Source organism: Periophthalmus magnuspinnatus, chromosome 7 (assembly GCF_009829125.3).
Source record: "Periophthalmus magnuspinnatus isolate fPerMag1 chromosome 7, fPerMag1.2.pri, whole genome shotgun sequence".
In the NCBI taxonomy this organism is placed as follows: Eukaryota; Metazoa; Chordata; class Actinopteri; order Gobiiformes; family Gobiidae; genus Periophthalmus; species Periophthalmus magnuspinnatus.
This window is the reverse complement of record NC_047132.1, coordinates 16639663-16776495: the sequence shown is the minus strand read 5'-3', so window position 1 is coordinate 16776495 and position 136833 is coordinate 16639663. Positions and strand designations below refer to the sequence as shown.

The following is a 136833-nucleotide window of genomic DNA, read 5'->3' as shown; positions in this document are numbered from 1 at the left end:
AAATGTCTTCACTCAAAAAACGTTGTGTTTAGTTAATAGAATTTAGTTTTTCTTTTACTATGGAACATACCTGGATAACTGAGAGATTACACAGACAGGTATTTGCCCGAATGTTCCAATCATTGGCTCCAATCGCTTTCAGTAAGTGCTGTTGTGTCACATGATGTGTAAAACTCAATACAGAGGGCTAGACATATCAATCTGGCAAGAGCTAGGTTGACTAATGGCATGATCCCAACAGATTTAAATGATGGAAATGGTCCCATGAAGGTGTATGAGCTTAATGAGAGATATGGAAATGATGATCCTCTTCAATCACAATAATGTGTGTAGTTTTCAATGAAAATCCTAACCCCTGGTAAGCATTTTAAAACACTTTCACTTTAACATAAGTTGTCCTCACATACAAGCTGCTTTACAGTGCATTTTGAGCCTATTCATGATGTACTCTCATTTTACACTTAATAGAAGAAAAGCAGGGTTCACCTGTGGCTGTGATGAAGGTTGCTGTGAAACCAGGGTCTTGTAACTCAGGATTCTGGGAAATGGAGTTCTTGTTGTCCGACCACTCAAGAGACTCTGGAGGAGGATCTTTAACTTCTTCAGGCTGGACACAGAGAAACAGAGACGGTATTACAATTAAAGTGCTACCTTTAATCACTAACATCAAGTATCACTAAATGGGGACAAATCTGAGACTGAACAGGTCTGAATGACAAGCATGAATAATACAAAAAATAACTTGACTTTAACTAAACATTTGCAGTTAAAAATGTCCCATGCAGGCTGACCTGTGGAAGTCCAAGCTTCTGTTTTTCTTCCTCTGGCCAAAATGGTCCTTTAACCTGTGGAATGGGTTGAGAGAAAACCTGAAGCAGTGCCCAAACATTCACAGCTTCAAAAGAAATTATAAAGAGCTTTTGCCTTCATGGTATAAGGGTGAGTGACCACACTGGGTGACTGAAGTCAAAAAAATAATAATAAAACTAAATACAATACAATATGAAAAAGAAAGAAATGGGTTAGATTTATATTTAACATATTTAGTATGTAACACTGGTAAGTGGTGTAATTACCTGATATGACATCTATCGATGTGGATATGTAATATATTTTGCCATAAACAAATATTTATAAAGTCTCTTGATCAATGTACATATCAAAAGAAACCAAAATTTTGTAATGACTACGGTGAGTTAATATACGTTTTTCCTTTTCCCACTCCTTTTCGAGAAATGTGCTTTTCTGTTGTTTGTAATATATGCAGTATGTAAATACTTTACTTTTTTTTCTTGGCACAAACTGGATATTAAACAAATCAATCAACCTGAGACATAAATTATAAAAATACATTTCCTAAAATGTGCTGAAAAATAATGTTTTAAACTTTACCTGAGACATGCAGCCATTTACCTGTCCAGTTGTGTTTATTGAGAGGATATTACCTGCAGAAAGCAGAAGTGAAAAACTAGTTTTATGTGATTAACGTTTTTGTTTTAAATATAAAGATGTACTTATTTGTTAATTTTCAACCCACTTTCACATGGCAGACAAGGTGGGGTGCTGCCTTCATCTCCGGGAGACATTCCAACCTGGGACCTGTACATGGCCTCTGCTGGAAAAGAAGATGAGATTGTTTTATTCATTACAGATATTAAAAAAACTGCACATTCTACTAACTCTCCAGCACACAGTTGATCCAAGTTGGCCCTGTGGTGTCAAATGCTTGTCTCCATGGAAATAGATATAGTTGAAACTAGAAGTTTACATACATTACATAAAAAGACACGTGCACCTTTTTTCTCATTGTTTGACATGAAATCAGATTAAACAAAAATATTTCTATTTGCTGAATGCCAGAATAATGAGATAAATCAGATGTTTACATACAGTAAGATTACGATGCATTAAAACATTTTTTTAACCCCAGATGATGATGCCATGTCTTTGGAAGCCTCTGATAGTTTTACTGACAACATCAGAGTTAATTAGAGAGACACCGGTGGATAAATTTGAAGGCACGCCTGACACACTTCTTTGTGCCGTAACATCATGGGAAAGATATCAGGAAGAGAATTGTGGACTTGCACTAGTCTGGTTCATCCTTGGGTGCAATTTCCAGATGCCTGAAGGTGCCACGTTTGTCTGTTAAAACAATAATATGCAAGTATAAACACCAGCGGTATATCCACCCATCCTACCGCTCAGAAAGGAGACGGGATCCGTGTCCCAGAGATGAACGGGCTTTGCTCCAAAATGTGCATATTAGCCCAAGAACAAGAGCAAAAGACCATGTGAAGAAGATGACTGAAGCTGGTAAGAGTGTGTCATTATCCACAGTGAAAAGAGGACTGTACTGATGGGCTGAAAAGACAGTCTCTAGGAAGAAGCCAATACTTCAAAACAAACAAAAAGCCAGATTACAGTTTGCAAATGTACACAGGAACAAAAACCTTCATTTTTGGAGACATGTCCTGTGTTGGCCATAACGAGCACTGTCACATCTGGAGTAAAAGGGGGGAAGCTTGCAAATCTAAAAGCACCATCCCAACTGTGAAGCACGGGAGTGGAAGCATCATGTTGTGGGGTTGTTTTGTGCAAGAAGGACTGGTGCATTTCAAAAACTAGATGGCATCATGAGGAAAGAACATTATGTGGAAATTATGAAGCTAAATTCAAGACATCAACCACAAAGTTAAAGCTTGGGAGCAAATGGGTCTTCCAAATGGACAATGACCCAAGGTGTACAACCAAACTGGATAACAAAGTCAATGTTTTGGAGCGGCCATCAAAAAGCCCAGGATCTCAATCCTACTGAAAATGTAAGGGCAGACCTGAAAAGGCATGTGCGAGCAAGGTGGCCTACAAACTGTTATACCAGTTCTCTAAGGATGAATGGCCAAAATTCCTGCCAAGTATTGTAAGAAGCTTGTGCAAGGATATCCAAAACGTTTGACCCAAGTCATACAGTTTAAAGGCAATGGTACTAAATACTAATGAAATGTATGTAAACTTCTGACAAACAAATCCTCCTCTCATTATTCTGGCATTGAGCAAATAGAAAAGTTTGTCAGACAGTGAGGAAGAAAAGCATATGTGTCTTTTTATATAGTGGTTCTCCTTCTGGTTTCAACAGTACACTTAGTGCAATACTGTGGATCATAGCGGACAAAGCACTAACAACATTGAGACAAGCAAGTTGCTGACACTTGGATATTTAGTATTCAACTATAATGTAGAACATCATTTTATATTTTGACTAATGACTATGTTGATTTAAAACAGCTTAGTAATAAAAAATAGTGCACTGACTGCTAAACTGCAGAACCGAATGGTCCTGCCTATTTATAATGGCATATCACCGAAGCAAGCAGCAGGTTTTTGTTTAGACATTTTACTGTTGTATAATGGCTTTGTGACAATTTTCAACCCTACATTTATGACCCGGAGAGGTAACTTTTCGAATGATCACAAGTAAAGTTAGAACAGAGAGGGATAGGTGAAACTCAAACATGTATCAATGTAAATACAAACATGAATTAATCTAAATACAACTTTGACTAAGCTATTGATGTGGGAACATTGTTATAGGATGGTTAAAAGATCTTAAGTGTCAGTTTTACACAAGGCAAGGCAAGCTTATCATATAGCATAATTAATTTACAAAGTAATTCAAAATGCTTTACAAAATAAGAAAGACATTAAAATCACAAAACAAAAAAAAATCAGGTATCATAAAATAAAACATTAAAAGAGAAGAGTGCAGAATAAAAATCTTTCAGTCATATGCACAGCTAAACAGAACTGTTTTGAGCCTAAACAATGTCAAAGTAGAGGCCTGTCTCACATCTTCAGGAAGACTGTTCCAGGTTTTAGCTGCATAAAACTGAAATACTGGTTCCCATGTTTTGTCCTGACTCTGGGCACAAGCAGGAGCCTGGTTCCTGAAGTGCTCAAATTTTGAGATGGTTCATATGGCACTAACATGTTGGACATGTACTGTGGTGCTAGGCCATAGAGAGACATGGACACAAGCAGAGCTGCTTTAAAGTTTGTTCTCTGAGTCATGGGAGCCAGTGCAGAGATGTGAACAGAGGGCACATGTGCTCGTACTTCCTGGTTCTAGTCAGAACCTGAGCAGTAGAGTTCTGGATGTACTGCAGCTGTCTTAATGCTTGTTTGGAGAAGCCAGTGAGAAGGCCGTTACAGTAGTCTAACCTACTGGAGACAAATGCATGGATAAGTTTCTCCAAGTCTGGTTTAGTAAACCTTTGATTTTTGCAATGTTTTAAGATGATAAGAAGTAGCAGATGTTTTTGATTTGATGTAGCTGTTAAAATTCAAGTCTGAGTCCATTATTAGCCCTACATTTCTGGCCTGATTTGAAGGTTTTAGAAAGAGAGAGAGACAGGATAGGAGACAGCTGACCTGTTCTTTTTGTTTCTGTGGGCCAAAGATGATGACTTCAGTCTTGTCTGAGTTTAGCAGGAGAAATCCACACACTGATCTGTTCGATTAAATGGCAGAGTGAGTCAAACGGTCCATATTCACCTGCTGCCAGTGAGACATAGATCTCAGCCTATATTCACACTGCAGCCTATATTTGATTTTTTTTTTACCCATATGTGACCTGTCTCTGTGTGAACAGATCAATTCTGATTTTTTCAAATCCGACCCAGGCTGTGTTCGTGGTTGTAAATCTGATATGTATCTGATATAACTGCAGTCTGAAAGCTCATGTTGCATTCATGCGACTTACATACCATTGATAAATGACATTAAAATAGTGTTTTGGCATGCAAGAGTTGAGGAAAGGTGATCACATACAGCAAATGTTCTCCTACTCTTTTGAAGGCTATGAAAAAAGTGTCATTCAAGAGGCTGACATCAGTGTCCCGACAGTGTTCACAGAAAGAATTGCTAAGTTTTCTTTCCCTGGACATGTTGCTGGCTCGTCAGATATTTTGTAAAGAAAAATGTAAAAATAGTTTAAAAGTCTTGGTTTACTTAAAATAAAGTCATAACCAGACAAATTTTCTGGGCACCGGAAGAGGTAAAAGCAGAATGTGTCTCTGGGCCCCTGGTAGTGGATGTAACTGGGCTCAGCTATTGGTGACTTGCATTTGAAGACATTATGACCCTGCTCTCATCACCTTGTCCAATTGTGTTTCTATTTATATGACTAAAAGACTGAAATGTTTTAATCTAACTTATAAAACAGCCAGTCAGAAGTACCTCAGCGGCACATAGATAAAACAAATGTAGGCAGCAGATATTTTGCTACTATATATATATATATATATATATATATATATATATATATATATATATATATATATATATATATAAGCACAAATATATCGGCCTTGGGGCCCGAAGCAGCTGCTTAGTCTGCTAAGAGGCTGGGCCGGCCCTGGGTGACAGCTGTTGTTTATATTGGACTTTTGGCACAAGAACCGAAAAGGACAACCCCGGACAAAAAACAAACTGGATTAAGAGGAAGAAACAAACATTGATGCCTTAAACTTTGGACATTGCTGGATTTGATCTGTACAGCTTGCGTTTGGTTAAAGGACTAAATGTTCAGATGGCGAGAAAAGCACATGTCCCCTGTCTTATAGTGTTGGACTTGTCTCCATCTGAGCAGGACAGCATTGCAGTGAGTAAAACAGGTAAAGTTACAGTGCACCACTTGCATTTATGTGCTGGACACTGACGTGCGTAAAGACGTAGGGCGCTGCTTGTGATGCTGTAGAGCAGATTGTGCTGGTGGACATCCAGAGCATGGATGTATTAGGTCCAGGAAGGTTACAGGTGTGGTTAGCAGTAGCACACACGAGGGAAGTGTGGCAAGATTGATAAAGACCAATAGGCTACATGTTGCAGCTATAACAATGTTCTGTTAAACAATGATATTCACGTTTGGCATAAGCCTTTTTGACTCTGTTACTCTGAATGTGTGCGTGTGCTTATGTCTATGGTGCATATACAGAGTACAAGCACCAACGCTGAACTCAAACTGCAGTGTAATATGATTTTTTGTGGTCTGATTTACATTGTACGCATGATCATCTGCATTCCTTGGAAAATAAATAAATTTAAATATATCCACACACCCTTCCAAAATTATGTTCCTGCGGCTATGAGTATGACCAAGCAAGGATTGCATCTGCACTCTTCAGACGCACGACGTTTTATCACCCTTTTGTCCCCTGTGTTTAAAGTTATGTTTTGTTTCATTCACACATTTTTTCCATACATGTAAATTTCAGCGTTCAAACTGCCTTTATTACAGGTAATCAATGTCAGAGCAACCAGACATGGTTTTTCGAGTGATGCAGAAAAGCCACTGTCTGTGTGAATTTTTCTTGTATGTAAAAAGCCTGCAGTGACTTGATAAACATTAGAAAAGGATTTTGATTCTAATGTTTGTGAAATATCAAATTGCTGTCATTGTTTCGTCTGAGAGGACAAGGAAAGGGGCGTGCCGCTTGTCAACATGTGCCAAGTTGTCATTTCTCAAACTTCTGACAAGCAAGTTGCACGTACATAGCTTTTACCCATCATTACCTTCATAAAGTGTGGAAATAAAAGCTGCTTTTCATTGGTAATTCTAGACAACCTCGTGGCCCTTTAACGTTTATTTACACTGTCAACAAACACACCCCCACGGACCACCACTGTCCCAATTAGAGACATGGCTTATATCACTATCATTTATCGTCCACCTTTAAAATCTCAGAAGCATCCACATGATGGTTTAGTTTAATGTTAGTTGATGCATGTGTCGTTACCTTCCATCAGTTTGCAGACCGCGGCTTTGTGCCCTGCTCCGCCCGCGTGAGAAGTGAGCGCAGCCTCGCCCATCGTCTGGAGTTTGATGAATTTACAACAGGCTCGACATCTGGCGGAATGAATATCATGCACATCCCGCATCAGCCAGTCCCGGTAAATGTCCTTCTCCAGCCACGCATTCTGGAACTTGCATTTTCCGGGCATGTCTAGCTCCAAAGTTAGCCCCGAGCGCTAACGGAGCTCACAGGCCCCGCCCACTTCAAAGTCTTCTACTGTGTTTTGTTGACGGTTGGTGCATTACCGCCACCAAACGGTCAGGAGTGGAACTGAACGTGCCAAATAATAGAAATACTAATCATATGTAAGAAAAAAGTAAATAAAATCAGTATAATTAATCAAATCCTGTGAATCAACTTAATATCTCTCAACACCTTAAAGTGCATATGACACTTTAGATTACTAATTTCTATAAAATACAGTTAACATAAGTGTTTTTAAGATTTTACTAAAATATTGCATAGACCTTTCTAGCTTTGTAATTTTGGAGTAGGTTATAATTTTATTTTCCGGTTGGACACAAGCAGCATAGAAATTATGTTAATTAATCTATTTAGCTTTTAAGAGCTGTTGAGCTGTTATGTAGCCTAAACACTCGTCACCTGTCGCTAATAACAATGGTCCATTTAATATCAGGTAATTTTGAGACCTTATAATAAAGATCATATTTGTGCTAGAGAGTTGTGGAGGCCTAGTTTGAAAGCTTCAAGTCTCTAGTTTTCAGTAAAGAAAACAGCTCATGTCAATCTGTGGTGGAACAAAAAAATATGTGCAGTTCAAGTGCACAACATTTTTCTGTTGTATGCGACAGGCTCGACTCCAGAGGGCCCATTATAGTCAATAAAAAATAGATTACAGTTACATTTGTATATGTTATACAGTCTCTGAAATGTGTTTATTGGAGTATTCGTAGTTATTGAGATAAGTGTTATCGGGTCTGTGATTGCTATTACTACTGCCTTTGTGTGTCTTCATCACTTCCTTCACACCATTTGGAATACTTTTTACATAAATTAAATTCTTTGGAGGTTTTAGGTTAATTCATGATCTCTAATGAAAACATTATATTTTTTTAATAGGCCATTATCATCAAATATATCTTGTAACTAGACAATTTTCTTTTCTATCAATTTTGGTAAGATAAATATCACTTTATTCCATTTAGTCGTTAAATATGATGCATTTATGTTCAAGGCAAGAAGGGTTTGTTTGTGAAAGGAATGCAGTTTAAAGGTAGTTTTATTAGGATTGTAATTGCATTTTAGTAGACCTCCAACCTTCTTGAATACATTAGCAGGAATAAAGTATCAGGGTTTACAATATGATGCTTAATCCATTTGATTTTAAAACATTAATTCAATGTAGCGAAATCTAAAAGTTCAATATCCTTTTTATGATTGGTGATTGGTTTGCTTTCACTTTGTCACCAGTCATCAGTTGATTAATTTCTTTACAAATGGTGTACAAGCCTACTGTTGAGCTCCATGGGCCAATGAAGTTCTTTTTAAAAAAAAAAAATACCAAAAAGAAATATATAAAAAGAAACAAACATACAACAAACAAAAACCGTATTACTTCAAATAAGTTTAGAGTAGTATGTTAAATATCATATGCCTCTTTATTTAGATTTTTGTTTTTTTTAATAATTTTTAGATATAGAAAGTAGCGCATACGTACAACATGAGTAAAATCATATAAAATACATTCTTATTGGGAAAAGAACTGCTTTAAAATCGCAGTGATGCAATAAGACATTTGTTTCGCTAGAGGGCAGTGCTAGATTATAATATTTTGTGTCTTTGCGCGACAATAAACAGAAGCTTGATAATAAAACATGGGTTAACAAGGGATTTGTTAAATTCATATTTGTTAACATTAAACAGTGCCTTCTGTTTTCCCCTGTCGCTTAGTTTTGCGTATTATCAATGTCCTGTAGCTATAATCCATTGCATTACATATAATCACTGACATTTTTACTCGAGTTAAAGTAGATATGACTAAAATGTACTCAAGTTGAACACTTCCTAATTTTGGCTGTAATCAAGGCTCATTAGAGTGATCTGTAAAGCAGGTATAATAGATGCGTCTGCCGTGCATTTTCTGTTGTGACTTCATATTCTGTAGGCCTACATCACTTAACCATCTGCCCCCCTGTTACATGGACGCCATGAAAACTGGATAACAGGCCTAGTCCAATTTAAACTGACTTTTCAAAATGCGTCAGTCTGGGAGAACTCTTCTGTTTACACAAACAGAAGAATGGAGTGAGGGACAGGGTCCACAGCGCGCCCCTTAGTCATGTCCTGGAGCCCACAGGGGCGCGGAAAACAGGAGCGTCCCCGCGCGCTTCAACGGAGAAAAGTGAGTGTAAGTTTCTTTAAAAAGTGCCCTGTGTCATCAGTCTGGCCTGATAACAGGGATGGTGTCAGGGGCAAAAATAAACTATGGGAAAAGCGGTGCTGTGGAGGTGGGAGTGAGTCACTGGGGGTGTTTGGATTTTACAAAAGTCACAACAGAAACACAGAAGCCATGAAGATTGTGTGTAAAGAAAGATGATCTACTCTGTGAGGAAAAATAAAACGCAAAGTAATTTAGCCAAAATAAGCAGCTTTACTTTATTATCATGCGAATAACCTTTTATCTGCTGACATAATCCTGATGCAGCTTGTTTTTTGATGAACAAAAATAGATCTTGTTTCACTGAATGATGATACTATATTGGCTGCTGATTTATTCTTAATTACAAAACATATTTGGTGTTCTCAAGATGATTAACTGATCAGGAAGCAGAAGGAGCCTCACGCAAAACTCTCATTGGGTGTTGTAACGAAACCCAGTTGGTTAAAACTTAAAAGGACTCTCTCTGAACCCCAGCACATTCAGTCAATCATGAATCAGTGCTAGTGCAGCATCTGCAGCTCAGTGAGTGAACTCTGGAGGTTCTGAACTTTTGCATGAGATCTGTCCATATACTGAGAATGAGGAGTGTTTTGTATGTGTCCTCTATATGCAGGATAAACCCTGGCAAACCAAATTCATTGGGGATTTGAATCCATGTTTTAAACCAGCATGAGTGCAGGCTACATGTCTGAACTATATTAAATTGCACATTCAATATAGTTTGAATTATGTTCATGTTTTTAATGTATTCAGAAACACAAAAGGAATAACCGTTGAGCACTTAAACCTATTTTTGGCATTTTAAAACATATTCTACTAACTTTTTCTTCTGTCCGCTCTAAAATGCAACCATGTGAGTCCTCTCTCTATCTTTTCTGTACTCGTGCTTCGCAGCTGTAGGTCCCGCCCCTTTCCCTCATTCTTTTCCCGCATTGGTCCGAGCGTTCGAACAGTCTCGGCTCTGATTGGCTGGAGGCGCCGGTGATGAGCTCATATTGGTTAAAAATAGTTGAGCTCGTGCAGCTAAAAATAGAGCGGTATATAAAGGGTCCGGCTGAACGCGGAGAGGAGCTGTTCTGCTCTGACCCAAGGTAGTGTGACAACAGGCGGGTGTACGGAGGAGGAGCGCCCGAACAGGAACGCGGGGAGTTTCGGCAGACTTCAGCCACCTCCGTTTAGCTCGGTGCTCTGCAAGTCTTTCTCCACAAACAGCAGGTTTTAGACGGACTCTGGGCGGAGGAGGTGACGGACTTCCTTCCTCACCTCCTTAGTCTGCTTTTCCTGCCGACTCGCTTCACAGCAGCACTAAGTGGTTTTAATATTCGACAATGAGCCACTAGCTGTTGCGGTGCTGTAAATTGTTAATTCATTGCAACAGTTTGTTTAAGTGTGTTTAGCCAGCGCAGTAAATGCAATTATTGTAGGCTAACATGCAGTTATTCCAATCAGTGACAAGTAAAATAGAAGAGTAATAATAGACTAATTAAAACTCATATAGGCCTATTAAATAATATGGCTGAACAAGCATATGCTGGGTTTCAAGTGACATCAAAACACTCTATAGGCCTAGGCAGATAAAATTCATATGGTTAATATTCAGACTGTTTTTGCGATACCATGAGTTCTTGAGTCTAGTCACTAAATGGTGGCATTCATATACAAGAATGTGATGATGTCATACTCTCAGATAGTCAGATTTCACTTTTGATTACACTGTACGTCATCATAGAAAGCATGAAATATCTAAAATGACAAATAAATGCACAAATGAACCTGGTCATTTATATTAGTGAAAAAAACACTATGACATCATCACATCCTAGAATCTGAAAACCACCAATAGCCTATATTTTTATGCTACTATGCCAGTCCTGATAACTTAAAATATTATGAAAATAATAACCTAACCATTAATGCATTAGTGATATTAATGCTTAGGGCCCAGGAACATGCATAGATTAAATCCAAAACCTCTTCAGGTATGTTTTAAGGAATGTTACAACATGGTAGAAAACTCAAAATAAATTTATTTTGCATAATATCCCTTTAACATTACAGTTATGGTTTTGCTCTTCCTTTTTCTCCTCTGGGCAAAATGTGGGCATGCTCTGAAATCAAATAATCTGGAAGTGTTCAAAAACATAAGACCTGTTTAAAATACAGAATTGCATAAGTATTTTCTATATGTTCCTGTGTTTTGCTTGTGGCTCGGACTCCTCTGCAGTTACACAACAGTGTTTCATGTCCCCTCCCACAGAGAGCCTCACCTCAGCCCACTCGTTTTAGTACAGGCAGCAACTGCAGCTACAGAATCAAGGGAAGGAAGAGCAATGTTTGGGTTTTAGTTAGGATTGTTTATGTTTGAGTTCAAAATAGTCAAAAAACACACATTTAACCAACCAAGTGGTCATTTAACCAACTATTTAACCATCCAAGTGGCCTAATAACTTAATGACTTTGTAATTAAAATGATGAAATATTTTTACTTGCACCATAGCTACACTGATGCATTGATGATTTAATGTTAAAATGGTTAAAGATGAGCAGAAAGAGCCACTGAGGAATGATGACTCGGTCAGGGCACAGAAAAGTGAGTGCCGGAGAGCTGAGCAGAAATGGTGCAAGTCAGAGCTTCAGGTTCATTATGAGATTTACAGAGAAAAGATGCACAGGTACAACCACAGTTTATGTAGAACAAGGGAGAGGTATTTTCCTGACATTATTGTTGCAGTAACAACTCTTGTGTTCTATTTGCAACAGTCAAAAGATTAACAAACTCTCCAGCTCCACTGCCATTAGAACAAATTTCCTCATCTAAGTGCATTGAGTTTGCAGTATACTTTAATGACAAGGTTCTGGGCATTAAAAATGCCATCAAGTCCACATTAAAAATAATACCTCAGCAGCCACCTAGACACTTAGAGCTGACTCACTTTGCACCTGTAAATGACAAAACTGTCCCAGAGATCGTCACCAGTCTGAGTTCATCCACATGCTGCCTCGATGTGTTACCCACTAAATTTCCAAAGTCTGTGCTCAACAGTTTGCTGTCACCACTCACTCACATAGTTAATATGTCACTTCAATCTGGAACATTCCCAAGAGCTTTGAAAACTGCGGTTATCAAGCCTCTCCTAAAGAAGAGCAGTCTTGATGCCACTGTACTGAACAATTACAACCCATCTAAAATCCATTTTAGGCAAAGTCCTTGAAAAAGTTGTTTCCCAACCACAGCACTGAGACTGCTCTTATCAAGGTGACACATGACATCCGCCTAAACACTGATGCAGCAAAGTTTCAGTCTTGATTCTGTTAGATCTGAGTGCTGCTTTCGATACTGTCGATTTTGGGATCCTCTTACAGAGACTAGAGGACTGTGTGGGCATCTCTGGTACTGCACTAAACTGGTTCAAGTCCTGTCTAGAAGACAGGGAGTACTTTCTTGAAATTGGCAAATGTGTCTTAGATAAAATGTCCCTGGCCTGTGAGGTGCCCCTGGGGTCAATCCTGGGACCCCTGTTGTTCAATCTCTACATGCTGCCGTTAGGCCAGTTAATACGCAGCAATAATGTGTCCTACCACAACTCTGCAGATGACACTGAGATTTATATCTCAGTGGCAGCAGGTGAATATGGACCAGTGGATTCACTCTGCCACTTTGCCAGTCTCTCCATGGCCTAGCACCAAAGTACATCTCTGACATGTTAGTGCCATATGAACCATCTCACACTCTGAGGACTTCAGGGACCGGCCTCCTGCTGGTGCCCAGAGTCAGGACTAAACATGGGGAATCATCGTTTCAGTTTTATGCAGCTAAAACCTTCAACAGTCTTCCTGAAGATGTGAGACAGGCCTCTACTTTGACAATGTTTAAATCCAGGCTCTAAACAGTTCTGTTTAGCTGTGCATGTGACTGAAAGGTTTTTATTCTGCACTCTTCTCTTTTGATGTTAATTTTATGATGGTTATTTGTGATTGCTTTGATTTGTTGTATTTTAATAGATTTTAATGTCTTTCTTATTCTGTAAAGCACTTTGAATTAATTTGTGTATGAATTGTCCTATACAAATAAACTTGCCTTGCCTATGTAGGAAAATGTACCACAGAATTTCAACCATCCCTCTCAGTCCTACATTATTGCCATGTACAGTTTATAATAGCATAGGTTGAATGTTACACACACTTGTATGATTTGTATGACTTGATTTGTATTCCAACCACATATCAAGGTAGAATAAAAATTAAAAAGCATAATATTCCTCATGCTACTAGCATATGCAATGTTAGGCACTTCAGTGGTACTCCTTCACTGTTTTTAATGGACCTAAACATATCAACTTTTTGTTTCTTGCTTTTAACTGTGTATAATATATGGCCTTTTAATAGCACTGTTTACTGTCCCTAGTCCTTTTTTTTTTTTTTTTTTTTTTTTGCAATTTTAGTGAAAGCTAGGTGAATTTTCTTGCCTGACCAGCCAGTCTCCTCTACAATCAGGAAGTGTCTGGAACTGGGTGAAAACCCTCCCTCCTAACTTGAGACGGCCCTACCACAATCGCTACTTTGTATCACGTGTCTCTCAAACATGTCTCAAAAATTCTTGTATCATCATTACAAAATGTATATATATATATATATATATCTTATACCTGAGAACCTGAGATAGGTAATAGTTTGGTTGCGTTGATTGGCCAAAAATCTGCGCTGTTTCTTAGCTCATTTTCACACATGTTGGCTCTGTGGACCGACCCCACTGTACACTAGATTTAGTTCTCTTTACTTAATTTTTGGGTTGGTCTTGTTCACATACAGTACACAGTGCATCATTCACCTCAAACACACACCATGAGCCACACGTGAGAGTTTATGAGTTGATAGCTGAACTTATATCTATGACAATGCACTTCATTTGGACAGAGCTCTGTCAATACGCACACACACACTTCCCCTACGCCATGGTCTCTTCTTTTCACCTGTGGCTAAATACACCGTGAGATACCAGATCAACCAACTTATTTGGTGGATCACCTGGGATTTGAGGCCATTGGTCTGAATTCATGTTTATAAAGCAATGGTTCAGCAAGTAAGTTCACACATTTATTGCAAATTACACATTGCAAGCAGACAGACACACACACACACACACGTCAATATAAAAATATAAATTTACACAACGTGCAATTCTATTTATTTTAACTTTTTATTTTTTGTGACTTTTAGTCGTTACAGATACTGTTCATATAGATGCATTGTGTCCAGGTGTCTCCTGCTACTGCAGGACAGTACATGGGCTTCAGACCTGCCCTGGAGCAGAATTGAAACAGGACACATAGGCAGATACAACTGTTGCTTTGTCTGACCGTGGGTGTTGAGTGGACAGTGGTGCAGGTGTATGGATGTACTCCCTCCAAAAATGAAGATGGTTCTATAAAAACCTGTTCTAAGACCAGCTCCAGGATGTCATCCATATAAGCTGCAATAAGAGACATTAGGACTTTGATATTTATTTAAATGTGGTTTTACAATTGATATTTATGCTTACTGTTGATCGTTTGATTTACTGTTTGCTTTTATTATTATTTTTTATTATCTGAAGACTGTATTTGTTATTGAGATATAACATTAATCTTATTAAAATATAACTACTAACTAACTATGGTATACTGTACATACATTCCTTTGCATTTTTTTTTGTTAGCAAAAGACACCAGTTATACTTACTAAAGGTTGCCTCCATTTTGATGGGCTTTGCAGTTCTGTCTCCTTTTTTAAACTTCAGGTAAAACAGTCTAAACATGGGCTGACCAGATGAGGATGCCACTTGCAGACGGTAAGTTATTAAAATGTAGTGCTGCCAGGTAAAGCCTTGTCAAGTTTAAAAAATACTAAAATATCAGTCAACAAATTATTAAAATGAATGCATTTCACTAAAGTGTATAGTTGTTCACCTGCATCCCCAGGAAAGGATAGGCAGAACCTTTAGGGACAGTCTGAAGAATGCTGTTGTAGTTATAACAAAGACAATACTTATATATATATATATATATATAGCTAAATAAAGGTGAGATGATAAAAGCAACAAATAGTCACCTGGTTTTAACCATTTGCTTGTATCGCTGGGGTGTGTATTGGGTGTGTGCATGTGGTTCAGAATGGAGGTCCACTTTGTAACCCTTTCCTGGGGCATTGAGGAGGAAGCTGCAGTCCAGTAGATATATTTTTTTATACTGCAAAGCCACGTCAGCAGTATTCTGCAGTCATTGTTCTGTACAATCTTCATCATCTTTTTGATAAGCCTTAAAACAATACAATGAAAATCATAAGTAAAAAAGACAAGAGATAACTTTCTGCAAGTTGATAAGAACCATTTTCAATGTGCCACACATCATAGTAGTGAGTGATTTTGACCTCTGAACTGACGGTCCGTTACAATAGAGTCCAAAGTAACACAACGTGTGTTAAAGAGACTGAGGCTTTGTTTCAGTCCCTCAAGCTCCATGTGGTAACTTCCAACAACTTCATTACTTTATTATTATTTTAATATAAATGCCATTATTTGAAGATGGCAATTGCATTAATGCTCACTCACTTGAATTATTGTAAGTCCACAATAGTCCTACTCTACCAAACTTGGCAAAATGTCCTAAAAACATATCAACTGTGGATATGTTTTTGTGTAAAGAAATATACTGTAGAACAAGTGTATCCCACATTAGTTATAAAGAATAAACACAATTATTTACAGTAACAGTTTGGTAAGTTGTCATTTTACCTGGAGAGTCAGCCCTCAAATCACCACCGAGAATGACTCTTTGTGCCTGTCATGTCATCCTGGGTTGATTTCCTTTTGTGTACAATAGCAGGCTCTGTGTACATTGTGGCACATCACTTATAGGTGTTGTGTAGGTGTTGTATAAGTGCCTTATTGCAGGGAAGATCTAAAAACAATACAAACATCACATCACACTGTATGAGACAATGCAATAAGTGCAATAAGTCACTGTAGCTGTAATCACAACAGGGACAAATGCAGATGTAACATGACTGCAAACGCTAAACACAAAGTTAAATGATGAGGGTGCTTACAGAATAATACATAAATATTCTACTACAAAAGGAATCATCAAGGACAATAATCAAAACAATTATCAGATAATTTATGCTTTGATGTATTTGATCTGTGCAGTGCATTTCAATAAACACTGTAAACCTAACAGGATAGGTTCAAATCAGGCTAGAAATCTAGGGGTAATAATGGACTTAAACAGCCACATCAAATCAATAAGATCTGCAGCTTTTTCCTATCTAAAACACAGCAAAAATCAAAGGTATACTGTCAAAACCAGACTTTGGAGAGTCTTATCCATGCATTTGTCTCCAGAAGGTTAGACTACTGTAACGTCCTGCTCACTGGCCTCTCCAAAAGAGCCGCTGCTCAGTACGAGTCCATAAGTCCTGTGCTCAGGTCTCTGCACTGGGCTCAGAGAAAAGACTTTAAAGCAGCTCTGCCTGTGAACAAGTCTCTCCATGGCCTAGCACCAAAGTATATCTCCATATGAACCATCTCACACTCTGAGGACTTCAGGGACCGGCCTCCTGCTGGTGCCCAGAGTCAGGACTAAACATGGGGAATCAGAGTTTCAGTTTTATGCAGCTGAAACCTGAAGATGTGAGACAGGTTTAAATCCAGGCTCAAAACAGTTCTGTTTAGCTGTGCACATGACTGAAAGGTTTTTATTCTACACTCTTCTCTTTTAATGCTAATTTTATGATGATTATTTGTGATTATTTATGTTTTGATTTTTTGTATTGTGATTTTAATGTATTTTTAATGTCTTTCTAATTCTGGAAAGTACTTTGAATTACTTACGAATTGTGTTATACAAATAAACTTGCAACTTGCCTTGTCTTGTCTTGAAGACCAAGCTGATGCTAATACTATCATAAACAAGGGCTAGGATACTAGACAGCAACACAATCAAAAGAGGTCTAATAAACAATGTAATGCTATTTTAGTGTAGACTTACCACTCCACTATATCCACCATCGCCATAGACATAAGGAACTGACCCCTCGATCAAATGTAGTCTTAGGGCAAATCCTTCTTGGTATTGGCAGAGGTCACTGAAGCACTTATTTTTGAAGTGCTTGGTGCACACAAACAGTACTTTCCCCATATTTGGTGGTACATTCCCGCAGAAAATAAAACTTAACCATGCCGTTTTCAGTGGTTTGCACACAGAAGGTCGGTGTAATGAATTCTGCTGACACACAACCAAAATTTTTTGACATTTTGACTTACCCACTCACACTTTGGACATCTTTGAGCTTGGAGTACAAAATCGCTACTGACGAAAAAAAACGGCTAAAAGAGTTGCTCCGGAAGTCCGTGACCTTGTTTGGAGGTTCAGCTGTTTTGTGTGTGAAGTGATGGAAATAAGTAACAGATAATGTGAACAGGTTGAAAAATATGCTGCAAAATGAATAAACTTTTTTATCTGCACCTTTTTAAGTGATAAATTTCAGCTTTTCTGCTCTTCTAGACACCCAAAATACACAATAAAAAGGTCAAAAAAGTTGTCCCCTTTAAGTTGATCCAAATTCTCTGCTCAGACAAATGGAGCTCTGCAGTGCCCATTCATACAAATATGTGATCTGAGCATTTTTTTTGCCCAATTCCAAGCACTTTTACTGTCACAGTGGATCGTGCAGGACGGCCAGAGGTCAAGCGCGTTCACACTGCACTTGTCCCACTTCAGAGTGCAGGTGGAGCCGCTCTGAGACTTGGACTGGACATTTACTGTGGTCCAGAGTGTGACTGTTGGCTCACACAGGCCCAGGGTTTCATCTCAACTAACCCGGTTTAGTCAGTCATCTTGCTCCGTGGTATACCCCTCATGAAGTGTAGCAGCTCCATCTCCAAATTAGTTGTGGGTTTAGTCCCACTTTAAAGTTCCACAGTGCATTAAATGCCTCATTCTTCAGTTCATTAGAGGCTTTATCAATTTGTGCTGCTCCTCTGACAACAAAGCCACATATTCACTTTTATAATACAAAGTAATTTATTACACAAACCGAAGCTAGTTTACAAATACGGACCCCGTCGTGTGCATCAAGTTATTTACACTTTGCATACAGCTTGTTTTTTTTTCTATTTCACAAATTTAAAAATACAATAAAACTTAAGGAATAAAATGGATTTGTACATAATTTTTTGCCAGATGTTTTTCAAATCACAAACGGAAATAGAACCAGCACATTCCAGATATTACAGCATTTGGCAGGTTTGATTGACAGGTGGAAGTGACCAATCACAAGGAGATTAACTTTGAGGGGGAAAAAAGGCCCGGTAAACACACAGAAAATAACCAAAAGCGGACACAGTGCTCCTCCTATTTTTAAATACTGATAGACTTTAAACTTATTTAATATTAAAAGTGAGAAATAAAAAAAATTATATAAAAACAGAAAAGTTTCTGGAAAAGGCTCTACCCCAAAAATTAAAGTCGTCAAATCAGGACAGTGTGAAGAAGGAAGAAAACAAGAGAGTGATAGGACAAGGCAATGATAGACTATTAACGCCAATCAAATGGAATAAGGCAGTTTAAAATTACATGCAATTTCACCAATTTTAGGTGAAAATAGTTGATTTTTTTTCTTGGCTTACAAACCACTACAGAAGCTGGTAACAAACTAGGAACACCGATTTCATTCATTTTGCAAGTTTGACCAATATTTTGACAAATGTTGTGCAAACCTTCGCCTATTCTTTTGCTCTGAATTTCTGTAAAATTCCCTGTATAAACTGCACTGGCTGAAATAGTATCTAGCTAGACTGCTTTGGAATTGAAAAACACTAACAGCGCTCTTGTCCCATCTTTTCTGTTCTTCCATACATGCATGAATCCACTCACATCACTTGGAATAATAATTGTTAAAAAGTCCTTAAATGATTCAGAGTCCTTATATTCCGGGTGAGCTGAGATGTGATCCACCTCCTTGGGTTTAGTCCTGGTTTGAGGCAGTCTCTCCGTGCTAGAGGTGGATAGTTCGGAGCAATGGAGGGTTAAGATTCACTCGCGTCAACACAGGAGCATTTTTGACAGAAAAATGGAGCTCAAATACTGGCGCAACTAAACATGTGGCTCTTACTGCAGTTACAATCTCTTTAGAATTTCTCTAGCTTTAACTTGAATCCACACTGACTCATCAAAACATTTAAGTTAGTTTATCTATCATACAAAAATTTCCAAAAGGGCTCAGTGTTTGATGGAGTGAATCTTCTCTCCCCTCTCTATCAGTTCAGTTAAGCCGTATACATCGTGTTGTACCCCCAGTAGAAGCCCTAGTCCCAGATCTGAACCCGGGTGAAAACAGTCCGGACACAGCAGCCTTGTGCGGTGCGTTTAAAGGAGCGCACATCTATTGTTCTTCTTGCCGCGGCGTGCTGTCAGCGCCGCCCTGGTGGCCATCTCGAACACCTCCCGCACACCATCCTTGGTTTTGGCTGAGCACTCCATGTAACCGAACGCCTGGATCCGATTGGCCATTTCTCTGCCCTCCTCTGGCTTCACTGGCTCCTATTAGATAAACGTTTTACATGTCAAATATTTAAACATGGGGGATATTGTTATTTATGAGGCTACAAAAATGCCTAAAATCTCAGATAACTTGGTGGATATGTTAGGATACTTTTTCAGGGCCTACACTTGTAATCCTTCACATAGAATATGGTATAATTAATGCAATATAAATGCGAAGCACTTTTTCCACAATCTTAAATATTCTTGTAATAAAATTTAACTTTCTGAAGAATTAATATAAAATTGATTGGTATTAAAAAAAAAAAAAAAAAGAATCACTTATAGGTCATAATACACTAAACTGACTCCTTTTGTAAGCTTTAAGCCATGTTAGAATGCTGTTACCTCTTTGAAAACAAACCTGAAGTTATGTTTCGTTTCAGTTACACATGTTTGAGTAATTATTAGTCTGTCTACATCTCCAATGCTCAAAATGCTGTTCCACCTTGTGATGTCATGTAGTTGTACTTTAAGTTAACATACCTTTTACCTTTTGTTTAGTAGAGATTGGCAATTGAAATTATTCAAATAACTCTGGTGAAGGTGTATGGAGTTTAAAAATACAGTGGAGCACTTCCTGTATTACCACATAACGTCAAGAGGTGGAACAGGGCGTTTTCTGTAGAACTCAGCCTAAATATGAATCATGTTTTTGATGAGAAAACATCATAACTTCGATCAGAAAATAGCATGATCTGGCCCTTAAAGTGTTCTAGAAGTACAGATCAATTACAATAAAACCCGTAACTTTATAAGCAACAGCATTTTATTTAGATTTCAGCAAAGGCAAAAGGTAGACAGCTAATGTTAGCTATTCTATCTACCTACATGTGTCGTGTCATACCTTGTTCAATTTAACTTTAAGAACCAATGAATACTTGGGTTTGCACAAAAGCTCTTCCTCAGAATGGAATGAAGTCCCCGTCATTAAAATGATACAGGTCAGTTTTGGTAAAAAATAAAATAAAGCCCAGGTGTAGTACCTGTTTCATCTTGGCCAGCTCTCTGCGTGTGTGCTCATCGTTGCGGAGGTCCTTTTTGTTTCCAACCAGAATAATAGGAACGTTTGGACAGAAGTGTTTCACTTCTGGAGTCCACTTCTCAGGAATGTTTTCTGTCAAGAAAAAACAAAACACAATTTATACATAAAGTTTGCCTTTGCGTTTACGGTAACAAAAATATGAAAGACAAGTCTCTCCTGAATTGAGCATAATGGGACAATTGACCAACTATGAGGCATAAAAACCCCGTATAGTGCCTATTATAATTTGAAATACCCAAGCATTTAAACCACAGCACCTCCTCCCATCTACACTGACTGTATCTCATTACGGTGAAGTTAAATCCCACAAACCACACACAGAAACGCTCAATGTCTCCCTTTGTCTTACCCAGAGGGAGACAACAAAAGCCTCCCCACAAAAGGAGCCTTATCTGGGATCCTCTCAATCAAACTTCATGAATGGCCCCACCATTTATCAAGCAATTACAGAGGTGCTTCCAAGACTTAAAAATAATGACTTTTATGGATTGAAGGGAACAATGTCAGCAAAAAAATGCTGAAACACAAACTGTGCATGTCATTTTGAACAATAACCCATAGAAATTAACTTCAACTTTTCAACAATTGATACTGGAGTAAAGCTAACTAGAGGCATAGCTCTGTAACTCAAGTTAAGACTTTACTCTGGACTTTGTTGTAGTATGACCTCAAGTTCTTCATGGTCAGATTGTGTTAAAAAACAGGTGTGACCAATTGTCTTGTTCCTATGTTAGCTGGCGGCATAGAGACAGCAGAGACATCATTTCCTCTTTTAAAAGTGCTGACTCATGCACAGGAAGAACCTAAAAATGAACCAACTACAACAGAGGAAAATAACACAAGATTCAAGGGGAAAAGGAGTGTGGGTGGGGGTCTCGTGGTAATAGAGCTGACTGTCAGGAGACGTGTTGTTTCATGTGCTGTCATGGTTCGTTTGTCGATTACATAGATAAAAATCGTGATTGTGAATACCAACTCTAACCTAAGATTCACTAAAGCTATAATGGTCTACTTTGCTCTTCTTCTAGAACAGTGGTTTTCAAACTTTTCACACAAGAAACACCCATGATAATGTTTGGCTTTCCGAGAATCACTTGGAACCAAACTCGGACTTTATCAGGCCTCCATTAGGGCTAACCTGTCCTGAAATGAGACCAAACAAGGTACAAAAACAAGACTAACCCATGGTTAAAGTAGTTCTAAAAACTGCTGTTTTTTATTTTGTATCTAAAAAATTATAATCCAAAGAAGGACAAAAACATGAATAGATTTTTTTCATAAATGAACCAAATACTATAGAAAGCAGAAGCAGTACACATAACACAATTTGAGAAACTCCGCCCTCAATACATTCATGATTTCTCCTGTACTGCAAGTTTAGATAAGCTTATCATTTGTCTCATTGCTGATAAATAGATTCATTGATCGTGCATGTTTTTTGAGCAAGTAAACTGCACAGCGCCCTTACCCAGACTGTCAGGGCTGTCTATGGAGAAACACATGAGGATGACGTCGGTGTCTGGATATGACAGAGGCCGCAGTCGATCGTAGTCCTCCTGACCAGCGGTATCCCAGAGAGCCAGCTCCACCTGCACAACCACAGTACAAACATGAATGACAAATAACAAATTGACGGCTTAAAAAAGGGCCTGTACCCATTTTTTTAAGTATTTAAGTAAATTTGGTTTTGCCCCAGTACAGATTTAGGCCAAAATAATTTTGCTGTGTACTGTCTGCATCCAATTAGTTTGTAAAGTAAATTCTAGTTATCAGCATTACCGTGATAACAAATTCTGCTCTATCTTTGGCTGTTGTGTTTAAAATTAACTACTTGTTTTTCATGTTTTCACCCTCATCAAATCCAAGATTCAGGTCATATTACAATGAATTAATATAGCTGCAGAATGCCATTGTGTTGTCAAAAAGCAGTAGCAGCAATAGTATTAGGTTGCACACTTCCAAGATTTTCTCTATTGTACCAACATTAACACTGTGTCCTAGAAACCTTTGAGTTTGATGTAAATGAGGAAACTAAACTAGTTCAAATGTCCCAGAGAAGAGTGGGATGCAACTTAGGGCGCAAGTCTAAAGGGAGACCAGTTAGGACATTTCCCACAATCCCACTGACCCAGAGGTGGGTCAAGGCAAGTTCTATTCATGGTTCTCAGTTTTCTGCTTATTGATACTTTGCAGTGACATGATGCTGGGGATGATCTACATGTATTTCTATGGTGGCATGTTCAGCAGTTACCATGGTGACACAATTTACACATTCCTAAACACCTTCAAAATCTCTCTGTATAAATACATCATTCTGCAATTAATCACTTCTTTTTAAGTGCCAGTGATGTGCGTGGGTCATTAAAGTTTTAGAAAAAAAGAAAAAGAACTAACTTAGCAAAAATCAGCCCATCTGTTGTAATTCCAACTGTTAAACAAATCCTTCTCAAATACCAACAGTCACAAGCTAGCTAGCATTAGCCAACTGTTTTTCAGTTAAATTTCCAACAAAAAGGTGACTCACTAACACCTAAATGCCATGAACACTCTTATTGATTACTGGCTCCTCCTATTTTCCTGGAGTTTTCAGCCCTTTGGCTGTGTTTGTGAATTGTCTCCATGGTAACTACTGAACACTGGCACATTCTGCCATAGACATACCTGCACAACCTCCCAGCATGATGTCACTGCAAATTATCAATTAGTTATGTTTAATGGCAAAAATTCAGTATTGTTTATGTTCAGGGCATTAACATTAAAGGAAAAAAAAACTAAAAAAAAACTTGAGCGATGGAGTTGAATCATCAGGAAGAAGTGTTTGTACCTGCTGTTGTTTTCAAAAGGAGATGTGATTATAATGGAATGCAAACCTGTCCTACAACTTTTAAGTGTAAGGAAAATAGTTTCATTTCGATACATCTGGTCTTTTGTTTGAACTTCTTAGACAATGGATATGAAACATTACGGTCATGTTGTAGTGTCATCATGATACTAAAGTTTCAAAGCATTTTTATAACAAATAGACTATGCTCATAATCATCATGGTATCGGAATCTATACTAGTTTATCTTTTCTCTCTTAACATCTTTAGACAATACAGTGTCATTTTTACCATTAAATCGAAGTACTTTCATTTATATTACTATGTGGCCTTATATTTGTGGAACCTATCTTAACAACTGTGAGATTACATAGTGGTCCATGGGGGTATACTAGTCTGTGTGTCTATGACTTTTTTTAGTATTGATACTTGCTCAAATGATTTATATTACTGTACTTGACAACCCTGCTATGTTGTTGTGTAGAAGCAACTCACTTGTTTTCCGTCCACCTCGATGTCGGCAACGTAGTTCTCGAACACGGTGGGCACGTAGACTTCAGGAAACTGGTCTTTACTGAAGACTATCAACAGGCAGGTCTTGCCACATGCGCCATCGCCCACAATCACCAGCTTCTTACGGATCGCCGCCATGTCTGTCCAAAACCAACACAAAATAAGAGTTTAGAGGGACAGAATGGGCAGTAGGGCAATATCGCAGCCAACAACCTTATCACTTATTGCAATCTTTTCCAATATAGTGCAGCCCTGATTTGTAGATAGTATAGATTTGGTGGGTAAAATGGTCTTTAATTATATTTTCCAGGGGGCTAGACAATAAAATAAAATGTTTTATCTCTATATAATCAAACTAGTCATGGGTACAATTCAACAACCTGGTTTGAACCTGGCTAAAGCAAATCATTTTGACCAGGCCGACATTCAGGACTAGATACACTGGATTCCAACCAAACGAAGTTCAAGGAAAATTTTAGGCCTGTAGTTGAAGACATGTCCTGTCGATCGCTTAGTCGACTAAAAAGGGGAAAAAGCTCTCAGAAACCATTACACTCTATGTATCTGACCCAAACTGCACTCACAAGACTGCAGTTTCACATGAACTTCCCACACATTTTTAATTTATACAGAAAGAACCAGTATTTATGTCAAAAGAACTCCGGATTCACTCAACTAAAGGCCTACAGCCCTAGAAAATCTGCAGTCATATCAATCAGGCCATATGAAACTTTACCTCCAACTCCAAATTAAGTGGGGAAGAGTTTCAAGTCAAGCCAAGGTTTTGTTAAAAAAAAAAGAAAAAAAAGTAAACCGGGGTTAAACTAGGACAAATCCAAATTCTAGTTTGGTTAGGTGATTTCAGTTTTTAGTGGCAGTACATGACATTTTCCTAGTATCACGCAGTCTTAAGATGAGCTTGCAATAATATAAAGCCGTGTGCAGCGTTTCCAGTAGAGAGCTGCCAGACTGCTGCTTGTTGCTGGGTGTGAGGGGGAAGTGAAGAGGAGGTGCCGCGCTCACAATGACTCACACTCCACTTTGGGCTATTTCCACCGGCTCGGAGCTGTCCAAGACCGGACAAGTGTTTCAGAGCTTTGCTGTTTACGCTAATGATCTAGTCTCAGCTTTTGTTTTAGGAAATGGAAGACCTAGACTGATTAAATGTGTTAATAGAGAAAAGTTATGGCTGCGCTACATTCAGCTGTTTCGAATTATATAGCAAGTAAATGTGAAATGTAGGGTTGTCACAGCATTAAAATTTCAAACTTGCTTTCGATACTAAGAAGTTGATTCAATATCAATTACAAGACCACAATGAAAATAAAACATGCTTCTTTTTAAATATTAGAATGTAATTTTCATATATATAAAATACTGTTACCATGAGATCTTATACTAGTTCTGATTAAGCTCAGAATTACACTAAAACTGTTCACATTAACAGAACGAAAGTTTTGCTTTCCTGATCTTTTTCTTTTTCAGTATTGATACTTACTCAAATGCGTATCACATGGTTAGATTCAGTATCAATACAGCAATTTAATTTAAATCTGATAACATTGCTCATGCTAGTTATTAAACTTTAGGCAAGGGAGGGAAGGTACACTTTATTGTTCCCTTAAAAGAAGACTGCCTGTGGGGAGAATTTCACAGTTTCAGTACAAATATTTCATAATTCTGAATCCATGGACAAAGACTGCTGCCATAGCAATTAAAACCCCAAATAAGTCCTGAAATGTATTAGTTTGTCAATTCTTCTGGATGTATTTGAACCAAGTTCGGACCAAGTTCTGTCGTTGTGTCCTTAGGCAAGACACTTCACCCACATTGCCTAGTATGAAAGTGGTGTGTGTGCGAATGATAGGTGGTGGTCGGAGGGGCAGAATGCGCAGATTGGCAGCCTCGCTTCAATCAGTCTGCCCCAGGGCAGCTGTGGCTACAGTAGTAGCTTACCACCACCAAGTGTGGAAATGAATGAATAATGACTATAGTGTAGAGCTTTGAGAGGCTTTGGAAAAGCGCATTACAAGTGTAAGCCATTATTATTATTAAAAATAATTCTGCTTCAGGGGTGGTGTAGATTTCAGAGGCAGATGTTTGACTTATGGTGGACTTCTGTTACCTGTAAAACCATGATCTGGCATTTGCCCCTGCAATTGTTGTGCGTGAGCAAAAGGGGAGAGTGGCTGAGAGGGGCCCCACACTTTTATGGCCCTCATCATTGCTCTCAGAGGGCCAGACAAGCAGCAGTGAAGTTATGACACAATTAACCCTTGACTTATTATCTCGCTGGAAGGACCACACCAAGATGGCCACTGGTGCCATTGATGGGAACCTCTCTGCAAGATATTTAAAGAGAAATGTCCAGTCCAAGTCTTCTCAATGTGTCATTTTCAGTGTTAAGACTGAACTGAATTGAGATTTTTAATAGGTGATTTCTTTCTCCTAGATTGATTAATAGATGCTGCACAATCTGGAAGCTGAACCAATTATGGTTGCACCATATTGAAAATGAGTGGGATATGCGATTTGGCTGTCAAGTTGGACATGGCATCAGTTGCTGTTGTAAATGTAACAACGCCCTCTGTTCTGCTCCTTTTAAATAAACAAAAGCAAGTACTGTGATATTATTGCAATATTTTAATATAATTCGACATCATTTTAGAGAATAAAAAAAAATAAAAAATTAATAACTGTCGAAATAAAAACAACTACATCAAACTCATGAATAAAACCAATCTTTCATTTTTTTTTTAAACAGTACATTTCTGTCACATGGAGGATCTTGATATTGCGATATCAATTATTGTGTAGTCAGATATTGTGCAACTCTAGAACTGCTGCAGTCAGTTCACATCGGATGTCCTGCCCTTTAACACATCCTTAATAGCCAAGACTGTTTCAAATAAAATAAAAAAATTCAGATCAGCTTGTTGCCCAGTTTAACCCTTGTGTGGATACTTTGGGTTTAGAAATAATGAAACTACTGTAACTATATAGCCACGCCCCCGTGACTCACTCCTTGCTGTACTGAGTCTGATGCAATGATTTGAAGACATGGTTACACTTTATATGGATGGATCTTTGTAGGGTTAACAAAGATGAATGGGTGTGTGCTAAACTGTTCATATTCACTATTGAACTATGCGTTTCCTCAGGGTCTACAACAGGAAACAGCTGCTCGCTCTAAACTAAAACAAGAATTAATGCACATTTCCTTCCTGATACACAAACAAACATTTGAGCTAAAACTTTGTTCCACTCTTGCATTCTATGACAACTGATTTCACCAATTTGTTATTGACATACATTTGATGTCACAAATGTGGAAAATGCACATTTGTTACAGTCAATACAAAAAAGACATTTAGATATTATTTTCAATGTTTGGTATTATTGTTTGTTTATTTGTGGTATATTTCATAATTTCCCCAACCCTCCTAGTGCCAAGTTATTCATTTGTTTTAAATTCCAGACAGCTCATATTCTTCCACTCATAATTTTCATTCTCATTCCAAACTTGCACACTGAAGCAGAGAACAGAGATAGTTTCTAAGTGGGACAGTGGTGTCAGGCTGATTAGCGTGGTGCATTCGTGACTAGAGGAAAATAAAAGACTCAAAATCGGGGGCAGCCGTGGCTGGAAGCTGTGGGTCACGGCGGCTGGGACTACAGACCTGCGGCACAGACTAAAGAAATGTGTGCTGCCCATAAGGAAGCACACTGAAGTGAATGGATGACGAGTGATTAACGGTTATAGTTATGTAAGCTTTAATTGTGACTGGTTTTCCTTTGATTGGCTATGGTAAATTGGTGCTAGACTAAACACGGCGTGAATCAGAGCGACTCGCACAGGAAGACGGCCATTAGTGACTGCGTTGAACTGTCTGACCCAGAGTTCAAAGCGTGGTCTCGACAAAGCACAGCGAGGTGATAAGGGGGTTTGAGGCCTATGAGATCATGAAGGAAGAAATCAATACGGAACGTGTCAAAGAGTGGGCAGTTTGAGCTGTCGGCATTGTAGCGGCAGGGCAGAGAAAATTAGATAAAAGTTTATACAACTTAATTATAATATTTAAGCTCAAGTTGAATGTGTGTCAAAAATACTTAGATAATACTTGCATAGTGCAAACTATTTTGTAGTTTGGTTGTTGTTTTAGTCTGATTTAATAAATGTGATACATCATGGTACCTTCTCTAAAGGGCTGCGGTATATATTGCAATTGATTCAAACTAATTTACAAACTCTAAAATCAATTTGGTAAAAGGAGGTGACAAACAGCCGATAATCCAGTCTTTTGTATAGAAGTTAATCTTATTAATTACACCTCTAGAAGTATGATTTTTGTGGTTGTCCAGCGGTTGTACTTTCAAATTCTTTAGACATGTTTAAAACATGCACTATGCTCTGAATCCTAGTTTGAAAAACAAACGTCTTTTTCTGTAAAATTGTCCAGCACCGCTCCACAACCAGCCAAAACAGAATTTTCTTGAGCATCCTGATGAGCTGCTGTGAAATTTGTGTCTTAACAGTACGATGTGAAATGCTGATCACACTGTGCCCCGCCAGCTTAGACCTGTCACTCAAAATGAAGGGACAGAATGATTAAAGAGGACACGTTAGAACAAAAACAACTTTAACCACAGAAACACACACACAAAACACGGGTTACAGCTTCCTGGTGATACTTTACCTTTTGCCTACTCAAGATAATATTTGGTTTGGAATTGTTAATTACTATGGCAACATTTGCATACATCTGAAACCAACGTATAGGCTATAATCCTCCAGCTGGGTACTTCTAGTCAAGCAACCAGGTGAAAATCTACAAAGGATCAGGCACACCCCACTGCTCCTGGGTGTTGGGTTAGTGCCGTTTTTGTGACATTAACATCCTCTATTTATCCAGAATTCTATTAGACACACCATTGTGAAACAATATATGAAAGTTTGGCTTATCTACTCATCTACTGTCCGAGCCTCGGCAATGCTCCAATCCCATTATTAACCAGGCTTGTCATAATTACTAAACCGCCTTCATTTAAAAATGATCTATGAAACATAACACATTAAATATATTTTGGGATTCAATCTTTATCATTTAATTTTCTTTGTGGGAAATTTCATTTTTTGTAGTTGGATAAAATGTGAGCTGTAGAGGGTAGAATCAGTAATTCCTATGGCCCATAATCAACACTATCTACTTAAGTTATTCATGGCAATTTATATGTCACAGGTTTCATTTAAGATACTGCTCATGAAAAAAGTCTTACTTGAATTATCCTGTTTTAGTGCAATTGTGTCAGCAGCATCAGGTAGTTTCAATATTATTGCTTATTAGGGCTGTAGTTGACAAAAAAATATCATGTTCAACTAAACAGAGGTCCTGTTAATCAATAAGTCGACTAAAAAGGGGGTGTGACAAACACTCAAAACTATTCAATAGCTCTATGTTTATGTATCTGAACCAAACTGCACTCTAGACTACAACTACACAGGAATTCATGCAAAACAAAAAAAAGTACAATGTATTTATATAGTCAGATTCAACAACAATGAGTTTAATGTCCCTTTTTACATACAAATACCAAAAAAAAATACCAACTGAGGCTCTGCAGACACTTAAAATACACAAATAATGACAAAAAAGACCACTGTTACCTTTGATACCTTCATTTAGCCTTTGGTGTGGATCCTGAATTTAGCAAAAATAACTACGCTATGAGTGTAGGCCTGACAACAGAGCCAACAGGGACTTTGTTTACGCTGCATAATTAGCCATGTGCTCAGCAGATGAGTATCTTTTTACAGGTCTCACTGCTGTTTATATTCATGCCCTCTGGTAGAAAGTGATAGGGTTATTGTCAAGACCATCATACATATGACTAATACTTGAATCCTTAAAATTGTATTTATTCTTGCGGATTTTCTTGAGATAGTCTTTTAGTAGATTGTTTTTTTGCTTTTGTACTGCAACAAAATTGAGCAGCCCCAGTCTACTTTTTCCACAGTATGCAATATTGGACTGGTATCGATTCAGATTTAAAAAAAAAAAAACAGTATCGGAACAACACTACTGTCAACTATTGAATTACGTAATGACAATTTGGTTCCACTCTATAACCACCACCTCCGGCTATGGTACCAGTGACAGTCTTTTCATGTGATCATCTCCTGTTGTTGCTGTGAACATAAATAATACAGGAGTTGATGATTCACCGTTTGTCATTAAGAATATCCCACATAATCGGGCCCAGAGTCGCAGTATCCCAACGACAGCAGCTACCCGACAAATGAGTCAGGTTTTTGACACAAACTTGGCTTAAGATTCCACTTTGGTCACCGCAATAATCTCTGAGTGTGAGGCTTTTGAATGAAGATATAAAACGGCACACATGAGCAATTAGCTGATATTCAGTAGCTTACAAATCACCAATACTAGAGTTAATACATCTTTTAATTGGGGCAGCACAATACATTCCAAAATGACTATCAACTATGCAATGTCCATATGATAATATTGTAATATTTTTTATTCCTTATAGAGCCTAAAAACAGACCAAAACAAAAGCATGTTTCTTTTTCATTATGGATGTTTTTATTACATTGAAACATGTATAAAAACATGAGTCCTTTCTGTAAGTAGGCTTGCATCTCCACAACCCTGACTCTTACTTACTCTTTTGGCTTGATTCCATGGAAATGTTCCTGTGGCTATAATCTCCGTAGTATGACATCAAACTTCATGAGAAGTTGAGTCAACATCAACTTCCCAACTGTACAGCGCTCCTCTCCTTCTCGCCAAAGTTTGTCGCTAATTTTGTAGCTCCGTGGAGAATGTGCTGAAAAATGCTTTTAACTTTCCACTTCCATTTAGCTACATACTTCCACTTTAACATATACCATATAGTGAAGCCCTACTTAACTCTTTTCTATATTGTCCTGTTTTGTTGGGCAGTGAAACTCGTCAAGGACTATGTTACTGTGGCAAAATTCAGCCAGAAAAAATGCGTTTGATGCCAGTCCTTCATATATAAATGACAATGTTAAATTAATGCAATGTGAAATCAAGGTTGTAATATAAAATGTGCTATCCATCTATATAGCTGTGGCCACTCTCTCTAAAAACTAACTGATCTGAAATTGATTCAATAGAAAACAAAAATGATCCATTTCACATAACATAGATCCAGGTCACAGGAGGAGACCAACAGCTGGGCGCAGAGCAGACAGCCCTGGGGCAAGAATTCCCAGGGAGCACTCACTCAAACACCATTTGGCCCAGAAAGTATCTCCACAGACAGCAATGTTATGTTAAACATCTGCTTTTTGGTTAGTAATTTTGCAAACAAGACGACACTCAAGCCTTTGCTATTGAATTTAATATGATAAACTATGGGTAAAAATTAGTTGAACCTTGTTTTTAAAGTAAGTAAAACTATACCTGTAAGCTGCTCTAGACTGTGCTGTAAATGGTATGTTAGACCTAATTGCTCATTGGTATGCGCTTTCACAGTAAGTAGAATTTTGGAAAGTCAAAACATGAAAATAAGGGTCACGGGGCTACTAGACTAAGAATTATTGCTTGTTTCCATTACACATTTGCAATATGTATGAAGTTTCTGATTGGCGCAAGTCTTTCCACGGCAATGTAAGATTTTGCTGTGGAGTCAGTGTCACAAGGACTGCATGATCTTGGAGGAAAAAAATGAATAGCAATTTTTGACAAGTATTACAATTGTGATTAGAGTTGCAATACATATTTAAAAAGTAGGATTCTGTTCAGAATGCACATTATAAACAACTTTAGGATCATTAACATTTGAGAGAAGACTGTAAAAATAATACAAAAAGTCCTTGCATTTCAGAGCACGTTCACCTCTACTAGTTACACAGGATATCTTAGCGTTACATTTCCTGTGTATCATGTGATCTGTACATTTGGTTGTTTTTTGTGAAGCACTTTGGTCAGCTAAAGCCGTTTTAAATGTGCTATATAAATAAACTTGAACTGAATGTTGTAGAGATCCAAACTACATGTGCAACAAGATTTTATATAAAAAGACAGTATACTTTGTTAATTATGGGTGACATTCTATAATCTAGATCAGAGGTGCCCAGACTTTTTTTTATCAAGTGCCACATTTCAAATCATTCGACACAGAGGGTCACAGACCGGTGATCAATGCAGTGCAGTGCTTTAAACACAACTTTGACGAAGTAGGGTTGACGAATAAGGCTTCAAACACATTCATTTAGGTCTGTATCACAATGCAATGTGATGTTTGAGGTTATAGTGGTAGAAATAGTTTAATTCGCTGTTAAAACTACTGCTTATGATCAATTAGGCCGGTTCAACAGGAGGGCTGAGGGCCAATAAAAACTGATCTGAGGGCCGCACTTGGCCCCCGGGCCTTAATTTGGACACCCCTGATCTAGATAATGGCAGCCCTTTACGATTTTATAATTGCGATGTAGGTATGATTGCGATATATTGTGCAACCCTAAAGCCACTGTTACTTCAAAATACAGCCACGCGTGCGTAAATGGCACGTAAAATGTAACGCCTGTAGCTAGATCTTTTTCCATGGCGGCTTCATGTAAAATCCACAGTTTAAAAAGTTTATAATCAGAGCAGAGTCAAAGATTGTTTATAAGCGTGTCAACAGCCTCTGGGTGGGTCCCCAGAAACATGGCGTCATCACAGCGGCAACAGATGGCCGTGTGTCCGCAGTGCAAGAAAGGGTGTGTGGCCAACCTTCTAAGTCCCAGCACCCACTGAGAAAACCGCCTCCAAACCACCACAACGCCGAGATACGACAAAATAAAATCATAAACTCGAAGCCCACACGGTGTTTGTCGACGAAAAGCGTGACAAAGCTGGACAAAAGTGTGCGTAAAGTATGGAGAGCATTTACGAAGAAAGGGCTTCATTGTTCGGCAGGGGAGTCTCCGATCTCAAGGGTTAAACTGGATTGAAATCGTAACTATTTTCGGGCGTTTTAAAATACGTGGAGTAAAACAATGACCAGTTCTAACTGAAAATGCATTTACAAGAAAAATGTGGGCGTTTGAAACGAGATAAATCAGCTTTACGAGTGCGGAAGCGGCGTTCATATCGAGGTCGGTAGGATAACGGTTTGTTTAGCATCGAGTTAGCACGGCCTCTCTGCGCTGTAGATAACTTCAAAAAAATCAATCTTCCCGCCCAAAAATGTCACAAAAACAGAGCGTACAAAGTTAATAGAGTCTAAACAAAACATGGAAGTAGTTTACCTGTAGTTTACGTGTCTAGGAGCTCGTTTTTCGCAGGATTTCACCGGAGAACAGTGGCTCCGTCTCGGTCCGTCTGGTACAATGAATTAGCTGTGGCTCGGGCGCGCGCCGCTGGGGGAGGGGTAGCGGGCACGAGCACTGAGCCACGCCTGCGCGGGCACGAGACGCACTGGACCGTAACTTTTTCAAAAAAGAACAATAAAAAAACAAACAAGGGCTGTACTATTAAAGGCTATATTTTAATAGTTATTGCAAGACACCCTATAAGATCAATATATGGGCGATAAGATGATCAACGGGGTACTTAAAAGAAATTCATATCACCTCCCAATTTAAACTCATTAAAGGTGATTTCACCTCCTGGACATAATACAATTTACTGAGCATCCTGCAAGTACTACCTTACACAGGAGCAAAGCTTGGTTTTAAGTATAAGATGGAAGATTAGGCTAACCACTCTGCTGGCACAGTGTTTCTAAATTGTATGTCTATTGTCTTTTTTTTTTTTAATGTTTCTTTATTCTGATTATTCTGTTATTTTCTTGCTCTTCTTTAAAAATTGCGTTGTATTTCCCCATTGTGGGACAAATAAAGCATTATCTTATTATAGACCTGATAAAAAGACTGGAAACGCACACGCACAATCACCTGAGCATATCTGCGTATTCATTACACAACTAAAACATACTCTCTACATAAAGCAAGATGTATGGAATGATGTAGCAAAGAAAAAATGTGAAATAACTAAACTGAATCTAAAATATAAAACATTCCTCAAAGTAGCCATCCTTTGTTTAGTTGACAGCGCACAAAGCAAACCCTTGGCTTTCTTTCAGTGAGTTTCATGATGAAGTTTCCTCCAGTGGTCTTCACTTCACAGGTGTGCACTGTCACTGTTCATGAGTTGTAAACCAAGAGTTTGCAAAGCTGTGATCAAAGCCAAGAGTGACTATTTTGAAGAATCTGTTTAATTTATTTTGATGCCTTCAGTGAGAGTCCATACTGTAAATAGGACGCCTTGAAAACAAATAAAGAGAAAGCATTCACTGAAAAGGATGTTTAAACTTTTGACTGTGGCGTATTTTTAATAGTCACATAAAAATTAAGTTTTAGGTTAGTTTAAAAACGGCTGTTACATGTAGGCTCACTGCGCCCCCTGGTGGAATATTTGGGAACAACTTCAAATACTCAATTTCCTATTTGCTGTTTCATCAGAAAATCTCAATTTGCAATTTTTGTATATTCATGTTTATAAAATATTTTGTTTTAAGTTATGTTCACATTATTTAAAGACAAATTAGTCTAAGTCTTCACAAATTTGATTTTAGGTATCTGTGGCTTTGTTATTAACAGTGGTGGAAAAGTACTCAATTTTATGTACATATACTTTTATTTTTTGTCCATATAGCTGTATCATATATAAAAAAATCTACTTTATAGTTAAGTATTAACATAGATTTTAAGAACTAAGAATTTTTAAATATATTAATCATAATTTGCCTTTTTAGTAAAAAAAAAAAAAAGCAAAGTACTGAAACCTGAGATTGACCGATATTGGTTTTAAGGCCGATGGCCGATACGCTAAAAAGTCCAAATATCAGCCTGATATATCGGCCAACCGATATATCTAGTTGAAACACATTAAAAGAAGTAGTGACCAAACACTCATTTCCTTCTTTATTAGAAAGTCGAAGAGAAACATACATAGAAGCAGTGAACAGAGCTCTGCAAGAAAGTCCAAGACAGAAAAATCAGCTTTTACAAGAAGAAAATGTGGTGCTTAAAGAGTCAACATCAACTTCTCAACTGTACAGCGCTCCTCTCCTTCTCCTCAGCGCTCCTCTCCTTCTCTACTTTCTCGCCACAGTTTTTTGCTAATTTTGTATTACGATCTGGAAGGTGCATCCTCAAAGCTGATGATGCTGGACTCTGGAGCTGTAGATGGCACTGTGCTGCCGTGGGGTGTGCCAGAGGCTGTGATTGGTGCAGAGGACGAAGAAGAAACAGGAAGTAGAGGCTGTGAGTGCGTTCTGAGTTCGTCTTCATCATCATCCTCCTCGTCATCCATACTGGGCCACGCGGACTGGTCCTCCACGCGCTTCAGACGTTCGTTCAATGCTTTCAGGGCGAGTTGTCTGAAAAAAAAGAGAAAAAAGTTGTGTTCAGGTAAGAGTAAGGCCAAAATTACTCAATGGGGAACCACATTTGAGAGAACTGTTCAATGTCTTCGATAGATACCGAAAAAGTACCCATCAGGTAGGACTATACTTTAAAGGTGCTGATTCTTAAAATATGAAAAACAGAACTAATTCATTTTAAAACAGTTTACAGTGGTCTAAAGTTATTCCTGGGGAAATGTGTCATTAATTTCCACAGTAGAGATGGCATGTGAATTTTTTACAGTATGATAACCATGACCAAAAATATCACGGTATGACTGCATACCATGCAGTATTTGTATAATACAAGGGACTTAAGTAAAAAAGTTTTACTACAGTTGTCCCTCGCAATAACGCAGTTCACCTTTCGTGGCCTCGCTGTTTGTGCAATTTCACATGCTTTTTTACAGAGTATGAACTCGCATTGTGTTCTGCATCTTAATTAACAACAGTCTACAGTCCCTTAGCCAATCTCCTCCATGCCAGAGAATTCTAACAGAAAATAAGCACGTTGGCCATAATGAACACACTTTATCAGAGTTTCAGAGATGTTGAGAAGTTGATGCATTCTTATGGAATGGTGCCATATACATATAAGATTAATTCATTATTATTATTATTATTATTATTATTATTATTATTATTATTAGATATATTCCTCCTTGGTTATGGCCTACTTTCTGTGCAGAGAATTGGGGAAACACAAAGATCAATTATCAGGATATATGAGGATAAGCATACATGGATTGAAATAGACTTCAGAGTATTCCTGGGTATTACATTATTATTGTTACTCATCAAATACATCCATCATGCCACAGACAAATCATGAACCCAGACCCAGTGAAATTTATCAGCTCTGTCAATACGGTCAGGAAGCCAATCCTCTTGGTATTTTAATATTGGTTATCGTCACATCCCTATTCCAGTTTAAAAAGTATTTCATAGTAATTGTTCAAGTCTCAATGGATGATGGTGATAATTATTTTTGAATTCATCACATAATTTAGTGTGATAGATTATTTCAAATGGGCTGTTAAAAATTGCACTGCACATTTTCTAGTGTCAAGTACCTTATCTGCTTGTTTCCCTAGATGTAATTGCTTTGCCTGGAATGTTTCACAGTCCAACTCCATGGAGACAAGCATGTAATGCATCAGGCCATGTAGGTGTGTGTACGTACAATCAGATGATCAGATACATATGTAATTTTCACATACAATTTGTGATCTATAAAAAGACAACTTGCAGTGCAAATGAGTAGTCCCGTACAAAAACTCAGAACTGAGTTTTATCTGAGATCAGAGATAGAAGTGAGGAAGTTTTTGAAAAATGTGTTTTTTGTTTGTATGTAGTACGCATTTGGTAAGAATTCCATTTTCCAAGTTTTATAAATGAGACCCTTGATTTGTGGAGAGGAGAGCCCACTCAAAGAACTATGCATTTCAAGGTATCCTTTTAACATTAGAAACACCTGTAATTTCATACAACCCCAATTCCAATGTTGGGACACTGTGTAAAACGTAAAAAAAAAAATACAGTATACAATGATTTGCAAATCCTTTTCAACCTATATTGAACTGAATAAACTACAAAGACATGATATTTAATGTTCAAACTGGTAAACTGTATTGTTTTTATGCAAATATTCACTCATTTACAATTTGATGTCTGGAACATGTTCCAATAAAGCTGAGACAGAGGCATGTTTACCACTGTGTTACATCACCTTTCCTTTTAACAATCAATAAGCTTTTGGCAATTGAGGACACTAATTGTTGAAGCTTTGCAGGAGGAATCCTTTCCCATTCCTGTTGAATGTGCAACTTTAGTTGCACATTCAAGTCTACGGTCTCTAAGTCTTTAGTCTGCGGTCTCTGTTGTCGTATTTTGCGCTTCACGATGTTCCACACATTTTCAATGGGAGACAGGTCTGGACTGCAGGCAGGCCAGTCTAGTACCCAAACTCTTTTACTACAAAGCCACACTGTTGTAACACACGCAGACTGTGGCTTGGCATTGTCTTGCTGAAATAAGCAGGGACAGCCTCGAAAAAGACGTTGCTTGGATGGCAGCATATGTTGCTCCTAAACCTGTATGTACCTTTCAGCATTAATGGTGTCATCACAGATGTGCAAGTTACTCATGCCATGGGCACTAACACACCCCCAGACCATCACAGATGCTTTTGAACGTTGATAACAATCTGGATGGTCCTTTTCCTCTTTGGCCCACAGGACACAACATCCATGATTTCCAAAAACAATTTGAAATGTGGACACATCAAACCGCAGCACACTTTTCTACTTTGTGTCAGTCCATCTCCGGTGAGCTCAGGCCCAGAAAAGCGACGAACTGTGTTAACTGATGTTTCCTGAAGTATTCCTGAGCCCATGTGGTAATCTCCTTTACACATTCATGTCTGTTTTTGATACTGCACCGCCTGAGAGATCGATGGTCACGGTCATTCAATGTTGGTTTTCGGCCTGGCCGCTTACGTGCAGAGATTTCTCCAGATTCTCGGCGTCTGAATCTTTTGATGATATTATGGACCGTAGATGAAGAAATCCCTAAATTCCTTGCAACTGTATGTTGAGAAACTCCTTTTATACCCAATCATGACACTCACCTGTTTCCATTTAACCTGTTCCCCTGTGGAATGTTCCAAACAGGTGGATTTTAAGCATTCTTCAACATTCCCATTCTTTTGTTGTCTCTGTCCCTGTCCTGTTATTGGAAGTTTATTCAGTTCAATATAGGTTGAAAAAGATTTGCAAATCATTGTATTCTGTATTTTTTTTAGTTTTACACAGTGTCCCAACTTCATTGGAATTGGGGTAGTAAATGCAAAATAAATCAGTCTACTGTAGAACAATTCAAAAAACATCTCCATGCGTACACAGTGCACTGTGCTTAAACTGTGAAGATAATTGGTCATCTTTTAAAACTGAATCTACAACAAATCAGTAAATAGTCAGTTTATCATGTTGGATTTCTATTGTAATAAACAACATTTATTGCACATTTAATGTATGCCTTAGAGAAAGCATGCCAGAACAAAAAGTACAGAGCATACCTACAAGACATGCCAGGAAAGTATTCTATAGCATTCCCTCATACAGCTGCTGTGGTACTGGTGGTACAGGTTAATCAGTTTCGTAAGAGAAGGTGTGGGCTGCCATGGTACAGAAGAGACACATGATCCAAGGGCAAATAACTTGTTTGTATTCAGTCTTCTAAATTCTAATGGTATGAGACTGAAATTGAGAATGGTGATACTGTAGAACCAAACTTGACTTGTGCGTCAAAGGCGAGTGATTTACATGTTAACCCTATGTAAAGGCGCGTCGAGGCACGAATGAAGCAAATTGGGCAATGCAATTCCCACGTTATGAACAAATCGAGCAGTGCGATAGTGTGAATCAAGTGTCGACGCATGAATGGGCAAAACAGGGGACAAACAGTTGACAATTTTTAACTTTCTGTGTCTTTTCACTGCGTATTTTCATTTTTATAATGATGCATGTTCTATAAATTGTTGGTACTGTCATGTAAAGAGTATGGTTTGCATAGTATGGTTTGCGCCATTTATGTAAACATGTGTCCTTTGGGTCTGTTTTATTGTGAAATTGTAATTTTTTGGGTAGTGTACAAAAAAATCCCTCACCCAAACCCACTAGATCACATGTGTCAAACTCAAGGCCCGCGGGCCAAACGTGGCCCTCCACATCATTTTATGTGGCCCTCGACAGTAAATAAAAAGGTATGATAGTGTTAAAATCTCAATTTATCAGGAGATATGCAGTTATACGGCCATGTTTTTATATCTAGGCAAATGCATATGTAATATTTGTAACTTGAGTAAGTAATAAATTCAGAAACAGTTAATTAACAAGTTATAAAATTTGTTACATTTATTTTCCATTTGGCCCTTTGAGAGCAGCCATTTTGCTGATGTGGCCCTCGGTGAAAATGTGTTTGACGCTCCTGCACTAGATGGTGCAATATGACTCTTGTAGTCATTGATTCTACTGATAAAGCTCTGTACATTTAAGTACACTGAAAATTAATATTTATAAATGTATACCTATATATTAGATGGCAACAAAATGCAAGTCTCATAGAATAAATGTGCGGAGGCCAAGTGAAAAATGCTGTTTTTATCAGAACCAGAATTCAGTCACTGAGCTGCAGAGGCTGCACTAGCACTGATTCATGATTGGCTGCAGGTGCTGGAGTTTAGGTAGTGACAACTGAGATTAGAGACAGTCCCCTTAGGTTTAAACCAACTGGATTTCAGCACTAAAATTGGCAATCACTTCATGGGAGGCTCATTCTGCTATTTGACTGGATAATCATCTTGAGAACCAAAATGCCAGTGTATAACTTGAGTAAATGGTACCTCATATCCAATGTTTTTGTAATTAAGAATAAATCAGCAATAAAATTGTTATCAGTCAAGGTTTATGGTTTATGGAATTTAAATACATTACATACAGTTCTTTTAATAAGAACCGAAGCATAGGTAAATTTCTCTCACCTCCGTCTCTCTGCATCCTGGGGGTCAGTTCCAGGCAGACTGATTGTTATCGAGGATGGTGCCCCCACATCATATCTCTTCACCATCTTCCGGCACACTTTGATCTTGACCAGTGCCGCGTGCACCAGACCTGCCAGGAAACCCACAACTGGCTGCAGCGCCTCAGGAAAGAAGCTGGCAAAGGCAAAGTGGTCTGACATGTCCCCCCGGCCCCTGCTGTGTCTCTGGTAGAAGCGCAGGTAAACCCAGCCAGACAAAGCGCCGTATGTGTAGGCTGCCAGAGGGGCAGCGGTGTCCAGAAGCCCAGAGAGACGCAGCAAAGACAGGAGAAGGAGAACCAGGGCTGGTGCTGCCTTTAGTCGCACCTGCAAGAGAAGTACAAGGATCAACAGTGTCTTGAATAACAATGTCAAACCTAATTGATTTCAATATCAAGTGGAATAAATTGCTAATAATTTCCAAAAATATATATTAAACAAAGCCCTCTAAGTAGTCTTTATTATCTCCTATTACCTAGGATCTGATACTTTGTAGTGACATCATGCTAACGGTGTTCTAAATGTAGGTCTGTGGTGGAATGTTCAGCAGTTGCCATGGAGACACAATGCACACATAAGCAAACACTGTCAAAAAAGTTTAGATATTCTGAAAACTCAAGAAACAGAGCCTCAGAAAGAGCAGTGTCTACAGTTAGCTTCACACCCCCAGGGAATATTGATGACATCAGCTGCAAAGTATTAATAGGGCTGCACAATTTATCCCAAAAATATCAATATCACAACAAAATATACCACAATGCAACAAGACAAAGAATTTAACCTTTTTTAAGGTATCTAAATTTAGATTGGAACAAATATTTTATTCATGATTTTACCTTATCCCTATTTAGTCTTGGTTTATTATCTGGTCAAGTTTCTGTTGCTTCACTAATAAATTAAGGAACATGCATACAGTTTTTTCAATCATGCTTTTGTATATTTATGGAGAATTGTCGTGTGGGAGCATGGAAGACTTCGGCATGAGGGTTGAGCTTTGCACAGAATCTTACAGTTAACCATGAGGAGGGCTTGAATGGAATTCACACTGGAATTCATGTACAAACAACATACAAAAGTACTACAAAACACTGCAATTATATTTAAAAAGGCAGCTTAAACTCACGATTCACTCCCAAATCTTCAGCTACTTCACTACCTTGGTTTGTCCTTATAAATAATTTTAGTCTAAACCCTAAATAAAATAGGTTGCCTAATACACCATTAACAAATTCATCAAATAAACTACTAAAGACCAACTAATGCTAAAAGCATTGTTTATTATTCAACTACAGAATATATAAAAGGACATAACTAACTCGCTAGCCGCCGCGTCCAGACAGGAAGTGAGCATGGGCTTGCATCCGGCTCTATTTCACTTTCTATTGAAAATCCCCGCTCTCTCTAACTGCTACTGCCAGGTTCATCATTGTGATCTTAAAATGTTAGTATTAACCCGCTCCACATGATCCTGGCCCTGACCCTTTATTTTGCCATTCTATCTGTAAATCAAGATACAGACTGACTGACAGCATTGCTAAGCCCACATTCTGCTAAACCAGTGGTGCGGGTGGGAAGCATGGAAGTATAATAAGATCTCGAAGATGAACCAATTATGGTGTCCTGTTGTTTTCTTTGACCTGTGCTCAATGGCGTGAAATGCCCAAATAGTTTTTTTTTTCTTCCACAATACTTCCTCAATGAAGCCCTGCACCTCCCATCCGAGTGATGTCAGAAATGTGCACGACGTAGAGCTATAGCTGTTAGAATGGAGCTAGTGCAGGCTCAAAGCAGGGCTGGGTTAAATCCTACAAAGCTAACCTTTAGGGGTTTTGAATGCTGTAGATGCCAAACATGGGCAGCTTGATTTTCCAAAAAAATGCATTGTGCTCTATGAGAGAATTCTTTCTGTGCCAGAGCTCTAGGGAGTTGGAGTGGCCATTACTTGATCTCACACCACAGCAGAGGGGGAGTAGTCTATGTATTCAACCTGTTTACATAATATTAAAATAGTTTGACCATATGATTTTACATGAAAATACTGACTAGCTATGTGCAGTATTTTGAACCAGAAGCTTCCAGTTTACTGGTGACCTACTGCAGGGTAATGAGCTGCCAGTTCCCACCATTCATCCACAAACACTCATGCAGTAGAAGAACAGAGACAATCGTTGAACAGGAGCCAACACCAGCAAAACATTTATCAAACCTGCGCAGTTATCTCTCTGAGTATAACCTCAAAAAACAAGATTGGTATTACACTGTTAATAAAGTAAGCACTGTTTTAATAAACGCGTGCAGAAAATGCTTGTGAGGAACTGCTGCAACTAACAATTATTTTGCTTATCGAGTAGTCTAGTCTACTCTTCGATCAATGAGTCTACTGTTTGATCAATGGGTCGCAAACCAAAGTTGTAGATCCGTATGTCTAGGACTATTAGGATAAGGACTGCATAACATGAAACAGCAATTGTACTTGCATAGCAGCAGAATCTCCACTCACCTGTGGCACTCTTAGAACCGTTGTGTCTCCCATCGTCTGCTTCAATGCCACCAGCACTCCTCCCAAAAACCCAGTTGCTCCGTGGACCCTCACCGCAAACAGGAAGTCCAGGTCAAAGGTCGCCACATACGTAAGAAGGTAGGACAGCCCCGCAAGTAGACCGGCGGCAACGTTTACCACCGCGAAGAAAATCAGCAACTCCAGAGCACCCCACAGTGGTTCCAAGAGGCGTCCGCAAGTCATCACTGTCCCCACGTTAGCAACCATGCCCCAAATGTGCTGCTCCACCACGCCATGTGTTACCAAAGTCCAAACCCAGAAATTAGGTGGAAAAAGATATCCAGGCGTGATTCCTAAGGCATAAGAAGTGTCCACCGCAAATGATAGGAGATAGAGCAAGACTACCACAGCACTTATGGACTTCACAACGACACTAGTGCTGGCTAACGCTGCCAGGAAGTGCTGTCTGGCCACAGGGAGGTAACGATTCATAGTGGACATTTGAAGAGACAGGGATATAATGAATGTAGTAGGGGATTGGTAGATTAGCAATGTTGGAGTGCAGAGGCAGCTAGGAGTCCAGGTAGCGTCACATATTCAAAAGGTGTCATCTGGAGAGCTGTAAAAAGAAAAATAGATTTGGTTAAACACTTTTGCAAAACTGAATATCACCCACAATACTACAGAACAGCATGTGGAACACCAAAATACTACAGAATAATAGCCATATTTTTCCTTCTCTGTCTAACTTGACAGAGCGTTTCTGCCCCAAATTGGTAAAGATATGACTAGAAGAACAACTTCTATTGAACAGCACTAAATTACTAAACACATTCAAGTTGTGAATACCCTTTCCAAGTCTACACTGGTGTCATACTACAGCCAAGACTGATGTCCAAAATTTGACCTTTGACCTCAAAGTGAAGCCGTGTTTATTAAAGTGTTACCTTTAAATAGTCAAAAGAACTGGGAAGGTTGCAATCAATTATGTCTACTCTTCAATGCATGGTTACACTATTGATAAATAATTCAGCGTTTTGCAATGACTGCCATAGCCACACTGAATGAACCACTATGAAAACATTAATTATGATACAGTGGATATTGCGAAATAAATATACCAAGGCGCTGTTTGCTTGTGTAGTCAGATAATTACATCAAATGACCTTCAACACTGAAAATTCAAACCACAAACCTGATCTCTCCAGTCCACCAAGGCAAGTAAACTTTACAGATAAGCTCTGGGAAGGAGTGGGTCATTTTATAACTACCTTTTGGCGTAACTTTGCGACATGCGACCTTCAGACATCGGCAGAAACGGTTCACAAGTCCCCACAAGCTCAAAACGGAGAAGCCGAGAGCAATATCCAGTATGCAAATCCTCAGACTTCCAACTTCTGTACGAGCTTAGAGTTAGCTTGTCAACACGTTAGCATTGGTGATATAGACTAATTTAATGGCGTGTCAGAAAGATGAGGGTGTATTGGGAGTAAGGTTTAGTGATTTGGGTGATAATCGTATAACCTTATTGATTATCCAAGTCCAGAAGCTCCATTCCCGGTGTCAGTGTTATCTCGGCCCAGCGTTATCCAAAAGCGAGCCCGAGGATCTCTCTTAGCTCGCAACAGGCCTCCAAAACAAAGCTAAAACCGAGCCAATACACCGTTAAATCGCGTACACGTCTGACAGAATCAACAGTAACTTAAATCTTTTTCATATATTATAGTTTGAGAAGATATATTATACAAACAGACGCAGAAATAGGTTTAATCGCGGCGGACACTCCTACAACAGGAACAGCGGTGAGAGGTACGGAGCTGCGCCGTCTGCCAACGTCAACTGGAACCACATCACAGGCACGCGCAGGCCACGCAGCAGCACTGCATTCTGGGAAAGTGAGTATTCTACCAACAGTCTCGCAAGGATATCACATAGACTGCATATCATGTAACAGGCATACTTTCATGATCACAGGGTATGCTTTCCTCAGTCCGTATATATAGCTTATATAAGTCCAGTGATTGGTTGCGTCTACAACCAATTCATGAACTTATATTTAACCATAACTATGCTTTATAAACATCTACAAAATAACAATAAAATGTATATGCATTTATTGAACTAACAATAACAGCTCAGAACAGAGCTCCATAAACCTTATATTTCTATTTATAGGGCAATTTTGCATGAAACCTATAGCATACTTTGTAACGTATAAGAATAAGAATGGAAGAATAAGAATTTGTAACGTGTTTATTTATTCATTTATTTAAAGCACATCTAAAAATATTACCGTCCTGATTGTAGGCCTACCTGTATGAGCCGACTATCATCAACTCCAAAGTGTGCAGACAGCACAAAATACAGTGTTTTCATGTGTAGGCCTAGTTTACACCAAAGTTCAAGTATCAAAGAATAAATTTGTTGTTTGATATTTGATGTTTGACTTGCAACAAATTGGCCAATGGACAATGAATATCAAAATTGCCATCTGTCTTTTTTTTTGGTGAAGATCGCACCACTGAGCCCTGTGTGTGTGTGTGGGTGTGTGTGTGTGTGTGTGTGGGGTGTGTGTGTGTGTGTGTGTGTGTGTGTGTGTGTGTGCGCGCGCGCTATTATGATTAGATTTTCTGTGTTTATTTATTTATTATTAGTTTATTTAAAATGGACAAAACAGAGATCATCGTTACATTTAAAATAGCAACTGATGCCATGTCCATAGGCTACTCCAGTAAAAGTACAGAGAGTGATATAATCTACCCGAGTATATATATATTTTAAAAGTAGTAACCACACCACCATTTTTGTAAGCACACATTCACAATGACATGTGCCTTTGTAGCAGAAGAAGAGCAGTGTCCAAGGCCATTCACCTCCAGGGGGCGTCAGTCCATCCAGTGTATGAACTCCCTTCTGGTGTCCTAACCGATCCAGGAGTTTTTATTGACTGATTTACTGAGAGAAGAAAGCATGAATCCCGCTATTGCCACAATTGTTCTCTGTTTCACTTTGAGTCAAGTCTAGGTCTGTGTTGTTTTCTCTGCAGTACACTCGAGCTTCATTCCAGGAAAGCAGGTAAGGAGTGTATACTAGTCTGTGTTGTCTTATACTTGTTCTGAAACACCTCAAAAACATTCTAAAGCTGTCCAGGAAAGTTTTATTTCTGTTCTATAACTGTGACCTTTTTAGTATCGATACTTGTTCAAATGAGTATCTAGTTTCGATACTAGTTTAAGAATCGATTAATCTGCTTGTCAATACTTTTGACAACCCTACTTCAAATACAGACTTACAAAGGCCATCATGCAGGTAACTCAAATGCATCTAACACAAAAGTGAAAACAGGTTCCTTTGGGGTAGATGGGGGAAAATACATGAGTCTAGGTAAGAAGGATGCTTTTCATGCCAGTTGTCGTAGGCCACCGCTGTGTTGTAGAGTCTGGTCTAGACATCTCTGATGTACTAGGCCGGTCAGACCCAATCTTCTCAGTGTCGAAGATTGTGGCCAGGTCGAAGTAGTGCTTTCTGCAGAACTGTTGTGCTTCTATTCATGTCAGATTAAAATTTATAAAGTGAAACTAATGGGTTAAATTCTGTTCATATGTGATTACAATTATACAGAGATTGTTGTCAAAATCATACTTTCCATTAAACATCTATTGTTTTCAAAAGTCCCCTCCCTGGACCTCCACCTTAACATGGTGGAGGAGTTTGAGCACCCAAATCATAGTGTCCAGGGTGAGAAGCTGCATAGTGCTGATTTGACCTACTTGCCCCTGACTTTTGGAGACGCCCAGGTCTTGTAGAGATGGGGAGACTGCAGTCCATCACCTTCTCAGTGGAGTGCACAATGTTCACTGTGATGGAGGAGGTGAGGCTGGACATTTATAACTGCCCCATTATATTTGGCAAGGTCTAAGTTTATATTTGAATATGTTATGTGTCTTTATTTGAACAACAGAGAATGCTGCAAAGTAATTTTTTGTTGTGTATTGTTCTTCGGACCTTTAACTATTATTTGACTTGAACCTGCTGGGACATTGGAAAATAGTTATATCCTGGATTTACTGGTTGAAAATTTCACTCACAGACGTGTCGTCTCCATTCTTGACACATCAGGGAAAACATTTTAAAACGGCCTCAAGACTTTCAAATACTTTATGCTATAGCATTCTTGCACCCACGTGGCAAAATTTGACAGGGATGCCATATTGGCAGTGGCATATTGGCAGAATTAGGACTAATGAATGTAACAGAGTTCACTTTTTTGTCTTTAAATGAATTTGTAGACACTGATTTATCTTAAAACTAATCAGATTAAACATTAGTGACCCTGACCTGGCATGGGTGTTATTTTAATATAAATGATGAAGATTTCACCTTAACTCTACAATATCTGAACATCTCGTTTACTCTTCTTATATCATCAAAAAGGTCCCTGGAGTTGTTTGTGAAAAATATACTTTATTATAAAGCATTGTACCTATAACATTTACTGATACTGACCTTTTAAATTATGTGAAATATATTAAATAGTGAAAACAAGATGTGCTCTGTGTGTTTGTGATTTTATTTTCTACAATCAACATTTCTAAGCAGTCAATTATCATTAAGCAAATTAACAAAAAGCATATTGGGACTGTTTCTCTTCAAACTACTCTTCCTGCCTAATCAATCGACTATAATGATAATGACAAGACACAAACATACAGTTTTGAATCGTTGAGACTATGGTTGAATCATTCAAATAAAACAAAGAAAAACCAATAGTGATGTAAATATACATTCATATCTTAATTAATGTGGATTGGTTAGCTACTAGCCCATTTAGCTGCAGAAACATACAATGCCAGGCTTTCATCTAGACTTAATAACGTGTACATCCTGGTGCACAATAATCCACAATCTCTTCCTCTACCACTGTCAGTACGGAGTTTGGATTGTGTGACAACTACAGGTCTATAGTAACCTAGATACAGTGTTCAGTGGGTGTGTGGCATAGACTGTATAAACAAATATATAATTCTTTATGCAGTCTATGATGTGTGGCCTCATTTCGGCATATGCTCGTGTGCATTATCTGGGGTTCAAAGATTGTCACATAACATTTTCAGGTATTTAACTACTCCTTAACCTCTACTTAATTACAAAGTTGGGGTATTGAGTAGTTACAATCACCATTACAATCATTCTTAATACGCTATTTTTCATTATAAATCAAGTCTTTGTTCATGTGTTACTAAGGCTAATTTAAGTGTAGGTTTTATAAAGTGTAACTCATTTTTGTAACCTCTTAAAAAACACAAAATGAAGGCTGATGACTCAAAGAATGATGATGATCGTCGAGTTATTTTCAACAGTTTCTCTTTATTTACAAACTTCAAAAAAGGGTCTAAAAGTAAAATCAGAGACATCATCCATTGACACGATAAGACAAACATGTTTTTTGATTCTTTCCTTAGAGACAGCAGCAGCAGCTCTCCTCACATTTGGATTCGGACAAAACTCGGCTCGTAAGTAAAATAAATAAATTCAAGTATCAAGCCGTCCCCGCTAGCACAAGAGCGTTTGGTCGATCCAAGGCCGTCGTAAAGGATGACGTACACACACGTTTTTGATATGGAAAAGAACTGTACGCACACACAGGACAAAGCACTTGCTGTCATGTCATAAGAAATAATCGAGTGGCATTGACTTCTGCTTTGTTGAAGTGCATATGACAGGCTAGAGTACCTTTTCACTAAAAGCATCATATGCATCATTATGTTTAAGATTTGACAAAGTTTTATCTAGTTTTTAATCCTGGTGAAGTTTATCATTTTACTTCCTGGTTGGACGTGGGCAGCAGATGTGGCATAAGTAGAGGTAATTCCAGTAAAAAAGAAATTAAAAACACCTTTATTTTGTTAAATCACTGTTTAAACTGTCAGAAAAATGCATTTTTTGTGCTGATTACATAGGTAAAGTGGCTCCGTTAGGAACTCATTGCTACTTCCTGTATTTTTGTTCTTAACCTTTCTTCACAAACTGCCACTTAAGTGATGTCAAACTATGATAAATATTTACCACAGGTACTATCCCACCAAACCAAGTCATAATTATAATTGGATAAAACCTGTCATATGCACTTTAACACATGCAACAAAACTACCAGCTAGACTCCAAGATGAACAAGCTAAAGACATTCAAAGATCCAAGCTTTGTCTAATCACATAGTTTAGACTAAACTACTTTACAATGTAATGAGATTGTCTGAATAACTTAGATCAATCATATTGCTACCAAGGACCAGATAATATAATAGTCCATCTGATTAATCTGATTAATCAATTCACCTGTGACACAAAAAACATGGGACCACACAAATGCCTGTCTGCGTGGTCCAAATTAAATATTCTAAATCTTTTGTCTTTTGTCTTTAAAGCTACCATCTATAATTAGATTGGCCGAACCAGCCATGTCGCTTTCTCACATAACACCACTAGATGCCATCTACGTTAATGCTGTTTGATAGTGCCAGTTTTGGCCAGGCAGAAGACGACGAGAGAGGACAGGTGAGGGGAGGTGAGGACAGGTTTCACATCTGCCATCTACTGGTGAAAAAAAATCTTATGGATGGTAGCTTTAACATGTAAAATAAGGCAAATTAGCTTTCAGTACTGGGATACTTGCAACCTCATTGCCACACAATTTGAAATGCTATGAATGTCAACTGGTGTCCAGCAATATTTTTGGCTAATTGTTAGTCAAACTGTAAGAAACCTAACACCTATTAAACATGACTTCATATTGCAGTTAATCATGCAATAAATACAAATTTGTAACTCAAATCATGTCAATATGGTAGTCTTACACAGGATGAATTCTGTGGTTTTCAGAGTTTTGATGTGAACAAAATGTATAAAAAGAAAGCAAAATCTGAAGAATACACAGAATTCAATTCTGACATTGCCAAATGCTGTTAAATACATATTTTAAATTTCCTAGCTTAATTTCTAAACAGTACTTTTGCAGTGATTGATTGGTCCACATTTTTCAGCATTTTTGAGTCAGAGTAGATTGTCACATGAAAAACAAGTTGTAACAACAAAAAGTAACAAAACCACAAATGAAAAAAAAACAAAACATCAATCAGACCCAAAATAATTGTACAAAAATACAAAATAATAATGAATAAATACAAATTGTTATAAATAAATTCAAATTTGGTAAATCCAGAAAACATGTAAAAATAGGAAGGTAAATTAAAACAGCTGGTTATGAACAAACGTGTGATGGAAGATGGATCAACTTTTCTTTTTTGAAAACCACTGCCATTTTGGATAATTAAAGTGAGATCAAACATTAGACTTAATTTTTTTTCTAAAGAGTTGTTTAGTACAGGCCAAAGGAGGAGTACTGCCTGGAAAATCCCCACTTAATCACTAACAACCTCCATACTGAGAGGCAGAAGACAGGATAATCACTCTGCCACAGTATTACAAGAGGGATATGCGTGGAAAAAAATACTGCATGGATTCTTGATAAATGGTGTATTTTTAAATTATTTCAACCATCTGAACATCAGTTTGCAAAACTAGTCCAGACTGATTTGAGCTGGTCCATTTTTTCCCATTTAATAGGTGATACTTCAAAAAAATTTACCCATGGAAACTCTTATACTTTACATCTTGCAAAGTTGAGCCACCATTTAGCATCAAAACAAAACACTGCCATGCCAATTCAATCTGTATTCCACCACTCTTTGGAAAACTCTAGACCTAAATGCCATTACAGTGTCCATTATTGTACAGTGAAAGATTTCAGTTTTTGGGGTGTTTATCTTGAATATTACAAATATTAATACAAAGCGAAAATAAGTTTGGTTCACGGTGATGATGTTACAGCACAAAATGAGATGAGCACATAAAAACGGTGAAAAGTGAAAAATCTAGCTTAAGACAATTTGAAATAATTTGATGAATATAGTTTGATGGAGTCATTTTTGACACTTATAGCCATAATGTGCCGTGCCAATATAATCATTAAAGTGGGACTAAACACATAAACCTGGCCCATGACCACATTTCAAACAAGCATGGTAAACTGGGCTGCACCTGGAGAACTAAAGAAGAATGAGAGAGGAGTTCAGGGCATATGAGAAACAGTGTGACCGGTCTAACAGGTATCTACACTTCAAACTTCGCCCCTGCAGCCAGGTATTTGTAAACAGAAACATCAGGCTGTAATCAAGGCAGTCTTTCGTGATGTCACCAACTACTGGAAATTACAGAAGCCACTGAAGACAGCACACATTTTTGACCAGAAAGCAGCAAATTTACCTTGTTTGTGCTTAAGTTGACAGTAGACAATACTATTGAAATGCCATGTACATAGTTTAGTAGCGGAAAAAAGAGGTTTAGTGTTTAGTTCCACTTCAATAAAATTTTGAAAACCAATATCTCAGCTTTAGTTTTTAAAAATTTGACATTGTTGCCCCCAGGCTAAAGGGCATTACAACATATAGCCTAATATTGCTGGCCAAAACTCATAATACATTTTCTCGTAATCATACTAAAACGATTATCAGAATGCGTCATCAAATCCAACTTTCCTAATCCATTTTGTCATTTCCATTGGCGGACCCTTATAGAAAAACACATTTACAAACACGATAACGACACAAGCCTAAAAACCAGTGGGACAACATCTTCTCCACTGCCTTCCTTTTAAAACACAGACATTATATAGGCTTGAGTGAGTCTTTTGCATGGTTTTCCTCGAGGCTACAGTAAGACTGCCAGTAGTGAGATGCGTTCCTCTCACAATTCACATTCAAAAAGATGGAGGCAGTAAAAGGCATCTTCTGTTGGTAAAGTGTTTCTTTTTCTTAATTAAATGCCGCTACAAACAGTAATTTTCCCCCATTTCCTGATTTTTTAAATTTTTTTCAGGCAATTGGTTCACATAAATATTGATGTAAAAAAAAGACAACCAGATCTCTCCACTTTTGCTGCCTAAAGACTGGCATCCTTCAGACCAAGGTGAACATCTGACTTTTTTTAAAATAATCAAGCTGGTATAAACTAATATGGAAGGGCATCTGATTTAATATCTTTAGGTCGAATTAATATTAAATCTGAAAACAATATTTTATTCATTATGCTTTTACTACTCTATCTGAAAATGTATTAAAGGTCCTGTACCCAATGCATTTCAGCAAAATTTGTTCGGTGCAAATATACCGGTATTGTATAAGTATTTCTTAGGGTGAAAATATCTGTGCTGCGTGCTGTCGGCATATAAGTATAAAGGTTTTTATTGGTGGATATGCAGGAAGTGTGCGTTAGCATGATAACTGTGGTTAGCTTTACTGTGATGACAAAACACTGGTCTCTGAAAGTTGCGAAAAGCACTTATAAACTCATTGTGGTGAATGTGATGGGATGCTCAGAATGCATAAGGCAAGTAAGGAATAACTTGGGGCCGCTGCAAACCGTTTAAAATGAACTAGATCTGTGTTACATGTTTTTGAGACAGTAAAAATCAGGTACAGTGCCTTTAATTATTGAGTTTGGAAGTAGGAAGTAAAAATCGGTTGATGCAACAAAGTTAAGATCGCTACACAACTAACATTACATAGAGAAAGACAGATTTCAATGATCTGAAGGAGGCCCAAGATTTCATAAAAGGCCTGGTTTAAAGGCATTTAGCGTTACATTCTCGTTGCTAAAGTTGTAAGGTTTTTCTGCGACTGGATTAAGATGAAGCCTCAAAAATGATCCCATATTTTTTTCGAGGTCATACAATACCCATGTCCTGGCAGTGAATATTTTCAATCAGTTCAAAATGCTTTTCTCAGTAGCAAGAATCAACAACTGACGAAACAATATTTAGAACAAGATGTTGCTACCAGCTAATGCCAAGTCTGTAAGCGAAAAAGTCTTTAGCAAAGCAGAAACTAGCACTTCTATGCAGTACAACTAGTGGCCAAACGGGGTTACTGCAGGCTTAATCCACTCAGCAGTCTCCAAAAAGTCCAGTGATTTCAATGCGGAAGCCCACAGTCCAAAAAAAAAACCAAGCTTGGAGACTTAACTTGTCACTATTAATAAGCTGTTTTAGCACAGCGATAAGCATTCTTAGCTTCCCTAGTGGCCTTGCAATGTAGCCAGGATGTACCCCGGTGAATAAATCAAGCAAACATTCAAATGTATCCGCTCCATCAATCTTCTTTCACTTCAATCACGTCGTCGTCGTCTTCGTTATCTGAACTACTAGCTCTGCTGAGGTTAGCGCCGTTGACTAGCACGGACACGCGTTTGTTTGATTCTGCGCTAGTGGGGAATTTGGAGAGAAAGCTAGCGCCAGCAGGACCGGGCGTAGCAGCCGGACCAAGCAAATCTCCGTTCAGCATTGATTTGGAGTAGAGGCTGGCCAAAGACTGCGAGTACGGCATGGGAAAACCCGGAGGTAGCATCCCAGAAAGGCTAGCCACGTTTGGGTTTAGCATATATGGAGGAATGCTGCTCGAATTGGGTTTTATAGAAGAAGTAGTAGTTGAAACAGATGTGGTAGGAGTTGTTGTGGAAATATCCGGGTACAAATATCCGGATTCGCCCAACTGAGACGCTTGGAAATACGGGGAATTCATATAAAGCGAACGGCTAAGAACTGCGGGATTCAAGGCGATGTGCGGAAGAGAGTAAGCACCGTTGAATGGATAGCTTTGTGAGGTTAATGCGGCGGTAGCAGAGGAGTGAGGCTGGCCCATGTTTGGTTGCTTGCTGGGACGTTCTTCTGACATGGGAGAAGAGGATTTGCGCTTGGAGCTGATGCGCAGGTCTTGGGGAGCGGCAGATGAAGCAGAGGCAGAAGTAATGTCGGCCATATTGGCAGTGCCATTGAGTTGAGGAGGTTTCTGTTCAGAGGTTCTGGTGTAGCGCTGGAGCTCGTCAATGATCTCAGGGCTGTCTGGAGAGATAGGACGAGGCAAAGATGGCAACTTCCTGTCAGGTGACATGCAGCCATTGCTCCCACTGGATGAGAGGTCTTGAGGTTTAGACTGCGAGTCTGGAACAGCAAAGAACAATGGTTACAGTTTAACTTTGTTTTCACCAAAAGTTAACAATGACACAATGTTCTAATTAGTGATATATTTATCATACTTTATTGACACTTAATATTGTTGCTTGATATTAGTTTTTTAAATTTAATTTGGAGTAAATATTACATTTTAAGAGGCATGCTAATTTCATTTAAAAATCTCGAGGTTATTCTTCTATTCACGTGTTTAAAAATGATGAAAAGTCAGTGTGTTTGCCAGAGCAATTAATACATTAAATGTGAATAACGACTACAGATGATAAACCTGTACCTTTAGGTGGTGCTGTTACATTTTCCTCCAGTGCTTTTGCTTTGTTTGCTGCTCTTATGGCAAAGATTCTACCATCTGAGGTTCGAATGTAGGTCCCTGAAAAAAAACAAAAAGTAATGTTAGATAAAGCATTTAAAATTATTATTTATACAAATTATCATATTGAAAAAATATATGACAAATTAACTGTTTAAAAATGTGTCTACGGTTACCTTTAGTTCCCCTGATGATGTGAATACTCTCTCCAGCCGTGATTCGGGCCTGAACATCTGCGGAGCTGTTGGTGCCTGGAATCACCATGTCTGAACCAGAAATACACACAAAAGAAATTACTTAATATAATGAGATTACATTATGTTACATTTTGAAATAGCTTTACTGACTTTACTTTCGAGAGCCTGACTGTGATTTTGTCCATGTATTTGAGCTAAATTCATATTTTCCCAGTACAGATATAATGTATCGGCAGCTCTTGAGCTCAAAATAAGACCGCTGTGTTCTGTCTGCATCTAATTATAAACCGTTTTATCGTCTGATAATCAGAAAGTGCACGGTTAGCATGCTAACTGTTGCCAACTTGACTGTCAGTTTTTTGTTTTGACAAGAACAGCTCTTACCAGTTGTAGTGACTATCTTTTGCACAACTACGCCAGCCTTCTGGAGACAGTTGACAGGAAACTCTCCTAGTTTGGACTCAGAGGAGGCGGAGTCCGAGTTGAGGGTGGGATCTGTGGCCTGGCGAGACATTGTGGGAACTGCAGTTGACTTGACTGGACGCACGTTAGCCATGGGTTTGTCCTCAACACGCGGAGGTGGTCGCCTGAGGATACAATAACGCATGATTGATGCAAGCCTGCTCACAGTAAGAACGCATGCTGCGTGTATATTATATATTAGTTTATCGTAATTTAAGAATTTATATTCAAAGAATAATATCTTCAGGTCAAAAATGTTAAGCCTAAAATTAATCAAGAAAAATTGTACTTTTGAAGTCTTCTCACACATAAATCAGGTATATTGACTGACCAGTTCCGCTGGCTGAAAGCAGGTATGTTGGTGAGGCTCTGGTCACTGGCAGGGTAATAGTGTGCGTATGAAGGCCGTGTGTATGGGACAGAGGCACGTTTCTCGTCTTCGTAGCCTTTCTTAGCCTCCTTTTTCTCTGCAGAGCTAAGCTTCAGCTCACGCCGGTCCATCAGCAGAGACTCGTGAGCGAATGGTTGCTACAGTAGAAAAGTAGAAAAAAAGTTGTTTTGTTTTTTGTCACTGCATTTTAACCAGAACGCTATATAAAAGACAGGGGTGGAAAGTAACTGATTACAAATATTTACTGTATAGTAGATGTAATTGAGTTTAAATTTAGCTATGTAATTTGAATTAGCTAAATTTTAAATGATCATTTTTACTGAGTACTCTCTACAAGGCCCAATCGTCCTTATCCAGCTGTCTCACTGCTGTCTCTATCTCTACAAACATAAGAGCACTGCATCACCTGCTCCTACTGGCAAGAGCTCAGGGAATGTGCAGATTGTGATGTAAAACAACTAAATTTCATTTTACACTCTTTTGATCTATCACATTTTGTATAAAAGCGTGATCTAAAATACACCCAAAATTATGTTATAAACTAACTTGTAACAAGCGTAATTTTTACTTTAGTACAATTTTCGCAGCAGTCCTGTACTTTTACTTGGGTACACATTTTCAGTAGTCTTTACACCACAAATAAAAGAAAACATGCTTTTGGGGCGGAGCTATTAATCAAACTTTAACCAAGATCTTTTATTCAATTTTAATTAATTGTTTTTATTTATTTTGCTCTAATTTGATTTGATTTATTTCTTTGTTTATTTATTATTATTGTTTTTACCTGTCTCTGTGCAATACTTTGGAAACTGTCTGTTTATGAAAAAAGTGCCATAATCGGACAGTCCCAGTATGATGTTACCTTAGTTATGAGGTGTGGGTAGAGACACAGCCCCTTCTTGAGGACAGACTCCAGTTGGTCGTTGGGCTGCAGCTGGACCTCAGTAGGATCTGGTTCTTCTTCCACAAAGTGAAGCAGAGACTCCACCTCCCTCCGAGTGAAGGTCAGAACTGGGTTAAGGTCGTCTACTACACGGTCTGAGGGACAGAGAGGAGAAGAGGAGAGGGGTCAAACACAGTGATATAGAAATGTCTACTAGTGATTTTTGACTAGCCCTTCTGTATTTCAGGTTATTGTGGTAAATTATTTTCATATATTGGTGAGCTTGTATTGCGTATACCCGAGTTTCTCAACACATTCCAAACATCCTAATCATTCACAGTATTTATAGTTTATAAGCATTTTGGTGGCTCATAGCCGATTAATTTTAATTTGTATAATCTAAATGTATATTGTTGAAAAATTGTAGCCAAAAATAAGACATGAAAATGGGTTATATTGCTAAAATATTACACATGAGAAAAAAATTCCATTCCATCTTGTCCTGAGGCAGTACAGCATGGATCCAGCGATTATCTCCTTAATCGGACTATAGGTCTGGACAATGTATTGCAATCAAATTGAAATGAAATTGCAAAGGGTGCAATTATTGAGACCATAAAATGTCCCCTGCAAAGAACCAAAATGTTTCCGTCATTTCTGTTAGAACTCACCAGACATGCCCTGCTTGGAGATCTGCCGGTCGTAGATCTTCTTCTCCAAAGTGAAATCACACACCAGTCTGTAGATGTGGCAGTGCTTCCTCTGGCCGTAACGGTAAACTCTACACACGGCCTGAGCGTCGTGACACGGGTTCCATGAGGCGTCGAAAACCACCACACGATTTGCCCCGATCAGGTTCACCCCCAGGCAACCAGCTCTACAATACAGAACATATGTGGTGATTTGAATGGCACAATTTATTTATTAAAACTTATATTAAAATATCATCTTTTCTCATTCTCATGAACCGAATCTCATGACATGTCCCATCCCTAATGTTTATTGATTAACCTGATAAACTTGACACAACCACTGTTTTTTGTTAAGCACAATTCTGTCGAGAGTTAGTTATATTACATGTAAAATGTTGTATAATAAAGACGCCAGCATGATTTTGTTGTATTCAAGTATGCCCCAATATTCATATGGATATTAGTCCTGGATAATGAACTGAATTGGGCATCGGTTCAAGGATACTGATTTAGGGTTTAGCCGATTAGTTAATATAATACAACTGGCTGTTGTTGACACAGATTAATGATACAGTGCTGTTCCATATTTATATGAAAGGCTCAGTACCCATTTTCCCCATGTAAATAAGCACAATTTGTCTTGCCCCAGTACGGAAATATTGTATAAGCAGCTCTTCAGGTCAAAATATGTTCTACTTTCGATGACTGCTCTGGTATTGCTGTTCACGTATTTCCAGACATGCAAGTTTCAATATAGGTATCGGTGTACAGTGTATTGTTGCATCTTTAATAGTAGAGCAACAATCCAAAGTAAATTTTGCATAATATACACATTTCTGTATCAACAGTTGTCATTTTAGTCACCTGGTGGAGAGGAGAAAGACCCAGGCAGATGTGTTTGTAGGGTCATTGAACTGGTTTATGAGGCGCTCTCTCTCTGATGCTGTTGTACTGCCATCCAGCCCTGAACAAACAAAAAATCATCAATGACCTGGTTTCTTGCACTTCATTTCATTATATACATAGATGAATATACACTTTTATTTACATTAAAATGAGGATGTCACAGTGAAACACAATGTTAAGGAACAAAGCAGTGGAAGGAATACAGTCTTTAAAATCTAATATAACTGCAACTGCTGCACTAACAATATCATCTATATATTTAAGGACTGTAGAATTAACAACATTTAAGATGTATGTTTTAAAATGTTACAAAGAATTATAATAATCAGGAGGAGAATGCTGCCAGGTACTCACTATAGTAGTTGAGGTTTCGGACCCAGTTCTGGTTTGCTTTGTCCTTGTTTGAATTTGGTGAAGGAGGAACCAGTCGTTTAGCCAAAAACTCTTCAATAACTGTTAGTGTGGACAGACTCTGACTATGGGACAAAAAGAACACATAAAGTTAGATACAGATATAGAACTGGATTTACAAAAACAAATACACAAATCATTAATCTGTACAAATAGGGATGTTGAGATATCAAATTTTAGTATTAGGATTTTACAGTTATTCAAACCATGATAAGCAATTGGGAAAGCCTTAATTTTCTTTGAGTTCAACAACAACAGCAGAACAATCTACCTTTCCAGTTGAGAGAAAACCATCTTCCCTGTCCACAAATACACAAATTGCTTCCCTCTGCACAATTGTCACAACCTAAATAGTGCGTATTGATGCTAAAATAGGGTGAAATCCACCTGTTGGTGTTGCCATGTTTGTTTTTGCTTTGTTTTGTAAGGTTAGAACTGTTCTGGACACAATTAAAATACGAACATCGAACATTAGCCTTAAAACACTAATTGCAAGTCTACTTACAATCACAATCCTTGTCAGAAAAATTGCAATCAGATATTTTTGTGACGAAATTTATGAAATCAAACTGAATAAAAACATTTAGGCATGGTATGAATTAAATAAAACTAAAATATATTTTTTTTTATGCATTTTACTTAAAATGATCACTATTGTTTTTTTTCTCCTTACGATTATATTATAAACTGAATTATCATGCTTATTTGGGACAGGACAAGATCTCGTGCCGCGTCGCCTCGCAAGACAAAATTGACACAAGACTGTGCACATGAGGAAAATGTAAAGTCAAAATTGTACACTGAATGGCACAATTAATCTATTAAAAATTATATCAAAATCTCATCTTGTCTCGTTCTCGTGGACCAAATCTCGTGATATGTCCCATATGTGTATCGACTAACCGCGTAATCTTAACACAACCATTGTTTGTCTTACCTGAAAACAAGTAGCTTGTCTCCCTTTCTCACACTCTCTTCGATCAAATGAAACAACAAAACCATTTTAGCTGAATTCTCCAGGACACCAGGTTTATAGTCATTCATAATTTCTTTTGCCTGAAGGGAAAAAAAGAAAGAAAAATCTGTTAATTTATCCCCACAAATTTCTTACTTTGAATTACTTTTAATAAATTTGTGTACAAATTGTGCTATACAAATAAACTTGCCTTGCCAATTGCTAAAATACATGCTTAATGAGGTTAATATACATACCCATTCATAAGTGATGACCTGATTAGCTTTCTCCTGCATCTGGCTCAAACTCAATCCACCAATCGGATTTGGCGTCTCCAGTGGTTTGGGTTTCTGATTGGCTGTGGCTTGGCAGCGGGAGGAAGTGATGTCATCCAGGTCCAGGTCTTGTTCGCTAGCCAGGTTTTCCTTCTGCAGAGCCTCGTACAGCACGTCTGGGTGGTTCCAAATCTGAGAAAAAGGACAAGATGAAAACAAAAATTAGACTTTTATTTTATTGTAAACATGTACATAACAAAATAGATACTAGTTGTTGCTATAATGTTGCTATTGGAGGACCTGCACTGCTAAATAGGAATATTTAGATTTGATAAAACCACTTGAATTCAGAATATTTCTCAAATTCAGTTGTATTAACTACTCTTTAGATTGAAATACTTGATGCTTATAGATCATTTGACTTTTCACTATATGGCTTGGGAAACACTTTGGTAACTACTAATGTAAATAGTATTGTTATTATAAAGCATGAAGAAAGACTTAATTAATAATAACTAAATAACCTAATCATACTTTATATATATTAATAATAAACATTGTTTATTGTTAATTAATAAACAATATTTATTTATGCCAAGGAGGGCCCCAACCTACTTGTTTCCCTGAAAATGTTGCTCCCTTTGGGTATAATATTCCACAGTATGGCATAAAACTTATTTTTCTCCATAGTGAATGTTCTGAAGTATGGTTTTAACTTTCAATTTCCATGGAATCATGAAGGTGATGTGCCACCTCCAGATACATACTGTACCTTTATTTACATCTTAATTAATACCTTAACCCCTTCACTAAATAGTTACTGAGCCTGAATCATTTTGAGTTCAAGTGATTCTAACCCATTCTAGATAAACATGCTAAATACGAATGGCACCATCTACGTGCACTATAACTGACCCCAGAGCTCCTGGCTCACCTTGCAGCAGACACAGAAGGCTTTGAGAGGGTTCAGACTGAGCCAGCCTGTGTTCCCTGCCTCTCGGAATCGGTTCATGAACTCGGTGTAGAGCGCCCTCTGCAGGGGAGACAGGCGCACCAGGATCACGTGCTCCTCTTTTGATGGGAGTTGCTCTTTCAGGACGTCATGACCCCGTCTGTGGAAATATAGGACAAAACATTTTTACCTAATGTACATGGAATACACAACTACTGCGGAATGCCTTTTATTATATTATAGTCTTATTATAGTCTATTATTAGCCACTGTTTTATGTTGCACTATAACACTGAAGCAAGTTCTTAAGATTTGGATTTTTGTTCACTGACAAAAAAATTCTAAAAGACTCTCATTTTGATAATAATAATCTCATTACTATAACATAACAATATCTACATGTGTTGAAATGGTTTAATTTCAGAATTTGGTTTAAAGTCAGAAATATATTTTTGCTGGATACCCTTGTTTAACAGTGCAAAACACCTTGAAACAAGACTTAACATAACTAAAATTATTAATTATTAATGAGTTTGAAATGTGGTTACCATGACAACACTTGGCTTTACTCACCTTTGAACGAATCCCTCTAGCAGACTGTGCAGCACGTGGCTCCTGTACCTCATGAGCTGCAGGTCCTGAGGAGTGCTGTCCACACACTGCCCGTTCAGAATGGGCCTCTCGAACATGTTACTGAACTCCTGACGCGTACCTGAACAAATATACAACAAACAAAATCAACTTAGCTCTGAAAGACTGTGAATGTTAAACATGTGTGAATGAAACAAAACAGGTATGTTTTAGATGAGGAAACGACATTATAACATAGATCAGAAAATAGCGTAATATGGGCCCTTTAACCTAGGTACTACAGTGGAGTTCTCACCTAGGAAGTCGGGGCGTACGAAGTCTACCATGCACCAGTACTCGATGAGATTGTTCTGCAGAGGGTACCCGGTGAGGACCACCCTCCTGCGGGTGCGGATGCTCTTCAGGGCCTGGGAGGTGCTGGCATGGCAGTTCTTGATGCGGTGGCCCTCGTCACAGATCACCACATCGGGACCAGGGCGAGCTAAAGCCCTCTCTATACCTGCACACAGATCAACGTTACTATACACCTGGTTTTTCTTATAGTAACTTGTATTGTGTTGTGGAATTTAGAAAAAACTAATACATTTTTTGTGTCATGTAAAAAAACAACTAACAATAATTTCGTTTTTCTCCTAATAATGCTGCATTCCCAAATGGGAAAACGGTTATTTAACTCTCTCAATTAAATAATATAATATTGTTGGATTTAACTTGTAACAAATGTTTACGCCATATTTAGTGGTGATTTTCATTGTTCAGTTGTTTAGTTTATCTCATACGTAAAGTGGGAATCCTCTGACCATCTCCCAGTTCACAAATAATAATTACCGGTTTGAGTTGTGTTCCAAGGCGTTTTTCCAGGTCAGAGGTGGGAAATATCCCAATTACCAGTTGTATGGAATGCACCATTATATATATTGAATTTCCTGTGTGACTACATTTTTACAACTACATTAAAAAAACAAACACACACACACAAAAACATTCAAAAGAAGAAGAAATAGTGATGCTAAATTTTAAATCTGAAAGCCACTGATAACAACCCATATCCGGATATATGACAGAGTGGTTTGTTGATGGGCTGCTCCCATTACATAACAAGTTGGTACCATCACACTCTAGTGATAAGCTAATCCTTTAGCCACAGCTTGTGTTCACACCTTCACAGGTTTTAGAGTGCTGGAAGGAGTTATTAAATTAGGACTACTACTACTACTTGGATACCTTTGAGCAGGTCTTGTTGTTTGTCCTCCTCGTCCACGTCGACAGCAGACCCCGATGACCCTGGGCTTTTCTTGTTCTTCTTCTTGCGTCCGGCCACGAAGCTCTTCTTGAGGGAGAGCAGGCGGTACATCTCATAGCCCATCAATAACACTCCTCCGTCTCTGTACCAGTCCTCCACCACCTTTGCCCGGCTCGTGGTGTTCCTGACAAATCAAAAGTCAAGTCACAAAAATGAATTTGTAACTTAAGTTTGTGGTGGTCTATTGATATCTACTTGATAAATAAAAGTGTTCAGAATAAGTGTTCAGAATGTGCAGTGTAGCTGTGGTTGTGGTTGTTGGTCAGTCACCTGCTTGTCTCCACGGAGTTGTGATTGCGCTGCCTAGAATGTTCCAGAGTATGGCATTAACTAAGGCTGTAGTCCTTTAGCTGTTTAGTTAATTAATTGATCAGTGGTCTCTTAGTCAACCAAAATTTTTATTAGTCAACTAATTATTTTATTAGGATAGGATTTATAGGCACAACAGCAGAATGTAGAGGATATGGTGGGAGCCAGCTGAAGATTTGGAAGTGACTTTTTTTTTAACATATAAACAATCAAAATTTACTTTTCAGTTTTAATACTTATTTTTGCATGAACTCTTGTGCAGTTGTAGTCTTGTGAGTACAGTTTGGGTTAGATCGGGCAGATACGGTTCATAGCTTCCTACGCACGCAGCTGACGTGGCTAACCCTGTAGCTAACCTCCAGCACAGCTTAAAAACAGACTGAAAAGGCTCTGACGGAGCTAAACATTATTAATGACAGAGATAGTATTTGTTTTAAGGCTCTGTGAACACATCGCAGAAGTAAGAATGAAAATGAAACTTTCGGTGCGGAGCGGAAGGAATGCACCAGCTTGTTACTAACTTGTTCACATATGTCAAGTATACATTCTTTGGGCAGGTTTGTCTTTTTACAGACCTCAGACATGAATAATAAACACACTGCCTTTAGAGGCTAAAACATCCAATGTCTCTGTCACTATGTTCTGCAGTTGTTGTACTGTGCAGGAGTTTAAGAAATTATTTTACAATATTATAACAAATGATTAGGCTATTTTAAGTAGGCCTTTTTATATCTGGTAATCATTTTACTGGGGCTAAATTCACTATGGAAAATTGAATTATTTATAAAGGCACAACCTAAATTGTGTAAATAAAATGATTAAAAATGAGAAGATTGGTATCGAGATGAGATCAGCATTGGGAATTGCAAACACAAAAATAAATAAATAAATAAAAAAGTAGATCAGGGCATCCCCACTAGTCACAGTACATGTGCATGTTTTTCAAGGTATTTTTCTAGCAATAAAAACCTGTATTTGACATTTCAGACAAAGCAATATGAATTATGTGTGATTTAAATGTGAAATCTTATTATATTATATAATAGCATTGTATGTATTCATTAAAAAAGAATAAGGAAATAAAATCTGCTTTTAGAGTTGTATTATGAAATAGAACTATATATTATGTAACACTACGTTAAAAAATGCCTCTGGAAAGTAAGAACTTGGACAACTGATATGACACCTAAAATGCCTAGTTAAGCTTGCCTTTAAAATATAGTGACTGAATGACATTTATGATAATTGTATAGATTATAGTTAGTTACAACCACAAAAATATTTCTAACCTACTAGGAGTGGTAACGAAAGAACCGTATTTAACCATCCCAATGAAGCAGAACTCTCTGTGAAAACTGTCTATGCGTTTATAACAATGATTAATGGATTAATGACTATTATTTAGAATGTTCTCGAGAAGACAGGTGCTATTATGTAAGACAGGGGACGAGAGAGAGCGGGGGAGAGAGAGAGTTGCAACCAGAATTAGGTTACTGGGTCAAGTCTCTTGAAGGGTCAGTGCAGTTTTTTCCCCTTTTTACATAATACAAAAAGAAGATAAAATCATTCAACAACAAGACAAAGCGCTTTTAATGTTAATTTAGACCTGGTTTAACTTGATGTAGTTTTGTATTAGTCGTGTTTTAAAGCTATTTTAAATCAGGGTTATTGCTGGGGTAGTAATAGTAGTAAATAGCAAGCCCTTGTAATGGTAATAGTGAAGTTGCACTATGTAACTTTTCTGGTGAAGGGACCACCATTTGCTTGTCTGTTAAAAGATGTTACTACTTTGCTCAGAAGGTTCCACAGTATGAAATTCAAATTATCCATCTCCATGGAGACAAGCAGGTGATCATGCCAGGCCAAGCCAGCGTACAGGTCAAATCTGTGAAGAGGCAATCACAGTAAGAATGCCTGTTATCAATGTATTTTTTAGCATACAACTGTAGGATAAATACAAGATAGGTAAATTTAATGCCATACTCTGAGCATTCAAGGCAAAACAACATCTCCATAGAGACAAGCTGGTGGTTGACTCTAAAGTAGAAGTAGTTACATAATGCACCTTTAAAGGGGAGTAGAATGATTACATATTGTACTGACTTGTGTTCGTCGTTGAGTATATGGACTCTGAAAGCCCGTGGAGTGATGTGTTTGTGGTCCACCTCAGGGGGCAGACATTCAGCCGCTGGGACCCACGTGTTGAACTCATGCAGCCAGTTCTGTAGAGTGTTCACCTGGACAAAAGGATTGGACATACACATATTTATAAATATAAAGTACATATTTGAATGTGTGCATGTAACATTTTCAAACATTTGTAAGTAGACTTGCTTAGTCTTAGTTAGGGCTGTCAGTTTTAGCATGCCATTATCGTGTTAATGCAAAGTAACATGCTCCAACTTCAGCTATTAAAAATTCAGGGCTCTGCAAGTATAACAATTGCTTCTTTAGTTGCTCTTACACAATAAAAGCCTCTGTATATTGCAGAAAGAGTCTTATTGTGAAAGAGTCAGACAGTGGCAGAGCACATTACTGTTGAACACTTGACAATATACCCACAGCAGTGTTTAAATGAATGGATACTGATGATGATAAAAAAGACAATAAGAGTGCTTCACATTATTACAGTTAGGCCTGTACGACATAGAAGATATTATTACCAAAACACATTTCTTTTTAATAGTCTTCATACTTACAAATAAATGCATTAGTAAAGGAAGTAATACAATGTTTTTATTAAAAAGCTAAAGGTTTAAAGTAGTCAAATTAAATGTAATTAATCTCAAGTTAACACAGGACAATCATCCAATTAATCGACATAAAATTTTTTAATCAACTGACAGCCCTAGTCTTAGTATATAATATGACTTGTTAGGATATAGTGCAAGAGGGAAATTTCAATAGAACAGTTGATTAACAAAGAAACTAAAAGTAATAGATTATACAAAATATTCATGTTAAAAACATTCAAAAATTTATGAAGAAATTGTAACTTGAAAAAATTTCTTTCTAATATAATAATAAAAAGTCACTATCACCTTAAGTCAATTTGGGAGATAAAACTTTGAAAATGCATATCCACTTTTACTAAGATTGGCTATTACACTACTCAAATGAAACCATTGTATACCATAAACAACCAGTAACAAAAAAAAAAAAAGTTCTGAATATATTCCCAATGTTTGTTGCGCTCACCGGTACGATGGCGAGCACGGTGTGGGCTTTGGTGTGTCTGAACAGTACATCAATGAATGAGATGACCTGCAGTGTCTTGCCCAATCCCATACTGTGAGCCAAGATACAGCCAAAACCAGGACCACTGCTGAAACGATCCAGGGACTCCACTAGATTATCATACAGGAAGCGAATACCTCCAATCTGCAAAAAATACAGTTAAGTTATGAGCACGTATCCAAGACCATTAATTCCTATTCACAACAAATTCAGTTAGCACGAATGGTTTAACTCATTTGAGGTCCAGTAGATCCTTGCTCAAAACCTTACCTATTTTCCTGCATCAAAATTTGTGGACTTTTCTTGTCGCTTGAATGTTATTCATGATGTATAAGCCATAATACAAGTTATTTTATGCAGATAGCAGTACGTTTACTGCAAATAGAATTGTCTAAATATATTTTATTTAAAAATATAAAATCTCAATTTCAAGTTTTACAATTGTTAGACCTATATGATTTACAACTTAACTGTTCATTTTTCATGCAAAGTTTTCTGTCAGCAGAGGAAGTAAAATTGCAAACAGGACTGAAATAATACTAATACAGCAGTAGAAGCAGGTGTAGTAGTAGTAGTAGTAGTAGTAGCAGCAGTAACAGGAGTAGTAGTAGTACCAGCAGTATAGTAATAGTAGAAGCATGTTCTCACCTGGTGTGGTTTGACTGCTCTTGCGAGTTGTGGTGAAAGGTAAATGTCTGGGTCAGTCTCTGGGTGGTTGGTGTTGACCAGGACTCTTCCCTGAGCATCGGGCCTGTTCAGAGTGTCGTTCACGTGGGCACCGCTGGGCTCCGAGTCTCCCTCCTCTGTGGAGCTCTCTATGGAGCTGGGAACTGCAGAGTCTTCATCTAGCACTGATGATGAGAGAGAACAGAGAATGTAAACATTTCTCCGCAGAATCATCAGCCTCTGTATATCGGTATCACAATTCCAGTCCTGAATGAGGATTTCAATTATAGTGGCATATAACCATCTATAACACTTGACAGAACTAATGGCTAAAACCAACTGGAAATAAACCTAAAAGGTCTCTCTGATCTGTATTGTGACTACCTTTGAATCCAGTAAAAGCACAGGCCACTCACCCTGCCTTTAAAGTCAGATGTCTTCCCAATATTTAATTTAAGTGATAGCCTGGTCCAGAAAAAGGCATATTTTTTTCTTGTGCTAATTTTACTCAACATTTTCTGTTTACACAATTCACAATTCTGAATCACAGTTTTCAAAAATGCTTTTAGCAGATTTATCACATATAAACAGATTTAATAACAATTCATTGTTAAAGAGGTACCACTATGAGGTATTAAATGCTAACACACAACACATGAAAATGCTGTATTGGCCGAAAACAACATATTAAAATGTTTACTAAGTTTCAGTTTAGCTTTTGATGTTTTGAGCCTCCTTTCCTTCACTCCTGCTACAGAGTGCTATCACAACACAATCAGTGTGCATCCCACTAGTGAAACTACCGCACATGGGCTCCAATAGGGCTGAGAGAGACGCTGAATTACTCAAACATGCATGGATGACATATGAAACCACTTCAGGCATGTTTTTGATGAGGGAACGTTATAACACGGTAGAAAGCTCCAAAAAGACGCATTTCAACTTTGCATAACAACCTCTTTATAAATAATAATACAACATAAAAAGATAAATAACAATAAAACAATTAAACCTAAATGAACACTTGATTATATGATATTCAAATGTGTGCCATAGCCCAGTTTTGCACACTGGTGGGAGTAGCTGGGCCAGGTTACACAAGCTGGCAGCGCAGTGTGAACAGATAGGCCTTATATAAGAGCCATGTGTTATTCAAGTGGATTACAGAGTACAGAGGAGGGTTATACAAGCACGCTGTGTCACTGTGCCACCAACACACAACTCACTTCACCAGGAGAGACAGGACTGTAATTAAAATGGAAGGGACAAGTCACTTTCCCATTAGCTGTATCCACGTAATATGTAGGTTAGCAATTTGAGTCATGTTTTTTTCCCTCTGTTGCCACCTATATTTAAAAAATTTAGAACAGTAAAATAGCATGTTTTTCCTTGTCTAATTGTAATGAAATTGTGCAATATTAATGATAATCATGCCTATTCAACTGAATAAACTAGGTTTAAACAACTGTAATTAAACTTTTTTGCACTGTTGTTCTGCCCTATTGTATATTTTGTATTTTTATATCAAAGTCTATTTTTTATTTACCTTATTTTAATGCATGCCCTTATTTTTATTGCATCATAGTTGAGATTATTATTCTTTATTTAATGTTGCACCCATCCATCCATCTTATCCGAGGCTGGGTTGCGGGCGCAACAGTCCTAGCAGAGATTCCCAGACTTTCTCCACCCCAGACACTTCCTCCAACTCCTCCATGCCTGGAACACCTCCCCAGGGAGGCGTCCAGGAGGCATCTGGAACAGATGCCGAGCCACCGCAGCTGGCTCCTCTCAACGTGGAGGAGCAGTGGCTCTACTCTGAGATCCTCCCTTGTGACTAAGCCCCTCACTCTATCTCTGAGGGAGAGCCCAGCCACACTGCGGAGTACCTCATTTCGAACGCTTGTATCCACGATCTTGTCCTTTGGGTCAATACCCAAAGCTCATGACCATAGGTGAGAGTAGGGAAGTGGATTTACTGGTAAATCGAGGCTTTGCCTTTCAACTCCGCTCCTTCTTCACCACAATAGTAACAGACATCGACTGCATCACTGCAGACGCTGCACCAACAATGTTGCACCATAGCGCCAAAGCAAATAGTTTGTGAATTTTCTTCACTCAAAATGGCAATAAAACCTATTCTGATTCTGATGAACAAAAATCAGAAAATAGTTTTAAAAATGTTTTCCTCTATCAGAATTGAACTTCACATCAAATCACTAACATCTGCAGCTTTTTACCATTTAGAAAACATTTCAAAAATCTGATCTAAACCAGACTTGTAGAGAGTTATCCATATCCATGGATTTGTCTCTTAGGTTAGACTGCTGTAACGTCCTGCTCACTGGCCTCTCCAAACGAGCGCTAAAACAGCTGCAGTACATCCTGAATGCTGCTGCTCAGGTCCCGACTCGAACCAGGACATACAAGCATGCAAGTCCTGTACTCAGGTCTCTCCACCAGCTTAATAGATTAAATCTAGGATCAAAACGGTTCTGTTTAGTTCTGCATATGACTGAAAGCTTTTTATTCTGCACTCTTCATTTTTTGTTAATTCAGTGATGATTATTTATATTTGTATTTGCTTCTATTGTAATTCTAATGTTGTCCTTATTCTGTAAACCACTTTGAATTACTTTGTGCTGTACAAATAAACTTGCCTTGCCTTACTAGAGAGAAATATATTTTTTCTCTATTTAAAGGTGCACTATGCAACTTTTCGGGAGATGCCTGTCTCCATGCCTTACTTTTAATATTTCACAGTGCAGTATTAATCTTATCCACGCATGCATTCAATTACAGATGTTATTACTGTTTATTATTAGATCAACAACATGATTTAAAGTTCAGAGTTGGGGTTACAATAGGTTATGGTTAAGAAAGCAATAACTATGGTTAGGGTCAGTCTCCAGGAAATAAATGTAAGTCAATGTAATGTCCCCAAGTGTGTGTGTGTTTGTGTGTGTGCGTGTGCGTGTGCGTGTGTCATATGGTGGACAGGGGAGATCAGTACAGCCTGTTCCAGTGGCGGTGTTAAATATTCTGAACAGGAGCAGCTAATCCACAGAAACCCATGCACTTTCAAAATGTACTGATCTTTATACAAGTCTATTTGGGCACCTGGACTAGCATTTTGTACAGGGATAAATTGGATTGAATGTTTATGTTATAAATCAGTGCTCCAAGTTGCACTACGGTTGATTTGTAGGATTGAGTTGGTTGCTAGGTTACTTCTATAGTAAAAGTTGCAGTACTTTTTGATTATGACCAATAACTGAATAGAGACTGGGATTGGGTCACACATCTCAGAGAATTTTCAGTTAACCTAATGTTAAAACAATGAAGATTATACACTATACTTATATTCAAAATTATTCTGACACTATAATGAGGTATTTATCTTGGTTGGCAAATCCAGAATGAAATCTCTCTGTATGTTTTATACAGAAATATCGCTCTGGTCTCCACACCCTCCGTAGCATCTCAAACCCAGACAAAAGTGATTCTTTTTTATTTTTTCAGTGACACATGTGAACATATTTTGTAATGTACATCTATGGATATATTTAATGTTCAACTCTGAGCTCTATATATATACCGCAAGAAACTATATTTCTTCACATAAAAGCAAATAATGGTAAATATTGGACTGGGCTATGTTAAAGTTCAAGATAGAATTGTACTAAAATTACAGTTAGTACTTAATTTCAACGACATGCCTTTAAGTTACAGTACATGCAAATACTGGATAATCAAATATAATTTCACTTTGGATTTGCCTAACTGACTTTTTCAGTTGTGCTCATCCCTTCCAAAAATAATATATTTTGTTCCTTTATTAATTTAAATGAATGTCATTTTCCATAACATTGTGTTCCTCCCCCAGGCTCAGAGCTAATTCAACAAAGACATGGTTGTCACTAAAGCGGTTAAGCCTGGTTTTCTCATAGACTACAGATGCCCACTTTTCAATGACAGATGAGCAAAACAGAAATATTCAGAGTGTGTGTGTGTTTAGATGTTGGAACAGTATGAATGAATCAAAGAGGATAGATTTATGCAGTTATAAAAGGCCATGTACCTATTTTTCCCCATGTATCTGAGCAAAATGTGCCTTGCTCCAGTACAGATATATTGTATAAACAGCTCTTGAGGTCAAAATAAATCTGCTGTACCATCTGCATGTAATTGTAAAGCATTTCTTTTTTGATACTGGAATCTGAACAACATTTGACTCATTTATCAGGAACAGTGACCCAGGAAACTTAACAGTAATGGTAACTGTATTTGCATTAGTTCTTACCAATTTTGTGTGGGATTTCTGTTGAGCCAAGTCCTTCAGGTTTGCAGTCCTCCTCTCTGATCCCTGTGCTGGTCGAGTCCAGGCATGCCACTTCCTGTCTACAGACCTGGACTTCCTGTTGAGAAGCTGCTGTTGTGGATAGGGAGGATGGCTTCACGTGGTTTGTTACATCAGCTGCAGAATAAGGCAAATATTAGAATCAAACTTTTGCTGTGCAACTCCTACTTGAAGTGCATATGAGAGGGTAGACTACTCATTTCAGTAAAGAACAGTTAACATGATAATATTTAAGGTTTTACTAAATAAAAAAATGTGTTTTATTTCTGTGATTTAAAATTTAACTTTCTGCTTGGATATGAACAGCATGGGCAACTAAAGCAACCATAACGTTAACATAGGTAAATTGGACTAATTAAAACTAATGAAAACGTCGCTATTTTGAATGAGGGTTTAAAATATCAGTAAATTCCTTCCTTTAGCGTAAATTGCCAATGCATTTAGATGGAATTTTCAGTGTGGATGACATAGGTAGAAGTATTACTTTTAAAAACTCACCACAGTTAACAATCAGGAAAAAATAACATGAACACCTGTCATAAGCACTTTTAGTAAAAACACCAGGCTAACCTTTAGTGTCAATAGAAGTATTGTATTTACCTGTAGTATACCCAGGTAGCAGTGGTAGGGGATAGTCCTGTTTTCTTTGCTGCTCAAGTCGCCTCCGTCTATCTAGCTCCTCCTGCTGGGCTGCTTTGGTCGTCACCTCCAGCTGGTGTTCACGAAGCAATTTTCTACAAATGACAAGTCACAAAAGATCAGGGAAATGCAGTAGTAGAACATATAGTAGTCTAATGGGACTTCTAAGTGTTACAAGGGATGCATATTATCACTCAGTCACACTAGTGTGCCTTTATGAATGTATTTAATGAGATAATGGAAGCACTTAGATTAAAGGATATAATAACAAACCAAAATAACATAACAAAATTTAAGGACCTGTACCTGATTTTTTTACATGTATTTGAGCAAAATTTGTCTTGCCTCAGTACAGATATATTGTATAAGCAGCTCTTAAGGTCAAAATATGTCCACTGTGTATAGTCTGCATCTAATTATAAAGGGTTTTACTGTCAGAGAATCAGGAAGTGTGTGGTTAGCATGCAAGTTGTTGTAAACACTGCCAAGATGGCAACTCTACTCTGGCCTCTTTAAGTTGTGAAAAGCGCTTACAAATGCAAGACTTAGATGCCCTCCTCATGTAGTAGGAGGGCAAAAAGACTTTTTACTTACAATTCAGTCAACAATATTGTAGTGTTATTCAAATTGACTTATTGGAAATACTTTGAAGTTAAAAGAGCTAGTGTGGTCTGACTCAGAGCTCAGCAAAGAAACTCTCGAAGGAGTCTGCACTAATCTTTTCATTTCAAAACAATATGCACTGACTGACTTTGAACTTTGCAAAGAAATACAGAGACAATACAAGAAACAAATGGTAAGTCTGAAGGTTTGAGGATGGGGGTACATATAGAAGTCTGTTATTAAAGGATATTGATGGTGTAATTTGGGTTAGCATGGCAATGCCTCATAAAACATTATTGTTGCAATTTTTTGTATATTTTTTTAATACAGTATTGGCTTACATAAAAAAGTCACCTCTAACTTATGCTTCTCTGTGTTTTAATCAACACTAAAATGAATTTGCACTGAAAATATAAATGTGGATAACACTTGCTAGCAACATAGCCACTAGCAGCAAAAAATCAGGTAAGTATATATTATAGGTCGGTGTGAAGAAACAGATGCATAGAACATGGGTTACATCCAGTAACTTCACCCTAGAACTCGGGTTGTGTCTAGTGACAGTTTTTACCGTAATGACAGTTCAACTTTTTTTTGTACCTGATATTGCGTCTCATGTGTTGAGGTTTGGAGCTCCTCTTCTTTGTGATGCCGCGCGTAGGGGAAGGGCTCTGGCTGTGGGTGGGATCTCTGGGGCTGTGGGTGTGGTCTCTGGAGGGGAGTGGCTGAGATGGAGAGGACGACTGCGGAGGAGTGCACTGCCACCCCCCCGGGTCTCCTTCCTGTGCCTCATTCTTTGAGCTGAAGGGGGCACTGTGGTGGGACTGGTCTGCAACAAAAAATAAAAGACAAAATACACAGTAACGAACGTGTTAAAATTGTTAAATAGGTAGTTATAGATCAATTAAATTACCAATAAACACTCAAATAATACAAATTTTGTGTCAAAACTTTGAACAGATCAGTTGTATAAGCAGATCTTAGGGTCAAAATATGTCTGCTGTGTACCATCTGCATCTAATTATAAAGCTTTTTTGTCCGACAAACAGAAAGTGCACTGTTGGCATGCTAGTTGTTAGCATTTCTGTGATGCGTTTCTCTGAAAGTTGGGAAAGGCACTTATAAACTCATCATGGAGAATAATTAAGCTGTTTGGAATGCAGTAGAGAAGTGAGGAATGACTTTGGACCACTAACTGTTTGAACTGATTTAGTTCTGTTTTTCATGTTTTAAATTCAGGCCCAAAAGATTTTTTATTTTCATAACTTAAAATAGTGGAACTAATTTAATTGGTTTTGGGTTCACCTCATTTACACAAACCATTTATTAATAGAGGACAGCCTCACCATAGAGCTACACATCAAGATCCACGATACGTCTGTGTGTTGTTATGGGAGTGGTCTGGCACTAAACAGTTGAAATGTGTAGACAGTGACAATGTTTCAGGTTTGTAGAAAATTGTCATAAATAGGACAGAGGCACAGACATGTTGTCTAACCAAATACACAACATGAGAATAAGAAGGAGGCCAATATGCAAATCTCTCAATGGGCTTGAAGTATTGTTTTTACCTTGGTCTATCACTGTCAGAGACATTGTATCAATATAGGACTAAAGCATTGTATTATTTAAATAGGATAGGGTCAAGTTTGGGGTTGCACAAGGAAGAAATTATTTTTGAAAGACAGCAACTCAATACTCCAAAACACCCGGTCTGAGGTAATTGTAATGTTTTTGCAAAGTACTTGTTTATTATTATATCCTTTTTTATATAGGAAAATGCTACAAAAATTACAAATTCAAACAATTCTGTTGACAAACTCAGACCGTAAAGCAAGCAAGTACCATTAATAAAGCAATAATAACATGTTTGTCTCAGGTTTGAGCCCAGATTAGTCCTCATATAGACTCGGTTTGGTTCTGTTCTAGTCATGGTCTAGTCTGGGTTCAGTCCCAGTTTTGATGTGGCGTGTACGAGTATAAACACAACTCTTTGTTATCAATCACTCCATTTCTTGTTTACTTTGCCACAACCATCCCACATTAACCTCATTAGCTGTTCTTTGTTCCTCTCCATCACCAGGGTCTTTTATATAAGACCCAGACCCCCCCCCTCCCTACTTCTCTCCCTCCCTCTCCCTATTTCTACATCTGCAAACCACAGATTCGTCTGTAAACTGTTGTCTTTGGCTCAGTCTCTGTTTGGGCAGGCCAACACTTCACTTCACTTTCCCTGGACACGCTTCACATGTCCCACTTGTTGTTGACGTCTTTCATAAGCTCGATATTCATGAGGGTTACACAAGGCCCGAATCTGGTCCAGAGTGGCTCTGCTTGGAGGGGAGAGAGCCAGAAAACAAACTGAATATGTTAATAAGTGTATTATGTACGGTTGTTTACTGCTTTGATAGAAGAAATAGTCGTATGATCCAGTGAGTGAAGCCTTCGCCCATTAACTACAGTGTCAGTGGTTCCACATCAAGTTTTCTGAGATTAATTAGAATGTCATAAATTGGACATGATTGCCCATCTGCCATCTTTCATGCAAGCAGCCAGCTACTCCAACAACTATCCAAAAACTATTTCAAAATATACTGAATACCACTTTGTAATAGCTACACCTTAGCATGAACAAACATAATTCATAGTAAACGAGTACTGTATTAAGAATGATTCAGGCTTAGTAACTAAATTAAGAGGTTAGGGTTAGGATATTAATTACATAGTTACTAAGCCTGAATCATAAAGAAAAAATAGTTTATTAATTCATTTGTTTAAGCTTAATTAAGGGTAACTAAGGTGACGTCATTATAAAGTGTTACCAAGTACTGTTCTATCATACAAATAGTACACTCTTGGTTAAGGTGCAAAAACATCGACATAATCACAAATTCTACACTATTATTATGTCATTGGACAAGACACTTCACAAACGTTGCTTCTCCTAGTCATTACTAGTTTCAACACGAAGAGCATAAAATTCTGCCAAATCTTTGCACAAGTGGTTTGCTGTGGCAACCCCCAAAACACAACACAGCTACAGCTACATACTCCTCAAATGTTCCTCCCCTTTCTTCCATTTCAACAATTTCTATAAACAAACTAAAACCTGATATTATTATTTGAGTAAACGATTGACTATTACTCAAAAGCTGATTTTACATCTCCTCAATTTTGTTAGTATTCTGGAGAAAAATCGTGACGTGTGGAAGCTGGTAAAAGCTTCCATTGCTTCCCGTCCAATGTTTTTCATTCATCTTTGAAAAACACCACTTGCTTCTTGACAGTGTTGTGACGATACACAAATTTCAAACTTGATTTTGATACTAAGGAATAGACTCGATACTCAATACCGATTCTGATACCATGATGATAATAAAAGAACACTCTTTATTTACACAATAGAATGTCATTTTCAACATTAAATTTTAGTACTTTACATCAGTACTATGATTTAATACTACAAGTGGCCTTATATCTGTGTAAGTCCTCAGTCGTTCAGGTAGGTTCCACAGTGGTCTGTGTGTGTATACTGGTCTGATGACACAGCTCAAGATCATTCTAAAACTGTTCAGGAGAGGTTCACTTCTGTCCTATGAACGTGACTTTTTTAGTATCGATACCTGCTGAAATGTCTATGTAATTTTGATACTAGTTTTAGTATCAATTAGTATCAGATTTACGGTACTTTTTACAATCCTATGACAAACATTATTTTCATTCAGTTTGATTTTTTTTTTCTCCAGAAGACGGTTACCAAACACAATCAACAAGAGATGATAAGTGGCAGCTTTGATGCTTGGTCTGAGTGGTTTGGTAATGTCCAAATACAATGCTTGTTTATGAGTTCCTGTAATAAAAAGAAAATATGGTTTCGGCAAGGGGACAGTTATGTAACAATTCCTGAAATGCATAGGCAAAGGGAGGGAGGAGGAAGGGAGGGAGAAGAGAGGGGGAGAGGGAGGGGGACATAAATTTATTTCAAATGTGAGTGGTTCCTGTTTCTGGGAAGGAGAGGAAGAGTTCAAAAGTCCAGGAATCGGTCATCATAGGCAGAAATGGGAGCCAAGGGAAATATGTGTGGAAAATACTTCATGCACGCAAGAGGCTATGGATAAGCAAAAATATAACAGAAATCTTATAATCACTAAATTGTTGTATTGCCATAACGACTTACTTAACTTGAGTATTTAAAGGATCTAACTAGACTTTTAGTTCCTCTCGTTCAGGATAACACTTTTTATGTCATACAGTGGCAAAAGCAGCTTTTTAGGGGGAATAAAATGAAATTGGATAATATTGTTGGATGAGAACCATAAGGAAACAACTGTCATGGAAAAAGATGTCTTGTTGTTTTATTGCATTACTTTTTTATTCTCCTAACTGTTGGCAAATTTGACCACAATCACATTGCACATCACATGCAGATAGATTGTATTAAGCACCTCAAAATCAGTCAGCTGTGTGCTGTCTGCCCCGAATTATAAAGTGCATTATTATTCGAGATTCACAAAGTGCGCGCTAGCATGAGAGTTAGCTTTAAACTCCGCTCTGGTCTCTGTGAGCTTTGAAAAGTGCTTATAAACTTACACATTATGAACATCCTAATGATTGTTGATTGCTATAAGGTAAGTGAGGAATAACTTTGGACACTAGTTCTGTTTTTCATGTTTTTTAAGATGTAAAAACTAAAAGTAAAAAACTGGTACAGCGGCTTTCACTTTAATATACATTTAACTTTTATAAATGTTTGTCACAGGATGATGTTTCTGATAAAAAACAAAGGTAGTTGTTGTGACTTGTTACTCAGTCAGTAACAACATGTTCACCATCGTTGATCATAAACTATATAAACTACCTGTTACTTTTGCACATCTCTCCATCGAGAGTAGACAGAGTACATGGTTACACAACACCAAACATAAAACAGCTTATATAACTAATGAAAGTCTGTCTCGATGCAACCAAAAGCCCATCGAGAATACACGGGGACCAGGGGGAGAGAGGAAGAGGAGGAAGGGGGGGTCTGGGTGATGTGGACACCAAAAAAGGAGGGGGTGAAGAAGGGCAGCCAATCAGAGGAGCCCTGGGAGTTGAAAAAAAGGCATCTGATTGGTCGAAAGGAGCCAGACAGTGGTTACATAATAAACAGTACAGAGCCACAGCTGTCAGTCAGTGTACAAGCCGGTGTTTGGGCCCCTAAATTTGAACAAGAACTGGGACAAGAGCTGGAACAGGATAATGCCTGGTGTAAACAGGTTAAATAGACCATTAAAAAGAAATGAATAGGAGAGTTAAATTGTATTAATGCCTGCGTAGGGAACATTAGCAAGTAACAGAATTTAGTTAGCTGTTTGAGGAGGTGGGATGAAGCAATTGTTTTGCAAATCTCAAACAAGTCTCAAGTCTTTGCCCTCACGTCCGAGTCAAGTCCCAAGTCAAAAACAGGCAAGTCTGAGTCAAGTGACAAGTCAAAGTCCTTCAAGCAAAAGTACCGAATACAGCTTGTATTTACTTTAAAAAATCATGGTAAAAAAGTAAGATGTACCAATACGCAAATCTCATGACAGTATTTACTGGGATATTTGTGAGAGGCTAACAGAATTGTAGATGTTATTTATATTCTTTTTAAATGCCTTAACAAAACGGTATCATGGTATTTCAGTTACTGTTTAATTCATAATAACAAATAAATAAGCAGGGAAGGACATGCTCCAATTTGTTCCTGTAAAATTAAGCAATTATCTAAAAGCTTTTTTTTCCACGTTATCTCAAGTCACAGCGCTCAAGTCCAAGTCAGGTGCAGAGTCATTGGCATTCAAGTCCGACTAAAGGACTACAGCCCTACAACCAGTATTCACCTTATTCTGGATGTTGCTGTAGGCACTGCCATCGTCTGTGGATCTTGACAGCAAATCAGTTCTACACGGACTACAAAGCAATTTTAAAATCTCACAGAGAATTAGTGCAATGTTGACTTAAACATTTACACAAACCAGCCTACTTTACATCAGATTATAGCAGCAAAACGTTTCCCAAATTCTCTTTTGAAATGAATGGGATTCCTTCTTAACCTGAAGTGCCACCACAAAGAAAGCTCCGTTTGGCACCATACACACATGTACAACAAAAGTAGGCGGGGTGGAATAAGGTCAATGTCACAGTATATCAGTTTACAACTATGGCGCTTGGTTAGGTGACAGATTATAGGAACTCATGTAATCTCCTACCCCCAGTATGCGGTTCATTCTGTCCTGAGCCTAAATGTCGTCAGAGTTTACTTTACAAACCGTGCTTAAGGTCTTGCTTGTGTTTCACCGCTGTAGTTAAAACTGCACTATGCAACTTTTCTCTGTTGTGTCCATGAATTTCATGTTTTGTGCTGAAAATATTTAAGTTCTATCACAGTGGATTATGGTAAAATGGGTTTAAAATCAATGGAATAATCTTACTTAGAAAAAAAATCAAATGACCGACAAAATGGATGTGGCTAGTAATAAACTTGGAAACTTGAGAATAGTTCCACTCTATAAAGCAGTAAAAACGATTAAAACATATGTAATGGACAGTACAGTAATTATCAATCAATCAATATCAAACAAACTGCAGCTCAACAGTTAGAGTCATCAGATCCAGTGTTAGGGAAGTTTGAGGAGAGTAACACCTGTCAGAACATAACTGTCCCTCCTCCGTGTCCTGCAGTATGGACATCATAGCAGTGTTTGGAGGGAGCCCGGTGAACTCTGGCTGCATAACAGGAAAGCCTCTTCTAAGCCCCACTCTGCTCTTTTGTTTCGGTTGGTAATGAGATGGGACAATGTGCTTCCTCCCTAACGTCTTTTGCCATACTTGGTGTAGAAAGCCTGTTGTATTCTGTGTCTACATTTACTTAGAAAACATTTTAACAAGTGTGCTTTAGCATGCTAGTTGTTGTTAGCATTACCGTGACAGCAACCTACACCCTCGCTTCTGAAAACTGTAAAAAATGAATACGAGCTCATTGCAGTGAATAATTATGAAGCTTGAAATGCACAAGGTAAGTAACTTTGGACCACTGTAAACTGTTTAAAATGAACTACTTCTGTTTTTCACAATTCAAAACAGTAAAAATGTAGCACAGCACCAAAAATTCATACAGCTGAATCACATACAAACATAAATTAAGTAGTAGTAGTAGTAATAGTACTAGTAGTAGTACCTCCACTTAAAATATTTCTCTACACACACTTGTTGTCACAGCCCCTCCAAGCTATACAAATCCATGAATCCCCCAACAGGTCTGAAAATGTACAAGCCTTTAACCTAAACATGTTAAAGAAATGTACTTTAAGAATGTGAAACCGGAGGGACCCACTACTGCAAACTGAGAACGAGAAACGTCTTGTACTCAAGTTACATAATCTCATCTGTGTTTATAACTGTTTATGTAACTAAAAAGAACGCAAGAGTGAAGAGAAAAAAACATGAATGAGACGATCTGTGCCATTGTTAAAGGATTATGGGTGGAGTTGGCTATTTAAATTATATAAGCCACTTGTACATTGAGTTCGTGGATTAGGAGTTTGTAGGAAAACTGTGTACATTCTGACTGACTTAACTTAAAGGAGATGTACTGAAAAATATTCACATCTAAAACGTCCAAAAAAAAAAAAAAAAAAGATTTAAAATGCTAAGAATCATGTTACTCACTATTTCATACAGTACAGTTTATTGTTACCTACTTGTGATCTTCTGTGTATTAAAAAATTGTGCTGGATGAGAGCCATATAGAAGCAACACTAGACGCCACTATTATTTAGGGATGGTCCGATATATTGAGCCGATATCTGATACTTGTCTTGTTGTTGTAACCGATATTTGCAGATGCCAATATTAAGCTTTTAAAAAACATTGCGAGGACCAAATTTTGCTATAGAGAAGTTTACAAATTAACAAATCTGATGCACTGAGGACAAACTTTTCACATATGCCATCTACTGGTATAAAAAATACACTTACAAATACTTTGAAATGCTTAAAAAAATAGAAACAAATGTTGTGTCCCATTGAACTACACAAAAGAAATTGTTCAAGCAACGTTCCTTTCTGTACTAGATTATGAAGATATAATCTACATACAGACTCCAGCATCTACTTTGAAGCATTTAGATGACACTCTTTCACTCAGCCCTTCGTTCCATAACAGGCAATGAATTTAAAACCCAAAAAAGTAGGCTAGACATTTTAATAAAGATAAATGAAATGAAAAAAATGAAAAAGATGGTACAGGCTATTTTACAGGAGAGAAAAACACTTATTTTTATGGAAAACATGCTCACCGAATCAAATATATTTTCTTCTTGTGTTTTTCATTTTTTCAACATTAATAATTAGAGTCCCAAATAAAACATTATACAGTTGAAAGTTTGACTTTCCTGACACAACTGCCCAGACTTGATGACATAATCCTGTTTTTTTGTTTTTTCAACTGACTGAATAAATATGCTTTTTTAGTTTTGGGGACATTACACAAGATTTTAGCCAGACTGAAAACAACAGCAGCCCTTTGTGAATACATTACATAACTGTCAGAGATGGCTTTTGTAACACGGTTAGGCTAGCTCCTCTTGGTTCATCAAGTTTGAAACATGATACTAAACTATGCACCGGTTATGGAAATTAAACTTAACAGAGTTACTGCAAACAAAATAAGCCCTAAAAATGTTCAACTCTGGAGATCTTAAGTTACGAAAACACCAGGACCATGAACTAGGAATTTTCCAAAATGTAACCATTATTTTTTGTGTGTTTATGTTTTGGATATCCATTTTTATGTGGTGTGGTATGAAAACATGTTTACCCTGTCACAAACTTTTACCAAAGACATCCTGGAAAAAAAAATGTCTGAAATGAAATGACAGACTTTTAAATAGTTTTAAAGTTTTAAATAGTTATTTCCAATGATAACAATTCAATTTTTGGGCCAATCTTTCTACTAACACTACATAATACCATCCCATACAACTTTTTTTTTTCATTTTATTAGACACTACAATCCCAGATGACATCCTAAGTGCACAGTCTGTCCCAGTCTGTGGAGGTTATAAGCAGCTTAGAGTGATGTCACATATTTACTACAGCATTTACGGAGAATCCCAATGAGATTCCAGGGAATAGCCTATACAGGAAATGACACAAGGTGACTGACTGCAGAGTATAGGAGGTCAAATGAAATACGATCAAATATAATACTACTGCACTCAATAATGTATGAGGAAGGCTATATGTGCAATTGAATGGCTAAAAATGGGACAAGAAATGGGTAGAATCAGTTTTGAGATGATTCTTGCGAGATACTATTGGTTTACTAGGCGCTTCCCAGATAATTTTCAAATTGGAAATCAGTAAATTGCAGATTCATTAAAATTCAGATTAAATTATGGTTCCATTTGTCCATTTTCTAGTTCTTTTAGTCCAGGTTTAGTCCAGTCTTGATTTAGATCCGGTTGAGTCCAGTTTGATATTGGTTTTGATTCAGTCAAGTCCTGTTAAGTCTAAGTTTAGTCTTTACTTCTAACACATTTTAGGCCACGTTTAGTTCCAGTTTGGTCCTGATTCAAATCCAGTCTAGTCACGGTTTAGACCCAGTTTAGTCCTGGCTTAGTCCTGGTTTAGTCCTGGTTTAGTCCTGGTTTAGTCCTGATGTAGTCCTGGTTTGGTCCTGGTTTGGTCCTGGTTCAGTCCTGGTTCAGTTCTAGTTTGTGTCCAGTTAAGTTTTGGCTTAGTTCCCTTTTAGTTCTGTTTTTTGGTCCCAATTTATTTATTTTTTATCTATATTTGTATTTTGTTAACACGATTGTGTCCTATGCAATGGAGTTAAAAGGATGATGGTGTAGTAATTTGTTACTATGCACTACAAAATATTTAGTATATTCAATGACCTACAGCTCTTCCATCAGGCTGACTATTTCAATTTTCATAACTAACGTATAACTATCCTGTAGACTAGCTACTCGAACACAACGGGCTGGATAAAATATACAAAAATCTCACTCTCTCCTCCCTTCACACAAAAGACTATCCTGTCTGTTTCTCCATTAGCAGCTCCTCCAGTGAAGCCCAGGTGCCGCAGTGAGCATGCTCAGTTCACCTCGCCTCTTACATAAAGCAGAGTGGGTTATAAAACAGAGAAAAGAAGGCTGATGTTGGTTTGTAATTACACCTGAGGGAACGGCGCAACAGGTCGGGCTGAACCAGGGCCAGTAACAAAGAGAGGGAAAAAAAAAAAAAAAAAAGGTTTGTGATTGTGGTCTTAAGATAATTAGAAAGGGAGAGTGAAATTTTAATTTGACAAGGTAGGACAACTGGAGAATCTAATTGCTCCAAGTTCTAAGTTATCATGTACGACAAAATGCTTTTAGGCATTTGATTTGTCTAGCTGAGTGGTTCCCAAACTGCCTGGAGTCCAGAAAACACACTTCTTCAATGTTTTAATAGATGTAATCAATGTAATAATATATTTGATGTGATTTTTTTATTTTATTATTTAGATGCTAGAAAGGGTGGGCAATATATTGAAAAAAAATACTGCAATAGTTGTTCTGGAGATATGCACATTTAGACTACTATACTTCTAGCATAATCTCCCAGACCAGGGTATAAACTGCACTTCTGTGGTTAATTCTCTAGCTCAAAGCTTGAGGGTTTGACTCCTGGTACTGACATTGCATACTGCTGTTGTGTTTCTGGGCAAGGCACTACACCCACATTTGCCTTCATGTGTTTATGACCGCATAATAAGGCATATTTGAGAGAGAGATAGAAAGAAATAAAAGAAGAAATATGAATTGATTGTGTAAAGCATTTTTATGATTGACTTGGCAGCGTTTATTGGGTCTCCGGAGCTGAGGTTGGAGCTTATGTAACGACGCCCTGGTTCAGTTACACAACATTGGAAGAACTGCATGTCCAGACCACACTGCAGAGGAACAGGCAAAATTGAACCTCAAAACAAAATTAAAAACCCAAAAGATGACCTAACTGACCTATGTGGATTACAGTGGAAGGAGAGGTTATGTTCCTTTTATCTATTCTATTTTTGAACATATACTGGCAATGTTGAAACCTTCCTGCAAAATTAAAATGACTGATTTGGTTGGAAAGAAGGTGGAAGTCATACAAGCAATTGTGATGCAAAAATACCCATTAAAAAAAATTCTTTAAAAAAAAAACCCAAAACACACATACACAGAATTTCTTAAAACTTTACACTGGTTGTAGCCTAAACTGATTAGTTGGAACCGTGAGCAGATCAATGATAGTAACTGGAGAAAAAAATAAAGGTTTAGTCTCAGTTGAACAAAGCTGATGGAAAGTAACTTCAATTTACTGATATGGCTGATGCCGATACTGATTGTTTAGAATCCAGATGGCCGATAAAATCTGTAGATATTTGTGGGCCGATATGGAGGATTATGATGGATTATTTTCCCCCGAATTATATCATTTTCATTAACAACAAATGTATGGACAACCCTGTTTTAATACGAACTGGGTAAGAGGGCGGTCACGTTGCAGTGTCTGCTTCATAGTAAGGTGTTTATACAAAGCTTTATGCATTTTCTTTAAGCAGCAGGTTTGCTCAAACACAATATTGGCCTCTGCTAGACATTTAAGGCTGATAGCTGATAAAATAAAAAGTCCAAATATCGGTCGACATAGATCTGCCAACCAGCATATCTTTCTTTATCTACAGATGAAATTAAAGTATTTAACTCAAGAATTATTTAATAATTTCTAGGCTACTTTTAATCACAATTTTAACATGACTTCACCCAAAGCCATTCATTTAACTGTCAACTAAAGATCTACTAACCCGGCTCCACCATCTCCAACTGCAAAAGTGACTTCACCATTTAAAACCTTGACCTGAATGTCAACTTCATAAACATCTGCTAAAACACTTTACCCTGTAGCCTTCTTCTGAATTCTCTGCCAATCTAAACAATGTGAGTCATTTGTAGTGTGAAGAGGGTGAGCTGAGGTGAAGAAAATTGGACTCATTTAGGTTAGGAAAAAACGGGGTTAAACTGCAGAGCGAGCAGAGGGACATTTCCGGTGAGTTATGTAAAAAGCAAAGACAAAAGATGGTATCGTGAACTTGACACATGCCTTATATAACCAACACCCAGCTCACGAACAAACTAACTAAGCATCTGTATACAATTCAATACAATTTTTAAGCTGCTGCCAGTTGAAGTATTACAATGATTTATAGGTCTATGTCTTGCTACCTTCCAATTTAAAATGAATCATTGACATAATTACCCATTCCAATAGCTTACAGTTCATCTATTATTGCATACCATTTTAAATCTACTTTCTATTCTTCCCAACTCAATTAACTCAACTCAAATTAATTTGATGATATCAATGCCAAGCATTTTTTGTGTGTGACAAAAATAAAACACAATAAACATGGAACGTTTATATCTTATGTCACTTTTTCCATTAAATTGTTGGTCCATAGCAACAAATACAAAATTTAGGTGATGTAATTAAAAGACAAAGGTTATTTGACCATTAAATATTACATTGAAAATGGTGACATAATACATTTATTGTTAAGTAAGTCCTATGCAAGTTCAGGTATGGCATTGCATTTTACCAAGAATATAATTTTGTTTTCCAACACTAGAAGTAGAACTCTGGTTATGCAAGAAGAGAGATACATGAGAGGAGCTGGAACAGAGTGAGCGTGGGGTGAAGTGAGGTAGGGCTAGTGGATTGTAGGCCACTGTGTCAGTCTGCAACTGCTAAAGAGAGAGGGGAGAGGAGAGAGGGAAGAGGGTGGACAAGTGGGAAGAGAGAATGAAGGAGAGACAAAGGGGGAGGAGAGGAGAAAAGAGAGGAGAGAGGGAGTGGACAGAAGAGGGGAGGGGAGAGAAGGAGGAAAAGAAATATGAAAGAGGGATGAGAGAAAGAGGAGAGAGAAGGGTAAGAAAATAAAAGGATGGAAGGAAAGAGGGAGATGGGAGGAAGGAGAGAGGGAAGGCAGGAGGGAGGAGAGTTACATAAAGCATTCGCCCAGGCAGCCAACAGGGCACACAGTGTACTCTCTCTGAAAGACCATACCAGACCCGCATTCAAAAACATGGGGACAGACGTCATCCGGTTATTATAGGGGAGGTTTGTACCAGCACACAGCACAATCTAGAAGTTTAAAATGGAAAAATAGCACTGGAATTAATGACATAAACTAACAAAATGGGTCTATTAAACATAAAGATTTCACTACCCATGTGGATCACCTGTAGCCAAACAAAAATCTAATAGTGATTTTCCTAACAAGTATTGTGTTTATATTTGTGTATACAAATGTTGATTTTGTTCAGAGTGCACATTGTAAACAGCTCCAAGAGTGTTAACATTTGAAAAAAGACTGAATTATAAGCTGATAAACTAATCAGAACATGTTTGTAGAAAACCAAAAGTAAACCAGATCTGACTCAGAATTAAAGTAGGTCTAATCCAAAATTAAACTAAGTCTAACCCAGGATTAAACCAGATCTAACTCAGAACTAAACCAGGTCTAACCCAGAACTAAACCAAGTCTAACACAGAACTAAACCAGGTCTAACCCAGAAGTAAACCAGTTCTAACCCAGGACTAAACCAGATCTAACTCAGGACTAAACCAGGTCTAACACAGAACTAAACCAGGTCTAACCCAGGACTAAACCAGATCTAACCCAGGACTAAACCAGGTCTAACCCAGAACTAAACCAGGTCTAACCCAAAACTAAACCAGATCTAAACCAGGTTTAACCCAGGACTAAACCAGGTCTAAAGACAGCACAATTTCTGATTGGTCTAATCATTAGTGGTTATAAAATTTCATGAGTTTTTTTCAGATCAAAGTAAAGTTACATTTAGCACCTTTAACTCTATGTTCTTTTGCTTGTGAAGTGAATAGGCAGTGAACAATGAAACACAGGCAGGAGATTCTGGGTGTTATACAAGACCATTATAAAAGGCAGGCTAATGTAACAGTGTGATCTGAGTATGCTACATAATAGACCAGCAATTACATTGTGCCGGACATGTACTTTCAACATCATGTAGTTCTATATTTCTCTACATCTATAGGGCCCTATACTTGATTTCTAAACACGAGTCAGGAACATGCTTTAGTCTGAACCATTAGCCCTGTCCACTGCCTCTGTGATATTGCAACCTGACTGTGTGGCTGTTATTCTGCAAATCTCATACTCTATCCATCCATCAACACAAGACGCACATAAGCGGCACAGTTTTTATCCAGAAGTGAGAGGATTTGTTTCTCAAGTTATTTTAAACCAACATTGCAATTTAAAATACAGTATGTAACTTTCTGGAGGTCGCAAGTCACCATGACTGCATGATTCCATGGAAACAGAATGTTAAAATCATACTTCGGAAGATTTTCCATAGAGATAGATAGGTTTTATGCCATACTGTTGAAGATTATAGTCAAAGAGAGCAACATTTCCACAGAGACAAGCAGGAGGAAGCCTTTGTGCAATAAGAGTCAGGCTTGTGGAAATGCAAACCCGCACAGAGTAAAAAAGCATTAAACACAACCAAAATGGAAAAAAAAAAAACATTTTATTTTAGTTTATTGTTTGACTAAATAGCTACATACAATGGCTTTAAGATATAATATAATGATCCGTATTGTTTTGTATCATGCTTTTGGATTCAAAAAGGGCCTGAGATTACTCAAACATGCATGAATGACATACAAAACCACTTCAGGAAAGTTTTTGATGAGGGAACAATGTTATAACATGGTAAAAAGCTCCAAAAATCGATTTCGCACAATACCCCTCTGTAAGCTGTAGTCTAGCCCTTACAGTATCCTTGTTTAGCCTCTTACCTCAAACGACTTTCATACAAGCCTCAATCTGACGGTGGCGCTAGACTCATACATGACTAGCTCACATTTAATAGTATTTGGCAACACACCCATTCCGAATCTCTATCCTCTAAGCTTAGGCACAGGCTGTCCCAGACGTAATATAATGACTCCACGGACCAACCCAGGAACACACTGTACTTTTGGGGATTTTTTTACTATCGCTGCTGCACTGCTGCTACGGCAACAAAGACAAAGCATAACTCCGTGCCAAAAATGCTTATCAGTTACCAATGCAAGTATGGGAGGTTTCAGCATTATAAGAGATTTGATGAGTGAGATGCATGTTGCTTGTTGTAAGACAGCTCAAAAAACAATCATAACTTAGTAATACCCTAGCATTTAGCATCAGTGTAAAGATTATTCAGAGAAAACAATGTATTCCTCAAAAATGTTGGCTTGTAGATCCAAATATACATTAATCTTATTAGAGTGATCACAATACTAAAATTTCAAACTCTAAGCATTAGACTTGATAATACTGATTCCGGTACCACGATAATAAGAAAAAACACTCTCTTTCTGTGGCCTTATATCTGTATAATCCCTAAGTCATGCAGGTATGTTCCATAGTGGTCCATGGGTGTACACTAGTCTATGTGTCTTATACTTGCTCTGACACAGCACAAGATCATTCTAAAGCTATTCAAGAAAGACTAATTTCTGTCCTGTGAATGTGACTTTTTTTGTTCAAATGTTCAATGTATCTCCTTTCGATACTAGTTTTAGTATCAATTATTATCTGATTTTCAATACTTTAGACAACCCTACATACTATCAAGTCATAAAATAACGCAAATATAGATGCAATATTATTAAATAAGCCAAGCCAATTCCAGACTATAAAATGTAGGCTATGTTATGTCAAAACAAGTAAAGTATAGGCTAGCAAGATAAAGTAATAGACAGACCTATGACACCTGGATCACATGTTCACCCATATAAGTACTAATTTTGACAATTTCATCTTCAAAATGATAGTGGCAATGAATTTCGGTAGTTGTATCTCATACTTTGTAAAGTAAGCTATACATACAATAATATTGGTTCTATATAACTTTTAAGCAGCTTTTGGTCGTATGTTTGCTACTTTCATGCGTTTATGAGTAGCAACAAAGTGTGATTTTGCTAGGCTATGTATTGTCCTGCTTGATTTGAAACTATGGGAGAGATAGGCCACTTAAATGTTAATAATGTGACCTCTGCAGCAATATTACATTTCAATATTATAGTCATTATATTACCATTAGATTTTATATAGAAAATGTTCAAGTTCGTGTTTTTCCTGTTGGGTATTAGCTCTGAACTCAGGCGTCTCCCTGACCCACTGCTCTCGTGAACCATATGTGGGGTTTTTTTCCCAGACGCACGCGTTCATCGGCCGCGTGGACAGATCCTGACCCGATCCACCAATCAGCAGCCAGCATAGTTTGACGCATACGCCAAACCAGCCAATCAGCGCGCGGCACCGGGGACCACAACAGCTCACACGTTGGAAGCGGTGAGAGGCGAACCGGGAGCACAGCCAGCAAAAAAAGTCGGTGAAAATGCCAGCGAAAAGCGAATAAATGATATTTCGTGACTTGAAATGAAGTTTAAGGTGGACACATAAGCGTGAGAATATATAAAATGTTAAATCAAACCGCAAAAGAGCCACCGTGGACGCCGGCGAAGCGACGAGACTGTTACACAACCATGTTAAGTAACTTGTCCATATCAAAAGCACGTTCAATGCAGTTCCCCGAAAGAGGCTTTAATCGACAAACTCCTGTGTTAATCTACCAAGTTTCCACGCTAATCCCTCCCCATATTTGACAATTTATAGCTTCATTTGTGAATAAAAAGGAGAAGATCATCAGCAGTCGTCTCTTTGTGTCACGCTTTCGTAACAACATATTTGGGCAGTAACCGCAAGATTGTAAAGCTCAAAACAATTAAAAATAAAGGTTTAAGCGAGTAAACAATCACATTATAAGCTGTATAGTGCTATAAAGGTGTTACATATTTGTTAAAATCACAATTACACAATTACAAAAGAAATACCAATGCGTATTTGTGCAACATTCTGACGTTGCAAGTTAATATTATGTGACATTTCAGGCGCATTTTAACTAGAAAAGACGTCGTTTTCTTGCACTTTAAAATAATTTTCAACCATTAACATGAGCACAATTCGTGGTAGAAAGTGAAGCAGACAGTTATTTAACGTTTTGGGGTAGTGCAGTGCTATGTTTCTGTGTCCAACAGCGAAGCAACGTGAAAAGAATGAAACCAATTTATGTTCCCCAACCTCCGCACATATTTACGCTTTGCTTCCATCATTTCCTGCTAATTTCATGCATCCAAAATAGTAAAATTATTCGTTATTATCACTTACCTGCAAACGTCTCTGTCTCGTCTAAAAGCAGCATGGTTCTCACCGAGCTGCCGTGCGTCCCCGGTGCGTAATAGTTGTGTTTTGTCACGCTAAAGTTACGAAAAACTCAACTAATGTGCACTTTTTTGTGACTGTTTTGGCAGGTATTTTGTGAATCGGACCAGGCTGATGTAGACCGGCGTGGATGCTCTTCCTTCGGTGTTCAAACGAGTGAATGCGAGCGGTGCAGCGCGCAGGAGTCTAGCTCGACCAAAAAGCTTACATAACCTCTCACGCTGGAGATGGGGCCCTGGAGGGGGGACGCAGACGGACGGTAACCACAACACAGGGACAATACTGGGAGGTCCCGGTTGCTCTTACCTAGTACTACAATACATCCGCCCAGAGGCGCCCAGACGCATGCAGGTTTTGTCATATGATTTGAGGAATGTTGAAAAATGAAATATATATATATATTTAATCATAATAAAAATAAATAAATAAAACTAAAATAAAAACAATAAATAAATAAAAAAGTAAGTAAAAATAAAATAAAGTATTAAATAAATAAAATTAAAATAAAAATAAAAATATAAAAATATATAAATAAATAACAAACACAGTCCCAAGGTGTAGCCTAACACAAAACTGTCTACATTAAACCAACAAAGTAGAGAATGTGAGGAAAGAGGGATGGCTATAGTGGCTTTTAAAGGCTCTGTAGACCTACATGATTTTCCCCTTTGTATTTGAGTAAAATTTGTATTGCTGCAGTATAGCTATATTATATAAGCAGCTCCTGAGGTCAAAATTATAAAAGCATTTTATTGTCCAGTCATCAAGAAGTGCGTGTTAACATGGTAGTTGGTGTTTGGTTTAGACCATCACGGCAAAACTCTGCTCAAAGCAATTATAAACTCATTGCAGTTAATAATTAGGCTGCTTGGAATGTAAGTAAACAAAGAATAACTTTAAACCATAGCAAATCGTTTAAACTAACCAGTTCTACTTTTCATGTTTTTCAGACAGTAAAAATCAGGTAGGGTGCCTTAAGTGCTGTTGGCGGAAGTGTAAAAGATCCATTTGAATTAAATAAACATGAATAATAAAAATATAGGGCTACATCAATAATTTATAGTAGATCCATAAAACAAGTTAATGATCACTTTAAAACCCATCAAAGCACAGCCAGCCAATAAGAATGCAGACTATCCCAGCACTACACAGACATAAGGAACATGCACGTTATATAGCCGTCACAAACTGATAGATACAGAATTATTTTCCGTGACAGGAGATGCTAGGTTAAAGTAGGCATACACTGACAGCAGCCAAATGGTTACACAATGGAATTTCATAATAAACTGTGTGTGTGAATGCCTAGTCATTATAATTAAAGGTGTTAACATGAGACAAATTGCAAAAGTAAATCTGTATAGAAGTGCCTATAATGTATTTGTATTTTAAAGAGGGCCCCCTATTTTGTACAAAAGATGCATATAGTAAATGTATCTGGGCTAGTTAATGCTACAGTAAATTTGTATAACTGAAAAAAGTTGTACAATAAAAATGTATTATGTAAGGCTAGAACAAAATTTCATAAGCAACTAAAATGTATTATGTAATCAGATTTGGAGATCTACCTAAAAGTAAATAGGAGCTTTATAATTAGAAACAAGTGATACATTAAAGCCACAGTATGTCACTGTATTACACAAAAAAAATGTATAAAAATATGTGTCTGTACTAAGAACAGGCTTGCATCTCCACAAACCTCGCTCTTATTTGGCTTGGAGGAGGGCTTCCCTCTGCTTGTTTCTATGGATATGCTATTTCTTTGGCCTATAATATTCCATAGTATTCTCCATGGGGAATGTTCTTAAGTATAGTTTTAACTTTCTATTTCTAAGCAAAAATATCACAAAACATTAGATTGATCATTAATATGTCTTTCAAGTTGTTTTTTTACTTAGAAAAAAACAAAAAAACAAAAAAATAGGGTGGGGTTTAAATAGCAAGATTACAGTGTGTTTGTAATAAAATGCCAAGTATTTGAAGAATCCTAACGACTTCCCACCAATCTGGCACAAACAACAAAATAAACTTGACTAATGATAAAAACACCAGATGTTATTTTTGTGCTAATTCCTTGAGTCAGTATTCAACATGCATACAATTTTCATATTTACAGGTTTTGGATGTATTTCTGTAGACTGTAACTCAAGACATTTTATATATATATATATATATATATATATATATATATATATATATATATATAATATAATATAATATAATATAATATAATATAATATAATATAATATAATATAATATAATATAATATAATATAATATAATATAATATAATATAATATAATATAATATAATATATATATATATATGGGTAGTAGATGCTCTATGCATGAAAGATGCTCTACGTAACTTGTTTTGTAAGGAGACCACCACCTGCTCTTCTCCATAGATGTGTTATTGCTTTGCCTGGAATATTCCACAGTATGGAATTAAATATTTCTTTTTAGCATTTTGTTCATTAAAGGTGTTTTATTGCGCATTGAAAAACATGACCAGTAACTTGGCATGTTAGCGCCACCTGCTTGTCTACAAGATGATAGATATGTTTAATGCCATTCTACGGTCAAATATTATATACAAAGCAATAACTTCTCCATTGAAACAAGCAGGTAGTGGACCTTACACCAGAAAAGTTACATCATACACCTTTAATTATTGTTTTTGTAGCCTTTTTTCATTAAATCTCTTTGTCTCTGCCTCTGTCACCTTTTTTTTTTTTTTTTTTTTAAACAACCGGTGATATCACATGATACTATTTTTCAACCACTCGCTAGTTTAAGGTCAATGTCATCTGCCATACAGGAAAAAAAAGGAAGATTAATTGTATAGCTTGTATAAACATGCTGTAGTTTAAATGGTGCCAGTACCCTCATAGCTTAAGGTAACATACAATTTGAACTGCAAATAAGCCACAAGATCAACTAAGGTCCATACATCTCTCCCAGGAATGTTAGGGAGAAAACAAAGGGGGGAAAAAAGAAACGTCAATGAACTCAGGTACCTAAGCCTCTCCACAGATCTGACATGTAACTTTGGTCTGGTGGCGCTATCTATTTTTCTCTTTATGCCGTACTGGTGAACTTTCAAGCCAAAGCTATCCAAATATAACAACAATAGCAAGTAGGTGGTGGACCCTAAACTACAAAACTTACATAATACACCTTTAAAAAGTAAGAAACCTCTATCCCTGACAAGTTCTGAAATGGTACCATGATTGAAGTCTAGAGACATTTTGACAAACCTGCTTAAAACAGGAATATTAAATAGAGCCAAATTCAAAGCAGGTCAATGTTTGTGATCAAAAGTCCAACTAATCAAGATTAAACGTCCTGTTCCCTATTTCTTCCATGTATTTGAGCACAATCTGCCCCAGTACAGATATATTATGTAAGCAGCTCTTGAGGTCAAAACAAGTCCGTTGTGCACTGTTTGCATCTATTTATAAAGTGTTTTATTCTTTGATAATCAGGAAGTAGCCTAGCCTCTGGAAGTAGTAAAAAGCTCTTAAGACATCGCTCTGAATAATTAGGATGCTCGGAATGTATAGGGTAAGTGACGAGTAACTTGGGACCACTGCAAACTGAATAAAATGAACTAGTTCTGTTTTTTACTTTTTAAGCCAATACAAATCAGGCACAGCACCTTTAAACAGTTTAAATGTAACAACATTAAAACTGTGCTCTCCTCCTTTAAATGGAAGGAACCAGAACTAAGGAAATCACATTATTACATTTTAGGGTCCTGATTATTATTAGAATAAAATTATATTTATGATTATTGATTACTACCAAATGACAGTGAAATCCAGCTGTGAAATTGTCTAATACATAACCATCCATAACCTCTAGCATGTGATCAGCTTTATTCAAATACAACTTTTTAAATGATCATGTAAAGTTAATGTAACATAAATATCCCACTTGATACACCTGAATAATCACGACTATTGACTATTGAGTGACCAAACAATCTTGATCACTCTAATAGCGCCAAATCTATAACAGGCTAATAGTTGTGATCAAAAGTCCAAACACATAAGTCACATAAATCAAAGTGTGAACCTGATTAAATGTGAACCTAAACTCAAAATTAAAACAGTTACCAAACCTATCAAAACTGAAACTAGACAATAATTGACTTTTCCTGGACAGTTTTAGAAAGAATTTGAGCTTTATCAGAACTTATAAGACTACATGGCAACATAAAGCAGGTACTATTATTTTGTGTTAAAATGTATATTGTCTCAAAACATATTTGCCTTCATTATGAAACCCAAGTATAGAAATCAAGGTGTGAAATTTCAGTATCATCATGACAGGACAAATTTAAAGCCATTTTCACGCTTATCATAGTCATTAGTTACCACATGTCTCCATCTACTCCAGTAACTCCAAAACGAGCCACAGCACTCACTACCTTTCCAAAAAATGTATTTCTTTGCCATTTTAACCTTCCCAAATCCACAAACTAGACACTTTCCCTGTCCCAACTCATTCAGCACTCATTTCATAACAGCCCATTACGAAACCTCCGACTAGACCGGCATTGCTTTGGATATAGGTCAGTGTGGTAGAGACTCGCCTTTAAAAGCTCATTTGAATTCTCTTAAAGTGCTAGCTACACAAAGTTAATAGATTGTTTTTAACTTGAGTAGAGAGATTCTGGGAAATAGGCTTTAAAAGTTGACTCAAACTCTTCACTCACCCATGGCATGTGCTCCTCAATAGTTTGCTGACTTCAAATCATCCATCCGTGACATAAAGTGCAAATCTGCTCCTTATAAGAGAAGTTTAAGTCTAATCTATCCTAGCGCAGTGTAGCCAAGTGTACTACGCGAATTGCGCTTGTTAAGTATGTCTAAACCCTGCCTAGCTGTGCTCTAAAAGGGACAGAAAGGCCAATGGGACAATTACAAAACAATGCGTCCATGAAAGCAGCCCGGAGCTTTCGTGTGTAGAGAACCCCCCTTTTGATGCGCCACACTTCCTGCCTCCCCCCATCCCTGTGATATTCTGATGTCACTAGCCCCGCCCACCGCAGAGGCTGCCTTAGGTAACAGAGGTAAAGAGGTGCAAGCTGAAAAACAGGAGCAGGGCAGACAAACCAGGGCAAAGGACATCAGACAGAGGATAGAGAGACGCTCGCAAAATATATAATATAATAATATGATATTGTTGGATATTGCTTGGTTGGGTCAACTATAACAAGCTGAAAAAGGTAGTTAAAAAGAGTTGTAAAAAGCTAAAAATATGAGTGAACAACTGGAGCCAGCACAATAGCTACTACTGCTAATATAGTTGGTACTACTGCTGCTGCTGCTACTACTATTACTTGTCTGTTGCTAATTATTCTTGTAATAATGACACTTACTGTTGTTGTCATACTTCTAGATTAAGTTCTAAACAGCTACAGAAATGTTTTAAAGCCTCCTCGTTTTACACAAATCAACCTACTTTTTATCATATTTTAGCGGGAAACCTTTTCTCAAATTCTTCATTGAAACTAACGGGATTTACGCTTAACTGAAAGTGCGGTTTAGTAGCATTTGGAAGCAAAAGTGGGCATCGGAATAATGGCAGACATACAATCTATTTGTCTCCATGGGGCTGTTATGGTTTGGTTGTAATGTTCCACAGTATGGCATTAAACATACCCATCTAGATAGTTGTTTTTTACTCAAAATATCTAGCAAAACATGTATTCTTACTGCGAGCAAGGTTCCCACTTCAGAGCTGTAACCTGGCCTCGTGGCATCACCTGTATGTCTGCGTAAGATAAGTTGTTTAATGCCTTAAAGTGGAATGTTCCAGTCAAGGAAACAACATCTCCCTGGACACAAGCAGGTGGCATACTCTCTACCAGTGAGCCTTTAACAACAAAAGTATTTAGTATCTTTCCATTGCTGACGTCTATGGTAGCACAATGGAATGAATGCCTGTGTCACTAATGGAAGTACATACAGTGACAATATGTATGACCCATGACCAGACCTTATCTTAACTAAAGCGGGATAAAGTTTTCATTTAAAAACATATGAGAGCTCGTTTTCATGCCATGAGGTGTAGCATAATAACTAAAAAGATCTTAACTGGTAGATGCAACGTACATGTATTAAAATCGGGCAGTGCAGGTTATGTAACACTATTTCATAATAATGGGGGAAGTGAAAACGTCTAAATGTCGCCACTGCTGCTCTGATAGTTCCTGTTACATGATAAAACAGATTTACAGTAGAGAGTGCGTAAAAGGTTACCAACTGCAGACTTTTTCAGTGCGATTTAAGAAACACTCGACCCTCACCAGTACATATTCTCTTTCTTTATTCTTTATTTGTCAGGGACGATGCACAAATTAATTAATCTTACAAAAGAAGACATGATTTGTACCAGATTTAGCTACTGCTACATCTGCACCTAAACACTCAAAGTCTCCTAACTGAAAGCTTTAATCGTGTTAACTATACACAGCGTGGTAATGATGTGTGAGGGGTACGACTCCTTGAACCTACTTCTTCTGAGTGTCATTTAGGGGCGGGACTAGAAACCGTTACACTAGTTTGGGTTCATGAGACAAGACAAGACTTTAACATAAGTTATATAAAAAAAAAACATGCGGTTCAGTTCAGACTTAGTTTTTAATATAGATTTTTGCTTTCATTGTAGCGCTGGTGTTTGGAACTACAACTTCTCAGCAGCGCTTAACACTTTTATAACTGCTTCACCAGATTTAAAAAGTCTATCAATCTATCAATCGACAATATCCATATCCAATACTTTGCGATGCTTCAGTTAATGCAGTCTTTGCTTCCTCTGGATTTTATATAGACATATTTCATCCTAACGATAAGGCATTTCTAACAGACATACTTTACATTTAGGCCTACAAGCAGTGCTACCAAGGCTGTGGTGTTAAACATTTAAAGTCAGAATGACGCTTGATATACAAACTCAAAAAACACAAAAATACATCACCTAGTAAATGTAACCCATATTTCAAAATGTATTAGTTCAGTTGTTGATAAAACTGATTTAAAATTATTCAGAAAAAGGACAAATTCTACCTTTTTAATTTCATTTCCGTACCAATAGTAGTTGAAATGAGTGACTAATAGAGGTGGGACAAGATAATTTACACAAGACGAGACACGAGACTGGGTGCATGCGAACGAGACCAGATGAGATTTTGACATATAATGCATAAATTGTGTGGTTCAGTTTACAGTTTTGGCCTCACTTCTTTGCCATCTTATCTGTCATTGTAGCTCTGCTTTTTGAAACTACAGCTTGAGATGTAATTTGCCAACACTTAATCTTTTTTTACACACACAAACACACAAGACTCAAGGGAACTTGTCCTTTCCCTAATAACTAATTTCAATAATATTTTTATTTTATCTTTATTTATACAGGGGAACCCAAAGAGAGCACTTGCACGCTGTTTTTCATTGGCGCTCTGTTTAAAATACAATACAAACAGAAAAACAAGTCCATATAAAACATTAAAAACAGGTACAGGTGTGTTTATAAAAGTTTGTTATCAGGTTGTTAAATAATTACATTAAATAATTTTATTAATAGCTTTAGAATGGGTTAGTATTTCGGTACAGTATTGTGTTTATTAATAGCCCGTTTTTCTGTAGTCTGGCTCCAGCTGCAGTGAAGTAGTTCAGTGTGTAGCGCTGCTGGTGTTAACAGTGTGTTAATGAGTTTATGATGTGTGACAGGTTCAGTTTAGGCCAAACAACCCATTTACAACAAGTCTTCAAACCTCAGATCCTCAGAAAGGTATACAACATTTTACACGCTCTTTAATTCATCTCAGTCTTCTACTTCAAACTTGATTATTTGATAAGTACATAAGTTGTTAAGGAAAAGCCTGGGTAATTGTGCATGACTCCATAGTGAGTGTGACTGGCAGCGTATGAACGTTCTACAGCCAAGTACAGGCCCTGTTCAAAACAAAAATAACTTGTACAGACCAGCAATTGTACCAAATCTTAGTATAAAACTTTCAGAAATCAAGTAAAAAAAAAAATCTACTTCAGTAAAAGTAGCTGTTAAAAATGTACTTTAAGAGTAAAAAGTAAAATGATTTCACACAAGTGTTGTTAATTGGTTATAGTGTAAAATGTAATATTGATTAAAATTGATACATATTTTGGTCAACAGCAATAAGTAATAAGCTTTTTTTTTTCTTAATTTTGTGTATATATTTTTGTTTGCTCGAAGACAAAGCTTAAACTTGAAAACTTTAGTCAGTCACCACAGACATGGTCAAAATAACCCCTCAAATCATATGAAAGATACTAGTCCAGTTAGAAAATGTAGAGTAGAAGAAAGTACGGATACCTGCTCTCAAATGTAATGAAGTAAAAGTCAACAGTATCCACTGTAAAATGTACAAATACAGATACCTAAAAATTCTACTTAAGTACAGGACTTTACTACTTTTACTGTCACCATTGAAATGTTCAAAAAGTTTCATTTTAATTTCAGGCTTTTAATAATACATGTTAGGACTGTATTTGTATTTTAAAAGAAAGTGTCTGAGCTTGGAAGTCTGAACCAAGAGAAATATGACAAGACTAGTAATCACCATTGACAACCACATTAAACATGTTGATATACATTTTATTTTAAGCAATCCACATGTAATTGTCCATTCTCGTTCAAACAGATAAGCCTTGTCTCACATAAAAACAACTATACAGTAACTACGGTTTCTTCACTTCATATAAAACATATTTTTCATAGACTTTTGGCTTCACTCTGTGCTGGAACTTGTCATTTCTAAATTTATCTTCGCACTTTGTCACTTCTTATGAACTGAATGTTCTGTGAGCAATGTACAGATCACCATGGAAACCCAAACCCACATATTAGACACACTCATCTAACGCACTACACAGAATGTTTTTCCATTGTACATTATTTATACAATCAATGGAAAAGCTAATGAATGAGAAAACATATTGATTTATATTTTAAAATAATTACTTCCAAATCTCATCTCATTCTCACAAACCCCTGGGGAAAAATGCCAAGCGAGCTTTATAAGCAGTTAGAGAAGACCACCTCCTAAACAGGATTAAAGAAACAACCAGGAATTTCTGCAAGCAGTGATAAAGGGCCCTCGCAACCCTGGCTTTTCTTCTTTTCTATGGATTATACCTGGATGCCTGAAGAGATTTTATTTTATAATCAACTAGGCATGATTAGTCCTATAGTCGTAATAGCCCTATTTTATGTTTTTTTGGCATATTTTCTCTTTCTGTTTAGTTTTCACCATAATAAAAAGTTAAAGTATTTGACAAGGGCCTGTAGACTTTTTGTAGACTGTAGCGCTGCAAAATGTATCGTAATAGAATCAAAATCACAATTTGAATTCAATTAGCAAATCACAAAGGCTGCAATTTTTATGTAACGTTATTTCTTCCACAAACAATACAATCTCCATCTAGTTCTGCATAAAAACTACTAACCCTGTTTAGATCTGTGCAAACATGTTCTGAAATGTGATTCTTGTATTAGTTTGTCAGTTTATATTTTAGTCTTTTGACAGTTCTCCTGGCCGTGTTTAAAATGTGAACTTTGAACAGAATCCTATTATTAAAACAGAAATCACAAATCTAATACCACTATCAATGCCTATGAGAAAAATTGCCCTACCTTTAGAATTTTTTTCCCCAAAAATTTACATTTTGTTGAAAAATCATGATGTCCAACTTTTTATTTAATAGTTAATTGCTAACCTTTTATTGCACATAGGTTTTACGTCTTTCGGCTGAGTCTGAAGTGTTTGCGACATTGGAGGAGATGTCAAAAGATTACGATGAGTGATTTTGTCAATCCCAGATTTGATCCAATATGGCCGACTTCCTGTAGAGTTTTTTTTACATGTCCTGACATTACCTATTTTTAATGCCAGCTTTCATTTGTCTACAATGACATTTTTTTCTGGCCACGGTCCCCACTGATGCAATATAAATCGATTTTTTTTAGCTGTGTTTCAATATTTTTTCTCGGGGTCTTCACTCAGAATTAAAGCTCATTTAACTCTAATTTTTGATACCATTTAACTGTCTATACATGATTGTTTACTGATCGATTTTTGTCATTTTCCTCAAAATTGTACAAATACAATAGGGCTCTTGCAGGAGGCAGAGGAGTCGCTGTATTGCCCTCCTCGCACATTTGTGTTTGGGCCCTAATAAAGCAAAACACAACTCTAGCTCACCTAGTAGTAGGCCTAATTAGTAATATGGTTCAAGTTTGGGTTGATGCATAAACCTAAGAAAACCTACCCAGAACACAAACTCAACACAGTCTAACCCACTGGCTCTGCTTATCTAAACTTCTGTACAGTAGATATCAAAACTGCTACAATATTGATCTGCTGGGATGTTAGAAAGCAGGTCAAGAGCACCCACCTTCCTTGTTGTCCCAGAAACAGCCCCACCAGTGGCAGCATGTGTCTGTGTATTTGAGAAGCCATTACTCAAACAGTGACAGTGAGAAATGAACCAAGAGGCGTGAAAAATCCCAAAATAAAATCGCCCTCTTCAGCGTCACAATTCTAGGTCAGATAGCTTTTTAAATTTTTTATTTTCTGTAGGCAGGTTATGGGTTGAATTCCTAACTTCTCTGAATGGCAAAAAGGGTTTTATGTATTTTCAAAGTTGGTGATAGCAGAGGTTGAAGTCCGCGGTATAAAAGGGTGAAGAGGAAGGGTGCAAGGACATGCCTTTGAGGAACAGTCACACTAAAAGACAGGAGCAATGCAACCAGCAGCCGGCTCTGACCTGCTCCAGAAGCTGACTTTGATAACATGCATCATGGGACAACTTTTGAATATAGAATCCTAAAAAGCCTCAAAACATTTATTGTGAAGAAAAAAGAAGTACATCCTAATATAGGTTACACATACATTTACGACTTAAGGCCAATTCCTACTTCATATGAAGTAAGAAGTTTGTTCTTACACAAGGGCTTTAAGAACAAGAACAAACTTCTTAAACATTTTACACTTCATCAGAAGTTCTGCTGAGAACCACTCTAAGCCATCTCACCTCAATTATTGCTATGTTGTTGCTATGGAGATTGTCAACAATACAGGGGCAACACAGTTGTGATAACTCTTCTACGTTATGTTAAGCAAAATTACTGGAACGGTATGTGTGTGTGTGTGTGTGTGTGTGGGGGGGTGCGTGTATGTATGTAAATAGAACAAGTTCACAACAGCAGAACAGGAGCTGTAAGAAGTTCTTAGCTCTTATGACGTATGAATAGGCCTAGTACATTTGAGAGGTTTTCATGTTCTTTTCAAATGATTAATTAGTTTGGAAGTATAATACTTGTGGGATAAAGTAGTCATACCTAAATGACTGTAAGAACACAACCTTACCCTGTCACTAAAGTAAACATACTATTTTCCAGAGTTTACCTTGCTTCATTTGCTTGGTTTGCTTCCCACTCCCCATAGCAAGAAGAATACATGGAAGATACAAGTAATGAATGAAAGACAAACCACCAGGCATGTTCCAAATGCCGTTCCCAGTCTTACTGAAGCAGATGGCAGAGATAGTTGGATCAGCCCTAGAGTTTAATGAATCACCTGTTGCATCTGAGTTCATATTGTGCTGGCAGCGCTGAGAGAACAAAGGCAGTCCATTCATGTTATGTACAGAGAATTACTCATGTGTAGCTTGTGTAAATGCATTTATATCACAGACACGTGGGAAATATTTTTGACGTTAGAGCTGATGCAAAATCTGTTGATATAATAGTATTAGTTCATTAGTTATTTTTTTTACAAATGTCAAAAGTGATGTCAAAAGTATCAAAAATTTGAAACTCGATCATTTGAGGAGGTATCAATACTAAAAAAGCCACATTCACAGGACAGAAATCAACCTTTTTGGGTTTAGAATGATCTTGAACTGTATCAGAACTACATAGACAAGTATACGCCCATGGACCACTGTGGAACCTACCTGGACAACTGAGGAATTACACAGATATATATGGCCACATGGTAATATAAAAGAAAGTGATATGATTTGATGTTGAAAATACTACTGTTTAAAGAAAAAGTGTTTTTAACTATCATTGTGGTATCGAGTCTATTCCTTGGTATCGAAATAGAGCTAATTTGTGCCAACAGAAAATGTAAGTTTGTTGTGATCACATAAAACAAACAGCATTTTGTCCTGCATATTGTCCTGCACTTTAGTTTTTCTGGCCTTTGAAATGAGTGCAAAATAAAATTAAAATCTAACAAATATAATCATATATCTTTGGTTGTTTTTCAAATCAGATTCAGATTTTAATGCTTTATAACCATGTAGTAGTAGGGCTGAAAAGGGCCATGTAGTAGTAGGGCTGTGTGTGATTGGAGATAATTGGAGGCGCCAATGATGCAAACTTTCAACCTCGCTTCTGTCACTCTACCTCAGGGCAGCTGTGGCTATAGAAGCGCTTACAGCCACCATGTATAGAATGAATCAATAACGACAACAATGTGGTACAAGGCGGTAGTTAAATAGTTCGTTATGGTGAAATTTTACTTGTCGCTTAATTTTTTGTAAACATTTTGGCAAAGCTAAAAAGCACTGCATGTAAAGGAGCAAAGGTAAAGTCAATTGGTGAAAGCGTGCCGTCTCTAAACAATGCACTTTGAGCTGATAACGTCCTGTTGTGGGCGGGGTTTGTGGTGGAGGTGGGTGGAGTTTGTAGCATATCTGTGGTCTAGGCCTTTCCTCCAGTGTGATGACATGGTGTGATGATGTGGGCCAGTGTGAGGGCTGCCCCTGTGATCAGACCATATGGAGAGAGAGAGAGATAGAGAAAGAGAGAGACAGAGAAAGAAAAAGAAAGAGAGAGACAGAGAGAGAGGCAGAGAGAGAGAGACAGAGATGGAGAGAGAGAGGGAAATGGAGAGAGAGAGTAAAAGTGAGAGAGACAGAGAGAGAAATTAATCTACTGAACCTGGTCGTTTTGAAAAAAATATAAAGTAAACACGCATTTGTGAATAGTAAAGGATTATTTATGTTAAATTTTCTTGACTCAATATATTCATACATTTTGTGTAAAGCAAAAGAAGCTGTCAGTAACTTTTGTCCATTTGACAGAATTGAATTTTTCTTTTGCTATAGGTCATACCTTAATGAGGAATTACAGTTATATTTTGTGTGAAGAAAAAACTTGGGTATAGGGACTTTAAATTTCAATTATTAGGTCTATATATATATATATATATATATATATATATATATATATATATATATATATATATATATATATATATATATATATATATATATATATATATATATGTTTGCTGTGTGCCGTTTGCATCTAATTAGAAAGCATTTTATTGACTGATAATCAGGAAGTGCTCTTTAGCATGTTAGCTGTTAGCTTTACAAGAAACTCATTGTGGAGAATGATTGGGATGCTTGGAATGCATACGGTAGTGAGGAACAGCTTTGGGCCACTGCAAACCGTTTAAAATGAACTAGTGCTGTTTTTCATGTTTTTCAAGACAGTAAAAATCAGGTTAAACAAAAAAAACAAAAAAAAACAGCAGCTTTCATTATTTACTTTAGGTTAATATTTATATTATGTTCATAAGTTGTACGATTTAGATAGCTATTTGTGTGTTGTTTCAGGGTGTGCCCCTTCATCAACTTTGCATATGACAGCAGGTTAAACTATTCATTTCCCTAAAATATTTAACATGAATATATTATTCAAGATTAAATCCTTTGAAAGTTTATAATTTTACTTCCTGGTTGGACATGGGGAGCAAATATTACAACAGTTAAAAAGCAAGCATCTAGGGCAGTTACTTAAGAGATAAAAAAAAATAATAATAAATCCATGCCCTAAGTGAGGAGGATAGTAGGGTATATAGGGGGTATATGGAATATCTGGGGGTGATGAAGCGTTGTTGAGAGGGAAGTGCCTCCGCGGCTGGTGCCCTGGCAACAGTCGCAATGGGAAACAGACGCAAAAAGCGGGGTGGGGGTTGATGGTAGGGGAGTTGATGGCAGGTTGGTGAATAAACATGTTGTCCCCATCTGTCAGAACAGAAGAGAGGTGCTGCTGAGGGCGGCTAAATATACACACAAGCGACGTGATTGGGCGAGAAGTGATAATGAGGTGGTCGTCATAGGAACGCTTGGAAAGTTTGGAGAAGTTTTGTCAAAGATGATCGTGGCCGATATGGCACATGGCGTGAACTCCAGTATTTGTCATATCAAAGTTCACATTTGAACTTTGATCAGACTCCAAATATGGTCAGAAGAATTGACCAAAAGCCTGAAATATAAAATGACAAATACAAGAAACACATTTCAGAACATGTTTGCAGATCTTGACCACAGGGTTAGCAGTTTTATGCAGAATAAGACGGGATATTTTGCAATTTGTAGATGAACGTTGCAAATTGAAATTTTGATTCAATTGCGATTAATCTTGCATCTCATATTTCTGTGCTGTGCCAGCCCCACACTGTCAAATCAAACCTTGTCTTCTTGGCCTATGTCAGACGTCAGGTATAATACTCCCTACAACACAGGCAGAGCCAGACGAGGCTGGACTAGACTAGAATGGACTGGGCTAGAGTAGGCTGGACTAGACTGGACTAGACTGAACTGGATTAGACTGGACTAGACGAGACTGGATTAGACTGGACTAGACTGGATTAGACTAGACTACACTGCGCTGGACTAGACTGGATAATACTGAACTAGATTTGAGTGGACTACACTGGACTAGAGTGGACTGGACTACACCGGGCTAGACTAGACTGGACTAGACTGTACTAGACTATACCGAACTAGATTGGAGTGGATTATACTGGACAACACTGGACTAGAGTAGAATGGACACCACTACCACAATGTGTTGAAGGTTCATGTCTTCGGGTGCTGGGTTCTGTACTAAATAAACTTCTCCTGCTTTAAAACTCCATCTTTATATCTCTTCTCTTCAACTACTAAAAATAATTCTACAGCAAATTCAAATCTAAACACAAATACATCTTTACATGTTATGTATTTTGAGAGGAATGGATGGATAGTCTGCATATCAGGGTGTTCAGGGTGTCTATAATTGTTCCACTCACTAAAAGGTGGTGGTTTCCTAGATTGGTACCTCCTTTCACTGCTGTCGCTGTGTCCTTAGGCAAAAAACACTTCATCATACTTTAAAAGAAAAATTCTTTAAAAATCACTGATGCTATCCGTTTGGGTCAACTCTCATATTTCACACAACATACTTTCAAATACAGCTGAAGAATTTGGGAAAAAATATCTAAGAGCGCTTTTTTGGCAAGCATTGTGACTGAGACATGGACGCATTGATAGAAAGATTTGCAAATAATACAAAAATCACAAAAATCTGAATTCAGAACATGTTTTACATATGTAAACTACAGTGTTAGCAGTTTTTTTTAATGCAAAATAAGACAGAATATTTTGTTGTTTGTGGAGGAAATTATGGCAGCCTGTGTAATTTATTTACTAATTGCGTCGATTCAAATTGCAATTTTGATTAAACTGGAATTAATCTTGCAGCCCTGCTATAAATACAACAACTTTAAGGTCCCTGTATTTATAATGTATAATGTAGTGTCTGCTCCACCCAAATTCTTGGTCCCCAGCTCTGGTTTGGTTATACAATACATTGCACAACCCACCACTGCACCACTGCGTTTTATAAGCCCCAGACCCCACTCAGCCGCATCCTCACCTCCTCTCCTCCTCTCCTTCTCCCCGCCTCCTTGTTTCCTTTCCTCCTCCCTCCTCGGTTACCATATGTACACCTCCAACCCGGTGGTGGTGTTTTGGATTCAGCCGTAGATGTGTGAGAACGTTCTTCACAGGTTCAGCACAGAACTCCATCTGTCAGAGCGCACAGTTAATAACGCCTTACACAACACTGGCTCAGTCACTGCATAAGGCCGACCTCCGATCAATGCGCTCAATAATTCAACGTATGCTGGGCGCTCGGTCAGTCGTTCCAAGGTTCCACGTTAGGATACTTCTGAAGTAAACTACCGTAGAGAAATGTCACTATGTTGTTTGTCCCCAAGAAATTAACCTGGAGTAATACTGCTTCATTCACTCAAGTCTAGGGCTGCAACTAAGGATTATTTTAATAGTCTACTAGTCAGCTATTCATTTTTTGAAAAGTGAACTAGTCATATGATTCTTTTTGTTGCACATCGAAACTTTTTAAAGTCCATGAAAAACAGATTTCTTTTTGCCATTTTCTTTGTAATAAAAAGGTCTTACGCGTTTAAGAGTCTGTATTGTCGAGATAGCAACTACAATTATCCAAATATGACTATGATTATTTTTATAGTCGACTAGTCACAATTAGTCGATAAATAGTTGCAACCCTACCCTAACCCTAAGACATATTTGCAATATACTGTTTCTTGCATTTACTTAAAATCCACATGTAGATTCATATTTTGTTCATTTTAAATCACAATATTAATCTAAAACATTGGACCCATTGATACAGAGTTCAAAATGGTAAAACTGAGACGCTTTATGCCACACTGCCAGTCCCGCCTATGATAGATTTAATTTACGGGTCAGCAGCAGATTTTTACTATTTGAGCGTAAATGGCAACGCTACACTGTTGAAAACCATATACAAGCCTCAAAAGCAGGACAATACAGCTTAAACATCAGTTTAAATCCAAGTTTTAGGAAGTTAATAATCTTAAAAGCTCTTAAAGGTTGATTTTGCATATGTGTCTGCTTTAATGTGCTTTTACCATAAAGCATATATCAGGTGGTGCCATGTTGTTGATAGCTGTGCCATTTCATGATGTTTCATTCTCCATTGTTGGGGCTGCAGACAGGTAATCCAAGTGTTTCCCATAAAATGATATATTGTATAAACATAAAATTATCTATGGGCTTAACACAGAGACAAAGGCCGTGTCCCAATTCGCCACATGCACAGTTCAAAGTACCTTTCGAACAGTATATCGAAGCGTAATTCGAAGGGTGCTTCAAAGAGCCCATGTAGCTGCCTTTGTGGTGAAATGGGCACATGGAACGTACTTCAACCGCTGTCTGTGTGCTTACGTCACGTAGCTTATGTTATGCTGCTGAAATACAGTTTTATTTTGAATTCTTTATTATTTAATAAAAGAAGAGTCAAGGTGTCGTCATCGCAGTCATTTATTTCTGTTTAGGTTGAATGAAGTAAGGAATTAATCTTTCCCTTTGAATATCTATAGGCAAATAAAAGGTTCGGGGTGATTTTTTCCCCCCAAGTGTAGCTACTGCATAATTTTAACAAGCTATACCTTGTTAAAATGTTCTAACAGAGACAGAGGTAACAATATAATTAATAATATAATACAATTATATAAAATAATAATTTTACATTCATAGTCTATAAACCCCTCTTCCCCCCCAAGCCAGCCCAGAAGAATGTACTGCAAAAACTTGAGTGTGCCAGTGCTGGAAAGGTTTTTAATCATCAAACACAAGTCCTGTACAGGTCTTTATTCAGATTTAAAACATTTGAACGTGTATTGTGTAGCATACTCGTTTTTCTTCTCTTTTTTGTGTAGGCATGGTGCATGATGGGATATAGCAGTGCGTGAAGTGTCCTTGGACGCACACTTCAGCTACGGTCGATCTCCATGGGAACCCAGGGCCCATTTTCAACCCCATTCGTCGGGTGCATTGAAATGGGACAGCACTTCGCACTGGAAGTTACGTAAGCCCTTAAATGCACTGTTCAAAAAGTGCATTTAAGGGCACTTCAGCAAATTGGGACACGGCCATAGCCTTAGTCACAAGGCTGCCACTTCAAGACAAACACGCCACAAGACAAATACCATTCACTGTCAAATCCTCCATGAGACCTACACTGTGTGCACAAGGCAAAATAGGGAGAGCTACACAACCCTTGCCATATTTATTAAGCCAATGTTTTCTGTTCCAGACAAAGTATTATTGAATTCGATAAACATTCCCTGTAATGTTAAGTACAAGGACAATTTGCACTATTTTGAATATGGAATACACACTAGCACTGTCACGATGACTTTACAAATTCCATTCATATTTCCATTTTGAGCTACGAGAAATATTAGAGCACACTCTTACAATACTGCTAAATCTCAAGATACAAGATAATCACACTATTTACAGCAAACTACAATATTGTGTATTTTCCTTGTTAGCAGTGGGGATGAATGACATATCAGCATTGGCCGATATAAGAGGGTTTTCAGGGTTGTCCCAGTCCAGATTTTTTTTTTTTTTTTGAACAGACTGAGAAGTAAAAATGGAAATAATGGTTAAAAATACAGCTATATGTTTACACAATCATGCAAGAAATTATTCTATATCCCAGATAAATACATTGTGTTAATATTTTTACAAAAGTGAAAAGCTCATTTAAACTTAAAAAGACCCATATTATGTAATTTTCTGATCTATGTTATAATGCCGTTACCTCCTCAAAAACCTGTTTTGTTTCATTCATACATGTTCCATCCTTTACTATTAGTCTGTCTATATCTCCAAAGCTCAAAATGCTCTGTTCCACCTTGTGATGTCATGTAGTGGTAGTTTTCATGTTAACAGCTACCCTTTAGCTGTTCTTCAGTAATAATTGGCAATTCCAGGGCTGAAATGATCCAAATGGAGTTTAAAAATACAGTGAAGCACTTCCTGTATTGCCACATGATATCACCAGGTGCAACAGAGTGTTGTCTGTTTGAAAACTCAGCCTAAATATGCAGGGCTTGTGTGACCATGTGTGAATGAAACAAAATACAACTCCAAATATGAACATATATCAAAAAATAGTGTAATATGAGCCCTTTAAATTAAATTGGTGGTCCTTGCTGTGGATTTTTAAAAGCAAAATGTCTGTATTGGCAAATATTGATCAACAGCCACAGCAGCAGGCCATATATCAGAGATTGGCTCAGAAAATCTATGTATTGGACCATCCCCAGTTAGCAGCACTGAAATAGAACTTCAATACAATTAAATTAAATTCAATACATGGCAAACTCCTATAATTGTGCCGGACTTTTGATATTACCTTTTTCCCACATCATGGAAATTCACCAGCCAGTCCCTGCTGCTGTTGTTCTTCTCTCCTTTTCAAAATCCCAAAAGTGTTTCATAATGAGGTCAGTGTCACCCAAAGCCTGTGACGCCACCCAAGTCAGCTACCACTGCTAAATCTTCCTCCTACACCAATGCTAATAAAGCCAGAGATGAATCATGTGTTGTGTAACCAATGACAATAGACTGAGTTTTGAAGTGAAGGACTGCAGAATATGGGGAAGACAGAATGCAAGTTTTAACAGCTGCTCCGAGCTAGGGATGGGACAATATTAAAATTTTGACTCACAATTATCTTGTCCCAAATAATTGCGATTAACAATATTATCACGATAATTATTAAACCAAGGTTTAAAGTTTTTAAAAATTTCACTAAAACATCAATTACTTTTCCCTACTCTGGGCATGAGGCAGGTGTGGAGGTGGGTAGTGCTCAGTCATTTGAATTAAATTGTACTTGTTTTCCCTATATTTCTACTTTTTGTACTTTTACAATGCAACAGTACTCTTAAAAGTCTCTTCCCACTGTAAGTCAACAAGAGACGAGCTTTTTTGCACCTCTCCGACATGTTAGTGCCATATGAACAATCTCACACTCTGAGGACTTCAAGGACCTGCTTCCTGCTGGTGCCCAGAGTCAGGACTAAACATGGGGAATCAATCATTTTCAGATTTGTGCAGTTAAAACCTGAACAGTCTTTCTGAAGATGTGAGACAGGCCTCTACTTTGACATTGTTTAAATCCAGGCTCAAAACAGTTCTGTTTAGCTGTTCATATGACTGAAAGGTTTTTATTCTGCACTCTTCTCTTGTAATGTTAATTTTATAATGATTAGTTATGCTTTAATTTGTTTGTATTGTGGTTTTAATGTCTTATTTCTTTCTTTGTGTATGAATTACGCTATACAAATAAACTTGCCTTGCCTAGTGAGCTTTTCATGACCTGTTCCACCCAACGGGTATCACACGGGACCCACGGATCATAAGACAACCCATGCATTAGGAATTCTCACAATAGGGGTCGCCTCACCACAGATCTGGCCTGTAACTTGGTGGCATCACATGCTTGTCTCCATGGTGATAGATAGGTTTAATGCTATACTGAGGAAAATCTCCATGGAGAAATACAGTTCATGGTGTTTTTTGTGGCTTGGACAACAAAGAGTTAAGTGCTGCCGAGTTACACCTTTGAGAAATTGTAAAAAAAAAAAAAAAAAAAGTATAAATAAATTTAAAAAAAATGTGTGGCCAAATGTGTAAGCAAAATTTATTTACTATATGTCTTTATAGTAAATATAATATAGTATAGTAAAATATAGTTTATTTACTATATTTTACTATATGAACCAATCTTGTGGCTCAGCTTGTGGGAATTGTGTCTCGTCCCACCTCTAGTACAAAGTGTAAAATGTTCAAAAGAAACTCACAATATGGCTCCTCTTCCTCATCATCGCTGCTGTAGTCTTCATCACTGATCTGAAAGGCGTCTGTGCTCCTCTGCTCCCGATACATGGCCTCCTCCTCTTCATCACACATCCTCAGACACTGCTACCTCAGGCACATCTCCCCTGTGAACAAAATACCAACATTTATTTCTGCACAGTCATGATGCAACTTTGTTTTAAAGCCTCACAATATATCATAAAAGTATCAATATTGAAATATTGACTGATGCAATTATCCATATCAAGGTTCTCCATCTTTTTGTAAAAAAACATGTTAAATACGATGATTTTCCTTATTAAGTCCAAAATTAGGCTTGATTTAGCCCTGGTTTTATCTTCGTTAAAGGGCCTATATCACACCATTTTCTCATCCATGTTGTAATGTTGTTTCCTCATCACAAACAGACCTGGAGTTGTGTTTTGTTTCATTCACACATGATTAACATACAAACCCTGCATATTTATGTATATGAGTCTGGCTACAGGAGGGAGGTGGACCGGCTGGTGTCCTGGTGCAGCAGCAACAACCTGGCGCTTAACGCCCAGAAGACAGTGGAGATGATCGTGGACTTCAGGAAAGTCACAGCCCCCCTGCCTCCCCTCACCCTGACGGACTCCCCCATCACCACTGTGGACTCTTTCCACTTCCTGGGCACCTGCATCACCCAGGATCTCAAGTGGGAGCCGACCATCAGCTCCCTCATCAAGAAAGCCCAGCACAGGATGTTCCACCTGCGGCAGCTGAGGAAACGCAAGCTGCCGGTCCGGATGATGGTGCAGTTTTACACTTCCATCATTGAGTCCATCCTCACCTCCTCCATCTCTGTGTGGTTCGCTGGGGCCACTGCCAGAGACAGACAGAGACTGCAGCGCATTGTGCGCTCTGCTGAGAAGGTGATTGGCTGCAGCCTTCCATCGCTACAGGACCTGTACGTCTCCAGGACTCGGGGGCGAGCAGGCCGTATAGCAACTGATACTGAGCCACTTCCCTCTGGCAGGAGGCTACGGTCCATTGTGACCAGAACCTCTCGCCATAAGAACAGTTTCTTCCCCTCTGCTGTTTGTCTCATGAACACTTTATAATATTTGCACATAACTGGACACTTTATAACACTGGTCACTTTAATAAGTCATGTCTGCACTGTTGTTCTGATGCTGTTTTTGTATATATTTTCTACCTTTAAGTATTTGATTTGATTTTTAAGCATATCTTTTTAACTTTGTGCATGCCCTTACTTGTATTTGTATTTATTCAGTGTGTTTTATGTTGCACTTTATCACCAAAGTAAGTTCCTAGTTTGTGAACTGTGTTCACAAATGATGGGAATAAAAGGATTCTGATTTAGGAGGAGTTCGTCTCGCGAACAGAAAACACTCCACTAAACTTTACCAGAATCATTTGGGTAATTTCAGCGCTGTAATTGCCAATCTCTACAGAACTAATGATAAAAAAGTAGCTGTAAACATGAAACCTGAGCTTTGGAGATGTAAACAGGCTAATAATGCAGTGTTACTCAAATATGTGTGAATGGAACAAAACACAACTCCAGGTATGTTTTTGAGGAGGTAACAGCAGTATAAAATTACCTAAAGGCCCTATATTATCCAAAGTTGTCTCTTGTAAGCTTTAAGTTTTTATTGTGACAGTTCACTAATAAATTAAAGCATGTATTTTTTTTTTTTTTTTTTTTGCTTTTTCATAACTAAAATTATTGAGTCAAAAAGTATTTCCAATATTACTATAATGTCGGTATCGCAGTTCTTACTAACCATATCACATATTGCAAAATTTTCCAATATCGTGCATCCCTACTTTCTTTTAGCTTGTTGGTAGCTAACTGAGCACCATAGGGACGAAATGGCCAAGATATGCTTGCAAGGCATTTAAAGTCAAGGCACATCAATCATCAAAACCATTAGGCCAGCCACAAACTGAAGCTGAGAGGCACAATTTGGCAGTGGATGTTGTTTGTCAAGAGCTGCAAAACACTTACATAAGAGCTTGTACTGAGTTCCAGTTTTTAAATATTTTAATGGTACTGAATTGTTTGTTGTGGTGCCAATATGCAGAAGGGAATTGTACCCTAATACACACATGTAAACAGGGTGCAATTTGCCCAAAAAGAATGCCAGATGCTCAAAGTTGCTTTAGAATTTTGTGCATTATTCATTCTTTCCACACTCAGTAGTGGTAAGCCACGACTGTAGCCACAGCTGCCCTGGGATAGACTGACAGAAGCCAGGCTACCAATTTGTACCATCGGCCCCACCGACCACCAACACTCATGCACACACCACTTTCATATATATACTTGCAAGGTGGGTGAAGTGTCTTGCGTAAAGACACAATAGTTTTGCCACTGAAACCCCACTGTCTCTCATCCAAGTACTAACCAGGGCCAGCTTAGCCTTTAATTGAACGCTATTCAGCTACGATTTGAGTATTACAAAGTTTTACTAAAAGTTTGCCACTACTACCAGTGTAATTTAACAAACTGACTTATTCCAGCTACAAGCCACATCAAGGTACAGCATGTACAACTAAACACGATTACGCAGTAACTTTTGTACACTTGAGCATTTGGTAGGACTCCTCTGTCTGTAGGGAACCAGCCTGTCCTTCCTTTTAAACTTCTTAAAGTAGGGCACATAGCACGAGCCATGTTCCACTATTTGATTCAGTGCCACTGCGATTTACATAATGTTCTATAGCAGCAGTGTGAAGGTGGACCAAGTATGTCTTATGTAACATTGAATCAGAGCTGGCCCCATTACAAACGTTTTTTAACTTGACCTAAATTAGACACCTGCAGGCTGTAAACTTACTACAAGAGTTTATGAGGGGGTTGGAGTCCTGATCTGAGCAGAGTGTTCTGCATGTGGTACAGTGGCAGAGTGGTTAGCCTGTTTCATGCTTTTTAGTAAGACGTTTAGTTAGTGAGTTAGATTCCTGGTCTAAGTGGAGTGCACATTTTTCCCTGTGTTACAGAGGCAGAGTGGTTAGTCTGTCACTGCCTCACAATATTGAATGTCCAAAACAAATGGAAAAGTAAAAGTAGTTCATTTGTGGTTCAACAAATGATTTCATGCAATTGGTCTAAACTATGTAACAGTCTAAACATAAATTCAAACTAAAACTGTCACATGGCTATATTTTTGTGTATTGTTGAAAACATAAAAATTGTTCTGGCATTTGCAATTTTTTTCTAAATAATCTTAGAGAGTCTGTACCAGATTTTCCTCTATTGTATTTGAGCAAGATATTGTATTATTGTATTGATATTGTATTGTATATTGCATTGCGTGCTGCCTGCATCTAATCAGAATGCGTTCTTTGAGTGAAAATCAAGAAGTAAGTGGTTGACATGCTAGTTGTTGACCTCTGAAAAGTTGTGAAAAGCTCAATTTTTCAGACTCAAAGGAAAGTTGTTAATTAGGATGCTCAGAATGCATAAGGTAAGTGAGGTACAACTTTGGGCCACTGCAAAACATTTCAACTGAACTACTTCTGTTTTTCATATTTTTTAAAACAGTACAAATCAGGCACATGCAATTTTCATATTTTTTGTCTTTTATTTGGGGTTACTGAATGAGGAAACAAGAATTTTACTGAAAAATCAAAAAAACAACTATGATAATTATTCTTTGCATTACAGCTTGCATCTATAGACTGGCCTCGGCACACTCATTTGCATAGAACCAAGACATCCACTTGAGAAGCACTTATATCCAAACTGAACCAAGGACACCTGCTGCATCTTTTCATACACTATCGTAGATATAAAGGGATGGAGGCAAAGCAGAAAAGAATGTATCAGTCTGTTTTTAAATGAGAGAAGGTCAGACTGGCTGAAAATCTGAAAGTTCCAATCAGCTCCAATATCAGTAGCCTCTGATATAAGACCCCATCGACCCCAAGAAATATTGTTCCAGCTTTCATATATTGAACGATAAGTCGATATAGTAATTATCATGACAGGCCTACCTATGTGTCAGTCCCACGTTTTGCTCAGTACATTGGATTGATTTTTTTGTACAGATTCACAACTAAAAATGGAAACAGAAGAGACAATAGGAAAAAATATGATGTATGTTTACATGATCATGAAACTAATGCTTTAAACCCCAGATAAATACATTTGGTTATTATTATTTTTTTACTATAAATTAACATCCTTGCTGTGGAAGTCTCAAAAGGCCCATATTACGCTATTTTCTGATCTATGTTATAATGCTGTTTCGTCATCAAAAACATAACCTGGAGTTGTGTTTTGTTTCATTCACACACGTTTAACACACAAACACTGCATATTTAGGCTGATTTCTTCTCTCAAACAGAAATAATACAGGAAGTGCTCCACTGTATTTTTGAACCCCATCCACCTTCACTGGAATAATTTCAATGATTTTAGCCTTGGACTTGACGATCTCCACTGAACTAAAGGTAAAATGTAGCCTTAAACTTGAATACTACTGCTTCGTGACATCACAAGGTGGAACAGAGCATTTTGAGCTTTGGAGATGTAGACAGACACAAGTCCAGGTATGTTTTTGATGAGGTAACAACATTATACCATGGCTTAAAGCTCTCAAGAGTCAATTCTGTACAATACAGGACCTTTCATACTTGTATAATGGAATATCAGTTTTTGCCCACAACAGCAAGTCAAATATCTGCATCTTCTCAAAACAGCCATATCAGACCATTTCTGCTCATGTTTTCGAAGTATAGAAAAACATCTTTTGTAAGAGTACAGGTAGTAATCATTATATCTGTAATGTCTGAACATTTCAATTAACCCAGCGATATAACAACACGCCTCATAACAGTCTACCTCTATTTTTGCATGGTACAAACTTCACGTCCTGTTCTCTGCAAACTCTCCCTCCATTACTGCAGTAAACCAGGTCAATAACCGCACAATTTAGTGGTCAGAGCAACTAATACGTGCCTATGTAATAAACTGGAGATGCATGCAGAAATCCGGCATACAGGGAAATAAATGATAAGGCAGAGGGAGGGGTGGAGGGCCGGGGGACTTGCATAAGGCGCTTACATAAGGTCTGGGCTAATAAAGAGCCAACTTCAAACTTATACAAGAAGTGATGCCAGCCTTCAGTATACTCCAGTACTCTGTGGTCTATAACAAAATACAGCAGAGAAATGTTCAGAAAGGGACATGGGAAGGTTGTGACGGTCCCAAGCACGAGAAAAAGGTTGGAAGGAAGCATGTCCAGTGGTAAAACCTTAGTAGAAGTGATAATAGTAGTATAGTAGTACCGATATCAAAAGTGGCAGATACTTAGTGAGAAAAAGTATCACGCCGGTGAATTGGACTCAAATGCAACAAAAAGAGTGCAATCAAATGTCTTAGTAATTATAACAGAAAGTGTCCTTTAAACAAGTAATTCTGAATATGGTAAAACAGGCAATAAACAATTGAAGAATAATGTCTTATTTAATAAACTGGGGATTCAATAAGGGAAACAGGCTGGGGAAATGAACTAAGGAGCAGGTAACTCAGGGATAAATGCATTTTCAGAAATGCAGAAAAGCAAGCAGGGTAATGTATTTCAGATATACAGCTTAAGTGTTGCTCTTGACTGGTCAACAATCTAGTAACGACTGACTGAACTTCTGCAGTATATATAGACTACCCTGGGCTGATTAACAAAATGAGAGGCAGCTGCAGGGAAAACAGGGAGGTAACAAAAGAAGGACCAGAACAGGCTGAAAAACAGAGCTGGATTGGGGATAAACATGTAAACAGGCTGAACTGTGACAAAAAATTATTGATATTATACACAAAACTTGAGCACATTTTTTGCTAGATGTGGTTAGGGACGTCACAATATCACAATAACGACAATCAACACAATCAATTATTATTCCTGACACCATGGTCACATGGAAATACTTAAAGGGCTTTTATTATAGTAAATTTTGCTCTATGTCATAATTCTGTTTCATCAGTGAAAACATACCTAGAGTTGTGTTTTGTTTCATTAACACATGTTTGACACATAAAACCTGTGTTCTTCTCTCAAACTGAAAACACTGTTCCACCTGCATGATGTGGTTTTAAATGTCATACACCTTCACTAGAGCGGATCATTTTCACCCTGGAATTGCCAAACTTTGAAGCTACAGCTATTATTTTAGCCTTGTTTCTTGTTTCTGTGGCAATGTCAACTAAACAAAAGATAAAAGTAAAACATTTTAAAAAGGCAAGAGCTTGGCCTGTCACAATAACAAATTTTGATGTGTAATGTATTGATGAAAAAAATATAGACAATAAATGATAATACTGAAAATAATTTATGCCACTGACACAATGGTAAACCTTAAAGCAGAATTACCCCCAAAAACCTAAATGTACAACATTGTTAAAAATGTATGAGCTGCAATAAACACACAGCAAAATGAAACACTTTAGTATCTACAATGAGTCATAAGAGATTTCCAGCTTTCATATACTGAACAATAAGCCTATATAGTACTTATTGGGACAGGCCTAACAACAGCGTATGGTTATTCTAGGTTATTGTAGAGTAAATCAGTTTGATTGGGGCTAAAAATAGCTGTGAACTTTAAAACTACCACTTGATGACATCACAAGGTGGAACAGAGCATTTGGAGATGTAGACTAATAATACAGGATTACTCACACATGTGTGAATGAAACAAAACACAACACAACTACCGATATGTTTTTGATGAGGTAACAAGGTTCTAATACAGATAAAAGCTCACATGAGTCAATTTAGCTTGATATATAGGATATAATTAAGGTAGTAATTATGGTAAAAACTGCAGCCTTTGCGATTTGCTAATTGCATCCATCAAAACTTAGATTTGATTGCGATTAATCTTGTAGCTCTGCTTTCCAGATTAAATAATGCATCAGGTTGCTTAGTCTGGACGATCAACCCAAATCTCTAAATGAATTCTGTAACACCATTTCTGTCTACCCTCATTTCTGATTTGGACGTGCCCTCATAAAATCCATTAGCTTTAGACGAGACATTATACAAGCTAATATTTGTTCCTGATGACATCCTTTAGCGGTGGAGAGGTTTTTTAATACAAAGTAGAGCCTTGGCGTATGGTGTGCTTGATGAAAAAATGTGAATTGTGTAAGCCTGTCCAGACCTGTGCTTGTGTAACGATCTTATACAAGGTCAAAATCACTGCAGGGGGCATTCACATTCAAATACATAAGACATTTCACCATATGGAGCTGGGGGAAGGCTTTCATTTGTCACTCCAGTGGACCGCTTTCACACATTTACACGCACACACACAGGTAAGCCTTCGTGCGCGCTTCATCTGATTTTTGACTCTAGAAAAATTATCAGAAAGCGTTTCCCCGTCTGCTTTAAAAACAAGTGAAAAAGGTGCAATTGAGGAGCTAAGAGACGTTAAAGAGGAGGTATTGCACTTCTATGGGGTATTAATTGCTGACAGCATGAATGACGTAGGCTTTTTGCGCACTGAATCTTACAGCTAACTGTAAAGAGGGTTTGAACAGGGCCTGGGAAATATCGCAAGATTCCTCAAACATGCATGGCTGTTTGACGAAAGCATGTTTTTGATGAGGGAACAGCGTTATGCTATGCTCGCTAATAACTGCTTACTTAAAACCACAATTATGTTGTTAGAAATAACCAACAACTCAATTACTTTGATTAGTTAATTAGCTTGAACATTACATTTTTACGCATGCTAGAAAATGCGTCACTCTCTGCAAGGAAAATAAACACAAAAAAAATATGGTGTTTTATTCGCTCTTAAACATAGTGGAGACAAACAATGAAACAACATATGCTAGTCTGCAGTGGCTGAGCTATAATTTGAGTCGTTGCTGATCTAAAACACACGAGTAAACATCTAAACACATGTCTTATATTTGCCTGGTTGTTTCTTACCCTTGGCAGTTGAAAGCCTCTCCTAGTGTGAATTAGCCACGGGACGATATCGAAATTTTGTGTCACGATTATCATGGATTATCAAAATAATTGCGATTAGTCATTATGTCACGATAATGATTAAAGTTTCTGACAGATTAAAATGTTATGGATATGAATAATTATAATTTTAATCTTATGAATAAGTATGTCGTATTGTACTTTGTTATCAGTGAAAACAGCTACAATCTAGTGGAGAATATTCTGGATGAGCAGGGCCGTCAACTGAAATTTGGGAGCCCGGGGCAAGAAGTCTCCCCCTCTAATACAAATTAATAGGAAGAGTCCAATTTTCTGCACCTAAACCCCGAGGCAACAGACCCCTTTGTCCCCCCTGTTGACTGCCCTGTGCATGAGTAGTAGTTGTGTTTTTCTGCACATTCTGGTGGTACAATGGCGATTATCTTTGTTGGCGATTATCACGATTATATAAAACACGTGTCAAACTTAAGGCTCGTGGGTTAAATTCGGCCTGCCACGTCATTTTATGTGGCCCGCGACAAAGTAAATTAAAAGGTAGGACTGTCTTAAAATGTCAATTTATCAGGAGATACAGTTAAACAGCCATTTTTTTTCATGTCTGTGGAAATCCATTTGCAATATTTGTAACTTGAATAAGTAATAAATATAGAAACGGTTAATTAACAAGATTAAAACGTAGTGACATTTATCTTACAGTTACATCTTGTCCTCTGCATTTGACCCAGATTTCTTTAATACTACTGGGACGACCTACAGTAGCGTAGAGCCTAGTTGGATGATTAACCCGTCATCAGTTTCTCTGCCTCGTACAATATAATAATCCCTGACCCTTCATAGAGTATTATATCAGGTCTCTAAATCTCACTTTCGTCAAACAGCACAACTCAAAAACAGTCTCGTTTCATCAGTTTCAGCGAGTCATTGGCCAGTAGCTGCTTGAACCCATTGTTGTTGTTGTGGTTCAAGGTCTAGGGAAAAAATAGCCCTGAATTTGAAGCCAGCACCTGTCAGCACCTGTCCTTCTGTATTTAGACCCTGCAGTGTTACCTAATGTGTGTGCTGAAGTGACGCAGAGAGAGAGGCAGCCGATTAGGGACAGACGCGAGAGCACACTGACCCCGACAGGTCCAACAATAACCAGGGGAACATTTATAGAACTGCTGTGAACCGTTTTAGGATAAGCCCCGCCCACCGGATCCACGGTCCAATGAAAGGCGGCTTAAAAGTTCGACAAAAAAAGCTGGATGTTGTCAAATATTTGTCATGCTGCACAATTAATTTTGAAGTAAACTATTCCACACTGTGTTGTACCCGGTTGTAGTGATTAGGCCTGTCATGATGATTATTATATCAACTTATCGTTCAATATATGAAAGCTGGAACAATACATATATTTTAGGTCAATGTTTGTCATGTGTACTTTTCGTTGCAGTACTGTGAAATTTTTGGTTATTTTTTGGCTATAAAATAAGAGTTAAGCCATAAAAGATCCAATAAATCACTTCTATGACTCATTATAGGTGCAAATTAACTACTAAAGTGTTTAATCCTGCTGTTTATTTATTGCAGCTCATGATTTTTTTTTTTTAACAATATTGTACATTTAGAATAGTTTTAGTTAGCTCTTTAGTTAGCTCTTGGGGAATTATGTCAGTGGTATAAATTTGTTGCAGTATTATCGTTTATCGTCTATATTTACTTTAGCAAAATATCAAGTTTCACAATTTGTTATCATGACAGGCCTGGTAGTGACACAACCTTGTAGAATGTATCTCTCCTGTTAAGGTTAATGTGTATTGTGCACTGTCGCCGTTTCATTAATTAAATAAACTAAAACTGTGAAATCTAATGATGGCATGTCTGTACATTTAAAAAGATATTTCAGTTTAAGTTGTTTTTCTGGATACCATCTTTTACGCGTATTAATAACAGCATAGTTGAATAAATTTGCTCAACAAGGGATGAAATAATTGCACAAAAATAGACAAAGACATTTCATTTGTTGTTGTAATAATCATAAACCAAATAGTAGAGAGACTGATATATAGGCCTGTCAATTATCGTTCAGCTATCGTTCAATACGCAGATGGAATCATTTTTAAGGGTCATATTTATTGTGGTACTTTGTCTTTGTGGAGAACTTTTTGTTATTTTTCTGTTGTACGTTAAGATTTGAGGGGGTTGAATAAACAACTCATTATAGATACAACTTACTTCTACTTTGTATTTCTTGCAGCTCATGTTTTTAACCAGGGGGCTGTAGATGAGTAAATTTAAATGGCCACACACATTCACCCAAAAATATCGGCAGTTCATCGGTTGCTCTGGATTGTACACTGTATCACATCGGCCAAATAGCATTAAATATTTTTTAATAAAGTTTCATTCCATCTTTCATCCCAAACATAAACAATGTCAAAGAAGAAGCATTTGTAAGTTGTAAGCATGGGCACTCAACAAACCTCAAAAGCTGCTGTACCTTTTTTTACGCCTTAAAAACATGGAAAAACTGTTCAATTTAAAGAATTTACAGTGGTCCTAAGTAAGGATGGGACGATATTAAATTTTAGACTCATGATTATCGTGGCCAAAATAATCGCGATTAATGATATTATCGCGATAATTATTAACCTGTTAACATTCCGACGGCCCGGGCCTACTTTACAACTTTACAGCAATGCACATACACTTCTGCGTCACCCGCACAAACAATCTACACATCAAATGAAAGCTGTGGCGCTCGTCTTTCTGGATATGCAAACCATTTTCACCTGCAATCACCACAGTGCTGACAGGAAAGACGTTTTTACAGAAAAGTCACAAAGTGTGAATCTGGACTTCACTTACCATTGAGCGCTCTGGTTCTGTCAAACATCAACATATTCACACAAAGTTGGTCTCATTCGTTCCGTAAAGGTCCAGAGAATATAATCCAGTCAAGAAATTATGTTCACAAAATAAGATCCTCCATGTCCAATCTGCTGCAGGAAAGTACTCCAAATATGAAATCTGCTCCGTCACTTCTTTGTATTTCATTTGTCGATTTCAGGCATAATAAACTTCTGACAGCGCCAACTTTGTGCCCCAGTGCTAAACACACACGTCAACTTGTGATTGACACCAGTGTTGGCCAATAAGGTGGGGGTTGTGGGTTACTGAGGCTGACAGCGAATCAGTGCTACAGATGACTGAAAGTTTACGCCCCACTCTTACCCTTGTAGAATCAACCAATTACATCACACACATTTAGTAACGTTTTCCCCTTACAGCCAATGAGCAGCGGGACAGGATGTATGACAGGTAATGGTTTTCTGTAAACAGACGTACCCGGAAGAAAATGTGTACTCCTCAATGCCATGTTGTCAAAATGGACCGGTCCTTGTTGCGCTGGAAGTGACGCAAGTGCCCGTCAACGAACACTTAATTTTTTAAATTAAGGCACTTTGGTGAATTGGGAAACGAGTGGATGCAGAAATCCGTGCATAATGGCACATTTTACGCACTGTTGTTTTGCATTTTAAACATGACGAAACGGACAAACCAAAGGGAGGACGTGATCGAGGACACTGTGGATGTTTGTACAAGTTAAACTAGAGGCATCTCAGACCTGAAGCGGTTCATGGCAAAGATTAAAGATCCCACAGTGGACTCAGGAGTAAAGGACCTTATTTTTTGATGGATTGGATGCTGTTCTCGATCTGTGAGAGTGGTTTATTCTGCTATTGACTTAATTGTAGGTAAAATATACCGTGTATAATCGTTAGCTTTGCTTCTGTGCACATAGTGAGCATTCGGACCATGCGCTCTGGCACACTTGTGTTCAGCTGTATGAATTAGACTTAATTTGTTTATTGTTTAAAAGGTGTTGTTTTATTCTGCAGTTTGCATTATTGTAGGTAAAAATCTAAGATGTGCACACGGGTGAGGCGCGCACTGGTACGTTCCTGTGGAGAGTTACGGATCAGACTTTGTTTATTGTTGATATCTGACAGAATATAGTTCAGACAAAGATAAGCACAGAAGCTACAAGTGTCATTGCTATGACAGAGTGGGCAAACACCAGAACTAGCATCTAAACGTTGTATTGGAACTGGAAACTTGAGGCAGTGTGGTGCCGTAAAGGCGATTATAATCGTGCGCAATGATCGTGATTATAAAAAAATGCCACGAACGATTAATTGCGAACCTTTTTTATCGCGATTAATGATATTATCGTATATCGTCCCATCCTTAGTCCTAAGGCATTCCTCCTCATTTTTCACCATGATGAGCTTATAAGTGCTTTTCACAACAAAAGGTCAGAGGGGAGTTTTGCCATCATGGTAAAGCTAAAAACAACTAGCATCCTAGCCGCACACTTCCTGATTATTGGACAATTTTACACAATAAATATAACTGTGTAAAATTGTGCAGACAGTGCACAGCTTATTTTAACCTCAAGAACTGCTTATACACATAACATAAACAAGCTATTAAACTAAATCTTCAAAACAAGAACAAATATTAATACACACACATTATACATTATACACACACACACACACACACAAAATACTCATCAGCCCACATATATATAATTACAAGTATAAGATAAAAAAAAAAAAAGAACTTAAGCTTACATTTAAGACTCCAGTCCTCTACAAATACCCACTGATCAATACTGGCTCTGTTGTTTAGGTGGAGGGGCGGTGTCCACTAATTCCAGGAGGTCTCTGATTTGTTGAAACTTTCTGAGCTGTAGCCAATTGGAGTGTGTGCAATAAGGTCAGTGGGTTTGTTTGGGTTCATATGGGGAGAGAAGAGGGAAAGATCCTCACTGACCTCTATATTGTTAAGACTGTGTGGGGGAAGGGTTAGTATGTAAAGCATGAGTTATAGGACAGTACTGCAATACTAGATGTACTGGTTTAAAGCCGGATGATGTGGTGGCTTTGTGGTTCAGACCTATAGATTAGTCCTGGTTTGGACCTGGTTTAGTCCCATTGCGATTCTGTTCAAAGTTCACATTTTAAATGCATCCAGGAGCAGTGACAAAAAGACTGAAATATGAACTGACACATTAATACCAGAATCACATTTCTGTGTTTGAACAGACCTAAACTACAGGTTTAGAAGTTTTTTTTAATGCAAAATAAGACAGAATATTTTGTTGCTTGTTCAGGAAATCATGATACTATTAATTTTCTATTAAACTTCCGATTTTGATTTGATTGAAATTGATGTTGCAACCCTACTTGGTTATAATATTATCTTGGTTTAGTTAGACCTGGTTTAGTCCTGGTTCAGTTTTGGTTAAGGCGGCTTAAAATGGATCTCAGTTCGGCCTTAGACCTGGTTGAGTCCCAGTTCAAACCTGGAATAGTCTTGTTCATGTCACAGTCTATACTGGTTTAAACTGGTTTAATGCAAATATGAGTTTAGTATTGACCAAACAGCTCTATAATAGCCCTGTTTTAGTCTCAACCCAGACCTAATTGCGTTTGGTCCTAGTTTGAACCTGGTTAAGTCCATACATTTACCCATCAAGAGAACAAGAAAGGAGAAAAGAATATTTATGGGTCAAGTCTGGGGGGAGGGAGACCGTAGTGGTATACAAGAGCGAGGGAGAAGGAGGTATAGCATTGCACTACTGGGTTAGCTGGTTTTAACTGCATGTTCAAGTAATCGGCTAAAGAACAAGTAATGAGTGTTTTAGTAAAAAAAAAAAAAAAAGGTTTCCTAAGATAGAGCTAGTGTTAATTCACAATCGCGTAAAAATAACAATGTGACTATTATATAATTAAATACAACCAAAATATATATTAACAATAACACGACATATATCATGCCTTTACCCCATCCCATTATGTCTAAGTTTAATGCCATATTGTGGAACATTTTAGGCAGGTGGCAGACCTTAAACTGGGGTCTATTTGACAAATGGCAGCAAAGTCAAAGTCTATAGGTTTAGATCAGGCTTAGACCACACTTTACACTGATTTTAGACCTGTTTGACGGTTTAGTTGTGGTTTAGAACTGTCCAGACTGGAATTGGTAATGATGCACTCTTGTTTTAAAAAGGTGCTGTAACCAAATGTTTACCCTCCTAAAGACGTGAAAAACAGACCTAGTTCATTTTAAATGGTTTGCAGTGGTCCAGAGTTATTCTTCACTTACCTTGTGCATTCCGAGTATCTTAATTATTAATCCAGTTTATGAGAGACCAGAGCTGAGTTTTGTGATTACAATAACTAGCATGCCAACTATGCACTTCATGACTGTCGAACAATAAAACACATTCTAATTATATGCAAACAGTACACAACAGACAATATACCTGTACTGAGGCATGACAAAGTTTGCTTAAATACATGGAAAAACCTGATCTCTGCTCAGAGATTCACATTTAGTTATGGATTCTACAAGGTCAAGTTGTGGGTTATAGAGTATAATAATAAAAATAATTTATAAGGAGTGCTTATTCTTTGTCTGAACTGTTGACCTGCCTGTGGTGTGGTTAAGTCTGCTCTGGCCCTGTGCTAAACTCCTCTGCTTTTCTCTGAGAGTTACAAACACACACAAAGAGCACATCACTTAGGGTGCGCTCACACTAGCTCACTCGACCTGTGCCCGAGCACAGATAGGCCCTAAAGCGCGGTACATTTGTCCAGTGTGAGTGGGTCTTGGCCCTTTTGGAGGAGATGAGCCAAAGCACAGCACGGTTGCTCATGTACACACACATATGATTTATATTTACGGGTCCTGTCTTGTGCACGGAGAGGACAGAAGTTCGGAGGGAAAAATGAATGAATTCTGCTCCAAACTCACAGCAAACACGCGCCGTCAGTAAGTACTGTGGACAGATAGAAGTTTTGAAGTTTTGTTGTCCTTGCTCCTCCACACTGTTGTTTAGTCTATAAACTCAAGGAGGCATGTATCACAGTAGGACTCATATCTGCCTCACTATTTAAGATATTTCATTCCGCTGGATTTTTTGTCTGCTACAGCAATAGCAGTGCTGTGCAAAATGTAAACAAACATCGCCATGTGATGACATCACTGGGCCGTGGCTCGGTTTAGTTATGCAGGTGTGAGTACGGGACATAGAACAATGTATTTTTTGCCCAGCTCTAATTAGTATCAAAACTTGATACTTTGAAAAGCTCCATCCATCCATTTTCTTCCACTTACCTGGGGTTGGGTCATGGGGGGCAACAGTCTAAGCAGGGATTCCAAGTCTTCCCACACCCCAGACACTTCCTCCAGCTCATGCGGTGGGACAACAAGGTGTTCCCAAGCCAGCCAAGAGACAGTCCCTCCAGCGTGTCCTGACGGCATCCCTTATTCCTTCAGGTTGTGCCCAACCAGAGGCTCGCTGGCGAGTACCCACCCCAGGCCTGGCTCCAGCGTGGGGCAGAAATTAACTTTTCCTCAAGAGCTTTAGAAAGATCTTAAGCGGTATCAGAATAAGTATAAGACCACATAGACTATAACTAATACGACTATGGACCACTATGGAACCTACCTGGACGACTGAGAGACTACACAGATATAAGGCCTCAAGGTAATATAAAACAAAGTATTACGAATTAATGCTGAAAATGTCTTTCTATTGTCATCGCTATATCAAAATTGAAACTCAAAATACTAAGGAACTGACTCCATACCAAGTTTTAGTATTGTGCCAATGCTTTTAGTGACTAGACCCCGACTGTATTAAATATCATTGGCCTGTAGAATATGGTGATGTCATCTGAAACCCAGCAATATTACACTTTTAAAGATGATTTTATTTAATTTTATTTTAAAGTTGTACCTGTAACTTTTCTAGTGAAGAGTCTGCCATGTGTTTGGGTCCACGAAGATGTTATTCCTTTACCTGGAATGTTTCACAGTATGGCATTAAACCTCCTTTCTCCTTTGCATGGTGCTGCTAAAATACCTTTAAAAAACACCCATTCCCAGCTTGTAACCTGGGCTGGTGGCTGGTCATCTGCTTGTCTCTATGGAGATAAATAAGTTTCAAGTGAAGCAATGACACTAAGTGAACATGGTAAGTAAATGTCTGTCAAATGAATCTGCTTTTTCCACATTTTTCAATATGGTTTCACCAGCACATTCATGGAGGTAAAGTTTATGTGCAGGACGGAATAGTATGCAGAGATGGGAAAAGGAATCAAACCACTCTGCAAAGTAAAGAGCATTTCTATTCCGAAATAATTCTGAAATTGATCGCAATGAAAACATTTTGAACATTTTGGTACCTTAAACTACTGATCAGTAACTTTTTTTTTACTGAAGGAGAACCCATACATACCCAAGTAGAGCACAGATAAAAGGCACTGCATTCCTCACTTACCTTCTACATACCGAGCATCCAAATTATTAATCACAGTGCGTTTACGAGCACTTTTTACAACTTTCAGAGGCCAAAGTGGAGTTTTGACGTCACAGTAAAGCTAACAACAACTAGTATGCTAACCTGACACTTCCTGATTCTCTGACAATAAAAAACTTTTTAATTTGATGCAGACAGTTATGCTGGTCACAATAAATACAATATAGACTTAGTGTCCAACATATGTTAGATGGAACAATAATTTTTGGAGGTCAATATTTACTGTGTGTACTTTTTCTTAGTACTAGTCAGAAACTGTTATTTTACCTATTCTACAATTAGATTTGAGCTGTAGAGGGATGCACAATAACGTCTATGACTCATTATAGATGTGTTTCATTCTCATTTTTATTTATTGCCGTTTGTGTTTTTTAACCATATTGTATATTTAAAATCGTTTTTTGGGGATAATTGTACTAATTGTACGTTTGTCATTTATATTTTCTTCAACACAGCGGACATATTTTGACCTCAAGAGCGGCTTATAAAACATCTGTACAGTACTGTACTTTTTGCTCAAACACAGGGGGAAAAAGTCGTGTACGGAGCTATTTAAGTGAACAAGCTCTTCCTCGTTACTCTTTTACAAAACTCAACTCAACAACTACAGCAAGAACTAGGGCAGCAAGTAGCACAGCCATTACGTCCAGGAAGAGAAACAAGATGGCCAGGCACTCTGCAATTGTGTACTCCTGTGTTATTATTTCTAATGTTAACGCAATGACACCAATCCCGTGAGCCTACTTACACATACTCCCCTGCTCCCCACTGTAACCTACACTGTGATGTGGCCTCATTCCTGTCTCTGTCACAGACGTCTCACATCACATTAAAATTCATATATGTCAGGTTAAATGGTGAGTCTGTGTGGATCATTATCAGGAAACACAACACACATGCTCTGATTCTGGACAGGTCAATGAGTGGACTGAGGAGATAAAGGTACAACTGAAGATAAAAGGGAGTGAACGGAAATCTTTAGTGGTCATGGTAAGACTTTGATATTCAATAAACCAGCTTGTATTTCATTCAACAGCATTTTATAAGATCCATAAAAACACTGTAACTTAGCAACCATAGTCATATTTGTGTAAAAGAAAATACTTAAGATTATTTCCATTATGTATTAGCTACGGTGATTGGGGAGACATGAGACTCAGTGGGTAATCTATACACCCATATACCAAAGGATAGCTGGTTCAATTCCCAACCATTTTCCCCTTTTGTAAAACTCCTTAGGCACCCACATTTCAGCAGACTCATGGCAAATAGAAAAATAAAAATGTCAACATTATAGAAAGATTTATGGTGATTCCAATCAGGTTCTGAATTTTGTTTTCATTTTTAAACTGAGAACAATTTAGAACGATTTCAGTTTTTTTTTTTTAATTACTGAAGGACTTGCTTTTGCTAGGATTACAAAATTAACTAAATCAAACATGGCCGTTGTATAATATGGACTGTCCTGTAATAATATGAAATAAAAACAAAAACAAAAACCTTCTCATCAAATTTTTTTTTAACTCTTAATGGCATTTTCCTATTTTTTCTTATGACTGTCCACTAAAATTAACTGTTCAAAGAGGCCATACTGAAATGACTACAGCCACTATATTAGGTACAATTATTAGAAAAAAAAAGGTCCAATCTGTTGAAGTACTAAGACTAACTGCCCACTATCGGTCCTTGGACACTACTGTTGGCGGGCTGGTAATAACTCCATCTAGTCATCACAATATGTCTCATCCAATTTTAAAACTCTAACAAAATCTTAAGTCCTGGTTTAGTCATAATAATTGTAATATTGATATTTGATACTGTATATTTAAAAAATGGTTTACTGGGATTGTTCTGCTTTGTATCAGTGGCATAAAGTAATTCAATATTATCGTCTATCACAATATTTCTCTGTAGCCATATATCGTGCTTGTTTTGAACAGGTAGCAGACCTATTCAAAGCAATGTGCTTGGTGGGTGCTCAGTGGAGAGGCTGTGGTTTGTCAATGCTGCTGATCTATCAGAGTGAGTAAATATCCAAACAAATTTTTTTCGTACCCCGTCTCAGCTAGTCTTCATATTTAAGTCGGACTGGGCAGTTAGATGCAGCAAGTATTGGCTTCTCCAGATGTGTGATAGCTCAATCATAGTTACTGGGTCTACATACACTTCAAAAAAATCTGTTCTAAGCCAGTTATCCAATTTTCCTGGCGTGCATGTAAACGACAGATTTTGATCTAAACTTTGGTCGATATATCCATGATAAGGCAAGCACATTTTAAATCGGCAGGTTTACATCCAATCCTGTGGCAGTAAGAGCATGTGGTACTGAAAAGGAGTTACCACTCACTTGTTTAGGTGAAAGCTCTGAGTCACGCCTACATAAAAAAGTTTGAAAAATGGCAGGATTAAGGGTTAGGTTAGGGCTAAGGTCAAGGTCAGAGTCATGTTTAGGGGTTAAGGTAGGGTTAGGTTCAGGGGTAGGGTTAGGGGTTAGATCTAGGTTTAGCATAGGGTTAGGGCAAGAAGTGGTTAAAGTGTAGCGTGAGCCGATCATTACCACTTGCGGCTATATTTTTTAGTTGTATTTTTATGTCTGTTTGTGTAATCCTGTGTTGTCCTGCATTTGAGGTAAGGCAGTGCAGTTAATCACATTGTAATGGAAAAATTCATTCATTATCTCTAATGTTCAATGATCATTTTAATCGAGAGGTCCACAGACAATCTTTGTAAGCATTTGGTTTGGGGCAGAGTTCAGGCTTTTGAGGAAGAAATTTTTTATTTACTGAATATGAGAAAGCAATTTTTATTTGTTTTACTGAGACAAAATAAAATCACTGCGAAAATTGTGACTGATCAATATGAGGAAAAAGATTGAGCATGTCATATCGCCCAGCCTTCAATGCTCCGTACATTTTGTTTTGTCCCCTGTCCCATGTCCTCACTCAAGGGTCTGTACTTCTTCAAAAAAAAAAAAAAAAATGAAAATGTTGCATAGCCATTTTTCAGAAAAGAAAGAAAGAAAGAAAAACAAACTTCCATAAATCAAACTATGTTCCTTGCAACAGCAAAATGCCACTATGAAGATGTGGTGTCAGCAGCCAAGAAGTTCTACAGTTTTGAACAGGAAATCATTGGGCCCTATTTTGTTATTAAGCCACTATTTATGTATTTTTTTTTTATGTGTATTATCTTCAAACCTTTAAGAGAGCTGTGTGTTCATGTTTTGTGCATTAAAGTGTTAGGCTTTGTGTATACTCTTTAGGCAGCCAAAACAAAAATAATATCGGCCTGTGCTTGAAATTTATAGCCGATACGCTAAAAAGAGCAAGTATCACCATAAAATCTCTCTAAAGTTACCTTTTCTGTCTCATTCTACCCTCCAAACCCTGCTGCATGTGTAGGTACCATTGACAGATTTTTACAGACAAAATAACATCAGCACAACAGTCATCTTAATGACTTTTCTCAAAAACCTTAAAAATAACTATATTGATAAGGTTCTATCGATAAGTATTACATATTGATAGAAGCCTATCAATAAATAATACTTTATCAACAAATACCATATATTAATCCTAACCTCATACAAAATCACAATTAGATATTTATCCAGAATCTGATCTAAGCATAACTCATCTAAATCTGCTTGTCTGTGATGTGATGGTTGTTTAGAGGTTAGGTAACACTAACAGGAGGTGCTGAGTCACAGGGCTGTGTGGGAGGGACAGTCTCTGCCTACACCACAGACCTCTCCACATGGATTCAATGAGGTCAGACATATTTACACAAGGTAACCATAGCCACGGCTACAGGTTAAGTCAACAATCAGCCACAACAGGGTCATATCTATTTTACTATTAAAGGTGGTCATAGATAGATGGAATAGGGTGTAGGAATTAAAATAATATTAGTAGAGCCAATCTTAACCCTTTTTTAAATTGATTTGTTATTGAATTACAAATATATTATTTATTATATATAACATCAGACATCTCAGTCCAGAAAAGTGCAGTACTAGGAACACCAAAGATACTGCACAGAACCCTCAAACTCCCACCCAAGAAGCAGATATAAACAGAAAATCATTTCTCACCAAACACAGACGGTCTTATTTTAAACCACTGTATTTTCAGAGATGACAACTTATATGTCCAGCTGACATGCTTATCAAAACAAAGCTAGAGCATGTTCCTGTTTATCGCTGCATGGCACTGTGCTGAGATCAAAAATATTTTTCCAGTGCATAATGCCTCTAACTCAAACAATTGCAGAGAAGACAATAAACCGCAAGTAGTTTTTGTAGACTCTAGCTTTAGCCACATCTCACAGTGCCACAAACTTGGAATTTCAAATATTTTGGTAATTTTTATTTATTAAAAAAACCCCAAAACATTAGTTATGTTTGGGTGACGTTAGTTGCTCACACATCAAAGCCTGGACCTGTGCCTAGAGCAGGGGTGTCAAACCGAGGGCCACATCAGGAAAATGTTTTTTTACTTGTACATAAACTTTCTGTATTTATTACAAAACCTCCCCATATCATCTGAGGACTCCTTTTGCCACTCCTATGTTGGTCCCAACCCCCAGGTTGAAAACGACAGCTCTATGTAACTGTAAAAGATGACAGGACAGACGGCTGACTGTTGGTTTCTTTTACAGTCTCCACTTCCTTTTTGCAACCACTCGTAAGTGCTGTGAAGGAAAAACAGTGAATCTGAATAAGGCAGAAGTCAGTTGCTTCGTAACACCATTCCAAACAATTGTATTGTATTGAGTTTTGGCACATAATAATTAGAGAACTGCTGAGTCTGCAACTGAATGCAAAACAACAGCAATGTAGCTACAGCAATATAACTGTGTTTTTCCCATTCATGGTTCATACTGGGCCTGCGTGAAGTTTGATCCAGAAGTAATATTGTTTGTCTGAATAACAGTCAAACCTACAGTCAGACTAACAGTCTTGTACTTTGCCACTGCTTCTCTCTCAGTACAGACAGATGCATAAAAATGTAACAAAGCAAAGTCATTTTTAAAATGTTACTATACCCAGGAACAGGAGTACTGAAAAATCACAACTTGCAAAACCGACAATGACAAGATGCTAAAAAAAAGATGCCACCTGAGTAGGCTGCTCTTACAAGATGCTGACAACTTCCAACTCTTCAAACTTCCAACTCTTCCAACTTCCACCATGATATAAGGGTCTTTCTTCATTATTAACATACCCAAAGTTGTATTTCATCTGTGTGAGTGATGTTGTATTGTTCTGAACTCTTGAGTGCTCATAAGCTCTGAAATTCCAAGAGGCGGGGCTTATCAGTTCTGCAATTAAATGTTGCAGCAAAAGACAAAAATAATTCTAATGGCTGATGTGACTGAAAATGAATAGCTTTTTTCCTAGTGACTTTGTTCATGCGTCATCATACACCGTTACAACGGCTAAAAATTCTGAATTATGAGTTGATAGAGCACCTTACTGCCCTGCACTGAGAATATAGGGTCCCACAGATGCAACGGGACGGCGTCAAGTTGTGGAGGACCCGAACCCATCCGTGCGTCGTGCGTCTCGTTTCATAACACGGAAGTAAAGGCTCGGCGCCGGTCTGCAGCGGTACATCAGCCTGCTCCTTTTGTTCCAGCGCACGCGACAACCACGCACAATCACGTACACACGACCGGTGTAACGTGCTTCACTAGAATACAAAATGTGTCTTACCTCATTCAGAGTCCGCTTTCAAATATCAAGCCCTGTTCATTCAGCCGGTAAACCAAAAAACTGTGATGTTATTATTTTGTTAATTAGTGCAAGAGCAGTTGTTTGCCCTGCGTTTGATCGGTTTGGTCTCGCGCTCCTTACGAAAGTTCCCGGAAGTAGCCCCGCGCCTGGAGCTAGCCACACATCACAGCCACTCACGAGACCCATATTACTATTATTTAACAATTATCAATTAGTTTTACATGCAAGATATTTATTTTATTTTATTTTTATTTTTTATATTCCATCAGCAGGTTTTAAAAAGTAGACATTTAGTAGGTTATTTATATATTTATGTATTTATTTATTTATTATTATTATTATTATTATTTATTTTTATTTATTTTTTTGTTACTGCCCGAATGCACTTTGACAATTTCAAACAACATTATATGGAGTTATCACGAGAAATGGCCAATGCAAAACTGAATTATAAGTGACATAATTTGAACCTCATATTTATATTTTTGTAGGTCTATTGAGCTATCCAGCAATAGTTTTCCATCTATAGCTTCTTTATGATCTGCAGATTAAACACAAGACTCTACACCAGAGCTGATTTTTTATCATTCTGAAAGGATACGGAACTTACAGTTTTTCTATAAACTGCATGGACACATAGTCTAGTCATTTGTGTGAATAGGTTATAGGTGTTAAGCCTTACTGTAGTGGTCACACAAGAGGTTTATGCAGGTCTCACGGCGCCCTCTTGTGGCTGTACCCGCGCAGTGCTTTGTGTAACATGGTTGTGCAACTTGACTCAGACAGACCTTGGATTTGTAGGACCTACATGTATTATATAACGGTTTGTTACCGAACTGCAGCGTCAGGAGGATTTTACATTCTCAACCCAAGCATATTTTTCAACAGTTTTATGCAATACAAAGAAGTTGGTGGTCTTTTGTTATAATCAAGGACTAAGTTAGATTTTGAAGGTTTAAGATTAGCTATGCGCTGCAAAACACAGATGATATGTTTTTTAGACAAAAAAAAATTGATCTTATGAGTGAATTATGTAATTTTTGCATGTCTTTAACAAGATGTAATTACTTTGAATGTTCTATAGTATGGCATTAAACCTATTCATCTCTATGGAGACAAGCAGATGAATCTGCCAAGTTACTGGGCAGGTCTGTGGAGAACAGACCCTGCTCACAGTAGGAATGTACGTTTTTTTCTTGTTTTTTTAGTAATAAAGACATCCTTAATAATGGAACATTTCAAGTGTTGCATCTTCATGAAGAGAGGCTGATTCCCGCCATCAGGAAAGTTACGCAGTGCAACATTTACATAATATTAATCAATGCAAGAAGTGGGTGAGTGCAGACTAGCTACATGCTACTAATGTATTTTCATTTTTATAGACTTTATTGGCATCTGCTCAGTCTAGTGCCTCAGGACAACCTGCCAGGAGCAGTGAGCCGTAAAGGGAGGATTAGAATATTACAGTTTAAAAAAGGTATCAATAGTAGCTCAGTTGGTAGAGCTGGTTGGTGGGTCAAATCATGCCTTGACAACTCAACCTCATTGGTTGAGTGGTCAGATGCACTGACCCACAGGTTGGTGGTACCAACCCAGTTTCCTGAGTGTGTGAATGGGTGAGTGGTTCCTTGATGTAAAGAGCATTGACTTGTGTGTTGAAAAGTGCTAAAAATGTGAACAAAATCACCTGGGTTGCCAGTATTTTAACCTGCATATATACTGCTGTATACAACATATACTGCTGCACTAACACAGATTAATGATTGCCTACAGGTGCTGGGGTTAAGGTAGGCAGATTAGAGCAAAGCAACAACATTTCAGCACTGAAACTGGCAACCCAAATGAGAGACTCAGATGAGCCTCATTTTGTTTTCTGATTGGATAATCATCTTGAGAATCAAAACAGCAAATACATGGGATATCATGTCCAATGTTTGTATGATTAAGAATAAATCAGCATTGCAATTATTGTCAGTAAAATTTCTATTTGATTTGAGCATGTCTACCTTATATCTGGGGACACAGCTTGGTCATGTTTATATAATTTAAAATGAAAACACGAAAACATACAGTTACATACAGTTCCTTTAACTTAAGTGAGATACAAAATAGAATTATACAAGGGCATCTTAGTCTTTCTTATTGCAATCAAAACATCTCAGGAGCACTGTTCCCTCTAAACTGCGCGCGTGCGCAATTGCGCACTGCTGACACGGTCTCAGCGCACAGAAAATCTGCGCTGCGCACAAAAAAATCGAACCGGAATTGAAAATAAAATAAACACACAACAATTAATTCTGCGCTATTTTTCAACGTGAGTCAGTGAGTGTGACCGGGACGAGCTGCTCCAGACAATTATGTGATTCACAGACGTATTTGTGCAGCTTATCCACGTCATTGACAGGCTCCTCATGCGCAGCTATCAGAGTTTTAGCCGATGTGGAGTGAAGACTCGCTAATGATGCTAATGATGCTAATGATGCTAATGATGCTAATGATGCTAATGATGCTAATGATGCTAATGATGCTAAGTGTTTAACCCCTTAACGTTCCCACGGCCCGCCCTCGGGCGCTCTGTTACGCACTGTTTTGTAGCAGTTTTGCGTTTTAAACATGACGAAACGGACAAAACAAAGGAAGTACGCGACCGAGGACACTGTGGATGTTTGTACAAGTTAAACTAGAGGCATCTCGGACCCGGAGCGGCTCGTGGAACCGAGTGAAGATCTCATGATGGACTCAGGAGTAGAGAACCTTATGTGCTGATGGACTGGATGCTGTTCCTGATCGGTAAGCGTGGTTTATTCTGCTGTTGACTTAATTGTGGGTCAAATATATCATGCGTAATCATTAGCATTAGCTAATGGCAATCTGCGCCCCCCGACCACCACCAATCATCACACACACCACTTGGGTGAAGTGTCTTGCCTAAGGACACAATGACAGAAGTTGGTCCGAGTGGGACTCGATCCTCCAACCTCTAACCACTGAGCCACTGTTGCAGAATGACTGTCACACTGTACAATCATGTACAGTGTGTTCTTAGTTTCCAGTGTGTGTTTGTTTACATTTTGAAGTGTGTGTGTGTTTGTTCACTGTTTGCAGTGTGTGGTTTGTAAATATATATTTATTTTGACCCATACCACTTGTTTTGAATATATTTTATAAACACATATACATTATATATTTTGTTTTGATATGATATGTAAATGTACAGTAATAGAGCAGCTGGGTGTGCAGATACAGATTCCTCTCAGTGTGTGTTGGTCATTGATACTGTCACTAGTTTATGAGTTGTAAAAATCAAATGATCGTGTCATATACTGAAAAAAAGAGTTACCGGACTGTCTCCCAGACACAGTAGGACAATCTCCCTCAGTCACAGTAAAAGCTTCACACAATGGCTTATACTCATAATACAAGTCAGAGCTTTATCATAAAAATGTAAAGTGTGTTTTCAACATTGGAGTTTACAGTTGACTTTTTTTGGTTGGAAGCTCATGTTTTGCCATAGTTAAAATTAAATATTTATACTTCCAATAGCATTAACATACTACACAGGTCATGAGCAAGATTTTTGTCATTTTCATTGTATAAGTGGCTAAAGCACTTAATTAAAAGTCTTATAACAGAAATGTAAATGTGGTAATTTGATTCTTTTAATAAACCATTTAACTTGGATGGATGCGATGCAGCATGACCACAGTGCACAGGTCTGATGTCGCTTACAGTGGTCCATGGGGGCCGCTCAGGGAGTTTGTGTGTTTGCTCAGACTCATGAAAAATTAGAGGGAACATTGCTCAGGAGTATAATACATTGGAAACATAGGTACACTACCATTTAGAAACGGTATAATGCTTAGTGTCCTCTAGAGGGGGCCATCTACCACCTAATTTTTCTGCATCCTCTTCTCCATCTCCAAATAAGTTTAGATCATACTAGGCCTTCTGTTTCCTGGCAGATCCTCTAAGCTCAACATACCCATTTATTTACTACTACTACTACAACTACAACTACTACTTCTACCTATTAATCTTAATCATACATAATTACAATAGAACAATTTGCAGCTAAGTCTTAATTTTCACTTACAGTTGCAGGCTTTTATTTCGTATGTATGCCCTTAGACTGACCAACACTGATAATCTATATTGGTTTAAATTCCCCATTGAGATATGTTATAATGTCATACTGTGAAACATTCCAGGCAAACCAATAACATTTCCATGAAGACAAGCAGGATAATAAATAATAAACAAATATAGATGATCACTTTATATTGAATATTGTATATATATGTATATTTGTGTGGTAAAGCATGCTCCTGGCCCCACCAAACCTTAACCATATGTTTCTGAAAAATACACAAAGGCCGATGGCGCAGATTGGCAGCCTCGCTTCGGTCCAGGGCAGAACTATCAACCACTATTGATAAAAGTGACTTTGAGCATCTGGAAAAGTGCTATATAAAACAAATGCATTATTTTTATTGATGACAGGGTATTCACTATGGGGTTGTTACTCAAGTCTTGAATGCAACACCATACAGAATTACTCAGACATGCATGAATCACTCAAAAGTTGATTTAGCATAACATGTCTCATTCAAAAATAAATGGTAATCAAAAAATAATAATAAAACATCATAACATAGTGAAATATTGTGACCCATAGCTCTATTTATCAGCTATAACCAGAGTCCTTATAGTGCAGATTTGTGGGTGACGTCAGGGCTATCCTGTTTCAGCCCTTCTCTTTTTCAGTGGTTTGTTGGCACGGGCCTTGTTTTAATCTGTTTAAGTATTCAGCCCTCTGTGTCAATGAGTGCGCCCTGTCAGAGGCATCGATCTGGATAAACGTACAGGACATTTT

The 136833-nt window shown here is 37.7% G+C and overlaps 4 protein-coding genes across 7 annotated transcripts in view; all 4 read right to left on the bottom strand.

Annotated features, from left to right (window-relative positions):
• The window catches only part of LOC117373300 (uncharacterized), a 10582-nt gene extending 3476 nt beyond the window's left edge, over positions 1-7106 (bottom strand). Inside the window, exons 1-5 of one of the 3 annotated variants that reach the window (XM_033969254.2) lie at positions 6795-7106; positions 1538-1615; positions 1393-1445; positions 792-845; positions 487-607 (exon numbers count right to left, since the gene is read on the bottom strand). In XM_033969254.2, the coding sequence (XP_033825145.1) occupies positions 487-607; positions 792-845; positions 1393-1445; positions 1538-1615; positions 6795-6999 (511 nt within the window). In that variant the 5' untranslated portion in view covers positions 7000-7106. The remainder of the gene's footprint in view (positions 1-486; positions 608-791; positions 846-1392; positions 1446-1537; positions 1616-6794) is intronic. The other 2 variants (XM_055223224.1, XM_055223225.1) reach the window with 2 other exon arrangements.
• An 11186-nt stretch (positions 7107-18292) lies between these two features.
• Positions 18293-33646, bottom strand: rhoab (ras homolog gene family, member Ab). Its single transcript, XM_033969256.2, has 5 exons — positions 33489-33646; positions 24191-24348; positions 22343-22463; positions 20816-20946; positions 18293-19829 (listed from the first exon to the last, which is right to left on the bottom strand). Exons 2-5 carry the CDS (start codon positions 24344-24346, stop codon positions 19656-19658), a joined length of 582 nt encoding a protein of 193 aa, XP_033825147.1. The 5' UTR covers positions 24347-24348; positions 33489-33646; the 3' UTR covers positions 18293-19655.
• Positions 33647-35154: 1508 nt separating this feature from the next.
• On the bottom strand, positions 35155-44585 carry tmem115 (transmembrane protein 115). Of its 2 annotated transcripts, none has more exons than XM_033969791.2 (4): positions 43997-44585; positions 42726-43344; positions 40188-40552; positions 35155-35623 (listed from the first exon to the last, which is right to left on the bottom strand). In XM_033969791.2, the coding sequence occupies exons 2-4, from the start codon at positions 43224-43226 to the stop codon at positions 35374-35376; spliced, it is 1116 nt and encodes a 371-aa protein (XP_033825682.1). In that variant the 5' UTR covers positions 43227-43344; positions 43997-44585; the 3' UTR covers positions 35155-35373. The 2 variants fall into 2 exon arrangements, with proteins under 2 accessions (XP_033825682.1, XP_033825681.1); XM_033969790.2 differs by having other exon boundaries at positions 44250-44585.
• Positions 44586-48072: 3487 nt separating this feature from the next.
• Positions 48073-89477, bottom strand: LOC117373313 (helicase ARIP4-like). Its single transcript, XM_033969277.2, has 22 exons — positions 89260-89477; positions 72549-72777; positions 71307-71440; positions 70650-70823; positions 66329-66531; positions 65642-65824; positions 64547-64680; positions 62056-62258; positions 61127-61330; positions 60814-60952; positions 60224-60401; positions 59272-59481; positions 58997-59115; positions 58003-58124; positions 57607-57706; positions 56722-56927; positions 56030-56205; positions 55108-55304; positions 54699-54901; positions 54294-54383; positions 54082-54177; positions 48073-53777 (listed from the first exon to the last, which is right to left on the bottom strand). Exons 1-22 carry the CDS (start codon positions 89291-89293, stop codon positions 52930-52932), a joined length of 4182 nt encoding a protein of 1393 aa, XP_033825168.1. The 5' UTR covers positions 89294-89477; the 3' UTR covers positions 48073-52929.
• Between the last annotated feature and the right edge of the window lie 47356 nt (positions 89478-136833).

What these genes read in the sequence shown, in the direction of transcription:
- rhoab (XM_033969256.2), bottom strand. Translation starts at nt 24,346, where the DNA reads ATGGCGGCGATCCGTAAGAAGCTGGTGATTGTGGGCGATGGCGCATGT. An exon ending in TCGAGGTGGACGGAAAACAA is followed by an intron (nt 22,464 to 24,190) that starts GTGAGTTGCTTC and finishes GTGGTTGTGCAG; the next exon opens with GTGGAGCTGGCTCTCTGGGA. An exon ending in AGACAGCCCTGACAGTCTGG is followed by an intron (nt 20,947 to 22,342) that starts GTAAGGGCGCTG and finishes TTTTCTTGACAG; the next exon opens with AAAACATTCCTGAGAAGTGG.
- tmem115 (XM_033969791.2), bottom strand. Translation starts at nt 43,226, where the DNA reads ATGTCCACTATGAATCGTTACCTCCCTGTGGCCAGACAGCACTTCCTG. An exon ending in CGGTTCTAAGAGTGCCACAG is followed by an intron (nt 40,553 to 42,725) that starts GTGAGTGGAGAT and finishes CTTCTCTTGCAG; the next exon opens with GTGCGACTAAAGGCAGCACC. An exon ending in CAGGATGCAGAGAGACGGAG is followed by an intron (nt 35,624 to 40,187) that starts GTGAGAGAAATT and finishes CTTTTTTTTCAG; the next exon opens with ACAACTCGCCCTGAAAGCAT.
- LOC117373313 (XM_033969277.2), bottom strand. Translation starts at nt 89,293, where the DNA reads ATGCTGCTTTTAGACGAGACAGAGACGTTTGCAG. An exon ending in GAGCAGTCAAACCACACCAG is followed by an intron (nt 65,825 to 66,328) that starts GTGAGAACATGC and finishes TATTTTTTGCAG; the next exon opens with ATTGGAGGTATTCGCTTCCT. An exon ending in CGTACGCCCCGACTTCCTAG is followed by an intron (nt 60,953 to 61,126) that starts GTGAGAACTCCA and finishes ATATTTGTTCAG; the next exon opens with GTACGCGTCAGGAGTTCAGT.